This window comes from Plutella xylostella, chromosome 23 (genome assembly GCF_932276165.1).
Source record: "Plutella xylostella chromosome 23, ilPluXylo3.1, whole genome shotgun sequence".
In the NCBI taxonomy this organism is placed as follows: domain Eukaryota; kingdom Metazoa; phylum Arthropoda; class Insecta; order Lepidoptera; family Plutellidae; genus Plutella; species Plutella xylostella.
Genome location: NC_064003.1, coordinates 9,447,408 through 9,569,303, shown reverse-complemented (window position 1 = coordinate 9,569,303; position 121,896 = coordinate 9,447,408). Strand labels below are relative to the sequence as shown.

At 37.3% G+C, this 121,896-nt stretch overlaps 1 protein-coding gene across 1 annotated transcript; it reads left to right on the top strand.

Moving 5' to 3' along the window:
• Positions 1-11,891: 11,891 nt before the first annotated feature.
• Positions 11,892-64,034, top strand: LOC105394982 (spondin-2). The gene is made up of 8 exons (XM_038113429.2): positions 11,892-12,097; positions 35,436-35,742; positions 51,504-51,703; positions 58,363-58,467; positions 59,012-59,191; positions 61,406-61,623; positions 62,529-62,707; positions 62,966-64,034. The coding sequence occupies exons 2-8, from the start codon at positions 35,532-35,534 to the stop codon at positions 63,175-63,177; spliced, it is 1,305 nt and encodes a 434-aa protein (XP_037969357.2). The 5' UTR covers positions 11,892-12,097; positions 35,436-35,531; the 3' UTR covers positions 63,178-64,034.
• The last annotated feature ends 57,862 nt before the right edge of the window (positions 64,035-121,896 follow it).

Sequence of the window (121,896 nt, the reverse complement as noted above, 5' to 3'; positions counted from 1 at the left end):
ATGAAGGATGGAATTTTAACGCTGATTGCGTCGAAGTCACGTCAATGTGACCGATACATAAATAACAACTGAATACTGGACAGAATATCGACTGGACCGCAGATAACATAAATAATTTTGTGAACTGGAATGTAAAAGATTTTAGTATACAGGATGTTGTAAAAAGGATAAGTATACTAAGCCAAAAACTACGTGTGCAGGATGTTATATCTAAGCCCGGAAATGAAATCAGAATGTGAAAATACGCTAAAAAACATAATAGGGAAACGAAGTCGCCATAATATTATTATTTACTTTAGTTCAACAATCTGTACTGTAAAATTAAATAGCACAATGATAATACAAATAATGTTGTGCATCAAAAGTGTGCTATTTCCGAGTGGGTCTGCAATAAGAATATTAAATAATTCATGTGAGCTGACGAGTGGCTGCTGCTAAACTAATTAGGTCATTCTGACTGTCCGCCATTGTGGACATTTTGAGAAAAATAATACGCTCGCAATTTTACGAAGCTAGATCTAAATTGGGGCTGATTTGTAAAATACGCTGAAAATGTACCTACAAAAATATTATTTTAGTTAATTTTTTGACCTTTATTAGGTTAAGGAAGGAATTAGTAATTAAATATATGTAGTAATATATTATAATACAGTTTCAGTTGGCTGGTAGAAATTGCTTTTTAGCAATAAGTCCGCCTTTGTGCGCAAATTATTAGCTATGATTTTTAAATGTTTCCATGTAAAAATTGATTTTTGTGTACAATAAAGAGTAAATAAATAAATAAATAAGTTTCGAAGTGTAGTATGGAATACGCATAAAATAAATGAACAACCACAAATAAATAAACATAGCTTTGGTACTAAATTCAACTCAAACAGACTACAACATAACACGCAAAACTGCGAAGCTTTTTGAAGTCGGGCTATTCGATTTTAGAGGAAACTCAGCCAGCTAAACATGATTTGGCTAAACTGCAGTGCACTAAACATACGCTGTTTCAGCCTCCACACATATCCACGCGATAAGTAGCGAGACTAGAGATGTGCCTAAAAAGAAATGAAAAGGCGAATTTGTAATTATTGTTTATTGCACTCAAACGGCACTCAACACGGCGTGACCTATCACATGAGTACAAAATATGTTCAGCGAAAAGCGAGTGACACAAAAATACACATACACGTCAAACATATAACACCCCCTTTAAAAAAAAAGCATTTCATTATACTTCTTTAATGGCTTACTTCATTCCTCGAACTCTCTAGCTCCCACGCTATACTCGGACACCAAACTCCATTAAAATAAGTCATCTTTGTCTCTTGACTAATAATGTACAGACCGACACTTTAAAAAAAAATCCAATCTTCCAGGACATCTCTAGCTCATGTTCCACTGGCAGGCAGAAACGTCTAGAAGCTCAAGCAAGCATATCATTAGCGTTTATCCGTACCGAGAATTCCCGGGCAAGGGGGTGAGGTAAATAGAGTAGGGGGGGGGGAGGTATCTCAACACACTCCTCCGAGACAGCGAAACATCAGAATGCATGGACGCAGCTTTTAAGTGGAAAGGTGCATAAATGTGGTCGTCGTGATTTGGTAGATTTTTTTGGGGGATGGCATAATACATTTGCGAGCAATGATAAAGTTTTACTTACAAAATACCAACACCAAATTACCCCAATTAAAAAAAATAATATTATATTAAACTTGGAACATGATATTTACGTTTTCAAGGCAAGAAAAAAGTAGCTTTAAACCAAACTCTACAATTTGGCTATCTTTTTTCGATTCTATTTAACATGGACAAATACTGAAAATTTCTATTTCAGATTCATATTTTCCGGAACGTCAGCTCGAGATTGATAAATACGTATCAAATTAGCGTGAAATTTCAAAAATGCATTAAGCATTTAAGGAAAAACTGCCTTTCCCTGTACGTTAACGCCAAACAGAACCCATTGTCCCTTGGAAATAGCTCACAAACTTTGATACTAAACTCTTCTGTGAACGTGTTAGTTACTATTTTTGTTTGGTGTAAGACGTACCGTGGTTCTATGAAAGGGACATGCTATGGCGGACACAGGAAAAATACTTTTCTTGTTCTTATAACGTTGATATTAACAGTGCATTTAGTCCATTTCTTACTGGTTGAGAATGTGGATTATTAATACAAAGTCAAAACTTTAAAATATGGACTGTACAAAAAACTTCGTGTAATTGTTGAACGATGGCTTTTGCTATTCCTTTCCTATGCTATGGTATAGCAGTGGTACAGAGGGCCTTCACAGTACATCCCGTCATCGTCTACCCTGCTGGCTTCCGTGTAACTCAGTCCATGTGCTCGTAGCTTTCCGTCAACTAACATGAGCTTATAGCTGCTGTAAAAACCAAATCAACGTTAAAAAAACCCTAAGAATACTTGGGGTAACATAACCTTTACCTACGAACCTAAAGAAAACCAATCGAAAATCGAATCAGCCGTTTCGGAGCTACGCTACTACAGACAGATACACACACAAAGATATACATACACGATAAACTTATAATACTCCTCTTTAAAAAGAGAGCAGCTGCAACAATGAGAGTACCTCCTAATTCCATGATGTGGTTGTATAATGTCAATAGTGGTCTGTAATCGTCACGCAACAAAGCTTTTTCTTACTCCGTAAACTTACCTAAATAACCGATTTACATAAACCCACTGACAATGTTGTACATAAATATTCCTTGTAACTGACTTCTTGCGTGCAGCTCAACTATAAGTGTATATTTTCAATTTTACGAGACCTGACTTGATCAGCAGGTATATATTCTAAGCCATGTTTTATGTAAAACGGGTGATGCCTAACATACAGTACGAGTACTTGGCTGGTAGCTGGTAGTGGCTGGATAATGAGGAAAGAGGTGTGATCGAGGCTATGACCAGATGAGTCACTCTATATGACGAAAAACGAAGTTTCAGTGCGCTGCTGTGCGAGCCGTTCATTCGTTGTATTAAGCTGCGTACAGACCGGCCCAACGAAGGCCAACGAACGGATTTCGTTGGCCTTCGTTGCTGGAATCTGCCCTGTATTATGTATGATAAATATCCATCGTTGGGATAACCGTTGGCGTTCGTTGGGCGTTCGTTGGCCCGGTGTGTACGCAGCTTTAAACGCGTTTGCACGACAGCTCTCGTTCATTAGCCATTATAGAGCCATCATTTTTCGCCAGTATAGAGTAACCCTCCAGCAGTGGAATAGCGGGCGGATTCATTCCTTCAAGCGTTTCTGTTTACATTCTGGATTATTCAAAAGCTGCGTACAGACCGGGCCAACGAACGCCCAACGAACGCCAACGGTTATCCCAACGATGGATATTTATCATACAAAATACAGGGCAGATTGCAGCAACGAAGGTCAACGATAAACGTTCGTTGGCGTTCGTTGGGCAGGTCTGTACGCGGCTAAATACGACGCAACATCGTAGACAAAGACACTTACGTATACTTATAAAATCTGCAATTTATCAAGTTTAATGCTCATCATCTGTTCTTCGCTTGGGTCTACTTAATTTAATACACGAACGCACTCATAATGTATTTTTTAAAGACTTTTCAGGAACTAATTTAAAAAATAAATATGTGCATTGTACGTAAAAACTTACCTAATTAGGGTGAAAATTTATCCGTGGAATTCCAAAAAGTATCCAATTCAACCAACATTAAAAATAAACTAATAAATATATTAACCATTCAATATAATAGACTTATTTTTTTATTTTATTTTATTTTTATAGGAAAACTTAACTAAATAACAAGAATACATTATTAAGACTAAGTTAACTTAAGTAAATATGACAATAAAAAAATATTTGAATATACCTACCTAATTAATTATAGTACTTGACACACAATTCAAACCTAAAACCCTTTGTGATGGCTTAAAATTAAACACAGTTGGACACTACAGCGTAAGTCTAAAAACCACAACGGCTTCCCAAATTCCTCAGCCGGCTCCTGGGGGGTCACTCTATTATGACGAAAAACTTACTTTCTGTGTGCTGCTGCGCGAGCCACGACTCTATCTCGTTGTATTAAACGTGCCAATTGCACAACAGCTCTCGTTCGTCCCTTTTTCGCCAGTATAGAGTGACCCTTCTAAAGGCGACCCGGTGCGAAGCAAATTATGCGCGGCAGAGATTTAAGAATCAGCTGTGACCGGCGCGTGTTTATGCTAACTGAGCAATTAATCTCCGAGAATGTCCCGAGACTGTCCCGGGCTGTCCCGGGGTGTCCCGGACAAGTCGTAAATCTTGGACACCCGCGTCCGAGCCGCACGTGAGTTTTGGCCGTGCTTTTTTGGCGATGCCCGTGGTTTTGGCAGTTTTCTTTGTAGATTTTTATATACGGCCACGTTTAAAGTGAAAGGTTTGATATTAAAGAAAAAACTGTGGTTGTCTGCTAAAGAATGGTTTTTATTAGGTGTGCAATAGCTGCCTTTTTGTACTGCTTCATTTTAAGTTGTGAATTTGATGTAAGTATTTTGTATTTGATGTTTAGTGATACAAATAAAGAGTACATGTTGGGTTTATCTTATTTGTACACATTCAGCTCCAATTAGCTCCGTGCCTACTAAAGTTAATTTTCTTCATAAAATTTACATAAAATTTAGAGTTAGGCACCTAAATGTAGCTGACAATAATAAAAAACTTAATTGAATGATTATAAAATAGTTTTCTGTCATATCCTAGTTACTAGTCACTACTACTATGTTATTCCAGCAAATAAAGGTGCCTCATTTTGTTCGCTTACATATGCTATGTCCAAAGACATGGAAAGTAAACCACGAGTTAATAGGTTGGCGACGCGACACAGCAATTAATCTCCGGACTTGTCCGTGCGGTGTCCGATGTCCCACGCTGTCCCGCTGCACCGTGTCCCGTCCCGTCCCGTCCCATGTATGCCATAAATCGTGGACACCCGAGTGTCCAATATTCGCCGCGCATACAAATGCTGCAGCGTAATAGAAATTTAAAGTTAAAAGTTTTGTTGGCATTCATTCTGTCGCGAATAGTTCGCATTAAAAGAGCTTGAAGTATTTCATGCCATGTATTTAGGAAGATTTATGGCTTTATTTACTAAGAACACTGCAATTTTTTTAATATTAAAATAGGTAATTTTAGTCCTTCCGTTGTTTTGCGCTAGCATTTTATTTCACTTACCGAGAATTTATACCCCAGAAATTCATATTCCTCGGTGCTATAATATAGTAGGTACCACAATCCATGCCTACAAATTAATACAACACTCATGTACGTAATATGCGGATATTGGCCTGCCGATAGGAAACACAAAATTCATCGATAACACCGCGCTCGTAAAATTCACTTCGTACGTAGTTATAACAAGATTTCCAGCCATTTCCTGCAACGGGAGGGTGTCTCGGAGAGATTCCAAGATAAAGAAAATTCAAGTGGAGTCTAGCCAACCATAAAAGCACCTTTGCATCAAGCCGTTATAGCCCTTCTTTGATAAAACTTAAGATTCACGCTGCCGGTAAGAAAGGGTGGTGGAATTGGATGCTAGCTTTGGCTAAAGTGCCTGATTAACGAGTTGTTTACATATTATATTTAAGATTGTCTTTTGTAGTTTCTGTCGTATTTATATTGTGTGCTCGAGGCAAAGAAGTTAATAACCCCCGTCGATTGTAAGGAATAATTGTTGAAGTCTTAGGTAATTTGCAAATGCCGATTTTTATGAATCTTTCAAACAAATATTAAACCCGTTTGTGAAATAATTGTGACGCGTAAACGAATACTAATGCAATTTAAAGACCTCATTTCATCATTGAAGAATCTCGGCTATTCCGAGAATAAGGTCTGTTTACTAAAGATTAATAATTATCGTTACAGCCTTATTCTTCAATGGTGAAATCGGGCCTAAGTAAGTTAAGTGCTCTGCTTGGTTCAATATAATTATGTATCTAACCCAGACTGACGTACCCCTATTTTTTCACCTCTACCACTATCGGTCGGTAGCTCGGGGCTCACTCTTTATGATAAAAATCTAAGTTTCTGAGCGCTGCTGCGAGCCACGACTTGTTGTATTAAACGTGCCGATTGCACGACAGCTCTCGTACGTTCGTTTTTCGTCAGTATAGAGTAACCCTCCGTGTAATGCAATCTCAGCGCCGACACACTCGGCCGACACGTCAGCATCTCGGGGCCACATATTACAGCCGTGTCAAATTGAGTTTCGACCAACCTGGCTCACTATATGTATCATATTAATATAGGTATGCATAGTTTCTTGCAGTCATAGTTTCTTTTTACTATATTTAATTTAACAGATGTTGCTATAACTAGAACGGGGCACACACTCTTGAGGCTACGCGATGCAAAACTTTTGTCACGTTTTATTTGTGCCCGTGCTAACCCATCTGGTCTTTCAGATAAGGTACCTGTGTATCGCGGACTTGTCAAAACCCAACAGTTACCTATATAGGTAGGTATGTTTTCTTCAACTTTTTTTATAAGTTTGAGTTATTTATGAAAGCAGCCACTAATCAAACCTAGGTATTTTAATTCATTGATAAAAGTGCATGCTATGAGGACAGTTCATTAATCACTCCAGGGAGGCTCCTTTCCACCCCAGTTTTTTCATTTAAAATCTACACATGCTCCAGTCTACCGGATGTTATTCAATTTAATTTAGACAAGAGGGGAGGGGGGGGGGGGGGGGCGCGCTGACGGCGTCTTCGAGACCCATATGGCCGTGGTAAATGGATAATAATAATAGGATTGATTTATCAAATGTACATTCGCGACCAATGAAAAAGTACCAGTGGCAATAGCATCAAGTTACTCCTAAACAAGGCCGCTTAATGACGCCGTTTGTAATATTTAAGTACTTACATTATTTTAACAGCCTACGGAACCTACGGAGAACGCAATAAGTTTAATTTTTTTTTAGTTTTCAGTTTTTAAGTCTGTGTTTTTGGTGGAACTTTTTCATTACTTATTGCTCCTATCGAGCTATAGTATAAGTCAATGAATGCAATACTAGCCTATCAGACCTACCACACTGCGTCCGCACTTGCAAATTCAAACACAATGTTAATGCAAATTAATTAAGTGTACAAAGAAAATGCAAAACGTGACAGTATGCAGCCGATTCTTCTCATAACAATGATGAGACAGTTTCCTGCGACCAACGTGACTTCAATACAGGAGGGCTACTCCATCTTGACGGAAAAATAAAGAACGAGAGCTTTCGTGCAATCGGTACCTTTATTACATGGAGATAGAGTCGTGGTTAGCACAGCAGGGCTCTGAAACTTCGTTTTTCGAAAGGTAAATAAGTCTCCCCCCATTGCTTACTCATGACTTATGAGCATCGCATTCTCAAACATCAGATAACTGCGTTATTCGATGATGATTCAGACAGGACAAATATCGAAAAATAATTCAGTATGTTTAGTACAGGTTTGATAATTTGTCGAAATCTATAAAAGTTTAGGTTTTCTTGCATAAATAGTTGCGCCTCTAGGGGAACCTATCACTAAGCTTTTGTGAGCAGATGATAGAAGAAAAAGTGTACATATTTTTCGTAAGTTGCAGTAAAATTCACGACTGAAGACCAGGTACAGGCATCGTGGGACGCCCACCAGCCTGCTGGACCGACGACCTTTGACAGTTAGTGGTTGGATGACTAAGGGCGAGAACAGAGTTGTGATGCACCTTTTACAGGGCCTATTTTCAGTAATTAATGGACGATTACAGGCCGATGATGTTATCACTCTCGCAGGTGACTTGTACCTGTCTAAGGTTAAACACGCTATATTTGTTCTCATACAGAGTGCAATTTCATCAGTGATCTAGCCGCGGTGATTGCACTTGCACCGGCGGGCCGCGACGCTTCAACGTATCAACGCAATTTGTCCGATTGCGCGCCGCCGCCCGTTGGGAAATCTACACTTGGACGAGTCAACAAAAATATTAATACAGACGAGTATTTTATTGCTATTATGGTGAAGGGTTAATAGGCTATACGATATTTTTTTGCTTGGAATCGAATAGGTAAAAAATTTACTCTGCCCGCAAACTTCGCTTAGGTAGGTACCTACCCTTAAAAAGCCTATTGCAGTTAACGCTTTTTCAATGTCTTTCTCAGATCTATAATTATATATTTGTCCGAACACATTTTTGTATTTTTTATTCTAGTAAGAATTAAAAATCTAAATAGGCCTATAGTAAATGAATGTTTTTTTCAAGATACTTCGGACTCGGGCCTATTTTCCCTTCTACAGAAGGTTATGTGAGTACTTAATATGCTTGAATCCAGGTAATAGTGAATAGAGCCTACCTATATACTCTTATATCAATAGGGTTTACCAAAGCGACGTCTACAATAATTCATAGTTTGAGTATCGATGTTCAGTGAAAATATGTTTAAACACTAGCTTTTTCATTCGAGCTTCGAAACACTTTTACATTATTTTCTGTGGAAATTTTTAGGTAAAAATTTATCTACAGCACTCGGGGATAATTTAGGATTGTAATGTTGAATATATGGTAGATTTTAAGGCCTTGGTGAAACAGTTTGTGTTAACAAATAGGTTCAGGCTTAGTATGTTTTCTTTATTCATAATCATAACAAAGTCCATTGTCTGTTTTTATTAATTAAATAAATACCACAATCGATAATCCACTACATAGAACATCACTAGCGAACACTTAGACCGTACGTGGCTCATAGGCTTCGATAATGAGGGGCGACCCAGCAGAGAGGCATATCCTTTCAGTATGAAGTCCTATGAAGCCTTTTGTGAAAAAAGTGGCTGCTTTTCAGTGATTTGAAAATGTAAAAGTGCGTTGTTTACATCGGTAGTCGTAAATTCGGTTAATGGGGCGTTTTTCGTAACATAAGCATCATTTTAACAGTCTAAATTATCATTACTGAGTATTTAGTTCACATCACCAGTCATCGGTTCTACGGCATATAATTATTATGGCCGACCTATTGCCACTTCAGCCTGCAGATTTTAAGATTATTTTGGTTACCTTAGTCCACTTTTAGCCTTCAATCTTACGATAGCTCACAAAAAAAGCTACTGAACCAACCTATATAGAAATAACACTTTGTTAATCCCCTTGTGATCTGAAAAGTACCTACGATGTTGGAGAATATTTGAAAGATTGCCGTCTTGAGGCAACCCTCATCTGGTGTTTGACAGATGTAGGCTGGTTATCCATCATGTTCAGACGTCCAACGCTAAAAAGTATACTACCCTAATAAATAAAAAAAGACTATCGGTAAAATAACGCATAAGATTTGCAATTCGCTGATTTATTTCTGTTAGGCAAAAAAAATAACTTTTTTCTCTAGTGCTTATTACCTATAGTATTTAAGCGTAAGACATGCATAATATATATATATATATACATCGCACATTTAGCATCCATCACAGTAACATACCTACCCCAAATATAATATTTCAGCACAGCAAACAAAAATAAACCCTTGCGTTGTTTGTACTGAGTTACTCTAGCTTTTTACAAACAAACGAACAATCGAAGTTAGATAGAGCCGTATCCTAGCGCTCCGAAACTTTTTCCAAGACTAAAGTGACCTCTAGCACCAACATACCATCTGCGACCAACTCATCAAGTGATGAGCTTTTAAAAAGAAAACATCAAAAAGGTTGCGTCCAACCTATTTCGTTTTCATTGTTGGCAACACTGTTTTATGTGTGTCATAAAAAGTCGTGGCACGGAGGCGCACTTCTATTAATATGTATGAATTTGCAGACCTTCTAACAGGATGGGGTCAGTTTTGGTGGCCATTGGAGTCGTACGGCAGGAATGAGACTCGACCAAAGAGTAGGTAAATTCAAGACTATATGTATAAGAGGTACGGTTACGAACTTGATGGAGAGTCAACTAACGCGAGAGTCAAAGCTAACTACTGTTCGCATTTTGTTTACTGTCGAGATAAATATTTTAAATTCAACCTACAACCATTGTACCAAATAAAATCTCAAATCTTCACCGAAGTACTTCGATCATAAGGCGAAGTAATTCAAAATAAAAGCTCACTTGGAAAGTGTATCATCATTATAGCATGAGTCATATGACAGTCAAATCCATACATTTTATTATTTTTTCATACAAAAGATTTTTTGTCCTTTATCCTGCCTCCATGGTAGGTGTGCTAATTTTGGGAGCAAAAGAATTTATTGGCAATTACATTACCACCTGAATAACGAGTCACGAGCGAAGAGGACTGAATAAATCCCCCCCTATTAGAGAGTTGGGGACGATCTAATATTTCCTTATTAATTTGATAGGAAATACCACGAAATACCCTTCAAGTTTTCTCTAAATTAATTAACTACCTAAGCGTAATTGATTGATTGTTTATTGAAAATGTTCTAAGTTTAAGCGAACAACACGAAATGAGAAACGATTTCATCGAAAGTTTTCTTAGCAAGGTTATGAAAAATAGTCCAGCGGGTAGCGAATTTTCACTGCACCGGTTATAACAATACTTAAAGGTATTATGTACTCTGAGGGTATTATAGATATATACCAATTCATAGTGCAGTATAAGGCAGAGAAATCTGACCCCTCTTAGAAGCATTATGTTACTATGAGGGGGGGGGGGGGTCAGGTTTCTCTGCACATGACCGTACTTACATATATTTGTTTGAATTAGCTCTGATATTTCAAGTATAATATTTATTTAAAAAATTTGCCTTCGTGAATTTCATAGTTTAAACCGGACAAAATTTCTCCTGGGAATAAACATATTGTAAAGATTATACCCACAAAACAACATTTAATGTTATTTAATTTTTGAAAGTTTATTAACAAAAGTACCTTAAAACTCACCAAAACTCAAACAGCAATTCCGACCGTGAGTAATCTCTCAAAACGGTTGTAGTTGTGCCACAGCTTAATTTTTAAATCCCAACTTAATAATACTTTAACTTAATACCGCAATTAGGAAAGGTTCAAGTCGGAACTTTTAATTCGAAATACCTTTAGAACCTTTTGAGACAAAATGTCAAGAGAACCCCTATTTAGATTTTATAAGTATAAAATTTCTCTCTTGGTAAATCCCCCTGAATAGCTTTATTTTCAGTAATGGCACCTAAATAGAGCTTTTAGATCTAAGATTAAGTTCAACTTTGCTAAGTAGTTATATTATTAGTAGTTATATATTAAGTAGTTATATATTAGTTATATTATTGTGAAACATTATAAAATTATTTGGTGAACGTTATGTTCCATGTCGTATTGCATGAAAAAATAAGAAGATTTTTTAAGTACCTTAATTGCGTACTGATAGGATAGATTTCTACCTATACATGTGATTAAAATTATTATTTTGAATAAATACTCAACAATAAAAACAAGTTATTTGTATTAGAATTATTAAAATTAGTGAAATTTTTATTTAGCTATAATATTTATTGCTGACGCAAGAGAGCCTTTATTGAATTCTTCAGAACCGTTAACCACTTTATCATTTTATTAAGTTTAGTTAAAAACGTTCCCATCTAATTTAAGCACTTCACTTTATTACATTTTCAATACAGTGATCCTAATTGAGACGGGGTCCTTTTTACCTCCGAATGAAAGCGACCGTCGGTATTGCCTCGCTTTTTCAGATAGTCCTAGAAAAACCTTTGTTAATAAACTAATATGAGCTACCACACGGGTTATAAAATTACCCTCTCTATATACTTTAAACTCAGCGTCAAAAAAAAACCTGTAAAAACCCTATCTCACTACACGTATTCCACATAAACATTTAATTTTCCCTGCGCACCTCTGCACAGTGTTGTCTCGCTCGCACCTATACCCCCCTCTCTTTCCACTTCAGCTGAAGCTCGGCTCGGCTAAATATCCCAGTTTTGCTCGAACCCTCGAGCGCCGTGGTCGTGTCCCGTGCTCCCAGTTATCCCGGCGAAAATATATCGTATTTTTTCCTTAATGAAAAATTGATGAAATCGTGCACTTAACGATTCTACAGTTACGGACTGAATTAGACTGTGCATGTTCAAGTACGGTGTGCAAAAAACGAACGGATATTATGTAGGCGACTTTTCCTCACGGTGAGTGCATTGCTGCTTATTTCAGGTGGATGAAAGGTAACTGGATATTCTGTTTGGCAGTCGAATGCTGTTGCTGTCGGTACCTGAATTTAAATTAGGTGTGAGCGTTGTTCGATGGATTGGATCATAATAAGGTTTATGTTTTGAATTAATCACTTGTTTATTTTGCTCCTGAATATTTCAGTGATGCGGTAATGTTATGGCGGTTTACTTTGAAACCAAAAATAAAATTATCCTCAAATTTTGATAATATTTTTCTTTTCAATTTAGATAAGTAGGTACAACATTAATTTGTTAATTGTGATTGACATATTTTAAAACTACTATAATATCTTTTTTTTAACACATTTTAGATAATTTGTAAGTTCATAATACTTAACTATAATAAATTGTATAGAAATTCACGTAAGCATTCCGTCTACCTTCATAATTAACTTCAACAATAACTCAAAGCAAAGGTAAATTCGGTGAACATTTCCCTAATGAAATATAAGGCCACAAGAGAGCTTGTAATTACTATTTCACACACTCCAGAGAATGAGTCAGGCGAAATTCAATGTAATTGCATTAGCAATAGTGTCGCAGTTCCAACACCCACTATGGTGTCGCTATCTCAATTATCTACTAGAGTGGCAGTAGAGATGACGGTAAAAATAATAATTATGATTGTATGGTTTTGCTGACTGTATCTCCAAACTGTACATTTCAGAACATCGTGGTAGGAATAAAATAGAATAGAATCATATCTAGTTATGTCCATACGTATACTTAACTGCATACCTAAACAAGAAAACACTAAAATATTCATGTTTAAAGCAGTCATATTTATTCTGCAAAATAAGTTCCAAACATTGTAGAGGAATGTATTCATCCTAATTTCATAGTCAAACAAAAAGAAAACTTCCTCCAAAGTTTTATTTCGGCTTTTCCTTTTACTAAGAGTCTTCCTGCATTGAATACTAAAATAAAATAAATTACGAAGAAAACATAGTAACATATTATTGTAGGTATTATTATAATATACTTTGAGATAATCTGCATAAATATAGTATATACAATGTAAAGATAATGTGCTTATACATAATTAATAATAATATTTTACACTTAAATAACAATACATACACATTTTGAAAAGCAGAAGCTGAAAAATATTTAGAAAAAGTTACTGGATTTTAACATTTCTGTTATTTATGTAAACTTTATTAAAGCACTCTCAACAAATCTACACGAGACGTAGCGAATACTGTGTGTGATGGCCCTATTCGGCATAGCTCGCCAGTAGTTTTATAGTGAACTAGCTGTTCCCGCGCGCTTCGCTTCGCCTTAAAAAGTTTTCCCGTGGAAATTCCGGGATAAAAAGTAGCCTATGTTCTTTCCCAGGGTCTAGACCGTATGTATACCAAATTTCATTCAAATCCGTTCAGTAGTTTTGGCGTGAAAGAGTAACAGACAGACAGACAGACAGACAGACAGACAGACACAGTTACTTTCGCATTTATAATATTAGTTAGGAAGTTAGGATAATTTTGTCGGGACCCAAAACAAAAGCTGTCGTAGAGAGTATGGAGCGGGCCTAGTGCACCAAATGTCAGTTTGCCAGAGGCTACCTATAATAGCGTCAGCTCGATACAAAAGTTTAAACATTGTTTAAAAAGTTTCAAAACAAAATTTGACAGATCTATAAGGCGTTTAAAGCACTAAAGACCTGTATAAGGGTCTCAGCACATAGATATACTTATAAGTGTAAAGTAAAGGGGTCGTCTTTTTTCGTCTGTCAACCAACGTTCGCGAGCTCGCGTTCTACTGGTTGATAAAATAAATTTATATTACGCTTATATGTGCGATGACCATACAGTCTTAATTTTTGTGGTAAGGCCCTTTAATTTGACTATCGGTCTAACACATTTGCAAGCCTCTTCTATGAATTCAGGGGCAAACTCATAACATGAATGATTCTCATAGGTGGATATTTTTCCGAAACTTATGGTCGTTTAGCATTCCATTTTGCTGCCGTTCATGTTCGACAAATTTTACCAAGCGGGAGAAAATTATTATTCTGAGAATTTCGCCGACGAAAACCGGCGTGGCCCGTAGCTACGGTAGGTACTTCATAAATATTAGGTTACTAATTAAATTACATGTGTAGTACCTACTAGGAGTTCCGTTAGAATTTTGTAGCCTAATGAAGTAGAGTTCGGATTGAAATTCCATAACATTTTATTTGTAGTAGGTATATTAGGTAGATAATTATGTTTATGGTTGAAACCGATAAGGGGTAGTCATCGGCGAATACCTAGGGAGGTTCTCGCGTCCAGTTAATTGAATTTAATTTCCTTGTGATGCAAATACACGTAGGTAGATATTAGGTACAATTGACTTATTTTGCAAAATTAACAGGCCTTTTGAGAAAAGCAATAATGGTCTATTATAGCACAAAAATATATATTTTTTTCAAAATTTTCAAAAGTCGTCAAAATCTAAGTAAAATGCTTGTTTATTCATACAACAAACAACATATTTTATACAAGAATCATATTTTTGATTTATAAAACTATGCTCTCCGTCCGAAAAAGGCCTTTTTGCCTTTGTAGAATAACTCCCTAGTGGTTCAGAATAACTAACTATGCTATTTTTGCAACACCCTGTATAATATTTCCGGTAGCGTGTTACAAACAATCGTCTCCCGTGGATATACTTTCATTCATTAATAATGGCGACAAGATGATAAATTGTTATCATTTTGAGTTCATTGCCTGGCGATTGTTGTAGCACAAAACATTTTTTACTGCTACGGGGTAGATTTGCAATAACGAAAGATTTTAACACATTTAGTTAGTTAACTAAAAGGTGTTCCCGTGGGAATTCGAGTTTTTTTGCGTGTCAGTGACAAAAACTAGTCAATCTGAAGGCCTAGCACTAATTTTGATAATCATTGATTGCATACTTATAAAAAATCTGCTATTGAGTTGTTATAAAAACGGATTTTTCTTGAAGTGGCCATGGAGCGGACTGCAAACATCCTTTTTAACTCAAATTATCTGAAAAGGTATCTGATACTTTCGGTAAACATAAAACGTCTTAATTAATGAATCCCTTGAAGGGAAAAGTAATTAATTGTAAATAAATAGGTAGGTTGAAGACTGAAGGTTTTCATAATATTGGAAATAGGAAAATTGCTTAGGTAGTTTCATAAATAACTTGTCATTGCAAATCTCTCTATCTTTTATCAGCATTCTATACGCATCGGACTAAGATATTAGAGAAGCCATAATAACGATGATGATGAAACTATACAGGGTGTCTATGAAAGTATGAATCGAAAATGAAAGTGATAAATAATAATTTATTTATTTATTACAATATAATACTTACATTTAAAGGTGTCAAAAAATATACATTTTTGCATTTTTAGAACCATAAATTCCTGAAAACAGTAATATTTAATCTATATACCTACTTTGGACTTATGGATACCCTGTATAACTAGGAGTTATTCGAAACAGCGTCTCGGTACGGAGAAATAGACATAAAAACTGTAGAAATACGGACTATAATTCCAATTACTGCGAATGTCTCGCCGTGCCTGTTTTATGTAATGAGGCGACGCTATTGTCATATTCATTGCACAATAAGAATACGATTTGCAGTTTGAATATGGAATGCGATGCAGTAATGTTCGTTGGTGGTCTTCGAAATTTAAAAATGAAAAAAAAATAACAATATTTAACATATAATATTTCACAATGTCCGAATATACGTGGGTTAGGTTAGGACCAACGTATATATTGTGTAGTTGTTTTTTCTAAACGTCATGGATCGAAAATTGGTCAGACTGGCGAATTGAGTCACTCCACTGCCTGGTCTATACCTACCACTTTTGAAACATATATAATATATTTTTAACACATAGGTGTATTTCCACATCTTTCCGCTTGACAGTTCAATATAGATATTGTGGTTATGAGCTGTCAAACACACACACACACACACATATCACTACACTGACCTACTTCAACTGTTCCCACTTGACGCCCGCGCTTGGCCCTGTTCAAGTCGTTAATAAAAAAGTTCATCCGTCACAAAGACCTGAAAAATGGACGCACTTTTGTTACCGAGCGTTTTCGCTAAAATACGCCATAACTTTTGAATTCCGAAATGTAAGCGCGATTAAATCGGCCAGTTTCCATTAGCTTCTGCCATACGCAGTGATTTAGTGTCAGCACTCAAAGTTATTATCGTCATACGTTATTTTTCTCTTTTTTGTTCCCGCTCAGGCGAGTGGAATTTTATTGGAATGCTTTACGGTGCGCGAATGCAGTTTAATTGTTGGAAAGGAAGTGGCGCGTACTTAAAGGTCGGACGGGGATTGTGTTCGTTTCTTAATTGAATTGATGGTCTGCTATATCTTCCTGTTTGCTTTAAATTTTCTATTGGATGAAGGAGCGTTATTTATAGGAAGTGCTGAAGTTTACGGATCGTTGAACTCTTTTCATTATTGTCTATATTTTATTATATGTCTGCGAGGGCTTTCGCAAAATTTTGACGACATTTTACATATCTTTTAGATATAAACTGCCTTATTATATACTTTTAACAAAGTACCTAATATTGGCTAATATTTTTATGTACTTAACAAATCACTTTGTTTATTTAGGAAAGATAGTACTTACCTACAAATAAATTGTATTTTTCTGTTCTGTTCAAATAGGTAACCCAACCAACGATTTAATCCTTCAACGAATCTCTTTACCTCCAAAAAAACTTAGTAACCGATGTACCTACCTATATAAAGGTGACCAAACCAACTATCATAACTTTAAAGATTACCCAAAGACTGCAATGCAACGTCCTATCACAGCACTGGTGAAATTTCTATCCGAGAACCCTTTCTACTACAGAGAAGCTTTTATTACTTCAGGACACCTCAAGACCTCAGTATACCTGCTCACTACATAATAACATAGAGTATGGCAAAGACACCCGAGAAGATTCGCCCTTTTTATGCGCGTCACGCTCACACAGAACTATAAAGCGCTTCAGAATGAAAATTGAAAGTGACTTCAGCGATAAAGCGTAGCACAGACAGCGCTAGACGCTGAATGGGCTGGAATATCAATTGGTGCCGTCAGTGCGGTGATAAGGACCAACCACGTGCCGGTTTACAACTCTTGCTATTAGGTTCGGTTTGGTTGGAATGATTATGTGTAATAGGGCGGTGGTAGCTCAGTCGGGTGAGCGCCCGCTTCTCAATCAAGAGATGCGGGTTCGAATCCCGGCGCTGACATGTACCAATGAGTTCTTTTAACTTAAGTACAATGTATACCATCGCTCTTACGGTGAAGGAAACATCGTGAGGAAACCTGCATATCTAGATCTAGCACATCTAGATATGTGAACCCACCAACCCGCAGTGGACCAGCGTGGTGGGAAATGGTCCAAGCTTAGGAAGGCAGTTTAGACCTTGGGGATATGCACAAAGGTTCCACTCGAGAGAGCCAGGTGCAGGTACTTACACCCTCACAGAGAATAGAATAGGGCTTTTTATGGACTTGTAAGGTGAATAAATAGATTTACTTGTAACAGAACAAGATATGTTCTAGTATTATCCTCTTACGAACTAAACGTCAAACACGCTCTCCTGTTTGTTACAGCATATTGTCAAACCCACGAGCATATTGGTGTGACAATCGCTTCAAACATTTGTATTTTCGAGTTGAGGTTTAAAAATAACTTAGACCAGTCTGAACCAGGCTGCCCTACTAACCTCACCTCACCCTAATCTATCAAAAAAGTTCTCAGCAGAGCAAAATATGTTATGTCTGTAACCAAGTTACACGCTAACTTACCTTATATCCATATGTAATAGGATCGAAAATTGTATGACAAGATGTTTTGCGAACATAATTTCCCTAATACATATTTCGTTCTACATGAGTTGGCAAACAAGGGTATTACCAAGAATATGTTTTATCAACTCCATTAAAAGTTAAAGATTGGAGGCAATACGAGTATATTTTTATGTGACTTCAAAGGAAACGGCTTTTTACCTTGTAGCTGGAATACCTAGCTTCTAGAAGCAATCACTGGGCGCTGTGTTCATCGCAAAAATGAATTTATTTAGGTATTGATTTTGCAATGTCTTGACAAATAAAATTGATTGTTTTTTATGGTATGAAAATAGAAAACAAAATGCAACACTTTTTCGTGTTCAGTTCTACCTTACGTTAAATATAGGTACCGATGAAAATAGATTCACTTACTTCTCACTTCCGTTTCCATCATCAGATCAGGTCCAGGTTACCATAAAATTGTTGTGATATATAGGTTCTTAATTTCATACATATAGACGGTTAAAAAAAGCTTAAAACGAAGCAACGGTTCAATATTTATCCGAAATTTCACAAAAACTCAAACCACTGTATGATATATACCTATACATAAAAATAAAGGCATTTTCGCGTACAGCGGTAAATCAAATGCAGGATTTCAAATGGCGCTGCATTTTAAGTCGGCTCCAAAAGTCAGTTTGAAAAAGCCGTCAAATTGTTATACAGTTAAAACGGCGTTGAAATATACGGACTCGATTTAAAGTTGAAAAACGTACCGGGTTCTACTCTCGTTCAGTGTATGGCGCATATTTTTACCAGCTGACCAACAGCGCTTTTATATGAGGTATTTTTATATTTTTATCCAAATACTATAAACAATTAATTCAATAAATTGTTTAGTTTTTGCTGTTTATTACTTTTTCTTGTATTTTCTCTGCGTTTAGAAATTGCTTTATTAGTTAGTATAGTTCAGAAACTGGCAGATGGTTGGGTATTTAATTAAATAAAGTACCAAACAGTACCAAAACGCTTCACATATATTATACATACACATTATTTATTGTGTTACACATTATATAAAGTATTTAGCTGTTATAATTATAATATTTATTTTATTAGGTATATTATATTTAGAACTTAATGATTTCTGATGATGACAGTAGTAGTAATAGTGAATTCCAGTTTGATTCTTGTTCCTCATCCGATGATAGCTTCCAAAGTATCCCCACAGTATCAGACACCCTAAAATCTACATTTACAGATTTTAGGAATAACTTTAATGTAGTACACATAAACGCCCAGAGCATTCCAAGTCATTATCCTGATATGTTAGCTACATTTGACGACAAAAACATCCATGCGATACTGGTTTCGGAGTCTTGGCTCAAACCATGTCACCCGTCTACTTCCTATTCTTTACCTGGCTTCATCCTTATCAGAAATGACCGCATTGGTTTTCGTGGTGGAGGAGTTGCCATATACCTGCGCCCTCATATTCCCTACTCAATTGTAAGTATGTCAACCCAGCCCCCCCCTGTCAATGCAGGTGAGCATCTTTTAATTGAGGTCACTCTGTCCCATACTAAAACCTTGCTTGGAGTATATTATAATCCGTCCATGCATAACAATTTCTTCCATTCTTTCGAAAAGCTCCTAGAAGACTTAACTCCTGATTTTCGGCACGTTTTAGTTATGGGAGACTTCAATACCTGTTTACTCAGGAATGACAGTCGGTCCTCTTCTCTTATGTCAGCTACAAAAGCCAGCAACTTATCCGTACTTCCCCTCGGTGCCACGCATCATTTTCCCAATTGTATCCCTACCCTCTTAGACTTAATATTAGTGTCATCTCCTCAACATGTAGCTAAGCACGGTCAATTTGGGGCTGATCAATTCTCTTATCACGATTTAATTTACGTATCCTATAAAATTCGTCCCCCCAAATCCAAACCTAAAACTCTTCTTCAGCGCAATTTTGGTGGAATGGTGCTGGAGAATCTTTGCAGTGATGCGAAAAACTTAGCTTGGGACACTGTCTATAGTGCTGATACGATGGATGCAAAGATTAATATCTTCAACTCATTAATCATCCAGCTGTATGATATCCATGCGCCTGTGAGAGCAGTTAAAATTAAACATCTTCCTGCTCCTTGGCTAACTGATGAAATTAAGCAACTCATTAGCCAAAAAGCTGCAGCCAAATCTAGGTTTAAGTGTAGCTCATCTGACAGAAATAGGCAGAAATACACTGCTATACGTAATCACTGCAATAAGGTGTGTAGGGATGCACAACGACGCCATATTCACGAATCGGTTCAAAACGGTGACCCAGCTAAAGTCTGGAATTTCCTCAGGTCGCTAGGAGTTGGTAGATCTCGTTCTGATTCTATTCCCAAGGACATAGACATTAACTGTCTTAACCAGCATTTCACATCCTCTGTGGCCATGAATAGTGCTACTAAACACAACACACTGAATTTTCTTTCATCTCAACCAACTCCTGACATTTCCTTATTTAACTTCAGTGACTTTACCGATTGTGACGTTAAGAAGAGCATACTACATATCACATCGAATGCGATCGGTACTGACAGTATCAGTCGGAACATGGTTCTTCCTATTCTTGACATAATCCTCCCAGTAATCACACACATCCTTAACTATTCCATTTCCTCTAAAACATTCCCATCCGCTTGGAAAGATGCTCAAGTCACTCCCTTGCCCAAGAAATCCAATCCATCTCTTGCTGACTTCCGTCCTATTTCCATCCTTCCCTTCCTTTCCAAGGTACTCGAACGTCTGGTCCATTACCAGCTGAATGCATTCCTAGTGCGAAACAACTTAATGAATCCGTACCAATCTGGGTTCCGCCCGGGACATAGCACTGTAACGGCCTTAGTGAAAATCACTGACGACGTTCGTCAGGGTATGGAGAATGGTGAGCTGACGGTGCTGTCACTACTCGATTTTAGCAATGCCTTCAATACAGTCGATTATGACATACTATTGGGGATATTGCGCTCTCTTAATGTATCTCCAACGGTAAATGACTGGTTTCATAGTTACTTGCACGGGCGCCGGCAGCAAATCCGTATTGAGGAGTCATTCTCTCTATGGTGCAGCACAACGGCCGGAGTCCCGCAAGGTGGCGTGTTGTCCCCTCTTCTCTTTGCCATATTTATTAACAGTATTTCTAATCACTTATCTTCTTCCTACCACCTTTATGCAGATGATCTACAAATATACAGCCATGCGCCTTTATCAGATCTCTTTGTTGCAATCAACAGAACAAATACTGACCTAGAACATATTTTGACGTGGAGCAGTGACTTCGGCCTAAGAGTCAATCCGACTAAAACCCAGGTGATCATTCTTGGCAGCCCTAGATTTATTTCCATGATTGACTTCGATTCCCTTCCACCAGTTATTTTTGATGGTGTACATATAGAGTGGAGTAAAGAAGTTAAAAACTTGGGGGTGTATCTGGACAGATCCATGACATGGAAAAAGCAGCTGGAAGTAGTTAGTAGAAAGATGTTTGCTTCAGCAGGTTCACTTCGCAGATTGCGGAATTTCTTGCCCACTTCCACCAAAATTGAGCTTTCTCAGTCTTTACTTCTACCTATTTTAGATTATGCCGATTCTTGCTATCCAGATTTAACTGAGGAGCAGTTAAATAAGCTTGAGCGACTCCAAAATTTTTCTATACGGTTTATATTTGGCTTACGCAAATATGACCATGTTTCCGACTTTCGCGCGAAACTCAAGTGGCTCCCTATTCGTCTTCGTCGCAATGCCCACATTCTTTCACTTTTATATTCCATACTCTTTAACCCAACATACCCCGCTTACTTAAAAGAACGCTTTCAGCTTCGTTGTGAATCTCACAACCTGACACTGCGCTCTACCCACAATCTCCGCCTTAATATCCCTCCTAATACCACTAAATTCTTCAGTGCTTCTTACACAGTACGCGCTATCACTTTGTGGAATGATCTTCCTTCAAAAATCCGACAAGCACCAACTCTGGAAACCTTTAAGAGAATGGTGAAGGAACACTACCTTAAATCAACTATTTAGCTGTTATCAGATCATTAAATATGTATTAAAAATCATGTATGTAGGTATAATATGTATGATATGTATGTGTATGTATATGATGTATGTATGTATATGTATATATGTGTTTGTATATATTTATATATGTATTATATTGTATATAATTGTGTATTATAATACATGTAGTAGGCGTATGTACTTGTGTGTATTTTTTATTTATTTTTTGCTTATATTTAGTGTGTAGTAGATAATAATAACTTAAATTATAATATATTCCTTGAGTAAGTACACTGTACCCCTTTTATATCTCTAGTCCATCCATCCAAAGGTTGTCTGGAAGAGATCGCTATAAGCGATAAGACCGCCTTTTGTACCCTAGTTAAGTGTCTATGTAAAATTGTTAATCATTTCTTGGTGTACAAATAAAGAGTACTCTATCTATCTATCTATCTATCTATCTATCTATCTATCTATCTATCTATCTATCTATCTATCAATAAATTGCGATTAAAAATTAAAGAGCACAGAGAGGACAGAGAGAAAAGCAGGTTTAATTTTAAAACTAACAATTTGTATTTACTATGAGCTTGAGGAACGTTTTAACCAAAGAAATATTACAGTATGATGTACTTAACAAAGTTGTATTGTATATTATGCATGTATACTGTATACCGTGCGTTTATTAATTATTGTTCTGAATACTTGTTTCATATAAACGTCAGAATGTATCCTAAACTTCGTAGTTGAAACTACACCCGTTAGCTATCTGGACGACATAACCATAATGTACACAGCAGGGCTTTAAACTAAACCCAAGTTTCTGGTCTCAGCCTAAAACTTGCCAGTACTTTACTGTAAGTGCTTCACTTCGGAACATATTTATAGTTCGGTAGTTCTATCACTTTATTGCTTCTGGAAGACTATAGAATATGGCTTACTGAAACTTTTGATAAATGATTAAAAAAACCTCAAATATAAAACAAATTATTCTAGTTACAGACTAGTTCAGATATCCGAAAGTCCAAATAGGTACGAATAAATATTCTTCAGCTTCCATATTATTTGTAGTTTGTATGTTTATTTCCAGGAAATACATAGAAATTATAATAAGGCTGATCTCTTTATTTCTTAAAATTACTTCAAAACAGAGACAAAACCGTCACGTCGCGTCGTCGCCGAAAAAAGCATTCTGTCAAAAAGTTTGGTCACGCTCAAGTCACGCTAGCGTGCTGCCAGTTCAAACTTTTGAAACTTAATCCACGTCACTCCGTAGGCTCATGGCGTCACTGAGGGGTCACTCTACAGGGTGTTGCAAAAAGGGTATACTATGCCGAAATCTACATATGCAGCATGGTATACTAAGCCCAAAAATGAAATCAGAATTTTCGCGAATTTTTAAATTCTCATTTTATTTTTGGGCTTAGTATACCCTTTTTGCAACATCCTGTATATGACGAAAACGATGTTTAGAGTCGCGCTGCTGCACGAGCCTCTATTTGTATTAAAAGTTCCGATGGCACGACTGCTCCCGTTCGTTCGTCAGTATAGAGTAACCCTACTGTAAGTAGGTATGTTCCAAAATGTTGCTACGGTTTTTATTCCGGTGAAACTTTGACATTTGTAAGTTCAGGCCTAAAGTGCGTAAGCCCATTTGGCTGTACAACTTTATTGCTGGAACCACTTTCCACTTATTCCGGAATTTACTCTCGTTCTAAGTTGGTATTGTTGTAGCGATTACCTCATGTTTTTATACATTTTAGATATATGTACCTAATTACGGAAATCAGATTTTAGCTGTCTCTGCTGAACACAACATCATTCATGTCGTGAAGGAATAATTTTGATGTTCAAAATGATTCCTTAAAAAACTTTTATCTGACAGTAGAAAATATATTAAACTGACAAAAATGATCGGGCGGAAGTTTTCAAGGAAAAACAAATTATATATATATATATATATATATATTTTTTTTTTCATTAAAGACCCATTTTAATCCTAAGATACCTAAATACTAACATAATCATAAACATAAGTACTAACTTGTGATACTAGTGATTACCCTCTGTTCAACAGCAGAGTGTATTTTTTCCATAGCCGTGCGTAATCTATTTCCATCAAGAGTATTTCCAGCGTCGCCGCCGTGTCACTAATTAACATCAAATTCCATTTCAGACGCACCGCTTCTAAATCAGTCAGACGTATTATTTTGTAATTTTTTTCACATTCCAGAAGTATAGAGGTTCATTCAAAAATATATTTAAATTTTAGGAATAATCGAAAAAAGAAAGTCTGGAACTGCAGAAATATCAAACAAAACGTATTGAGTAGAGTCAATAAACAGTACATACCTAATAAAAATAAATAATAAAAAATGTAACCTATGCAAATCGTTAAAAATTTAAATATTGCAGAGGTGATTAAATTGAATTAAAATCCTAAACTTCGTTTTTATACACCTTTTTCAATTTCATTGACGGTATAAAGATATTCATATCCACTGCATAAAGACATAAGGTTTGTTCCAGTTTCCCTGAAATCGTCATGAAATTTTTACTCTACATAAAATTATTATTACCTTCTGGGGGGCGTCCGAAACTCCGTCAGTAAGCCAGTGTACCCTCGTCTGAAATTCAAGTTCAGAAATAGAACGCAAATAGGTCATCGCACGGTGACACAACAGTCGGACCGCGACAGATAATAGTGACAGTTGCTGCCATTTTGAATATTGAACACGAAATTCTTAATTTGAATTTTTTACTCTGGTAGTTAGAAATTAATGTCGTGTTTTGTTTCCTTTGTTTTCCTCATCAACGGTCGGCTGGTATTGATGACTGGATTTCGAATGTAATGTTTACTTAAATTTATTTTAGAAATGTAGGAATTATGTATTTTTTGTGCATAATAGGTTTTGATTTCCTGCGGGAATATGTCATAAAATAAGATTCAGAAGTAACTGTTTATCTAGTGTATATTGCAAATATACAGGCTGATTCCTAAGTTAGGATAAGAATACATCATTTAAATGGGTGATAGAGGAAGGTATTTGCAGTGGATTGAACCTATAATGCTTTGTCCGAAACTCAACCATAATGCATAAGTTTGTCCGCCTACGCTGGTTGTTTTGGCCATATTTTGGTAATACCTTTCAACACATATGTACAGGCTATTTTTTATCTAGGGATTTGCACGGGAAATTTCTGAGCCAAAACGAAGCTCACGGGCAACAATTAATACACTATTATACACTAACCCCCTTATTCATAGAAAAGTTACAATACGTTTTAACTAATAAACTGTTTTGTCCCTCTCTGTCAAGAAACAAATTGTTCTTTGTCGGAGAGGGACAAAACAGTTTATTAGTTAAAACGTATTGTAACTTCTCTATGAATAAGGGGGTTAAAATGTATATTACAGATGAATAGACACATAGACAGTCTACATCTACCTACAATATTTTCACAAAATCACAGTTAACTCTCTTCAGCTCCTCTATACAGATTATAAGCGTGTATAAATAGAAAATGTTTGCATATTTTAGTGACATTAAACTAGGTTTTCATGTCACTCTCTGACTTTTAATGTTAGAAATAAAATACGGTTTTTAAACAACCTTGTTTTGTAGATATGTAGTAGATTTCTTGAAAATACTTGGTGGAATCGTGGTTAAACCTTAATCAGCCATTAAAAAAATCTAACTCAAGGGGTTAAAGTTCAAAACCTAGGCGGGATCCATACCTATATCCATTGCCAATTCAGGGTTGAACTGTTAAACCATGCACCTACCACTATCACCCCTCTTACTGCAAGAAAAGAGAAAATAAAAATGCAAAAACCACTAAAAAATTAGTGCAGCAATGCACCTCTGCCTACCGCTCAAATAATACGCACGAGTGTTTATTCATTCATATTCATGAACGTCAGCAAAATATCGCATTTACCGCAGAGCCGATATAATGATCCATCAATTAAACAATGGCTTGCTTTATAAATGACTTCATCCGTTGAACACGACAAGGCTCTCAGTATCGACAGCCAATCAGAGCTAATGACGTCGACGCCGACCAATTAGGTGTCAGCAAAGAATTCCGTGTTGAAAGAGGAAAGCAATTAATGAAATTATAATTTTTGGAGGGTTTTTGCGTTATGATTTTTATGTTAGTCGGGTTTGAGAAAGGTGGGGTTTTAATTGTTTAACAACCAAAGTGTGCCGCATTATTAGATGGAATCTTGTGTATTTACTCATATAACTGAAGTGATGTAATATCAAAACAATAACTGTTAGAGAGTTCTCTGAACCTATAATAACATAATATCAGGTCTTTTGGAAATACGATACATCATAAGGACGCTTACATTTTATGGCTTTGATTTCACTCTCCACTATTCCAAGTCTTGTACATACTGTTATTGAATTTAACCCAATACAGCTACAGCTTGCAATAACATTTATATTCACACATTCTTCATTCATTGCTTCGTGTAGTAACCTCTCCAACCAGGACTAACCTCTTTCAAAGTTAATCAAAATATCTGGCGCACTTTGGAACTTGGACAATTAATATATGAAACATTCATACGGCGCTCTCGTAGGCTGCTGCGACCAAGCCCCACACCCGCCTCTTAACAATTAATGAAGTTGAAGATGTAGAGTTACCATTAGGGAATACAATCTCGGCCTTTATTTGGGATCCCGGGATTTCGGGACTGGATGAAGACAATCACGGGATCCCGGGATAGTCCCGGGATCAGGGTCACAAACAAAAATACGTCTAACGAATTAAAGTTTATAGGTTTATTGGAGACATCGTTTTTATAATTTAACTTTGTCAGACGATACTTAGTTAAACAAAAAATATACTTCTTAAAAAAATATAAACAATTACTTAAAATTATACATTTTGTTAATCATCTTACACAAAATGTATCATAATTATCTTAAAATAAAGATAGGAACTTCTATGTTTGGTAATATTTGCAATTCTCTCTCTCTCTCTTTATATCTAGTACAATCTGTACAATACAATGTATTTATTTATTATAATTTAAGTGTCACTTATTCTAAATAAACAAAAATAGGAACTTCTTTTAACTTAACCATTAATAACACAACTAAAAAGTCATATTTCTCAACCTCTCTATTAACTTTCATTTGTTGCGAAAGTATGATCTTAGGAACAATAAGGCATCCAAAGTTTCGTCGCCAAGCCTGCTTCTCAATTTGTTACACATATTTGCAGCAGCTGAAAAAGCTCATTCGGCCTCGACAGATGTTGGAGGTATAGTAATCAGTTATAAGCTCTTTCAAGATTGTAACCTCGAGTAGAACCTGTAGCCTCAAATAAGTTAATTTCTTGCTTAACTATTTTTGAAATATCGCTTTCCGTGTGTGATTCTGCAGGTATTGACATCTTCATGCTATTTTGGTACACACACATTATTAAATAAAATAAATATGTGACCTGGGTCTGGGTTCTTATCCATTTAATTTATCTTTTTTTGTCAATCCCAAAAATTTCGGGACTGGAAAATGACCGGGCTTGTATTCCCTAGTTACCATGTACACTGACGAGCAATTAAAAAGTTCCACTCTCGCTCGTGAGTGCATTTATTAAGGTACTACCTATTATATTTACTTGAATTTTATGTAGGTAATGATCATCTTGAAATATTTAGCTATAGGTACTTTATAAAATATACCATGAAGTCCTATGACGTTAGATTGACACATGCTTATGCCTGGTAAGTTACCATTAATAAACTGCAAAAGTTAAACGGCCATGTATATGGATATGACCAAAGCATTCGACTTTGTTGACCACAATATACTAATGAAAAAGCTTTATATGTATGGCATCCGAGGTAATGCACATGAACTCATTAAAAGCTATCTAAACAACAGACAACAACTAACGCAGGTCTCAAAAATATGTCATAAAACTAAAACAGAAATTCATTATTCTTCACAACCTAGAACAGTGCAATATGGTGTACCGCAAGGTAGTGTATTAGGGCCATTACTGTTCCTCATTTATATAAATGATCTGCCTAAATCAGTGTCACATCCTATGGTCCTATTTGCGGATGACAGCACCTTGATTGCTGAATGTCAAAACCCAAACAACTATGAAACTGAAATAAATAACTCTCTACGAACTATTATCGATTGGCTTGAACATAATAATCTTGTTATCAATCTTAGTAAAACACATATTATGACATTTACCAACAATTACAATAAAATACATAAGAAACTTGACATTCAATATAATGATGAAAAAATTAACGAAGTAAATGAAACAAAATTCTTAGGACTAAACATTGACGCTCATTTAACATGGAAGCCACAGATAGAACAAATTTGTAAAAAAGTTAGTCAGTTTTCCTATGCTCTATACATGCTTGCTAAAATAGCCAGTCTATCTGCCCTATTAGCAGTATATCATGCATTTGTGGCCTCTACACTAAGATATGGCATAATATTCTGGGGAAACTCGACTCACAAAGAGATGGCATTTAAAGCGCAGAAACGTTGCATAAGGGCAATATGTAAACTGAAGCAAACAGACAGCTGTGTGCCACACTTTAAAAAATATAATGTGTTGACCCTACCATCACTTTATATCTTTGAAACTGCTGTATTTCAGGTCTAATTTAAACATGTTCAATAAACTTAGAAGTAAAAGAGACACTAAATTGTGTGCTCCGGTCCGCTCAACCACCCTGTTTAGCAAGAGCATATTTGGTATGGCTCCGAAAATATATAATAAGCTACCTAAATGCATTAGAAATATAGATAATACACATTTGTACAAACTAACATTAAGGAAATTACCTACTAATAGGCAAATGCTACTATAGTTTGCAAGAGTTCCTAGACGAAAATTTTGACTAGAAATAATATAATATATAATTAATAATATTTGATGATCTTAATTTTATACTGATAGTGACATAATTGTAATTAGATAATAATATTTGCATGCCTGCATGGTAGAATATAGTGTTTTTTTTTTTATTTATTGACATTTTAATGTAACATCTTATGTAACACCTATATTCATGCAAATAAACAATACTTTATTTTACTTTACTTTACTTTAACCAGTAATAATAAAATACGTTTAAATGTATTTTGTGTTATTAATTGTTATGGAAATTCTTCTATTAGTAACAAAATATTTCAAATATCTACGTACACGTAAACTAATCATTTCCCAACGGTGCCCACTTCTCATTACATCTCTGTTCTTTGGAGGTTCTGTGAATTATTAAAACTTCATTAGAGTTGAGGTTCTGGACTTCGTCGAAATCTGTAGTGAACCCATTGTGCAGCCTTATTATTCACTGCATACTAGACACTGTTGATCCCCAGATTTATGATTTGATTTATCATAAAGTTAAATTAATCATAAATTTGTCTCACAGAGATTGCTTTAATTGATAAGACTTCCTTTTGTACACTAATTAAGTAGCAACTTGTTAATGTTATTATATTCTTTATGCTGTACAAATAAAGAGTATTCAATCTCACACTGCTCCGCACCACGCTGAAGTTTGTGTGAATGTGTATCCGAACATTTTTATATCTCCGTTTGTATCTACAGCTGCATACAGACCGGCCCAACGAACGCCCAACGATGGATATTTATCATACATAATACAGGGCAGATTGCAGCAACGAAGGTCAACGAAACCCGTTCGATGGCGTTCGTTTGGCCGGTCTGTACGCAGCTTTAGAAAACACGCACAGTCGAACACATAAAAACGCCTCTACGTGCAATCGTGCACGCAAATCGCAGTGTGAAAACCGCCTTAGGAACTGAAAACGAGGTTACCTAAATCTATACTACCATCCGTCACATCTATAAAGTGGTAACAGTACCAACACAAACACTGACAAAGAAAAGAAAATTACTTAACTTAACTCTAAAAGGCCACAGCATAACGCCAAGACACCGATGTAAGGGTTATATTTTGTTGAAGAGTTAAAATATATTTTCAGCATATATTGTCGTTTTCAGAGGCAACAAAACAAACGGAAACAACAAGAAAGAGAAAAAACATCCTCCAGGGTCACTTCAGTACATCTAGGACATCTAGGTCATGCAATTTGAAAGGTTTTTACGTAAAAATGCCCTCTCGTTAAAAACTCATGGCAAAAAATATGACTCATTCTAACAATCCACCCTTCGGAGCGAAAAAGGAGCAGTCCAATTGTCGAACTCATTTCACAAACATGAAACAACCTCATTTCTATGTCTCCACAAAAAGTTTCTTGAATTATTTCCCCCCAAATTAAGTTTGATGTCTGCTAATTAATTTATTTGTTTTTGTTTGTAATATTTCCAAAATATATTTTCTTGGCGTTCTTATTGAATTTCTGTGTTTTCGCTCTGAATGGAAATACTGTCGCAGTTTTAAAGTATTTGAAGAGAAAATGTGGTTTTCTCAACAAATTTAATAAATACTTTGTTTTACTTTGGGTAGACAAAGTTGTCAATGGCGGGTCTTTGAACTTTGGCGAGGTACTTGTGAAGTGTTCTGTCAGCTTATTAAATTAGTTTTTGAACAGAGAGCAGTGTATTCTCGATGCAGTGAATTAAAACATCTAAGAAATGTTAGCGTGTCTGGACAAGCAATCATACTGTCATATACTGACTTATGACTTTAACACAATGATCAGTGGTACAGTAACTGTGGCGTAGCTGTAGGTTGTTCTTGAAATGTAGGTATATTTCGCTTGATATGGTCAGCAAAAATCATTTATAAAATCTTTTATTAATCTTAAAAAAGTAACCCACGATTCAGTTAAAAATTAAACTATGAAATGCCAGTGGAAAATGAGATTTCCTGAAACTCTCATAGAATCGAATTTTATATAATAAGGAATTTATGGTTCTGACAGCACTAAGATAAGAATGTTTTCATTAAGAATCGACATCAATATTTATAGATAACAAGATCACCCCCTCCCTACAAAGGGACTAAGGTAAATAAGAGAAGTGAAAAACAAAAGATAACTTTGTTTGTAACTTGTTTATGCGAGCACACACGACGACCTATTGTTTTATTTTTGTTTCTCAAACTCATCGCTCGATCCCAAGTGTTGTGCAAATATTGCTTTGTGTGTTGAGAAAAGAAATGCCTTTGATAAATATTGTCTCTTCTCAGTCTTGCGTAAACTCTTTCTTTTAAGTAGTTCATCAGAACTATATAATAATGCACAGTAATACTTCATAATAATAAGGTCGGGAGGGTCATTATTTCAATCGACGAACGAACGAACGAAAATTGTAGCACAATCGGCACGCTTAATACAACGGGATAGAGCCGCGGTTCGCGCAGCGCCCCGAAGCTTCGGGAACACAAAACTGCCCTATTCTCGTTCGTTCGCTCGTAGATTTAGAGAGAACCCCCAGCAATATTGAAACATAACGAACGAACAACGCAATCTAAATTGCAAAAAAAATCACAAACGCACACACTTTAATTTTTAAATAGTACACTTTTTGAATATGTTATAATCTGCAGCGGGTCACTTATGTGGAAAAGTAAAAGTTCGTAGCAACTAATATTTAATTAGGTACTACCTGTTTTCTCGTAAGGAAAACATTTATTTTTTCTAAGAAAATAAAAACAGGTACAATAGTAGCGTCATCAAACTACCTGTTATAGCGTCATTTGAACGTGTGACCTACTGCACCAGGTTGCCAACAGCTCTATTCGTTCCCTATAAAATGTACCGTTACGAGTACCTAGTGGTTTCCTGACTGATCATCGATGTTAGGGCTAAAATTGCAAATGATCGATGGATTATCCTTATTGATATTTAAGTTTTAATAATTTTGGCTCAAAAATCGATCGGGTTGGTTAAGTACCTCTAATTATACCTGTTTATTTTGCAACTGAAATAGGTACTTTTAGTCCCTAAGGACTCAGTTCAGTTGGCTAACCAAATTTAGTCGGAATAGCTATTTTTGAACAAAACCGTATACTTTTATAAAACATCTACTTAACAATATTATTACAGGTTCTAATTACCTATGTTTTAAAAAAAAAATAGAATTGCTTCCCAAAAAATACAAGTTGTGTAGAATCCATAGCCAAACGTAAATGCTTTAATTTTCTCACACTTAATACCAAACACAACCAACTGATATTAAAAGAGGATCAACGTATGATTCGACAGAACTGATCTAACGAACGTCACTATTCTCGCCCCAGGGTTAAATGCAGGCCAGTTTATTGTAACAGCCTGTATAAGAGAGTGATGTATAGTGGGTTTCCAACTAAATTATAGACCGTATAAACATTTTTTTTTAGAAAAATGACTCCGCCTTTCCTGTTGATGAAAGAATGAAAATATGGCCTTGTGTGAATATGGGATGGATGGCGTCATAAACAAAATTTAGTGTTGGGCACATAGTTGCTCGAATTCTTGGGTAACTTTTATGGCCCAGGCTAGACTGTTGATCGACCATTCAAACTGTTTCCAACATGGCCTTGTTATGTGCAATCGCGGGCTATAAACAAAACAGTTTCACATTACGTATTTTTTATGAGGATTACCTATCTCAAATAAATTACTTAAGCACCGTAGTTATTTTGAATTATTGTAAGATATAAATTTGTGCATACTTATGAGTTAATTAATTATTGACAAATATGTCTGGTAGGTACCTACCTAGGCACAGTAGGCACACCTATATCCTATTCCATCTATTGAAATTTGTTACATTATATTGTTGGGACTGAAATATCCAATCAACAATGTTGAGTGTATCTAAGACATCTAAGTGTGTTTGAATTAAAAATAACACAGATATTATGCTTCTTGAGCTAGGTTATTAATCGCCAGTATTAGTCAACTCCAGCTCATGACGATTATCTAAGAACGGTAACCAGTGTTGTAAATATTACGCTTATTATAAAATGACGCGAACACACTTGGCCGGCGATCAACATTTCTGGGGGGTCACTCTATATCACGAACAACTAAGTTTCGGAGCGCCGCTGTACGAGCCACGACTCTATCTAGTTGTATTAAACGTGCCGATTGCACGACTGCTCTCGTTCGTTCGTTTTTCGTCAGTGTAGAGTGACCCTCCTGCCACCGAAGTGAACTGAATCATTTCAATAGATCACTCGCTCACGGGAATAGCCGGGTCATCGACCTCTCATACTCACACACGTGCAATATACCTACCGAAGGAGGTACTATTGAATCACGAAATTTAAATCAGAAACATTTCATCACATATACGTATTCTACTATTCTATGATCGCTAGTTACAGAGTTTTATATTTTTCTGCTTTACTTACATCTTCATTGATGCTACAACGGCAGCGTAGTAAAGCACGACATAAATGTTGCTTGTTTTCGTAACTAAGTAGGTATCTACTTACCTAGTTATACTAAATACCAAGGTAAACTAATCATAATTATAAACTTATGGGATACTATTGTCATGAAGCCTGGAATAGGAAATCAATAGAAAGTAGGTATATTATTATTTTATCTCTTCCAAAAAATTTATTTATTTATTTATTTATTTAGGTAATCCACTTAACACTATCATTACAGGATTTCTCCCAATACAATAGCGTAAGGTATACATATAAAAAGGTAAGTAATAAGTTAATAACTAATTATCATTTAACATACACAGCAAAAAAAAAATAATAATATAAACAGTCAGTATCATATAAAAATATACTAGTAACCTACATACTATAACACAATATATATAATGCTATCTTTGTGAATTCGTTCAGAGAACACGTAAATATATCTATTTCATTGTCCACGCGGTTGAGCAGCTGCAACGCCCGAGTGAGGGGTGCCTTCTTTACCAGGTTGGTCTTCCCTGCTGGTTCCTCGAACAAGCGGCACTTACGCAACCTCAAAAAGTCTCTTGGGACCCTTAGTGCAAATACTTTTAGGAGTACAGCATTGGCGATCTTTCCTCTCCATATTTTAAACAAATACGAGGTCAAAGCTAGATCCCTACGTACTTCCAATCTGTTGTAGCCCAATATTTGTTGCTACGAAAACAATATTTAAAAAACTAGGTAGGTAGTTGTTATTTCAGTAGCCCCTTGTTGTAAGACGGAAAACTCGTCAATTCGACCTCAGAGTAAGGTCCCGGATTGAAAGGATCTGCTTCAGTGGCTCAGCTCAATTCATCGAGATATGAAATTGATAGCGTAAACGAACGGATCTTCAAATGGGTCACTAGATAAAGATATGAGTAAAGTTTCGATTCGATTTATTGAATCACATCTTCTGGGAAACTACGGTTGATGTTCATTTTGATTGAATATTAGTATCGGTATCAAAGAAGTTTATATATAGCTTCCATTTAGGTAAATATGGCTCTATAATCCTGACTAATCTAACTGTGTCTGTCTGTCTGTCTGTTACTCTTTCACGCCAAAACTACTGAACGGATTTGAATGAAATTTGGTATACATACGGTCTAGACTCTGGGAAAGAACATAGGCTAGTTTTTATCCCGGAATTCCCACGGGAAAACCTTTTAAGGCGAAGCGAAGCGCGCGGGAACAGCTACTTATTAATAAAATGTACTTGCCTACAATTCGTCGAACGTATTTTGTTAATGGGCGGTGCTCTAATAAAACATTAATAAGCTTTAATTGGCTGAAGAACTTCTGCTACTGTAAAGTTCGAGTCAGAAGTTCAGTAGTTTGGTTTCAGGGGTATCATTAGTAATTTGACCTCCTTTAAAAGGCAGTATGATTAAATAGGTCAGAACACGCTCTCAAATTAGTCCAACTACAGAGGAAGACTTTCCAATAATTGTTTTCGGAAGTCATTAAAATCATGACTCGGCTGAGTAAAATAGACCTTAATGTTTTATTTGGTCTGTTCAGCTATGCGAGGAACATTCTCATGACCTATATGAACCGTTTTCGCTTGATCGTCATTCGCGACCGCACTCCCAACAACTAGCAAATGACAAATTGGACCCATTAAACGGAACTTAATGGTCTCTTCACAAATGATTGGTGCATTCAGTTTTTGTGCGCACTCGTATTAACGAGTTATTGGCATTTTACAGACGATTTCATTTTGAAATATTTCACAATCATTTGGAGAGAATTTCGTAAATTACTCCATCGGAATCGCAACGCGAATTTCAATATTATGACTGAACTGAAAAATGAGTGACTCAGTCAGTCGGCCCGCCGTAATCTCCAATTGGAATTCAGAAGCTCAAAGTTTTTACTTTATTCTGTGCAATATTAAACTGGACAGCTCTTACAATGTAATGGCATGCGGAAAACTCTACATCGATACCTGTACAAACCTTTCTAGTTTCCACTCCACATACCTAACTGCTCTATGCTTTTAAACACACTTAACTATCCCCCACTGTAGGTTTAACAGCTGTCGGTGCTATTCTCACCATTCCCTTTATTGTTCCAGGTGGCTCTAAACCAGCAAGTGACATGTTGTGACAGTGCCAGTATGAAATCGGACACCTAGTGTTGTGCGAGTGTCGATAGATCGAGCGTCGACAAAATGGCGACTGTCGACAAGATGGCGCGAGTGTTTGTGGCGCTAGTGCTGCCGGCGCTCGCGGCCGCGGCGGCGCTGCCGGGTGACTCGGACTCGTGTCACCCGGACAAGATGACGGTGTACCGGATGGTCCTGCACACGTACTGGACCCGGGAGAAGTTCCCGAAGCACTACCCGGACTGGAGGCCGCCGGCGCAGTGGTCTAAAGTTTATGGTGAGTTTTGTGTCAAATTCAAAGTCAAAATATTTTTATTCATCGTATAAATATAAAATTTTAGATGAACGTCAATTTTTACAAACTACTCTCATTTCGGATAAGGGGGGCTCTTTCTGTCTTAGGAGAATTGTCATAATACCTATCTAGTCAAATTGTTAGATGATTTTGCGCTTTTATAATTCAGTAATAGCCATAGCCAGTGTTCTTCCTCAAAAAGCTTGTCTAGCTAAAAGCCGATGTTTCAAATATCATTATTTTGAATTCTTTTTATTAAAACAGAGAAATATTAAACACACCGCTGAAAGTTTTTAATTAAATAAGAATTTGATTCTCCGTTTATTTAATGTAGGTACTCTGGTTAATTGGATACAAACCTAAGTTCCTAACTCGAAACAAGCATAGTCCATTAAAGGTCTGAATAAGTTCTTTGAATCGCGGCAGTAGGTACGTAGTTGAACAAAAACTTTTAACGTCAAAGATCTTTCCAATGAAACGAGCACTGATAGAATTCCAAAGTAGTTTAATTGTCCTCAATAATATAATACAATTTTAAATTCAAATTGGAAATCGTGCGTTCTTGAAGGGGAGATTCAAAGTTCCCGAAACTTGGTCCGCGGCGGGAATAAATTATTTGCTGTCTGTCCAATGTTGTTTGTTAACGGTGCAGCTTGGAAATGTTTCTCTTAAAAATGTTATGACGGAGATTCTCTGGACGAAGTTTTATTTAAAGTTCAGTTAGTTTTTATTACTTTAGTTTGCGAATGCATATTATTCGTATTGTAATTTTCAAGCGTCGCGATATTGAAGAGGGTGTTTACTGTTAGAAAAATATGTTAAATAAATAGGTGATATTACAATTTATCTCATTAAGACACACAATCAATAATAACATTTAAATAAAAAATATAAAATATTACTAATTTTTTTTTGTTGTTTTTATTTAAATATTTATATATAATAACCCTAAATAAGTCTGTATAAGATCAACTGATCACAAATATCTTTGATACAACTTCATTACTCTTTGTATTTTTCAGTGGACCATTTTACATCTTATGCAAACTTATCCTGGTATTGCTATACATGCTATATCGCCGAATTAATATTACGACACTAAGTAGTATCATGCTACTAAAAACTGTAAGTTACTTTCAGTGCTTATCTGTTAGAACTGTTTCCCGTAAAGGTACTTACGAATTCTAGACGCATAAAACCAGTACCTACATATTGTGAAGTGAATGAATCATGAACACACAAAGTAAAAAAATAACAAACAAATAATTCATTTCGATAAAAAACAATCGATAGCCAGGAAACGGAAAGATGAAGTTGATATTATTATCAAAGAGATGGGAGCGAAATATCTTCGTTCGATATTGGCTATACAAATAACTATACATTATATCCGGTATCCGGTCGTTTCACAGAATCGGCTCACTGATATACATGTGAAATAATAATGATTTATTCGTTCTTTTGAGAATTTTAAAAGTTGATGGTAATGACACAAGAAAACTTAAAAATCATAAAAAAATTTATCATCGTGATGTTTTATAAAGATAATACTAAGTTACCAATTAAAGCAAAAAGTGATTAAATGCATATGATGTAATGAATCACCATGACACTCAATCTGTCAGTGGAGGATAAAATAACATCGCCAATTAATGTTAATGAGACCACAGTGACTAATAAAACTAATTAAAAGTTTCATCTAATTAGACAAAATATTTTTGTTTTTCATGTATAAAAAGAGTTTTTTTTATGTCAGCGGTAGTGTCTGAATAAACATTCTTATCTTGTTTTTATTAACTGTAAAACATAGCAGGTAACAACATTAAAGGAAACTACTAGCTTTGACGACTCAATAAAACTTCAACACCGCCCCACCGAACCTCTAAACAAATACGACACATTCTTATTGTCTAACAAAACAAGTAAAATTTGATTCATTCCGCGTATAAATAAATCCATCAAAGAGATTCTAAAGAAAGTCCGAAATAACGACAGTTTAAAAAGCCGCACTACCGGCCTAGCTCAGTTGGCATCGGGCCAATAGCGGCCGGCGTCAAAATAGATGCTAGAAATTATCGACGATAGACCCGACAGGAAGCGGTGTCGTGTCACAACACTATAATGTGACACAAGACGAAGTGTAAGCGCCTAAAATAAAAAGCACCCTCAAACGATTAAGAATCTACAGGTGTAAGGAATAAAGCTAACGGTGGGAAAACAAAAGGTGTTGGTTGAACTTTAGCAGGCGGGACGAGTGGAAACGGTTATGTGGCTTGCGGTGTAGGCAGTAAGATTTGAATTTATGTGATAAAAGTTATTTTAGTTGGTCCTCCGTGAATGGCAGGGCTTGGTAAAGGCGCCCACACGTCGCAAGGTGGGAGTTGGATTGTCTCCGTATTGTTTGCTATACATAGAAAAGCGATATTTGGGGTTTCATAAGTAGGTACTTGAAAATGGTTATACTCTTATGGGAAGCGTCCACCTTTTGGCATTGTAAGCAACGGACGCAGTCATATCGTATTCAATACCACTTCATAGGCATTGCCGATGCCATTTCACAATAAATTTTCTGAAAATCCGTTTGGTCCGATAGATAAGTGGACTTTCTATCATTTATTTGCTGAAACTTATAATAATAGGTTCATAAACACCTACTTATTTTCATGGTTGTTTTGTTCTTCAGTTTTTTTTACAGACTAAAAGCTATTTTATGTGATGAAAATTTTATATGGTACCCACCACTTTTTGTTATAAATTCTGCGCTCATTAACTTTTTTTTTTTTTTTTTTTTTTAATGTAGCCTGGTTAGTGTCCCACTGCTGGGCAAAGGCTCATTATCTTAACTCATAAAAATAATAACTCCGGCATAACTATAAAAGGGCATTTTCATTTCATTTTCTGTTAAGTATTCCTATTTTATATCACAATTTCTCTGCTACAATTACCTTCTTACTCAATAATGAATAACTTTGTTTCTTAACATTTAATAAGATAATTTTATATTCACAACCCAAGCGCTGCTTAATAAGCCCCATTTTGTAAGGGCTGGATCTTTTGTGCTCTGAACTCGAGGCAATAATTAGCTTATTGAGGTAATAAATTCTTATCAAGATGAAGAAATTTCCTTCCAAAGGAGTAACAAAGGTAGGCAAGACAAGAAAGCTAATAATTCATGTAACAGGATATAGTATTAAGGAAGTTCTGATAAAAACATGAAGTTGAAAGGAGTGTTTTTAATTGCGATGCCAAATTTGTGATAACCATGTGGGAAAGCGGTTAAAATAGCTTTTATTGAAAACTTTGTGAATGGGTGGGTAATAACAGGTAAAGACAAAATACTGGGTAATGAACATGAAACAAGATTTACAAAAATAGGTACTTACCTTATTATAAACTAAATACAAATAGTGCAATCGGTGGGAAAGTATAATCTCTTCCAGACTCCTGCAACGAGAAGGGAAAGAAAAGTAGTCCATGACTGTAGACTACATAGACAGAGGTTTAAGATATTTAAATTGAAATTCGAGTTAATACTAAAAATTTAATCTTGAAAATCGGGTGAAAGCTTTGAAGATTTGACCTAAGCCCATTTTATAGCTGTAAATTCATTTTCCTCAATTTCTATTACAATGACTAAAAGGCAATTTTGTAGGAAAATTCTATTTGGAAAAGGTTCCAGATGTTTTGTGGTGAAATTAATGCCACCGCCACAGGCGCCGGTTCAAAGCAATCTTACTTGTAGAAGCTTCGCTTCACGACCCAGAGGTCCCGGGTTCGATTCCCGGGTGGGACCATCAATTTGTGTTTCTAAATTGTGGTTCTAAGTTTGGTTAGGACATAGAAGGCTGATCACCTGATGTCCGAAACAGTGAAACGATCCATGCTGTCGGATGGGCATGTAAAGCAGTCGGTCCTGCGCCTAGGTCTCTCCAGTCGTGTCGGTCAATCCGTCCCATTGGGCTATGAGAGTGATGGAACAGAGAGTGCTCCTGTGTACTGCGCACACACTTGGGCACTATAATCTACTCCTGCGTAGTTGGCTGATCTCAATTGAGATTGGCCGCCGTAGTCGAAATTCGGCTAGGAGGACATTACTTTTTGAGCAAACTGTAATGTTTTCTTTCGTCATAATAATATAATAATCGAAAGTAAAGTCAGTCTAAATACCTTATTGCAATTTAAAATGTTTTTTTTTATGTTGTTAGTTCATTTCATAGTTACCCAGATTCTATTATACTATACGTACAGTCGTACAAAGGTATACGACAAACACATTGCTGTGCCCTTTTTAGTGCAATGTTCTCTTGTTTTATTCAGACATCTGTGTATCTCCCATCAATTCTGGTATCTCAATCTAAATAACATATTAGAGGTAGAAGAGGTCGGTGCCACATCGATGTGATGATTTGGTCTTAATAATTCGAGCTTAATGCTATATAGGAATACAAATGCGTAGAAAGGTGACCACGTATATCTAACTCAGAGTTCTACCCCTTTTTAGTTGGTGATAAAAGTGGAAATTAAAGTAGCTAATTGTATATTTTTTGTAGCATGTATTTGTATTTCTATTCGCCGTGTGACAAATAAATATTCTATTCTTACAAAAAAATAATCTAGATACGTATACATATTCAAATACCTCACTCATTTATTTACTAGATACAGTAGCCAGAAGCGTGATTGTCACTGATCACTTGCCCCGGTGAACCCACCTTTCGTTATTCACGGCGCCAATCCAAGGTGACACTGAACATTCAGGATTTATCGGAAGAAAAGGTAACTCGGCTACACAGTACCTACGCACAGGTGGCGTAGCATGGCTGTGGTCTGTGAAAGCTAGTCGAAGGCTTGTCGAAAGTGTCCGGAGTGCTTCTAGGCAAAAAAAAAACGGAATTTCGTTGCATTAAACGTACGGATTGCATGGTAGCTCTCCAAATCGTATTTTGTCAAGCCAGAGACGCATACTTTTTCTGTCCGTTGAAGTAGTGTAAACTATTCACGAATTTGTATGTTGTAGGGAGGTCGCCACCTCGCTGTACGCACACGCTTCACCACCGCTGAAATTGATAATAATCATGTTTTATGCAAGGAACAGTGAAGTAGTAGTAAAGTGACCCAATGCCTTTTCATGCGAAGAAAATTTACTTTCATATAGTTACAGAGACCTCTGGTCTAGATATTTTAACGCGTGCATGCTGGGCCTACAGGGAACACAATTTCTCACGGTCCCGCCTTGTTAAATAAGACTTTGTGGCACATTTGTCACCGATTTTGTAGGCTCAAGATTTTTGGTCCTACTTTTCGTTTCTCTACCAAATGATAAAGCTCAGCTTCTCGTATCTATTCTACAGTAATATTATAAAAAATACGCAGATGTTGATTGATGATGATGAATACGATGATATTTAGAATAGTACCATCTAAAATAACTTAATACGAGCTTATTGCAGTGGTACCTACTCATAATCACAATGTAGGCAATTTATAAAGGGGCGTAGATTGCATTGCAAGAGCACAATGACTGGCTAATTACGGCTGCAGGCTCCGCCAGAATGTTAAACAGGCGACAGAGTTTTGTAGTTCGACTGAATCTGGTAGTGACCCATGGGACATAGATAAACTTAAGTGCATAATTAGCTGCAAATAGAAGCAGTAACTTAGTTTGACAAAGCACAAACGTGTAATTACAGTCAATTTCAGGAACTATCTTTTTAATTCATCAATCAGATTTTTTTTTAATTCAATAAATAGACGATTAAGGGCTAATTTTTCAATGGTGGGATAAACGTTAACTGAGGAATAAAATTGTTGCTGTCACTGTCTAATACAAATATTCAGATGTGACAGCATCAGAATTATTCCTCAGATAACGTTTATCTGCCCATTGAAAAATCAGCCCTAAATAGAATGAGAGCATAGAAATTTTTCATTTTTAAATTAAAAGTTTTACCTACAAAAATATGAAAACACTGTGCTCCTCACTCTAGGTATTATTTTACGACTTAGTTGATTTTGTACCAAATTTCTTCAGCAGTAAAGAATATATCGTGGTTTTTAACCGACTTCGAAAATAATACTTAATAATAATAATAATAACGTTTATTGATTTTCAATGGCCATATTACAAAGGTATATAGTTTCACACAACTTAAAAATAACTTATAACTAACATGCAGAGCTGGATATAAACTAAACTTATAAAATTAAGAAATGTTGGGTTGTTGCAACGGTAAGATACAATAGATTGGCTAATCAAAGTATCCAAGTAAAGTGCTAGCGCCTAAAATATGATAAATCCTGAGCTATAGACACTAGCGAACGCCCCTGGTGATTGTAGCCCAGTCAGTGATAACGTTCGTGTAATAAATCATCAGTAAAAAAGGGGAGGTTCTCAATTCGTCTGTATGTATTTTTTTTTATATATATTTTATGTATGTTCACAGATTACTCCGCCATTTATGGTCCGATTTTGAGTAAGGTTTGGTTGAGCTCATGGGTGGTCCCATTTTTTTCAGATTTTTATTTTAACCCCCAAAGGTGGGTAAAGGGGTAAAAACAGGGTATGAATTTCCATTTTAGGTACCTCTATTAACCGATTCTAATGAAATTTAAAACGTAAATATAGTTCTTATAACAAAAAATATAATGGTGACCTTAAGCTGATCTGATGATGGAAAAGGAAGGCAGTCAAGGGAACTCCTCAACGGTATATAGCAACTACCTCGTGTTTAGGCTTGTTGGTATCATTTGCATCTTAATTTTGATTGATAAATATTGCAGATAAACTAAAAACAATAAAATAAAATAATAGGGCAAAACACCCAGTAACTGACCATGTGCCAGTAACTGACCACCTTCCTCTTCAACTCCAAAAAATAAGAAATAAAGCCAAGCAGGGCCATCTAGTGAACATCCAGTCTATTTTGTGGTTCATTGAGAGCATTACTGATACAAAAGATTTTGCCAGCCGCCAACAGATGGATAGTGAGCGATCGAAAAAGTTCAGTTGGCGCGCGAACCGAGTAAATTGCAGTTGTAACTAACGTATTTGTTAAGGTAAGTGAATTTTTTGATCGTAAATTTTACCATTAAAAATATTGAAATCAATGAAAGAAAAAATTGTACCATATAGATTTAATTATAAAGATTACGTTTTTGATAAGATTCAGCTTGTTATTTTCCGTTTGATTGTTTTTAATGGGGTTGACAGTTACTGGACGACAAAACAGCGATTTTCCAGTAACTGACCACCCATGTCGGTTATTGGGATTTTTGGTTGAAGCTGAATTTAGGCCAAATAAGAACGTAATAATAAAGCTCATATGTGCCATTTTCTTGTGTCAAAATATGAGCATTCTATCTTCACTCCTTCCATTTACTGACATAGGTGGTCAGTTATTGGTTAAATTGGTGGTCAGTTACTGGTATTATTATATATGACATATTTTTACAGCTTTCAGCGAGATGAAGAAGCGCCAAGATAGCAAAAAAGTATAGAAAAGGCAATTCCACTTGTCTGAGACAAACTAGGATCAACAAGACATTCCAAAATAATTCAGGGTGCCATGCAAGCACCTTTTAAAATATAGGGAATTCAAACACAAAGTCCAAGTTTGTTCCAGATTCGGTATTAGCTGATGAGGAAGATAAAAACGCTAGTGGAGCATACTATCAGCCTAGGATAATGTGGATTCTCCAGGATAAAGACAGATGTCACCATTTTTCCTTAAAGATAATCCTTGGAGCAGTCCCTTCAAGAATGCAAGACCAGGAGACAAATGGCTTTCACCATTCACTCTTTGAAAAGATACTCAAATGCTATGTTCAGAACAGCTGAAGGCGTACCTAACCAATGCCAGCGCTTGTGAACCAGATGAAATTGGTTCCCCAAGCACAAAAGCACTTGGCGAACAAGACTTCAATGACGCTATTAATGACCCAACTCGAATATACGTTACCGACGAAACGCGCCTCCACATTTGTCCAAAGACAGGCAAAGCCACTTCAGCAAAATAGGAAAAAGAAAGCATCACTCTACAATGCAGCAACAGCAGCAGCAATCCTCAGCCGGTGCACCAACACGCCCTTCAATGGCATTATGAACGGCCAACGAATTTCAAACAGAACGATAAAATTGGCACACAAGAAATGGGGCATTCTTCTATTATAAGTTGTTACCACGACCAACACCCCAGCCATTTGGATCCGATACCACAACTATCCGGAATCCACTGGCAACGCTATACCATCATTGGCGGACACATTAGTCCAGCAGCGGAAAATGCAGAAAGTACAGCGATGTTCTGCTTGAGTCACGCCTCTTCAACGAGGCAAAGATTCCCTGTCCCCCTTGCAGAAATGAATACTCCTGTCTTTGACCAAATACTTACCTGCGAAAGCACGTTTCAAAAGCATCATAAATATTCCAGTTGAATCCTCAACAAAGTCATTGAAATCCCGTTCGTCAAGGCATCCATCTTTGTATCCTGAAAAACTAACCCCCAATATCTGATTCGGTCATAATTACAATGGCTAGCCTCAACGACTCTTTTAGCCGCACTGAAAGTCTCTGGGTGGGGTTTCAGCAATAATGAAAACCATCTGTCTCTGGTCCTACATCCCTGAAAGGACCGGCGGGGAAAGGGCCTACTTTTCCGGCCGGGAATTTATGTTTTCCTAGGCCGACAATACAATCCGCCACGATTCCTCCTCCTCATCAGTTGATACCGAATATGGAAAAGACCCGCTTTAGCGCTTGGATTCGCTACTTTATATTTAAGAAAATGCTCGTTTCTGGCACCATGCATGCTTCATGGGCCTGTCCCACTGATCCTGGCTTGTTCCGGACAAACAAAATCGCCCTTTCTATAACTTATCTGAAGGTACTACATTGGAGGCCTCTTAATCTCCCTGAAAGCTGTAAATTTAAAATGCGTGTTCACTATGTGCATGTGTCTTTATTCCTTTGTTTTCAGTATTTAACAAAAATGCATAAACTTGTGTTTTTAATATATAAATGGTTGATTATTAGGATAAAATATCTTCTAAATTATGCATTAAGCTGATGAATTAATTTAATGCACTTTTCAGTTAAGAAACCTTGAGCAAAAGGGATGTGTCACACATTAAAAGAGACCAGAGGATCGGTACTATTACATGAAGTAATCAAATAAATAAAAAATAATAAGATTTAATGATAATTCAATTTTTAAACCATTTTAAATTGGTGGTCAGTTACTGGCATCGAGTGTGGTCAGTTACTAGATTTTAGTGGTCAGTTACTGGGAAAATCACTACTTTTTGTTTGCAAAAATATATAAAAAAATGAGTAACTTCTACATGTTTGCTATTTACTCAGGAATGTGGCTCTGTTATTCTAGTTTTTAAAACAAAAATCGGATTTAATAAGCGATAAGAATTGAGCCCGCTACAGACAAATTACTGGAACAACTCCCTTAAGGTGGTCAGTTACTGGGTGTTTTGCCCTAATTGAAAAAAAAAAACACTAAAAAGTAAGAAATAATTTAAGGTTTACACCAATTCTATGTGACAGTACAAAAATATGACTAAGCAGGAACTGTTCTTTTTTAAGTTGGTGCCATATTTCCTCAGATTACTTTGTCACCGCACCAACATCAAAAAAGAACAGTTCCTGCTTAGGTATATTTGTACTGTCACATAGAATTGGTGTAAACCTTAAATTATTGAGCCTGTAAGTAGTAAGGGTTTTTCAATTAACGAAAACGTGAAACCTGTACTAGACGTACTGAAGAGAAGTCAGACCAATCAGCCCTTGCGTGTCAAAGAGTCTGAAATTTAATTTCAGTGCCAGCGATGAAGCCATTACAACTTTAAGACGATAAGAAGATACGGTTTTTATTAAACTATAAGCAGTTAGTATGGTCATTTCCTGTTAAAAATTGGCAAACATTTATTCGAACAGTCTTGCAAAAATTTAAAAATGATTTATTGAAACTAATTATTTTTAAAACCATATCAACAAAAAAATACCACCAATTCTTAATAAACACTTGTCTTAATAAGTACTTGCTTATACAAAGGTATCCATTTACTCTAGCCAACTAGCACCACCGTTAGCAAAGAAAAAGTAAATTACAGTAAGAGCCGACACAAGGAAAAAAAACAAAACCATTACTTGTTAGACTCCAGTCTAAATTGCTATCGTTACCCCTACATCGCGAAATAATCGTTTAACTTTCGCTACTATAGATAAGGATAGTGATATTGGTGACTCGCATGTTAGAAAGAGATGTTTTCGCGTAGTAAGTTTTATGATCTCCACAGTTTAGTTTTAGTGTGTGTCTATGGTTTTATAGCTTCATGAAAGTAACACTTTACATTGTGTTAGGTAATGTAGACAGTATTCTACCGTACTCATTATATATATCCGCGTGGACGATAGAGCTACATAACATAATCAATTAATCATACTAATTAGACATGCGATAATTTTCCAAGTAAGTACTTAGGTAAATTTGCGGACTCTTCATCGAAAAATATGTATACTCGTACTGAAATTAGATCATTTGAATACATGCACACATACAAACACAAGCAAACTGTACTGATTGGTCATTTAAGGACACTGCAAACTATGCCAGTGTTTTTTTTTTAAAACAACCAAACTCTCACAATATATTGATCTCTAAAAAAAGCACGGACATAAAGTCTGTGAAGTGATAACAAAATCCTTATAATCCAAATAAAAAACTATGCCAGTGCAAAATTGGAGAGGAACACTGATAAAATGCGTATTAAAGATGCATACAGATAAAGAGCGGCATAAACATAAATTACACTTACAAGCATATTATTAAAACAAAAACCACTTAAATTATACTTAAAAGCCGACGGCCCAATCCATTACAGTGCAGGACAGATTATTCGGGCAATTCCGTCATCCGAATGCATTTGATGTAAAAAACACACCTGCCGTTTCAATAAACGTTGCTTATTATTGTGGAAGAGAAAGATGTGAAATAAACTTAGATTAGCAATATACGGACAAGATGGAAAGGCAATGCAAAAGAAACGTCTCGACAAATAAGACCCAAATTCTACTCTCTTAATACTGAGCTCTAATTTTGAATTAGTTTGGTTAGAAAATTTTATGGTCACCGCACATGTAACATTTAAGTACGTTCATATGTGCGGTGGTTAGTATTCATTGGTACAAGGATTGTCATTAGGATGAACTTAAAACGGTTTGATAGTTTAAAAAATGCGGACAGTTTTTTGCTTTGTTTTTGTACGTACACTATCTTGTTCGTTCATTCTTAATCTTAGCAAGGAAAGATGTGAAATAAATAAATGAATGTTATTTGTCTTTGAGTTGTATCGGAGCCAGTTGGCAGCGGGCCGGTACACTCATTGTGATATCTTTGGGTTGAATAGAGTTTTTAATACGAATTGTTTTGTAAACAGGGCGTTTCGTGTGACACGATTAATGTGGGTTTTTGAACGATACTCGTATTAGTAGAATGTAGTTAGAATGACATGCTTAATATTAAACATTCTATTGTGATTTTGTTAATAAGATACTGGGTTTAATTTTGGTTTATATTTTTGTGGAGAGCTGAATGGTGTTCAAATAACAGGGAGGACCTATATCTATAGTATACAAATACATATTATGTTTAAAAAAAACTCGCTGTATTTTTCTCTAGTTCGTAAAGAATGTGTTCGCAAAATTAAAAGAGATCCAGGTTAATACGTTTTTCCTCGAAGTGAGATCATGAAACAAGAAGAAAGTGCACTTTGGGCAATGCTCCAAAAGAGAGGACAATAAATTCATTGATTAAGCATTAAACGAAACATTACTGTACGGTACGCGTAATAATCAGCAGGAAAACACGAATTAATCTACGCTGACCAGAGATCACTAATCTACATTGATGTAATACGGCTCCAACTCGCGAGTAGGTAGGAACTTAGGTAGGATAGATACTAAAATAATAATATTTGAAAAAAGAATGAAACTTTTCAACATAAGAACTTTTATATGTTTGCACTTTTAAACACCAAAAGACGTATCTAAAGGATGATAATATTGTGTATGAGGCATTGACTTATATATTGGTATGAGGCTAATACCTACTTAGGTACAAGAAAACTCAATATACCAATTTTCATAATTAGGTACATTTTCTAGTCAAAAAGTAACTTTCATACTTTTATGGTAGTTATTATAGTTACCTATTACTTATCTACTACTTTTGAAATATTTACACTCTCATTTGTATTTTAATAAAACATTGGTATCGATTCTGAAGGGCACATTCTAATTTTAACGCTGTCAAAAAACGCTTACATTCTCTCTAAATTTATTTGGCATTCTGAAGGCACCGTTTATCTCCAAAATTAGAGACGTCACTTTAAATTTTGAATCTGACAGCGTTAAAACTATTCAACTTAGGTTAGATGGTCGAATTGGTATTCTGAAGGTGCCATTTTTAGCGCTGTCAACATAAAATTAGCAACTTTCTTCCTAAATTTAAAAGGGGTCTAAACAGGTGCTTGTTAAAATTATACTAAAATTTCTTAAAGTAAAACCGTGAAATATATGGGAAATTGTTGTTGTAGGTGCATAAATATGGATTTGACTTAGAGCTGATGTATTGTTTAATCATGTAAAGCTAATTGCAACGACGCTAACTTATTATTTTTTGCGAAACTACGATGTGAAAGTGACTCTGTTTTTTCATATTATTATTTCTGATTTTTGGACTGAATGACTGAAAAACGTGTTACTGACAAGTAGGCATGAACCGGGTTGGTTAAAACAACTTAAGTTATAGTTCTAGGTCTACAAATAATCAACACACCTACCGATCTACTTCAGTATTACACTAGCCCTAACACCTCGGCTTTCCTCTTCCAAACGGACCGGCTCTACATACATGAGGAACACCTTAACCTTAACTCACCTACCTGTGTACCTATCTAACTCTCTACTTACCCCTTTCAACTTGTAAGAATATTTTACTCAAAGTGGTCTCTACATAGCTCAAATATTTAACTACCTATTTTGTTACAGGAAAAAACAAGTTATACCTACCTAGGTTACCTTTTATCTGAAAAATATGCCTGACTTTAAGAAACTATATAGGTACTTACTACTATACTATTACTTTTTATGAAAGAAGAAATACATTTTATGGACGTAAAACTTTATTTGGGTGAATAACACACACAACACACACTGGTTGAGTAATTTTTCTGACACCAATATACTTGATTTAATACACAATTGCTTGATTTAATTTCTGTATCTTATTTCCATTATCTTTCTCGTTAGTAGGTAGGTAACTAGGTGGTCTAACGGTCGTTTTAGTATTGTTGTCCCGGAGAGGAATTAATATCATGTATCCAGCGTTTCATGTTTAGTTTATGGGTGTGGTTGATTTTTCTTTTTCTTTGTTGTTGTCACTGAAAAATAAAGTAAGTATAGGTAAGTAAGTTGTATGAATAGTTGACAGAATAATCTTATCCTTATAGGTACCTATTTACACAAAACTTTAAATAATAGAAACGAAAACACTAGAACACAAACATAAGTAACCAGATAGTTAATAACAAGATGCCCAACTGATAAAAATATTTCCTTAGATTTTACGTAGGTATAACTTCCTAAAATAAATCGTAAACTTGCACACAACACACCTTATCGATTTTACAATTGCATATTGCAAACACAAACATAATAATTTATAATAGATGTTTGTTTTTTATTGTAAAGACTTAACAAAAATTCTTTAAAAAAATAGCGGCAAACTTTTCGGCGGAAAATTCAATATGGCGATGGCGGTGATGGCGCCGCGCCGGCGGCGCGCCTCTCTTGCAGCCCAGCGCGCATGCGCCAATGCGCCGTAGAGATGTACCTAGTGCAATGTTACTTGCTTCCGAACTATACTTGAATGAAAAATAATCGATGCTGGATCGATTCCTGGGTAGGTACTTTTATTATAATCATATGCGTTTTTGGTAAATATAAATACGTAGGTATTCATCGGAAATAAGTAAGTACTTATAAAGTATTTGTGCTTTTGTAAGTATTCGATACTTTTCAAATTCTTATATGAATATCATCCCTTACACAGTCATCTAGGTACTTAAGTATATAACGTACCATCATCATCAACTATTAAAAATTTAAGTAAGTAAGTACTTACATTAAATATCGTGGATAACACATAGATGTAGAACTTAGTACCTACATACTTTACTGAAAAACTATTGTTTAAAATATTCTAGTGCAATAATCGATTATATTCGATTATTCTTACTATTTTATCAACTTACCCCATCTCTACTCTATTATATTTTTTTAAATCACTCGGAAATGTCGATAGAACACCATAGAAGCATTTTCTAGCCAGAGTTACCAGTTGTAATAATGAATTATGAATATGTTACATAAATATTTGAAATTATCACGAAAACCAATATAAATGCAGGGTATTTAATACTTTTAATTATTTTCAACAACTATCTAGGATAATTAAATTTATTTGGAGTGATTTAAGGTTCAAAAAGCTAATCGATATTTTCGATTGTAATATCCTTAAGTATATGGCCACACTCATTTTAAAGACGTCAAATGAGCCTTATAAATTTAGTTGACCGTTAAAATCGTTGCCTTCAGAATAGCAAAAATTAGCGCTGTCAGTTAAATTTAGATATTTTAGCTCATTTTAAAATTAGGTAGTGCGCCCTTCAGAATCGGTACCATTGTTAAGCCGAGTGAAAAATATTCCTTTTGCCAACCACTGGGACGATATTTTTTAATTAATAAAACAACGAAGAAATCCAATAAAGCTCAACTTACATTTTTTCTTGTTTCACAAATGAGTTTTGGTTGCAAGTTACCTTCGTTAACAGGTAAAAGGTGCAAAATAATAATGAAACGTATATTTTAAAGCGCCATTGCACGAGGATTACACAGTTTTAGACTTTCAGTTTTTTTTATAAAAAAGGTTTTGGTAGTTGTATTTTATTTGTTTGTGAAACTTTTTAATAATTTACTAACCATAAAGCCACACTCCTTGTCTTAGGTTTGTCTTACATTTCATGAAAATGAGATGTATGAAAGAACATAATATAATGGGCTTCCAGGCTGGAGATAACCCTCTAGTCTTGAAGTCGGCCCATATCCTGAAGTAGACTATGACGGGCTCTGCATTTGTTTCTATTTTAAAGGAAACAATAGATTTTTAACTGTCAATGTGTTCAGTGACCCTGACTGCTATATCGAAGGTCCCGGGTGCGATCTCCGGGCGGGACAGTAGATATATTATTATTTGTTCCCGGGTCTTGGGTGTAACTGTGCTATATCTCCAACCCAGCCAAGCGTGAAGATTATGGCAATAACCCTTCAGTATCGGAGGAGGCCCATATCCTGCTACCGTACAACCACCAAACATTAGCAATTAACAATCCATAAGTAGCGTTGCACCCTGTCAAACATCTGTCAGATCCGTCACAAGTTACGCCAGATTTGCACACTGCAGTGGATTATTCTGAGCATGTACAGTCAGCTGCATAAGTAGCTATACACTTTTTTACCTTGTCAACCTAAAAAACTGCCTATCTATTAATTAATTGAAACATTGACTGTTCGGCAGTCTGACAAAGTAAAGAAGTGTATAGCTCTTAGAGTAATGTATAGCTACTTATGCAACGGTCAGTCATAGTAGTGGTTAACCATATTGCCTCTCCCACAGGGGTGTCCCACGACCGCTCGTACGTGTTGTTCCGTCTCGGGCGGCGCGTGTCGCCGGCAGTTCGTCAGTTCGCGGAGGCGGGGCGGTCCGACGCGCTTGGTTCGGCACCGGGAACGCTGGACGTGTTCGGCGCGCCCACCATCGGGAATGGCGCCGGACGAACTGAAGCGGAGTTCTTTGTTGACGGGAACCATTCGAGGGTGAGTTTTGAGAGTATTCTTGTTGTAAAGAGTTTATACGAAGCAGCCAGTATTACTGTAGCTAGCTAGTCGTATTGGCAGCCAGTGTTGTTGCTATAAATTATTGTCATCTGATGGACACAATTATCTTCCTTGGAGCGGTAGAGATCACGTAAAACAAAGTTATTATTACTGAAATGATGTTTAAAGCATTTTTCTATGTACCTACCAATTAAATAAAAGCAAAGTTTTTTTTATAAACCGTTTAAAGGCCGCAAGCTTGTTTGCTGAAAATATTAGGCAATTTTGCTTTATTATTTTTTAATAAAAGCGTGCTCGAAACATATAAAACGATTTCATTATAAAGCTCCGAGTAATTAAACGGTATAAACACAAATAAATCAATTCGCAATGGCGGCTCAGGTAGCTAATATTTTACACAAGCAATAACGGCCATATCAGATCGAGCTGCCAATAACAGCATATCCCGGTCCAGGGGGTTACTCTATACTGACGAAAAATGAACGACGGAGAGCTGTTTTTTTTTTTTTTTTTTTCTAAATGAAACCTATTTACTGAAGTCGGCCATAAGGGACTTATTCAGCTTTACCCTAACTGTGGGGGAGGCGCCGATAGGCGCCTTCACCCAGTTAAAAAGAGAACCCTACCTAAGTGACCCGTCACCAGATGGAGGTGGTGAGAACCGGCCAGGAATGTACCTGACGCGGGTATAGTACCTGTTTTGGTGGAGAAGGATCCTAGCCCTACGATTCGGACCGGCAAAAGGCCGAGTCCGAGTGTGAGTCCCTCCCCCGGGTCTGGGGCGGGGTGTGTAAAAGTTAAGTGGGACAGTTGCCGAGGCAGGGGTCGGGGAGTCAAAGGTTTGCAACTCCCTAATACGGACAGTGATCTCATCGTCCGGGTCACAGAGAACGTGTCTCGGACGACGTCGCCTCTGTTTGAACTCAGGGAAAACGTGATAGTTAGCCGGTTGGCTAATTAGTGGGTTCGTGTGATTAACCGCTTGGTCGAAGTAGCGGTTTGAGGAGACTTTGAGATACTGTCGGATAGTAGGGATTTGCAAATCTTTGTGCAAGTTGAAATTGCGGACGTACCAAGGCGCGCCTGTCGCCCTGCGCAGAAATCTATTTTGGATTGCTTGTAAAGAATTGATATATCTGTTCGAAGCATGAGCAAACACTACGCTAGCGTAGGTCATGACGGGTCTTATTTATTATCACTTTGCTGCGTAGTGAGAGCTTTTTGCTTCGAAACAGAGGAGTTAGTCTTCCTAAATAGAGAGAAGCTCTATTCCTAACCCTACGTATATGACTAGCAAAAGACAGTCTGCTGTCGAAAGTGACACCCAGATATTTGACATGGTCGGACCAAGGGATAGGCTTGCCGAACAGAGTGATGTTGGGTTGAGGAGCAGTGTTGGGCCGGCGGAGAGCCCGTGAAAAGTACACTGCGGTACTTTTCTCCGGGTTCACCTCCATTCTCCATTTGCGAAACCATTCGCCGAGGGCGTTGGTTGCGCTTTGGAGATGCCCGTGCTGGACTTTGCCTTTAAACCTATCCCTTAAGTAGATCGCTGTGTCGTCAGCATATAATGCTAGCGACACATGCGTATGTCTGGGGATGTCACTTGTGTATAAGGAGAAAAGAAGAGGAGCTAGAACTGACCCTTGCGGGACACCTGCACGAATCGGATGAAGAGATGATCTGGAACCCTCGACGCGAAACTGGAAGTACCTGTGGAGCAAGAAATTGTGGAGAATAAGCACTAACCGATCCGGGATGCCTAACGTGAAGAGCTTAAAGATGAGGCCGTTGTGCCACACCTTGTCGAAAGCCTTCGCTATGTCGAAGAAGAGAGCTGCAGTGCCTTTCGGCCTCTTCCTATGGAAACCATCTAAGATGTATTCCGTGATACGATGAACCTGGTTGACGCAAGAGTGCTGGGCCCTAAAACCAAATTGTTCGTTAGGGATGAGGCCCTGAGCGTATGCTATCTTTTTGAGCCTGTCGGATAGCAGCCGCTCATAGACCTTACCTAGGGAAATTAAAAGACTGATGGGGCGGTAACTAGAAGGTAAATTTCTAGCTTTGCCAGTTTTATGTATTCCTATGACGTCTGCTATTTTCCACAGGTCTGGAAAATAGCAGTTCGCCATAGCTGAATTAAATATGGTTACTAGTAAGAGGATAAGCGAGGCTGAGAGGTTCTTAAGGACTCTGTTGGAGACGCCATCAGAGCCAGGAGCCTTCTTGCAATGAAGGTCCTTTATGGCTAACTTAACTTCGGATACCGTCACGAGGTCGAGAGAATCTACTGGAGGTAAGCTAACCCTACGTCCTACTTCCTCGTCTACGACTTGGATGAATGTGCTGTCGGGATGCTCTTCCGAAGGAGAGCATTGCGCCTCTAGACTTAGGGCGAGACATTCAGCCTTTTCATCGTCGTCGAAGGCGAGGGAGTTATCAGGTTTCGACAGGGGGGGCATGTCTACTACGGTATCCGATTTAAGCGCGCGTGTAAGACGCCAGAAAGCAGTGTGGGTTGGCCTAATTTCATCCAGCAGGCTATCCCACCGCTCTGAACGTAGAGCCTTCATCCTAGATTTGCATTTGAGATGCAGAGAGCGGAGCCTATCCTTGTTTTCCATACTTGGAAAGAGGTCGTGTGCCCTAGTGGCGGCGTGCTTTGCCCTGAGCAGGGCCTTCATATCATCAGGCAACCTCCAACGATGAGGGGTCATCGCAGGAACCCGCCTGGTGCAGTCAGTGATGACTGTTTGAAGGTGACCGCTCAAGGCATTGATCGCCGTATCTATCTCTACTGTGGAGTTAATTTGAGAAGGTAAGTTTGCTATGTCAGAAGGACTAGCCGAACCTAAACGCTGACTAAGCCTATCCCAGTTAGTTATGGTTTTGGTAGGAGAGAAGAGGGAGTTGGCATCTCCGAGACCCAGTATGACCGGCCTGTGATCGGAGTCAAGCTCGTGTATTACCTCTAGCTTATTTAAAGAAAGAGAAATGTTCTTTAAAAGTGCAATGTCTAAAATGTCTGACTGATGCTCAGGATTGAATGGATAATGTGTAGGCTCCATTGGAGCCACCACATCAAACATGTATTCATCCATGAAATTAAAAAGAATATAACCGTTTGGGTTATTGACTCTACAGTTAAAAGATTTATGTTTACTGTTAAAATCCCCTGCAAGTATGACATTATTCCCCATATCCAAAAGTGACTTAAGGTCCTCAGTTTTAATTACTTTTCCTGATGGCTGATAGCAAGAGGCAATATACAGATCCGGATGTCCGGTCATAGCCAGCCTGCACACTGAGGCCTCGAGGCTGACAAGCTCCGGGGTATTGACACAACAGACATGAAGTCCACTACGGTAGTAGATAAGTGTACCACCGAGGGTGGCCGACAGTCTGTCATGCCGTATGATTTTATAGTTACTAATGTTGGGATTCTTCATGTGAGGCTTTAGAAAAGTTTCCTGCACAAGAAGGATGTCAATGTGATGATCGTTGAGGAACTTGTGAATCTGTTCTTTTTGATCTTTAAGAGAGTTGGCATTGAAGAATCCCAACATTAGTGACCTAGGTTTAGTTCTACAGGTGTTAGAAGTCATTGCGAAAGTTTATTGGAAAGGGCGGAAAGTTCCGAGCTTAGATGGTGGAACTGAGCGAACACATTCTGTTGGATCAACAGCATGCGTTCACTCAGTTGGGTTATCGCGAGCTGAAAGTCCCTGTTTGGATCACCGTTGTCCCTCCTCGGGGATGGAAGCGAGGACTGAGACAGCGGTGATGGTCCTAAAGAGGGCGGGCAGGTCGCGGGAGGCGGGGGAACCACTCGAGAGGGTGCATTCATCCGACTCGACGACGGTGCCTGCCTTGGTCCTTGTGAGGCTATGGTTGGGGGTCGAACCCAAGCGTTAGGTGGGGTGGCTACCGACGCGTCGGCAAGGGCCGCTAAAGGCGCTTGTGGACTAGGGTTTTTCTTTATAGATGATGATGAAGTTTGTTGTTGACTGGGCTTGGATTTGGGAGCCCTACGGTTACGAGGGCGCTGGGGGCAGCCGCCATATGAGGCTGTGTGTCCAAGCGTCCCACACAGAACACAACCAGGGGCCTCCGTACACTCCTTGGGATCTTTTGGGCGCGGGCAGTCGTGGGTGTGATGGTCGCCCAGACACTTTACGCACCGCGCCCTGACGTGACAGTTCCTAGAGGAGTGCCCGTAGGATTGGCAGTTGTGGCACTGCGTGGGACTCGACTTCTTGTAGGGCTTCTCAATCTTGAGCCCAGAGATTTGGCATATGGCCGTTATATTGAATATCTTTTTCCCCTCAGGGGAAAGGTCAAGGATGACGAGGATCATGTCGTAAATGACCCGCTTGCCTCGCCCGTACATGCGGTGAACCTCATGCACCGGCAGAGACTGCGCCTTCAGATCCGACATGATCTCCGCAGAGTCGAGTTCCTTGGGAACTCCCCGGATCACTACCCTTAGGCGGCGGTCCTCTGGGAGCTCCCAGTGGTAGTACTCGACCTTGCGCTCTTCGAGTAGTCTAGTGAGAAGGCGATGATCGCCAGAGGTGGGCACCTGGACCAAAATACCATCTCTGGTGTTTTTGGCCTTGGTGAAACCGATTTTGTTTGCGGCAAGGGCCTGGGAAATAGAGTTCCAGGAACCTTTGTCGCGGAGCATCAGAGATGGAGGGGCTCTCGCCTTCGGACCTTTCGGAACAGCGGGAGCAGAGGGCGAGGGAGTAGGAGAGGAAGGGGGGAGCTGGGTTCTGACAGCTTTCGCTGCCGGACGAGGGAGCTTCGACTTCGCCTTCCGCTTGGCTCCAACGACGGTGAAGCCGTCGTCAGGGTCAGCGGATGAAGCGGAGTCCGAGAGGTCCGAAGAATGAGCTACGTCCATAGCCTCAGGCGACGACGACCTACTGTGCTGAGCACATTGGAGGGACAGAGACACTGGCGATGTTGGGATGACCCGGGGCACACGGCGAGCAGGAGACGCTGGAACGATTTCATCTGGTGACGCAGGCGAGAAGTCAGCGTCAGGAGATGACGGACATGGCTCCAAAGGAGAAGCCGGAGGGCTGATGGCGGCAGGCGAAGCAGGATGGCTGGATGCAGGAGCGGCAGGCGACGCAGAACCAAGCTGAAATTTGGTGAGGACCTTCTGGAAAAGCGAAGGGTCCTCACGTTGACGGAGAGCTGTCGTTCAATCGGCACGTTTATACAAAGAGATACAGTCGTGGCTCTTGCGCGTTGACTTCGTTTTTCGTCATATAGAGTGACCCCTCAGGGTAAACGAAAACAATGTAAATTTACGCTGACAACGGACAATTTTAATTCAGTTTAACAAAAGCTATTGCGAAGTAGGTATAATTTGTAGGACACAAGCCCAAGAAAACAATCAGGAACAGGCAAGCGTAGCGTGGGACGCCCTCCAGCCCGCTAGACCGACGACCTTACACAGGTGGCCGATAGTGGCTGGAAGAGGAAGGCCGAGGACAGAGTGTTGTGTTGCTCCTTGGTAGAGACCTATGTTCAGCGGCATTCTATGATGGGACGATTACAGGCTGATGATGATGACATAAAAAGTGATCATTATTTATTTGATGATTCGTGAAACAAATAGTAGCAAGTCAGGATTGAAAGGCTAGTAATACCGAACAGAGTTATTATTACATTAATTATTAGATCATCTACTTTACGTTAGATAGATCATAAATGAATGAATCAAAAATTATTTTGTTCTATTGTATTCTACCTATTCTGGATAGTTTTAGTAACCTGGAAACCTGTCGGTTATCAACCTGGTAACCTGTCCGAGTCCTGTCTACGAGCGATTCATCTGTTTGTGACGTATTAATTACGCAGCACTACCGATGTATTCTGAAACGTTTTGAGACCCTGAAGCGATCATGAAAGAATATATTTTGCTTACGGGTAATTCTACCATACATCGATTTTTATGTTCGCGCGAAATAACTCTTAAGATATCGTAAACCAGAAACAGAAACAATGTCTGCGATCCAAAGGTAGCTAAATCATAGTCCACATTTGTAGAATATAATTATGTGTGTGGTATGTGGAAATACTAATTTAAGCAAAGATTGCTGTAGAGCAGTTTCGAAAATTATATTATTATTATTATAAGTATGATTACATTGAGGTAGAGTGCACTAAAATAAGTATTAACTAAAAAAAAACGAGCCGAAATGGGATTCCACGGATGACCAGAATAGAGCCACTTTAAATGGGTATTTTGTAACAAAAGCAGCTAACTCACAACATTACTGTTCACGCTAACTGAATAATTGTAAAACGTTGTTCAATTCAATTTAAACTTGCACTATTAAAAGTTTACAACGAGGACTGAGGACATTCAAGTGGTAGATATAATTTGTTTTTGTACTGTTCTATGTGACCAACAGAAAGAGGTGACTTTTGAAAATATAAATATGGTAGTTTATGTAATTTAAAACCATAATCTGTATCTCTACATACCATAAGAAAGACCATCTAGTAATCCTAAACGTTTGGCTGATTATGTAATACTTAACCCAGACAACAGGGCCAGTATGCTCTAGATTTGATTAAAATTTTACCCTCAGCTTACCGATGTTGTTTTGTTTCAGGTGTCAGTAATGGCACGAATGATCCCGTCTCCTGATTGGTTCATCGGCGTCGACAGCTTCGACCTCTGTGTGGACGGGAACTGGCTGGATAGCATCACTGTTGAGGTAACCACATCTGAGAAATTCTTTCTTTTTTTTCATTCTTGTTTATCTAATATCACTGAATTCTGAGAACACCCGGCGTAAAAAGAGTGTTCAAGGTTAGTTCTTGTGACCATAGGATGTGATATAAAATACCTGTACATAATTATATATATCGAAAGCTGAGCAGTGAGCACTACATAAAAAGCTGATAGAAAGAGATCACAGAGTAAGCGTAACATGAATTAGATGAGCATCATCGGTGGTCAAAGTCGTGAATGTAATATTAAGATAAGCGTCAATTTTTCGGTATCGTGCGCAACGGACGCATCGCATTCAGTATTCTTTGTATACTATAAAGCACACAAGTGCGTCCACCGACATTGCCGATGCCGTCTCACCATACATTTATTGCAATCAGTTTGCTGCAAAAAGTACGATACCGATAGGTGGACGCTTAACTTTAAGTGACTTGTTTAGTTTATCGACACCCCAAAAAGAAGAAGAAAGGCATCAACTTGACATCAGATTAAAAACTGCAGATATCAAACTTGATTTTACCCTACAGGTGGACCCGCTAGACGCGGGCACCGACAACGGCTTCACGTTCACGGCGCCCGACTGGCCGACGGCGCCGCAGGGCGTGCCGTACCGGATCACGTGCAAGTACCCGGCGCACCCGGCCGGCTCCTTCTTCTACCCGCACCTGACGAGACTGCCGCCGGTTGCCACCTTCCAGTTTATTAAGGTATGTTGATGAGGCTGGTCGGCAAGCACAGAGAAAATCGAACGTTGACCTTACTAGAGGCTGTGTAGTATTTATCATGATACCTATGTGTTAGAAATAGGGAGCGTTTGTTTCAGAATTATCATCGGTGGATCCCTAATCTTAAGATTCAGTTACACATGCTAGTTGTAAGCACGAAAGCATGCTACTTTTTAGCAATTGCTACTTGGTGATACGTGTGTCGAAACATTGCTTATAATAAGCATGCGAGTTTCTTAGTTTCATTGCTGGACATAGCATTGAAAATTTCCTAATGAGCAACGCAAAACATATTTATTCTAACCATAGGATGATCATTCAGTAAGAAGGTTATCCATAGTAGAATCCACTGTATAGGAACAAAAATATATATTCAAACAATTGAGAACACTGCCTATCACGTATTACAATTAATGATTAGATTATGACTGGGCGTTTCATAAGGAAAAATAAACTTTCGTAAGCAAAGGCCTATAAGATGAAAGAGACCGATCCAATATTTAAACATCTTTAGAAACAAGTCTTTCCTTTGTTTTATATTTCTTAAACTGGGATATAACTGCCTCGAGTAAGGGTAATGTTAATATTATGCAAATAGCCAGCAATGAAATTGTACGCAATTGTTACAAGACTTTGCGGCCCTAGGGAGTGTCGCTGCGTGGCTTATGAGTTCCGTGGAGAAATCAAACTTCAGCCGACCAGTCGAATAAAATGTTTTCTTTGCATATTTATTTATCTCTGAAGGTCCGGTGCGTTTATTTACTTTATTTGCTGACTGTGTTTGGCGTATTCTTACTAAATATTGGTATAATAAATGTAAATGACTACGACTCGAACCAACTGGTCTTTGTACACCAGGTTGAACCGTCCGTTAATACCTAGTATCTCTTCCTGTTTATATGAAAATACCTTTCTTAAGCTACAAAGCTTGTAAGTACATGTATTTAATAATACCTAAATTAATCAGTAAAACCCCTGCCCTAGTTTCTGCCACCAACGCCTTAAGTCTTCGATTCACCTAATTACATTGTCCTCTTACTTTGCCGTTGAAGTTTCCCATTCCACCAGCGCGAGAAATTGAATTGAAATCTTTCGCGTCCACCTCTCAGGGACTTCAACACTAGACAAAGCCACTTTCATATCCAAGCACACTTTTATTATATTTCTAAATCCAACAGTCGAGACGCCCCGTGCTTTGCGACAGACTTAAAATATGCAACAATGTTGAATAATTTTGCATCGAATATTACATCGTGATAATACAAACCTCGAAGCGGCGGATGGGAAGCAACCGGCGGTGTAACGATTTCAACTTAATATTCTGAACAATGCATTCATTATGTAGCTTCTGCATCTCATTCCTATTTTAAATTCATTATTTCCCAGAGATACTCTTTAACAATACGCGGTTATTATGTTTCAAGTGACTATTAACTTCTTCTTCAGGATTTTTGCTTGGAAGTTCAAGAAGCCATATTACATTAAAAAACAATTTATAAAATCCTGTCCTAATAATTGAATAAATGCATAGGTATTTATTATGAATTTCGTTACAGTTATTTTCAGCTGGTTGTGACAGAGTTACAATATTTATGCAACAAGCCAGTCCTCCACCCAAAAGTTTTGTTTCAGAAAATATTTTATTATATAGTACACTATTGCTGTATTTACACACATAATAATGAACTCTACTACTGAGCCCATAGCTTTTAAAATTTACGATAAACCTAACCGCACCCAGTAAATCTATTCGTAAACTTCCCGCCTTACCAGAGTCGCGAGCACAAGTTTCGATCCTCCGTTAACGTTGCGTATCGTCAACTGTCACTGTCAAAATGTAAGACAAAGTTAGTTCCAAAAGTGACTTGTTTTTTCCATACGTTAGGTGGAATTTTACCAAACGCTAAACGTATTTAGTAGCCTGTCATACGTTTGTCAGTTAGTACAAAATGTATTTAAAATTTGATTAAAATACGTTTAGCGTTTGGTAAAAGTGACCCTTCGTGTACATTCCAAAATAGTATCGAATCCTGTGCTCGCTGCACAGGTTCGTTACTGACTTAGATAAATGTCACTATATCGCCACTCATAACGCAAATTAAACGAGTTTATCAATGTCGATAACGAACCCGTGTAGAAGCTACTGGAGGGGAAATCTATTATAATAGCATTACTAACCTTACCGTCTGTCCCCAGCTCAGAGAGTACGAAGTCTCCGAAGTGTTCCACCGAAGCAGCGACGAGCGGCGCTATGACGTCATCCAACTAGACAAGCACGCCCACAACCACATCGACGTGCCTGACGGCAACCGAGCCCTGTCCATAGCTGAGGAAGTGGAGAGGAACGAGGCGCCCCGGATATACGCCGACGGGATGCTGACCACCCCTGATGCCGGGTACTCGTGGTATTCCATGTGAGTGAGGATTTGATACAACATCTTCATCATAGGGCTTACCCAAGGAACAACTCAACACGCTGTCCCTTGCTTTCCTCATATAGCCGGCTAGCTATCTAATGTCGTCAGTGCAGCGGGCAGTAGGGCGCCCCTATTTCTATTCTATTCTATTCTCTGTGGGGGTGTCAGTACCTGCACCTGGCTCTCTCGAGTGGAACCTTTGTGCATATCCCCAAGGTCTAAACTGCCTTCCTAAGCTTGGACCATTTCCCACCACGCTGGTCCACTGCGGGTTGGTGGGTTCACATATCTAGATGTGCTAAATCTAGATATGCAGGTTTCCTCACGATGTTTTCCTTCACCGTAAGAGCGATGGTATACATTATACTTAAGTTAAAAGAACTCATTGGTACATGTCAGCGCCGGGATTCGAACCCGCATCTCTTGTGTGAGAAGCGGGTGCTTACCCGACTGAGCTACCACCGCTCCTCGACTGAGCTACCACCGCTCCAGGGCGACCCCTGATGCCGGGTACTCGTGGTATTCGATGTGAGTGAGATTTAATTACTTCATCATCATCATCATCATGACCCATCACGTCCCAACTGCTAGAGCACGGGTTTCCTTCCAATGGAGGAAGGGTTTTATTACTTACTTAAGTACCAGATTATTATTATTGTACGTGGGTATAGGTATGATCACAGCCACAGCATCAGGTCACCGATTTAAGCCACCTGAAATGATTTCAAATGTATGGTATGGTATAATAAGCAGGTAATTTACTTCGTTATCAGCCTACTGAGAAATATGTCTTAGGAGTGCTACATTACTCTGTCCTCGGCCTTCGCCAACTAACCAATATCAGCTACCTGTGTTGTATATCCTGGGACATCATTTGATAGCTCGTCTTTATTTGCAATCAGATCGAACTCCTCAAGCCCGACGCTCGAGCCGCGGTCTGCCAACGCGCTGCCCACATCACCCCCGGCAGACCAGCGCTCAGCCCTGCGCAGCTTGGCAAGACGGTACCGCGCGCGGCGGCGGCGGAAGATGCGAGCTGATAACAATGATCCAGCCGTGAGGAGGAAGCGGAAAAGAACTAGTGAGTTTATAGAAGTGGCTGCTTAGCGGTTGCTAGGCACCCCGTGCATCCTTCAACTGCCTCAGCCAGTAAAACTATTATGACGTTGTATAGCGCACTAGGCAGCCACGAAATCCCATATATTTAACTAGCAGCCGCAACCTGGCTGCGTAGATAGGACGTGCGGACTAGATAGTGCGCGGAGGACTACAACTGCCTGAAAGGTTTTAATTCTAAGTCGAAGACTCCTTTCGTAAAACGGCTTTTTGTCCCCAACAGAGCTGCTAGACTGCCGCGTGTCGGACTGGGGCGAGTGGAGCGAGTGCCGCGGCGACGGCGGCTGCGTGGGCTCGGCGCTGCGCACGCGCCGGGTGCTGCGGCGCCCCCGCCCCGGCGGCGCGCCCTGCCCCCCCACCGCGCAGTCCCGCTGGTGCGCCTCCAACTGCACCACCCCGCCCCCGCACGACGACTGGCGGAATAACCTCACGTAACTCCGCTTATATACCCCCCGCGAGTTATTTTTCTTAATCGATGAGACGACGTTTCTTACTGGCCAGTATGTTTATTTTATATTCAGCCTAGCACGGCCTCCTTTCGATATCGTGGCACCGACACTTGCCTGTCTGAAATCTTTGTCTATCCGTCCAGATGTGTTTTGTTTTTCTTAGTTCGTTTGTCAGTTTCCCGGTCGATGTAAATTCTTGCAGTGTGTAAAATATCGATATAAATGGTGTAACATATACTTAAATAATTCGGAACGACTGTTGATGTTCGAATAGAATAGATAGACGTCTGATACTTTCGCTGTACAGCATGCTTTGTTGAGAATTTATTGGTTTGTCAATTACCCGTAGGAAAGACTAAGATTAGGTTAAGCTATACTCATTTTATTTAATGAAAATATTTAGAAGACTATTGATTTAAAACATCTATGCCTAGTACAAATTGTGTCTTATGCATATTAACTAAGCATCTTACTGCATTTCAATATAATTTATTTGCTGATGTTGTCTCTAAGCTATGACAATATACCTACCAACTAAAGTATTTTTTGGTGAAAATTACTAGTTTAAAATACCTATACATATCGTTTTACAATACTGTAGTAACAAGAATGCAAGATAAAGTTTGTGACAGTACTCAATAAAATGTAGTCTCAATAATAATTGTAGTGGATATAAAGTAAGTCCAAAGATGCAGCTTTTATTTTTCATACAGATTAATATTAAAATCAAACTTAATATTAAATACCTACCATGGGTTATTTAAGCAACTTTCTGATAAAAACAATATTTATGTACCGAAATTCAAAGATAATCAAGTAAAAACGATGAAAATGCAATTCCAGACTTATGAATAGGTATAAAATATAAGTTATCAGAAAGAGGTTTAAAGGCCAAATCGTCTATTTTAGTCCGGCTATCCGTGCCTAAGAAATCTTAATTAATAACTTACAACACAATACGGATAACATTTAAATAATAAGTTAGGATAATATCTTCGCCAAGCCTTGTGAAAATCTGGATTATATTTAATATCAACTATGATATTTTATCAGCTCTATAAGTTTCATGTTAGAATATTAAGGTGACTTCTTATCCGTCGGTTAACACTAACCGTCACTTTATATCTCGGATAATATGAGCCAGAAGGCCGCTTAAGCAATGCCAAAGAAATCTTTCAAAGACATTTTGACTATCAGAAAATTCTTGAATAATGTTCTGTAGGCTTAGAAGTTCAAAAGAGTTTGTATGTTTAAATAGTGACTAAAACTAAAAATAGTTATTGTAAAATAGAGCCAAAAATTAAGCTGAGAATAAAAACCTTAAATGTATGAATTAATTGGAGTCTGTGTATTTTTTACAATGTAAATTATTCTGATTTCAGTAATAAAATATTAAAATGAACTGTTGTTTCAATTTGGAACGTTTTTTGAAGAAACTATCTTACGAAATGGTTTTATTTTAATTACATTGTTACTGCAAGAGGCTATCCCGCTAAATAGACATTTCTCCCTTTTCCTTGTTGTTCCAGTAAACTTGGCCACTTCTTAATTTAGCCGCGTGGCCCGGCCTCAATTTGCGACGAGTAATTACGTTGTCGGCCGTCGCAAGTGTCTTCAGTTTTTACAGAATACGAATTAGAACGTTGTCCGACTTTTGTTACACTGTCAATTTGGGTTGACTTAGTTTAAATTAAACCCTTACTTTCGGGGCGTTTTTGCTTGTAAAACCACAGGCAGGTACGTAGTATGAAATAAATTAGATATAGATACCTGTAATACAGCTGAATGAGTCGTGGGAAATGTACCTAAGTCAAGTAAATGATACTTAGGTACTGCAAAAATGTCAATTTAGTTTACTCTATAAAATTTACCGCAATTCGGTCACAAAACACAGTACTTAAAATCTTCTATTCTAACAAAAAATACTTTACCAAACAGGTTAGTTATTTATGTAGAGCAAAAGCAAAGTTGAAATTATAAATATCAAACATCGTTATAATATCTTTGATGCTGATTGTTTTGAAATGACAAAACTTTTTCAAGAATATGAAGAAGATGTACCTAGTAATTATCCATCACAAAATATTGAAAATAGAAAAAGTTGTTTCTTAAAAATTTACAGTCGACCTCAAGGCTCGTATCTTTAAATTAAATGTATTACCCCAGACGAAAATAGCAAAAAAAAACCGTTTCGCAAATTAAAACTTATTAGTCCTTGATCCTTGATATAAAATTTAAATAAAATTTACCATACCCTTGTGACATTTCACGGCGAATTAAACGCTATAACAGAAGGGTTAAGACTGTAATTTGGTTGTTGTGGATCCTGAACCGCTAATGTAATGGCTCGAGTTTGTTACAAAGATAGAATCTTTAATTTCCTTTCCTTCGTCACTGTCACAGCGTTGTTTAAAAGGTAAGTGTAAGTAAATTTTGTTTTAGAGGTCGGCTATGTTCGCACTTTTTGTACCTAGTTGCTGTACCCAGGGCTGGCTAGGCCTTAAAAATCGTAGGCTCATCAATGCCAATATTTCGAAATTGTCATAAACAAAGTTCAGCTGAGCTGTACATGAAATTCTAACAGCACAATTGTCGACGCACTGAAAGAGCTTAAGTTCATAGTACCGACAATAATTACGCTCCCGGGCAATGAAACAGTTCCACTCACAAAATGCCGACACGAAAAGACGCCCATTTTTTCAAAGATTTAATTTAAAATTGTAACAAAATATTACCGTTTTTAGTTGGTAATATCCTGACGCTCTGTTAAACGTAGTCCAATGTTGCAGAAGACGTTATTAAGCTAGCCTTTTCCGTTTAGAAGTGATTTAGTACTTTTCTTAGTGGAACCTTTTCATTGCCCGTGAGTGTATTATGTATGTAAGATGAAAGACCACTGACCCGTTGGCCCGATATTACATTAGGAAAGTAGTTATTGGGCCAAATTGGATGAGTGTGGCACAAGACCGTTGGCGAAACATGGAGGAGGCCTATACCCTACAGTGGGTAAAATTGGCATAGGCTGATGATGATGAAGATAAATTAACGTGGATGAATCAAATGAGATAAGTATCTAAGGAGACTTTAGATAGACAAAAATGTAACCTTCGTTTCATTACATTATGTTTATGCTATGTCTAATTTTCTATGCAAAGATTCATGGTTAGCAGTGCTGCGAAACTTCTTTTTGCATCGTGTTCTCAAGGGAATGTGCACATAAAAAATCTGTAATACCTATTCGTACATTGAATGGTTAGCCGTCTTTGGGAATTGTGTCGCAAAAAATACTCACATGCATAAATAATAATACTGCCATGTTAAAGAAAGACATTGAACCCTTTAAGTATAACATTAAATACTATGGTAAAGGGATTTTTCCCCTCTAAGCACAATAAAACATTTCGTCAACGACCGCGTACCACGCCACGGTATCTCTCCTCGCATAAATCTGAAAGGAAAATGATCGATGAACGCAAAACCGTTCACTCGAAACATATTATCAAATTTTCAAACCGATCAAAGTTTAAAGCTCAGAAAAGCAAAAAGATAAGACACCCTGCTGCTGTTTTGCCGTTGTACGGCGCCGGTCTTGACTGATCAGAGGCGTGATCAGAAAGAAAAATGTGGGTTTCGGCTTAGTATGCCAATTTTGCAACACCCTGTATAAAATATCATTTTAGTTAAGAATAGTATGTATAAGGTTTATGTATTGTATATGTATGTAACTTATAGGTATATATTTATTATACATGTATTATATACAAGTAAGTATATTCTAGGGTTCTACCTTATTTGGCATAAGATTTATTTGCCTAATCTCGTATTGCATAGTAACGTTTGGTCAAAGTCTCGTTACGCCGAAAATCGTATGGCATAAATCTCGTTTAGTAAAAAGTTATTTCGCATAACACTGTTTAGCCTAATAATGGTATGGCCGAATCTTGAATAGCCTAATAATGCTATGGCATAGGTTTATACAAAGTAATAATAGACGCATTTTTCCTGAAATAAAAATGACATATTATGTATCTAGCCTATCTGAAACCTAGTTAAACATTGTGGGAGATATGGTGTTTCGACTTTCTCCGTGTTCGGCATCATAAGGGTCACAGTGACAGTTAAATAAAGTCCATTTTTCTCTCCACCTTTAATTTGCAAGGTGCGGGTGCCTATATAAATAGAGTGAGTCGCCCGCGCGCCTCAGTTGTAATATCACCATGCAGAAATGACTAGGTTTCAGATAGGCTAGATACATAATATGTCATTTTTATTTCAGGAAAAATGCGTCTATTATGTAGTCTGAGCCTATCTGAAACCTAGTTAAACATTGTGAGATGTGTTTATTATCGCATGGTGGAGAGAAAACCAACTGTGACCCATAAGCTACTGATGAGTATATCAGTAGATAAATATTTGAATCTATAAATTTATAATGCATAGATTTCTAGGTAATAGATATACTAAAAAGAAAGGTATAAGTATACATAAGACTTAAGTACTTCCTTATTATTCCTGACTTGTCAGAAAGTTATGGAAGGTATGTACCTATACATATAGGTAGGTATTTATACATATGGATACACACAGTGCCTCTTCGAAAGCAATACTTATAAGTAATTATTGATCAAAATCTTGTTATTGTCAAGGCAATATTTTTAACATACACTAGCCGAATGGATGGAACCAGTGAAATACTTTGCAACAATATTTAAAAGCTGTAAAATGTAGAATATCGATCCAGGCCGCTGGGGCTCAGGTCAGCACGTGCTGACTAGGGTATGTAATTCTGGACTGACCTCAGAAATGCAGCAGCCGACCCTGGAGCCTCGTGGACCTGCTCAGTCAGCCCTGTACGACGACACGGCCTGCAACACCTGGCGCGGCATCTAGTCCTTGGAACGAGGAGTGGTGCTTGAAGGGAAGATAATTTTACTAAATATCTCAGCCTCATCAGCTACTGGAAAAGATTAGATGAAGACTGTGACACTGGCGGATAACTAAGTATTCAGTTTTTCAAAACATGATGCAGGTCACTATATTCATATTCTAGATTGACAAGTAACACACAGTCTAATTTTGTATTCTAACTAACTCGGCGGTTAACGAGTTCCTGTGCAGTCCTACTAGGAAGGAAAGTTATTTTATAAGCCTTTGCACCGATTTTGTGGGCTACTATCATTCTGTATCATCATGTGTGAATATTATGAGCTCTGGCAGCATTCCTTGGTAGATGACATCAATTAATAAAGATTGATTAACACAACAATAACAATTGTAATAGTTGACAAATGAAACCCGGCTAACATGTCTTAGCTGGGTAAGTAAATGATCAGTCATGCCACCAGGATAAGTAAAATGTTCAGTACTTCATATGAAAAACATTAACAAGGTCACCTTTAGGTATGTTCGTCAACACTAAGGGCAGGTCTCGGCCAAAACCTTAAGGCTTCGCCTTGTTGCAACTTCAAAGGTACGTAGGTAGGTACCTACTTACATTGTTGTAGGTTCGATTTTGAAACCATTAAGTCAACCTAGATAAAACAAAATAAAATAGCTCGATTAAATAAAGATGGTACGTAAAGATGTTAGTTGTACCTGATCAGACCTGATGCAACGACAGCCAACATAGACTCTCTAATCTGTGGAAGCAACAATCATGGTGGCGGGAACATGGACAGTTGGACGAGCCACCTCGAGCCTGACTTATCAATCAGAACTGACAGTTCGCCAACAGCAGATAGCTTGCGGCTATCTATAGGTAAACTTAGGTAGTTAGCTATACCCAAGAAAAAGTCCTTGGACATCAATATGACAGTGGAACGGCGAATAACTGTGACACTCTTTAAAACAAAAAGGCTTGTTGTTGTCCAGCTAAGGAAGGTTACCTACTTCAGCGACCTGGTATTGCATTCTGAAAGAACTGCGAAGAGTTAATATTATGACTAATAATTATTACTTATTTAGAAAGTTTTCAGCAAACTCTAATAAATCAAGCAGCTACCATGTCACCGCTGCCCGGTTATAACTCTGTACTAGCTTAGTAGATATATATACCAGTTTTAGCCTTCAGCTAGAGGCCAGAAAGCTCCTAAATGAGATGCGAGTACGAGCATGACACAAGTAATTTTTTACTTGGTAACTAGTTACGTAACTAACTGAAAGATCCATAAAACAGTTGAGGATTACTCAAAATGGAATTGTGAAAACGGCACGTCTGCATCTTAACCAGTCAGTCTAAGTAGTTTCAGCAGATACAGTGTTGAAAAATAGTTATGAAACGTTTGCGCCAGAATCGAATTAAAAATACATTTTCATTAGAGAAGCCGTTTAGGCATGAATAGGTACTTTCACCCTTTGGATTGTGCTCCAAATGATGACCTTCGAAATTCATAGAAATTTAATGACGACTGCCATTGTTTATTATCTAGCCCCGTACATTGAGTAGGGCTGCGGCTACACGTGATGTGATACACAGTACACAGTAGGTATATGCATGTTCCCAGAATAGTGGAAGTTATCATTTTACCAAAAGGTAGTCGTCTCGTGCAAGAGCACCGTTACTCGATTTATTCGATACACAACTAGTAGACAGCTGCTGCGTAGGAGGTTCACGCATTTTTCAACAAAAAGCTCGGATACACACTCACAATCCACTGGGACATAAGGAAGACAGCTAATATGGTGCCACTCAGAAACCGCGATGACACTCCGATCATGATCACCCGACAGTAGGATCATAATAAATTCGGTAACTTGTGAAGCGGTATGGTATAGCAACAGCGACTTTCACGAAATCAGGAATTAGCTCAGTGCTTTTAGGTTGAACACTCGCCGGTGGGATTCACTTTGCTCACAGCCGAGAAAAGAAAAGACTCAAAGCTGGAATCTGCCGATGTGTCATGACACTTAAGATAGTGTCTGGGGGGTCACTTTATATGACGAAAAACGAACTTTCAGTGCACTGCGGCGCGAGCTGCTCTATCTGTTTGTATGTATTAAACGTGCCGATTGCACGACAGCTCTCGTTCGTTCGCTTCTCATCAGTATAGAGTAACGCTTCTGTACTTACCGTGCGTCACCATTCCCATGAGCAGTCCAATGATCTTAAGGCAGTTTAGAACAAAAGCTGCATTAGACAGTTTCTTCAGCAGAGACATTGAAATAAAAAATTGATTGCACAACTATCCCCAGGAGCAGTCTACAGGTCACTTTGGGCAGTTCAGAAGAAAGCTGCTTTAATAGAATACCCTACCTCAGCGGAGGCATCAAATTGAAGTGCTATAACACTTTTAGAAGCGGTGCACGTTACCCGATTTGTCGTCAGCTATGCCGATGCGGCTACGGCGACTGCAGGTGGTTACTCAGGCTTCCTTGGTGTGCCCTTGTATGGCTAACATGACCAACCTTGGCAGTAAACGTTCGTCTGCATATGCCAAAATCACTGATGAATAGCGCACGTTACTCGATACCTTCTAAATAAGTCACTCATAATGATGGCTGATGATGATGATGACCGTGCTAGCAATAGTGCAGGCGGTTCCGCTGAGCATAAAATCTTTTCCCAGACAGGGGGCGTTTGGATCTGGCAACCAGAACAGGAGTGCCAGGTGTGCGCAGCGATGCAGGTGGGACAACACAGCCGCCAGGGCAGGAGTGCATGGCTGGGTCTATGCAGCGATGCAGGTAGCACAAACCGGTGGCCAGGGCCAGGACTGGGTGTACGCTGCGATGCAGGTGGCACAAAACGGTGGCCAGGGCCAGGACCGGGTGTACAGCCGCCAGGGCAGGAGTGCATGGCTGGGTCTATGCAGCGATGCAGGTACCACAAACCGGTGGCCAGGGCCAGGACCGGGTGTACGCTGCGATGCAGGTGGCACGAGACGGCGGCCAGCGCAGGAGCACAGGGCCGGGTGTATGCTGCGATGCAGGTGGCACGAACCGGTGGCCAGGGCAGGAGCGCAGGGCCGGGTGTACGCTGCGATGCAGGTGCCACAAGACGGCGGCCAGCGCAGGAGCACAGGGCCGGGTGCAGGTTACACGAAACTTCAATTTCACCGAATCGGCCTGCCTACCCTCAGCGGGTAGGTACCGGCGGATCACATTACTCGCCGCACATGCCACAATGTCCCAACATACTGAAACTCGGAGCCACGTGCTTCCTGTAAAAAATCCTATGACGGTCCTGGAAAGCTCCTGTTTGTAAAGCCTTACATAAGCTATAATCAAGTGCATTATTGTAATAGCAAAGTTTTTATCAACTGTTTTCTAAAAATATTAGAAATTGAGGGTAGAAAAATATATTTTTATTATTTTTTCCTGTATAAAATTAACATATGCTTTACTTAAAGCGGTCATTAATGTAAGTATCTAGCTCAAGCGCCACTAGTAGGACCGGAATATGTGATCAATCATCACCACGACTATTGAATCGGACCCTACTGCGTGGGATAAAAACCCCAAGCGCCGGAGCATTATGACCAGTGGCTGAGCTTTTAAAAGCAGTAAATAATAGCATTTTACTCACGGCTTATCAACTCAAACCTTCGTTGCGAAATCCTCAGCAATGGCTGCGTGCGCAGCAGCCGGCAGGCCCCGCGCCGCCTGGTCCGCATCACGCTACAGCTCCCGGCAGCGAGGACTCCGCAAATTCAATATTATATTTTTCCCCGTCGGAGCGAAGCCGACGAGAACCGTGGCTACATTGAGCCATTTTGCCGAAGTGTTCACTTCAAAAATCAAAAACCAACTGAGGCGCGCGGGCGACTCACTCTATTTATATAGGCACCCGCACCTTGCAAATTAAAGGTGGAGAGAAAAATGGACTTTATTTAACTGTCACTGTGACCCTTATGATGCCGAACACGGAGAAAGTCGAAACGCCATATCTCCCACAATGTTTAACTAGGTTTCAGATAGGCTCAGACTACATAATATTCGTTTGGCTTTAACTCTGACGGAGCGTCTTCCTACATAGCGCAAACTGGTGCCTTGTATTGTTTCCGCTGTTTGGAAAACGCTCCGCTCCGCTTCGCTGCGCTCCGCTTTGGTTTTGATGAACATGTGCACCTAACACGCTCCTCCTCGCTTTGCCCTTCCTATTTTACCTATTTTTAGGTTTCGATCTCATGGGGTTTGTAATAATTATATTGGTCGTTAACTTTCGATTTTTTGATCATACAATATCGTGATTTTTGGGATGTAGGAGAAAAATACCACAATTTGTACATTTACTACATACTTAATTTATTATTTATTAAGATAACATTAGGAGAAACAAGATTATACATAGGTATAGACGAACATAAATTTGAGCAAACGAAACTTAGGTGTTTAAAGATTGTGCCTAAAGAGTTTTAGACGAAACGAGCCTTATGCCACATAAGTCTTGGCAAAGTGATGGTTCGGCCAAAAAAGTTTAGACCATACGAGTTATGCGAAATGAGTTTTGGTCAATAAAGATTATGCGAGATGAGCGGAACCCATATTCTAGTGTTTATAGGTATTTTAATAAAATTATTTTTCCTCTCAGTCTTTCGCACTACCTATAACTTTCTCCACAACACCCAAGGTTAGCTGGAAGAGAATGCTATTAGCATTAAGTTCGCCTATGTACATAAATTTATTATTGTGCAATAAAGTATTTGTTGTTGTTCCTATGGCACCCCAGAGGTGCAGAGGGTCTCCACTAACGTCCGCCACTTCCGCCTATCTTCGGCTGTACTTTTGGCCTCGCTCCAGCTTAGTCCAGCGGCTCGCAGCTCGTTTTCGACGCTTCGGCGCCATGTCTGGACAGGGCGTCCACGGGAGCGCTTGCCATTTGGTGGCCTCCAGTCAAAAGCTACGTTTGCGGCATTCGTAGCTCCTCTTCGTACAGTGTGCCCAATCCATCTCCACTTTCGCTTCGCATAAAGTATTTAATAAATAATAAATAAAAATCTAAAAAGGATCCCTAAATACTCTGAGTGCCAAAACTCCGCTAATTTCAAAGTAAGTACTTTTATTTACTCCTGAATTCAGTATATTTGTACATTGCGTAAATTTGCTTACCACCTATATACGTCCCTCCGATCCAAGTTCGTTTACGTCAAAAAATGTCTATGTACTCGTACCAAGTGCTTTTTCAGTTATTTGATTCTATGTTAGCCATACTTATTGCATGTGATGTGATTCACAACAATATCCATACGTAACTATTTTTAGTGATAAATAAAATAAATAAATAGAGTGCCTTTTATTGTTAGGACTTTATATTATTTCCTATCAGATCATGATCAGACAGGTCACATTCGATCAGTCGCGGAAGTCGATCGGCGACATTATTCATGGCTTCGCTCCGCGGGCCGCACGACTGAAACTTTTCTCACTGGGGTTACTCTACCTTGACAAACATCGAACGACCGAAAGCTATCACGCAATTGGTACGTTTAATGCAACGTGATAGAGTTGTGGTTAGCGCAGCAAAGCTCCGGAACTTTGTTTTTCGTAAGCTTGTGTTACCTTTCTGTTGCGACGAAAGTTGGAATCACCTTGTTTTCGTGCCCCGGCCGAGTTATCCCGATGAGATATTCGTTGGTAAGTATGTCGACGTTTACTGCCTGATGCGCTGATGTCGTGATTGGATGGCTTAGAAAGACAGTTTTAAAATTACGCTGAATCATGATTTGATTAGGTTAAAGTGAACAAAAACATATAAAAACCTACTCTCTTCGCAAATAGTTTGATCGTTAGACGAGAGGGTGAAACAAAGGATAATTAATTTTATCGATATAGTATACAAACAAGTTGTGTCACAATAATTAATACGTTTATAAGGGCAAAAATTATTCTTTGTAATTTAGGACTAGTTACAGAAAAAAACTACCCGTCTTTTACTCGTTCCAAAGTTAACATTGTCTGACCCTATTTATTAAATTACATCTCTATTCATTCCCAAATTAAAATAACTAAGCGGAATAACTCCCACTAACCACTTATCTATAAGCAAATGTCAACCCTATTCCAGCATCTACCACTAGATAAGTTACCTTTGTTCCATTTCCGCATACAATTTAATTTATCAAAGATTTCCTCCACTTACTACAATGACGGGTCGACTCGAAAGATAATAATATGAGGAAGGATGCCTAATAATAATAACTAAGGGATCAAAATAATTTTCGCTAGAATACAAATTTGCAATAATAGATTTTCCATTCACACGAACATAACCCTAATCGCCATACCCACACGGATCAAATTTGAAAGGTATCGAAATGGATTTATCGCGAAAAGGAAATGGGGTTAGTACATAGTTTGGGATTGGGAACATTACGATGTTTATGACAGGCTGACAGGTAGACATTGAGTGACGTCATCCAATCGATAGGGTTGCCCCTCGGGAACCGAATAGAATACTTTATGAGATCATTGTCACTTTATAAGGGCGCTATATTTCAATTTAGGTCATATAGTTAAGTATGGAGTGAAGTGAATTCAGAAGATAAGTAACAAGGAGCCAGTGCCTATGTAAAATAAGCCTTTCTGTATGTTCATTAAAAAATCATAAAAACACATTCATATACTTAAACTTACCATTCTTACCTTCAGGGTTGACTGGAAGAGATTGCGTTTAGGCGATAAGTCCGCCCTTGTATACTAGGTAGTTAAGTTTATTTCTCTTCATCTTTTATTGTAACTAAGTATGTATTTTGTATACAATAAAGTGTTAAATAAATAAATAAATAAATAAATAAATCAAGTTGGGACAGATATCAGTGTGTCTAACTGTGTAAAAAGTAATAAAAATATCAATTAAACGCAAGCTAACGAGAAAGATAATATCGTCAGATCGTTGAGCACTATTCAAGTTACAATAACAATTAGAACTAACGAGTAAACAAGGGAAATAAAGAAACATTTACTTGACCTGAAAAGCTAGCTTAATTACGCCGTCTGCCTTGTTGAAGTACATTTATCAGCGTATCAGATATAACAAACTAATGAGAAAGTGTCTTTATTTAATTTTTAAATTAAACGTTTTAAAAAAATGGGGCCATTCGGCGTCGGCATTGTATGTGTGAAAATTTTTCATTGCTCGCTCGCGAGTGTATTTACAGCTAATAAAGCTCGATAAAATAACTTTTTAAACGAATGACTTTGAAATGGTTCATTCCATTCATTGCATTTGGAACTACACTGCCACTACTTAGACAAACGTGAAAATTAATAAACTAGTCGTTCACAAAAAATGCAATGTATCTAAAATAAGTAATTATTAATCTTATGAACTAAGTTTAACGGAGATTGTCATTTCTGTATTTTAATATACGCATCCGTGAAAACGGATGCGTATATTTATCAGTAGTCCAGTTTTTATGTTATGCCGTAAAACTGCATAAAGCAAATCCAATTTAGAGTTAACCCGTCGGCGGCCGTCGCAAGACGTCTGCAATAATTAATCAGTGGACAGTCGTTATCTCGCTTGTCCTTGTTATTGCTAATTGGTCTCCGGCTGCTTCTTGAGGGTTAAGTGCCGTGGGCTCTAACTCCAGTGGAGGTCAGTGACACATAATTACTCGTTTTTTATTATGAGGTTGTGTACCACCGTTCATTCACTATTAGCAGCCCGTAATCGTACACTGCTGGACATAGAGGCCTCTCCGAAAGAGCGTCACAAGACTGTGCTCGGCCTTTCACATTCAATACCGGCTACTTCTAAAATTAATATGGGCAAATATGCAAATCTTTTTAAATATTTACTCAAGAATCAACTAGCCCTAAACATGAACCCTCGCGATATCTCCCTAATAATGTCGTATCCAAGGAAAAATATATCAAAAATATTATTTTATTCCACTTCCTTGCACAAATAAACACCTTTTCGCGAAACCAGACCATTCCACGAAGGAAACGGAAGAAACTAAAAAAAACGGCGACGAACTCAGTCGGCAGACGTCTTCACCGAAATATCATATTTTATTTACAAAACCGCATTTCGTCGGTGAACGCATACACAATGAAAGTTGAGCTCATAAGCTGTAGATATTTACCTTCATAAAGACATATTCTGGACACAGTTGATAACTATGTTCGTGGATTATCGCATCATCGCGATATTGACGAAACTTAGTTTTTCGTCATATAGAGAGTGACCCCCTGCTGCTGAGATCGGGCCCTACCTATATTTATTTGGAAATACAAAAATACCTTTGTATATTATTATTATAGCGATATATGATTATTTGTATAGCGCATAATTATCACATTTAGGCAAGTTAATTAAGACAGAAAAGTAATAATGCTCCATTTAATTAGCAATATGTTCCTTCTCCACCAAAAATACAATTCTACAATAAACCGTTTTTAATATTATTTCATCGAAAATTATTCCTTTTTGACATACCTTACGGGAAACGTTGATCATCTGTCACTGTTTGTGATCGTCAAAGCCGCCGGAATAGGCTGTGGGCAAGTCAAACATTATTCTTTTGTTATGTTTACCTTCAGGAAACCATAAAGTATGTCGGTGCCCGCCACAAATCATGGGCCGGCTTTGCACCGCCACACCTGTGTGCCACTATTCTGGTTCGATATAGAGGATGTTTAATAAATGCTATAATCAGCTGAAAGAGGGTGTCTTATGAGGTCATAGGTACTAAACAACTTATGTTTTAGAACATTTGAAAATTCTCACAAAAACACTTTTGTTAGCAATTTGGTCACCCACACAGGTTAAAATAACAGTTGGTGTTTTGTTTTTTTAATCTGTAAGTATAAGTTGAATATTACATTAGTTGGAATCGAATATACTGCTCGACCACCCAACGAATAAGAGAGCTTAACAGTATTCTAGTTCATCATCACAACCCATCACGTCCCCACTGGGGCATGGGTCTTCTTCCAATAAAGGATGGGTTAAGGTCTATTCCAGCACGCGCGCCCAATGCGGGTTGGTGGATATTCTAGTTATCGAATAACTGTTCGAGATTGCAAAGCGTGCGAGAATAAGAGCACTTCTCGCTAACTTGTTTATACTCGCGGCGGCCGTCATCGCGTGGTTTATACTTCATTGTTTAGATCCACACAACACCATGAACTTCTTTCGATCTAGAAAATGTTAAAAAGTGCATGATCAAAGGCAGGATTCTACTTTTTTTTTGTTTAGTTATTATATCTGCATTTTGGTTTTTAATCTTTTTTTGCATAACTAAACAAGTATACTTACATGTAGGTAAATTACATAATCATTTGAATGAGGTATACTAAAAATCACCCAAGTTGTCATAATTTTCTGCGTTATTGTTCTTTTTTAGGAATGACGAATATGAAACACTTTTAAATTGACCTACTTTAAACAGTGATTCTACAAAAACGCATTTCTTTTTACTTAAATTAGCTTCACTAGCCTTTTAACATTACAAACATGGAGCGCGTGAGTCGCTTAAAGAAAAAACAAACATTTCAAAGTTTCTTACTTTTTAAGCAAAAATCCGTGCTATTTGTAAAGAATGACTAAAAGCGATGCCTCAACTCATTCAGGGCGCGGACAGCTCGCTCCAAATGCGCTCTGAGGAATAAATAACGTTGGCTTTTGTAGAGGGAGCCACTTTACAGAAACTTCATAATGATTTTTTACCCTGCCCTCATCGAAAAATGCGTTATAATACGATAGATAATAGCTAATGATTTTTGACTATAGGCAGAGGTGAATGGCTTGATCATGACGTGTATAGGTAAGTACTTATAATATTATGTAGCCTTGTTAATTAATATCCCACTGACTGATATGCTTGTTTTTGCTGTCACTGTAAAGATGATTTCTGTAAAAATGTAAGAGCCTAATGTATTGAAATATGTCATGACCGGTGCCATGATTGTTACTTACTATTCTACTCGTCGTATAATATATGCCATACATATGGCAACATGCAAGCCTCCTCGTCTATTAGGTACGTGAATAATAAGGCACCTGAAAACCACCAACCAGTAAAATACGTACAAATAGGTATATCATACTTACAATACATATAACCCACAAAGCCTCGTGTGGACTTAACTGAAATTTCATGTGCCCTATATTATTTTCAGTCAGTATACACGACTTGTAACATCTTAATATTATATTTCTCACTATCCAATTGTCCATTGTCTATCCTTGCATGGTGTGTAAATATACTATTTTTTTTTAAGTGATAGTTCCGAAATATTCCACGTCCATGGCAACAAGGGTTGTTCTGTACTCGTGTACAGTTGGTGAACATAAATCTTGGCGTGCAGGTGTCAGGCTCCCCCACTCTGAATACAAATAATAATGAACTGGATACACCGTCGTTTTAAACTGCCGGTAGACTCTCCACTCAAAGTCAGGGAGTATTATAAGTTTGAGGACTAAGAATGACAATGGAACACTTGCGTACTTATGTTTATTTTGTTGTAATTTGAAATATTGTTTAATTGACAAGTATTTAATTGATTTTTGTCGACAGTAAAATTTATACATATTTTCGGAAAACGTTCATATGGACTCAGGCGATACTCACTTTTCACCGTAAAAGTTTACTCACGCGGTAGATAATGAATTATGGTCATGACCCATGTTGTTTGTTTCGAGCCATGTTTATATTAAAAAAACTGAACTAATTGGTAAAATAAAGGCATACTTTCATAAAATAACTCGAAAGTATTTAAGGGCTTCTGTGAATTTAAAAACATGGGACATAAATATGAAAAGCGTGTTCGTATAATTAAATGTATCTCATTAATTAATATTCATGTACGAGTATGTGGAAAATACCGGACAGTATAAAACATTTTCTTTTTAATAAACGTCGAATTTCAATATTCAGTCGCTGTATGAATGTAACTTTTGCATTGAATTTTAATAAACTTTTCGAAAAGATTATATTTCGATGAAGTAGTGTCATGGGCATGCATATCGGTAAATGATGTTAATAAAATACTTTTACTCATAGATTTAAAAACAAGTTACTTAGTTATATTTTTGTTTTATTGCTGTGTACATAATAAGGGATTTATTAGAAATATGTATTGTCAAACATGTATTGATGATTTTAAAGTCCCGATATTGCTGTACCTACAAGTATGTAAACACAGAAAAATAAATTAAATAATATTTAAATTTAGTAAAAAGAACTGAACACGTTATACCACCACCGAACATTAGCAATTAACAATCCTTTGCAAATCGCTTGCATCGCTTGTCAAATCTGATGTAACTTGTATGGATCTAACAAGGACTTATCTAACACTAGCTGTTCCCGCGCGCTTCGCTTCACCTTAAAAAGTTTTCCCGTGGGAATTCCGGGATAAAAAGTAGCCTATGTTCTTTCCCAGGGTCTAGACCGTATGTATACCAAATTTCATTCAAATCCGTTCAGTAGTTTTGGCGTGAAAGAGTAACAGACAGACAGACAGACAGACAGACAGACAGACACAGTTACTTTCGCATTTATAATATTACCCCCTTATTCATAAAAAAGTTACTGGACGGATTAACTATTGATCTGTTCTGTCCCTCTCTAACAGAGAACAATTTGTTCTTTGACAGAGAGTGACAAAACAGTTCAATAGTTAATCCGTCCAGTAACTTTTTTATGAATAAGGGGGTTAGTTAGGATTATATTTGACAGGCGAGCGATGCTGCTATGTATTGTTAATTGCTAATGTTCAGTGGTGGTACGGCAGCTGGTGCCTAGTTTGTGGTAAAGCCCCTTCTAGGTATTTAAGTTTCCATCGTCAGTGACTAACATCGACCCTGGAAGCACAGTTGAGCATCCTACAACCTTTCAACACCATAAAAAAACGGTTTAAACTCATCCTTCACATGTTGAAGCTCCATTCACAAGCCTGAAAGAACTCAGGTGTACCCTGTCGTGAATAGAGATCGTAATGAACCCTCTTGCATGTGAATTTTAAGGAAGGTGCCATCACAAAAAATCATATACTGGCCCGATTTTGATTTTATATAAACTGTAACTTTTTACCTCAAGCTTCGCCTTTAAGGTGTTCCTGTGGGAATTTGAGCACAAAAGTAGCCTATGTTATAATTTTGCGTGTCAACTTACGTAAAACGGTACCTACCTACACGCGTTTTCCCGTCATGATTCGGTAATTTATATAAGTATACAATATTTTTTTTAAATTTCGGCTGCCTTCTCTCCCAAAAAAGTAATAGAAAAACATTAAGTAGCCACATAAAGCTTTTGAAATTCTCTAGATAATTTTCTGAAACACGTGATTACAGCGTGCATTAAAAATGAAATGGCGACGTATTTCAGTAAAATATAAAACGTCAAGGGCTGTAAATGTAGCCATCTTTCAGTACCATGAAAAGATTTCACCTAAAGCCGATGTGGCTCCTTCATTACCATACCCATTCTTGGTAGCTGGAGGGATACTAAGGACTCCAATTTAGAATTATGCTCTACTTTATAAAGCTGTTATTTTTGGTAGGTTTTGTAGGTAAAAGCTAAAAATAACTAGGTGAGTAATAAAAATAAAATAACACCAATTTGTAAATTAAAACATTACACTCATGGGCTAAATATTATATGAGTCATAAAAGGAAGGGTGTCCTTTTTGGGTACACAGGTATCTTAAAAATCTTCTCATTAAGTATTTCTTTTTCTGTGTGTATTTTTTTACTTTTAGGATCTAAGTGCTTATTGTACAGTCATCTCTTTGGTTGAGTGCACTAAATAAAAAAAATCATACAAACAATTTAAGAATCTCCTCCTTTTTCGAAGTCGGTTAAAAAGTATCGCGAGCTATTCCAGAGTCCTTGGTAGTGCAGCTACTCACTTCGCTTTTCAAAGGCAACAAAATACCGGCCCGCATTGAATGCAGCCACTCAAATGTCGCTATTCACGTTTTTAAGCGATACTTACTTTTTCTGTGTAAAAAACCTCTAGGCTCCTGACCTAAATATACCTATTGTTGATATTTCTCTACTTACAGGTTAGGTATAGGCACTCTTTGGTATGATTATGAGATTTTTGATTTTTCTTGTTATCGTGTCAGTGATATACGTAATTCCTACTAGCTATAGGGTTTGGCATAGTGATAAAAAATAGCCGCTTATTATTACCTACATTGTGAGCTATAACGAGTTACCTAGTGTATTGCAAAAGAGGTCTATACACAGGGCTTTGCCAAAAAAAATAAATTAAGAAACTTTCTTCATTTATGATGAGGATTTACCTATTTACTACAACAATGCTTGTATAGTTTCATTTTACCTACTATTGATAAATTTCTACTTACATAAGTAATTTCATTTTCAAAATGTCAGAGGTTCATAATTTATATTTCACACAACTCGAAAGCGTGTTTAAATCTTAATTATTTGTTAATTAATAATTCCTCAGAATAATTGTGATAAATGATGTACAGTCAGACAAAGGGATATTGAATCCGACTGCCAACGGCGCAAAGAGCGCTTTTAGGCCCAGATAAATAGTCGTTGCTTAGCACTTGCTCAAACTAATGCTTAGCCAAGTACGACTTCACCTGAACTAAGTCGAGTTGCAATGAGTCTCTAAAATAGACACTACTTAGCGTTTGCTCGGCTAAGTCACTGTCTTTGAACCTGTTATGTCAAATCGGCGTCAAATATATATTTATTTATCTGTGGTCATGGTTTCATTCCGTAGTTTTTTAGCAAATTTGGTATAAATGTGGTCTGTGGATAGCCTGAGAGCATAGAATAATAATTTCCTGAGAGTGTGGCAGATGTGACAACTTGGGTATGCTAAGCAAGGGCCAAGTCTTGACAAATGTGAACTCGAACTCGGCTAAGTCAGAGTGCGAACTTACTGGCATAGTCTGTGCTCAAGTAGTGTCTATTTTAGTGAATTCGTGTTCTTAGCATGTGCTTAAGCTAAGACTCCGTCTTAGTTTCGTCTATTTATCTTGGCCTTAGACACTCTAAAATAAGTTTAAAATTGATGTTTTTAATATTATTTTGTCTGTCTTTCACGTAGGTATGAGCCGTAAGATTAAACTGCTTGCACTGGGAGTGGATACTTGTATCTTTGGCTGACTGTACTTTCCATCGTCCTAAAGGTGTATACCGAGGGGAAATTATAAGCGAGCATTGTTCTTAGTTAATTAATGGGTGAATAATTCAAAAACAAAGGGTGTACAGGGTGAAATTTTATGAGTAGTATAAGATTACGCAGTCATTATCCGAAGATAACCCAACGACATACTAAAAGCTGATATCGTCGCTATACTTACTGCGTAAAGCAATTAAATCACAAAATTTAATTTTTCAGGATTTTTGCAAATGAAAAAGTAGTATTGGAACTTACTCGTATGTTTTGTGAGCTTAACTTGGAGATGCTTAATTGCTTTTCACAGTACAGCGACAATATTATGAGGGTGTCATTTTGTAGGAAAATTTATTAAAGTTCTTTCTAAAACTATCGACTTTTTACTAACGTCGTAATCAAATTTATTATTGCATTATTCGTGTTGCTCATGCGTACCTATCACGAACTTGTTTTGACAAACATTTTCTGATTCAAAATGACTTTGCGTTTAAATATTATAAAGAGTGCTGTATTTTGTAACCGGGAGGCCTAGTGGGACTTTTGTAGTGGACCTAAGGTGGCAACTATCTCATTCCATACAAATGCCAGAACGGTGTGAAAAGTCGCACTCCGCATGCTGACCGCGTGACTGGATATGGCAGAGAGATTCTTGATTCAGCAGCAATTGTCGATAATTAACGACAAAACAATCGATAGTGCGGTTAGAGTGCACGCTCAACCGCTGGAACTTACCTATCAATTTAATTAGTATACATACGTATGTATTATGTTCATACATATAAATTCACACACACTCACAGTCCGTAATATCCAACTCATGTGTTTGTCTCACTCACGCTAAGGGCCTATTTCACAATGTCTGCGTAATAGATAAAAGGCATGCTATTACTCTCTATAATTTGGGTTTAGACAGTGACAACATGTCTTTTATCCCACAGTTTAACAGGCCCTAAGACGAAGAAGCAATTTTAGAGCTACGACTGCATACTTATACGAGTATTATATGTACCTACCTATAAAAACATGGTACGTAAACTTATGACACCTATAGGTATGTGTAACCTATGTATAAATGATTGTATAAGCCTGCAGCTCCAAGCTAGTATTTTAACAAAGCAGCGAAACACGGGAATTGCTCATTTATCTGAAAGTGATAAATAGACGCGTATGAAGCGCTACCGGGGGAGGCGGCGGCGATACCGTCAGCTGTTATTGCGATTCTGTATCAATCTTCAAAATAATTTGAAAAATAAAGATAAGTACCCAGTACATAATAAAATATTGTTTATTTCACACAACATAAAAAAGAAATAAACAGCAGAATCATGTAGCAAATAGAAATTTAGGAATATCATATATTTTTTTTAAGAAAGTTTGTAACTTTTAACACAAAAACGGTAAGGTTAATGCAGGTACTGATAGGTAGGTAATGATGTATTCTACGCTTATTTTAGCCAAATTTACTCACCAACCTCATTTAGATTTTATTCATAGCCTACGGATTCAGTTCAATTAGAATAGAATATTATTTATTCAACGTATTTTTTTTTTCTAGCTTACTATACCCATTTACTAACATCCTGTATAATATAAGGCAGGTGACGTTATTGAGGCAGCTTCTTTTATGCACAATTTGGGGCTCACGATAGAACGCCTTGCACGGAACTGGGGTAATGAATATGTTATGAGCTTATCTAATGGACTATTGCAAGTGTGTTGTACGATTTGAGTTATAGGCAATTAAAGAATCACTTCAGGTGAACGAACATTAGTGAATTACTTAGGAGATTTCATTAATAACCTAAACACTTTAAAACCCCCTGAAATTTCTGAACGGCTGAACCGATTTTAATATTATAATAATATGAGTTTCGTATATTCACTTTAGTTTTTCACCAACTAAGGGTTGGCTGGTAGAAATTGCTTCTTGGCAATAAGTCCGTCTGTGTGTACTACTTACTTTTTCTGTCTTCATGTATTGTCAGTGTATGTTTTGTGTATACAATAAAGTGTCTAATAAATAAATAGTTAAGAGATAAGATATGGCTAACACTCGGGTTAACATTAAATATTACCCTTGAAATCGAAAATCCAAGCCACTTGGGAGTTACGCTACAGATACATAAACACACAGATACACAGACACGTTAACCTATAACACCCTTCTTTTTCGACGGGGTTCAAAAGCATCAACTATGAAGTTTTTTATAATTGTAGTACTTTGTAGTAGGTACTAGTGTAGTTTTCTTTTTGCACACCTTATAATAAAATTTTCTTGCAGCTCCTGTGGGTTGACTGGTAGAAAATGCTTGTAGCATTAAGTCCAACCTTTGTGCACTTATTTTTATATATTTGTGCAATAAAGGATTAAATAATAATAGTAATTGCTAATGAACTATACATAACTTCTACACTACGCGAGGCGATCCTGTGTCTGAACAGAGCGTTTATTAGCCAACAACTATTGCTAATTACCATTATGGCTTCACGTAATGTTTGTTTTAGTTAATGTGTTAGTGTACACTAATTATCTAGTATTCTAGTGCCCAAATGGATGCAGGTGGGCTAATTACACAATCAGTAGATATTGTAGTTGCGAGATAATGGTCAAGGAACTTATACTACGGCTACGTAAACTTCGTACTCCTTATTATAAAACGTAGACTGAAGATGGTTCTGGTTCAATCCCGGGTTGAGACTAATGATTTGTGTGAAAGCTCTGGACAATAAACCGGTTCTAAGCCTACGTGTATCTTTAGTCTACGTTTTATAATTTTATTTTATTGGTAAAGCATAATATAATGTACCTATGTGTATTTTTTTATTTTTGTGATTGGTTTCACTTGACATTTTAAGGGGACCGTATCGTGTTAGTTGTATGTTCTATTGCCTACTAGGAATGTTTTCCGTGTCTGAACAGCCAGCCCCACTGCATAAAGATAGACCCAATTCCATAATTTCTCCACTCGGGTTGATGGACATAGGCCCCGTTATATCGCAGGGTCCAGCAGATTAATTAATCGTTCGTAATGAAATCAACACGGCCTCCCCGCGGACGCCATGCATAAATTGGCTCAATGTTCTTGAGATAAAGCACTTTCAGGGATAATTTTGCTTTGTTTAAACGCAAGGGATAATTCTGCTTTGTTTAACGCAAGCTGGCTCTAGGTACTGGTTATTGGGATGTAGGTTCTAGAAAAGTCGATTGTGATCAAATATAGAACACTCGGGGTAACATTACCCATGACCGTAAAAAAACAAAGTGAAAATTGGTTCAGCCGTTTGGGAGCTATACTACCACAGACTTTTAACTTATAACACCCCTCTTTTTCATTGGGGGAAAATGCGGCTATAATCCATAGACATGAGTGCTTATAATTAGCGCGTGCGAGAGCTCTCAGCACTCACTCGAACCTTCTCGCAACCTGAGACCATCGTGCGAGCGTATGAGTGTGTGAGTAAGGGGTTTGTGTGTGAGTATCACCAGATTTACTTAGGCTGTAAATAAAAGCATGCGGATTTCTTCACGCATGCGGGATTGCACACCATTTTCCCGCGTCTCACGTGCATATTCCACGCGTATTAATTAATACTTCTATGAATGTGTGCAGGGCAATCGCGTGCGTGATCAAATCTGCATGCTGTTAAAACAGCCTCAAGATAAGCGTCCACCTTTCATAATTATATATTCTTTGTATAAAATTTAGTGCGTTCACTTCATCGGCATTGCCGACGTCGTTTCTCCATACATTTATGAAAATCAGATTGGTCCGATTCGTACGATACCGATAAGTAGACGCTTACCTTTAGACAACAACTACAGGTAATTAAAAGCATCGGCAAGCAGTGCGTAAAATTTTGTCTATTATTTGTAGCGAATATTTACCAATGAGACAATTCGACGATTTTTGAAAGTGTATATGATTTGCTCATGATAGATTTTGACTATCAGACTGGCCACTACAACCCTCTATACTCGCTATATGACTTCTCTATAATATGTGAAGTTATAATATCAAATCGGCACGGAAACGGCAGCCATCGCAAGAGCGGAATGGCGAGGCCTTCTGTGTGATGGAGTAGCTCACCACGACGAAGCCTGGCTCGATGGCTTGAGGCAGAAAAGACTTCGTGCAGTTCAAGAACCGTCTGCAGACTCACGCTACACTTGCGATCTCTGTGGCAGAAGGTGTCGAGCTGCAATCGGACTCTACAGCCATAGAAAAAGATGCGCACAAACCTCTTCCCATCGAATGGATTGACGCTGCAACTATCATCTGATCAAGATGTCGTGGCCAATGATGATGATGAATATCAAATACTTAAAAGAAAATTAAATAACCAGACATAAATCTCACACTACGTATAGGTACTTGAGTTTGCGGTAAACGTTAAAGTCAGACATTTTAGAGGTAAATCAGACATCCTTCATCTAAAGTGTATAATTGATGCGTTTTAACACTTTTGCTAGGAACCGAAAGGGGAAGATTAAAAGAGCTATTAATAATATGGAAGGTGTTTGAAGGGTGGCAAGAAAAGTAGTTCAAACCAAAAATAGAATATAAATTGTAGCTCCAGTTAGTTTTTCAATTAAAATTTGGAGCGGCTATAATTCGGTAGGTTCTAATATTATTATGTATTACCAGATTGGTTCATAATATACATTTGGCTTCTTAAATTCTACGTTCTAAGTTTTAAATGTGTTGTTTCACAAATAGCTACATTAAGCCCTTAAAATCCACATAACCGACTCTCATGATACAAAACATTAAGCACTTCGGCTAAGCTTCGAAACCACAGACCCTTTAAAGTTCAACTCATTAAAGAGCACTTCCAGAGAGTTATTTACATGTTTTAAGTTTCGTTTCAGTGTTCCTGAAAGCTGACCGCACGTGCCAGGAGGGTCATTCTATAATACGAACAAGGAATGTCACGCAATCGGCTCTCTTTATACAACTTTTAGCTTTTTCTCTTTATAAATAAAGTAATTTAATTTATTTGTCATTGTATAATTAATTAATATATACCTATATATTTCATTTAGTTCAATTAATTTGTGATTATTTTGTAACTTTTTTTCTTTTTTAATATTTTTTTGTAATATTGTGTACTAACTTAATCAGGCTGTATACACATAAGTTTGGTGCTAATACTAGAACTAAGCTGTAACCCTGTAATTGTTGTATTGCCTTGTATATAGCACTGTTTTGTGTATCAATAAAAAAATAAATAAATAAATAAACGAGATAGAACCGTGGTTGGAGCAGCGATCTGAAACTTCGGAAAAACTACTCGATCTTGTTGTACTTATAAGAGTCATGCCGTAAGCTAGAGTGACCTTCTGATAATTACCGGAGTCTAACCTTCGGGTAGCCGCAGATTTCAACATGAATATGAGATTCAGGTTGTGAATATAATGCCAGGTAGCGAAGTCTCAACTACTCGCGTTTCGAGGTGGATTTTAGAAACTTTTAGAGCTTATTGCAAAATGGTCAATATTATGTTTTGAGTATATATAATTATGTATCGTGCGACATCGCGATTTCAAGATGCATTGGATGCAAAAGATTGAATTCGCCCTAAAATATAAAGGAAAAGCGAACACAAATTGCTGAGCAAAGCGGCCATCCGTCACAGGAGGGTTACTCTACACTGACGAAAAACAAACGAACGAGAGCACAGAGCAGTCGTGCAATCGGCACTTGTAATACCTCACGATAGAGTCGTGGCTCGCGCAGCAGCGAACCGAAACTTCGTTTTTCGTTAAGACAAGTATAAGTAGAGTGACCCCTCAGGACCCCGTATCAAGATGAGGAGAAGTGGCGAAATGTGTATAAACGTCAAACCGTCGAGATCCGCTCAAGCGGCTACCGGAATATATTATTGCCTCACTTCCCCATCCTCCCCTTCAGGATCTTCAGGAAAAGGATTGTCATGTAACATTATAATATAAATATTGAGTGGGTATGTTTATTGATTTTTTCATGTGGCTGAAGAAATTGATGTTGTAAGTTGGATATATGCGTTTGATGTTGATTGTGGTTTGGTAAATGCCGAACTTAACACTACCGATTAAACTGTTAGAGTGACTAATAACTTGCAGTAATGTCGGTCTTTCCATTTCAGGACGACATTGCCACAAACCGAACCCCAATCAAAGGTCACTTATAACAGCACTATACATAGATAGCTATTATATTTACACATAATTATGAGTAAAAAAACAAATTCCAATCCCACATTTCTTCATTAACCTCTCGAGCGTGCGCGGCGTAGTTCAGGAAATCTCCTAAATTTTTCCATTCCAAAATATGACGTGCCCAGTCGGCCGGTCACGTGGGCGAGGTCTCCATGGACCCAATTAGTGGGCCCGCGGGCAGGGAAAATCCTCCTTTTGATATACACCTAATGAGGGACGAATTATGCTAAAGTTTTGAGACGCTTCTTTTAAATGGATGTCTTGGCTAATAGCCCATGGTGCTTTGCTAATTTTCTTTTTAATTTCAAAAGGTGACTTTTAATTTTGTCACTTTTTATTTACGTATGCTTAGCTACTTTGGATAATTATTATAAGCCCACTCTCGTCTTAATACAATGGCTTGTATAAAAAGAGGCTGAAACAAGGAACATAAGTACTTCTAGCTGAAATGTTAGCTCACTGAAAGTCTTTCAAAACACACATGTAAGTACTTTCTGCACCTCCTATAAATCAATAACGTAACAAGAGTGACAACAAACCGCTTACAGTGCCCCAGGATTTTGAACCTAAAATACTGCATAGCGCAGACATTAACAGGGGTTTTGTGTGTGGCCAGTAGTAGAGGCATTATATCCAGCACAAGCAGCGGTCCATCATATTAACGGGCACAAAGCTAACTCGACAACGTCACCTAAAGGAAGGACAACATATTTCAAACAGAGTTTCACCCTAAACTGGGTGAAATCGGCCCAGTTTTCTATCTTACTTTGAGGAAAAAGTTTATGATGATTCGACCATTGGCCAACTAAATCTTAATGAGGTCTCATATTTACTGTAGAGTGTACATTATGATTCTTATCCTTCGAAAAAAATTAAACGAAAATTGGTTCACCCGTATGGGAACTACGCTATCACAGACGGATACACACAAAGACGCGTTAAACTATTAACACCACTTTTTCCGTCAGAGGTTAAAAAAAGTTACACGGAAGTGCGTGTAACTTTTTTTAACCTCTGACGGAAAAAGGAGCGTACCTGACAAATCCACTTTCGGCTTACTATAGGTACTATACGTATACATACCACTTCTGAAACACTGTATAAAATAATAAAACCTCGAGCAAAAAACACTGCTCCAAATTCACCATTAGGGTATCCTTGTGTGCACAAATCACCCTGTGCTATGTGACACCCATTCATTTCTGCGTACAAATGTATCATTACGTTTTAGGTCGTTCTTGTTGCCAGCAAATAGAGGCGGTTTTGCAAAGATGCAGTAAATAATGGCATTGGAACTGTGAGTTTGAACAGTGCGTGATGTTGGAGTTAAAGGTTGCCAGCGAAAAGCTTAGCCATAGGTCTTGTGGTAAAATTTTATTGTAAAAACTAAGGTACTTAAGGTACATTTTCAGGTTTCAGGTTTCATTCTCAAATCAAATCAAATCAAATCAAATCATTTATTTGTTTAACACAGGTTAATGGTAAGGTGGTAAATATTAACAAAGTTCCACTATGCTATGCCACAGGGCGTACAAATATTTTAAAGATTAAAGACCATGCTACATATGACATGCAATAACTACAAAGATAAAAGAAAAAATACATATAAAAATTTGAGCCAAATAATAATTTTGTTGCAAAAAAATTATATGAAAATAAATATAAAAAAAAAACCTAATGAACTCATTAATAAGTTTGTCAATGTGTGTGCGTGTGTCTATGTCAAGAATGATTATATATTAAGTTCGTCTAATTAAATTAAAATGGTGATAAGTAATAAAATTATTTGTTTTAAAATTAGTAAATGTCAAGAAGGAATTCATTTATAGAATAATATGCTTTATTGATAAGATATTTTTTTAGTTTAAGTTTAAACGCATTGAGATCATCAATCTGTCGTATGGTATTTGGGATTTTATTATAAATTGCGGGTGCCATTCCGAAAATATTTTTACTGAACTTGGCCGTTTTGTGTCCAATATTGCAGATTCTGTCACCGTAGCGCTGACTTTTGAATCGTTCAAAGAGATTGGGGTTCGACTTTACAAATGCGGCTACTTCATACACATAAAGAGACGGAAATGTAAATAAATTATTATTTTTAAAATACGTTCTACAGCTATCTGTGCGTTTAAGCTTGAAAATTGCACGAATGCATCGTTTTTGAGATTTAAACACTACATCCCTGTTAACAGTGTTTCCCAAAAAGATTAAGGAAAATCGTAATAGAGCCTCAACGTTACCTTTGTAGGCGATTAAAACTGTCTCTTTATTCGCAACTTTACCTAATTTGTGTAAAGCATAAGAGAATTGGCTTAATTTTTTTGTGACATGTTCAGAGTGAGATCTCCACGACAAATCACTATCTATGTACAGACCAAGGAATTTGGTAATATTAGTATGTTCTATTTTATTATTATTATATTTAATGTCAATATTTAAAATGTCTGAATTATTTTTGGATTAAATGTCATTATTTTAGTTTTTTCTAAATTTGCCAATAGACTGTTATCATCTAGCCAATGTATTATGTCCTGAAGGGTTACGTTAATTTCATTTTCTAATGATGAAATATTATTTGCCGAAAATACTACTGTGCTGTCATCAGCGAATAGTACTACAGGATGCTCTGTTATTTTGGGAAGATCATTGATGTAGATTATAAAGAGAAGTGGTCCCAGTACACTACCCTGAGGTACGCCATATTGAACGGTTCGAGCACGTGAGAAGTGAGAGAGTTCACTTTTTGCGTTATAGCACATTCTATCAATTTGTGTTATTTGGACACGGTTCGTCAAATATGATTTTATTAGAGAAAGCACATTACCTCTAATGCCATATTTTTCTAGCTTTGACAGAAGTATATTGTAATCAACATGATCGAATGCTTTAGTTAAGTCCATGTAGAGGGCTGCTACTGGAATTTTTTTATCTATTTTTCTTATTATATTCAAGAGAAAGTCATAGATTGCCATGTTTATTGTTTCTCGCAACTGTATAAAATTATAACACTAGCAGATATAATTGTAAGATCTCTTGGCATTTTTTCAGTGCTAAGCATCGTTTTTACATTGTGTCTAGATGCAAGTCTTATCAATAACGCCGATTCAGATATATTTTTTGAGATTAAGTAATTTTTTACTCAAATACAACGGATTTACTTTTAAGAGATTCAATCATGAAAAGTGTTTTTTTTTTCAATTTCAATATACTTCGCCTTTTAATATAAATTAACAAACTGTATATCTTTAGCAGGATGCCTGCCCTGTTGTTTGTGTTCATTGAATTCAGATACAAACTCTGGTAGCAGTTGGCTCGGTCGTTGATAACACAACTTGTTTACAGATGCTGACAACGTTGAAGTTACGTTATCTGTTAGTTGGAATTGATGTCTAGATAACTATTCTTTAAATAACATAGCTTACAATTTCAACGCAATAGCTTTACATAATTAATTATCTATACTTTTTCCAATAGTACGAGGCCTTCAGACAGTTTGAAAACATTCTAACAGTAGGATTGCCCATTTACCCGACAACTCTCTCAGCACAAGCTTACTTGTGTTGGGGTCCACCAACCCGCACTAGGCCAGCGTGGTGGACTAGGCTTAAAACTCTTCCTTCATTGGAAGGAGACCCGTGCCCCAGCAGTAAGGACGCGATGGGTCCTGATGAAAGATCACTTTCTTTATTGGACTGCGGAAGATACTATAATGCTTTATTCCTAAAAAGCAATTGTCCAATAAACGTATCTATAGTTCCTGCCTAAGAAATGTTCACCATGAAATTGTTCATACAGTGCCTTTAATAATTCCAGGTCTTATAGTGCACCTAGCTAGGTGGTGCGAACGTGCAAACGCCCCGCAATAACCATAAAGATTTCACTTCGACTGGAATGTGCTTTTATTTCCGTTTCAGCTCTTACCTCGTTTGTTGGCTCACTATATTGATTGGTGCTTAGCGGTTTAATAGCGGTTTCATTTTATGAACGGCTACACGGTATTATTGAACAGTCGCTCAAAATATTATTACCAAACCGAAGTTAATTATGACAGTGGTGGGGAGCGAATGTAAAGGCACAATTTTTTTATAATTACAATATCAGTATAGTGGCTATGTATGCTGTCGTTAAACACGAATTTATATGTATCAATGATACTTATTTAAATTTCAAAAAATAAATAAATTTGATATCTATCTACCTCATTTTTATTTTAAAAAAAACTAATACTTGCTATTAACCTTAAAACACTCTTTTTAACTGATTGACAATTGTAAACATGACTAGTTCAAAGCCGTATATTCATGGATAAAAAAGCGAAATACGACAAAGCCGAACATTTCCGTTATGATAAATAACGTTACGCAACTTATAACGAGATAAGTTGTGAAACTTGACGCATAAATAAATCTGACGTGACGAGAAAACTGGCATAGTAACAGCTTTTCATAACCTTTTTTGTAGATACAACAAGCTAGCCAGGCCCAATTTCTTATTTGAGTAAAACATGAACTTAAATCTTGCTCAGCAATAATTCAGGGAATGACAGCGCTGCATTCCATACTTAAAGCTGTACTCACACTGCTCATCTTAACATGCTCAGCTCAGTGAGAAACTGGGCATAAGTGTATAAGGGTAATTTTCACCTTGTTTTACGTACCTATGTCATAATTTATGAAACTTTGCATTGTAATCCTAGAAGAAATCTGTTTTTAACAACTTGCAACGGTAAAATACTGATATTTTATCATCAACACAATTTTAGAACAAGGCGGAAAACTATTTAATTATCCTCTCATGTCCACCCGTCTTACAAAAGGACCTCATTCTGGTAACTGGTGTGTGGTTACGGATTTTAAATGATGTTTTGAAGCACATAGGTAAACTAAAAAATAAAAGAAATGAGTGTTTTAACGTTTTTACTACAGTGAAACCTGGATAAGTGAGATTCCAATGGACCAACATTTTTGTCCCACTTATAGAGGTATTCCACTAAAACAGTGTCTCAGATATCCAGGTGTTCATAAATACAAATTTCATTTACAGAGGGTCCCATAATGAATATGATTACACAAATAAGAATTTTATCCTTTTTCCCAGTTATAGAGGTTTTGTATGTATGTACTCGTATCTCAGTTACAGAGGTATTTTTCTGTAAAGTTTGATTTCAATAATGTACAAGAGTTCATTAAAACAACATTAATGTCTCACTTGTGGAGGCAAACACACTAGCTGTCTCAATTATAGAGGTAACGTTAGGTACCATTCAATTATAAAATAAGAATCCCATTTAAAGAGGTTTGCTTTGTCTCACTAACAGAGGTAATCAATTGCTAAAGTGCCGGGACCTCAGCACGAGATCCAGATATGGAGGTTTCCCACTTATCCAGGTCCCATTTATCCAGGTTTCACTGTAATACCGGCTGCCGTACAATATAAAGCTAGGTTGGGGGAGGTAATCCTAAACAATATTTGCTTGCTATACCACTAAATATCGCTTGTGTAATAAACTCAGTCATTACTGGAATAGACCCCGCCAGCCAAGAGTGTAGCGGCAAAAGTGTAGCATTAAGAATGCACCCCGCACGGTAGGCTTTTATGGAATTAGTTCACATTTGTAAGGTAAATGTTACACTCGAGTTCACCCGAGGGTCTGCAATCTAGTGAATGCATATTGGAAGGGCCGTACGATGTAAGGGATAGATAGATAATTCTTTATTGCACACACAAACAAAAATTACACAAGGAAATGTACAACATAGACGGTACAAATGCCGGCCTTATTACTAAGAGTAATTTCTTCCAGACTACCTCGGAGGAGAGAAACTATGCAAGAAAAGGGGAAAGTGCAAAAAAAATACAAACAGAACATATACATGGGATGTGTTTACAGAACGTGAGTTATCCATAAGAAAAGGTTATCAGTTTTTTTTATCCGGATCCGCATAACCCAACAACGCCTGGACCATTGTTACCTTTTTTTTTAATCTTGTAAAGGTTCAAGGTGTTTAATTTCTTGTAAAATCTTAAAAACAGCCCTTTCCTTGTTTACTTTGTAATAGGTAAAAGTCGATTCTTTGGAGTTTAGGGATCATTTATCTGTTACCAAATGTATCTGCTTGGCATAACATGGAGGAGGCCTATACCCTGCAGTGGGTTGACATAGGCTGATGATGATGATGATGAAATGTATCTGCTACATTACATGGGCATTATAATAATTTAGCAGCTCAGTGGCGCTAACAAAAGGGTCCGACTGATTTAAAAAGATATCAGTCCACCGCACTTTAAGGTCACTCTAGCTTCACAATATGCCAACAAACAAAAGCTGCCGTGCAAACGGTATATGTGCGGACCAGTTAAGCAGAGCCTGTAATATGGGATTGGACAGCTAATACATATATCAACACAGATACATATTATAAACTAAACATAGTAACACCCAAGACGCGAATACAAGTAATCAATTTATTTATTCAATCTATAATCAATTATCTGCCCTGACTCTTGACCGAAAATCGAACCTGGGACCTTCGGCATAGCAATCAGTCACTACACCAGTATGACGTCGTTTAATGAACGAGATAGTGGTTATCGTAGAACCTCCCCGACACTTCGTTTTCGTAATCTAAAGTGATCCCACGCGTCCACTCTTCCGTCCAAAGGCGACCCAAGAAATTAATCTTGTGGAAAAACAGATACCCGGCACAAGATTTGTGTACGCTCAGATAAAAGGTATGGTTTTGAGCTTTTTAATTATCTTGTAATGACCTCGGCGGCGCTAAAATGGAGAGCCATTTTTGCTCGCTTCGTTTCATGTTCGTATGTTTTTGTAATGTACTTGCTTAAGATGTATAACAGGTTTTCCAGGCAAAGTTTTAAATATAATTTAAAAATCATATAATGAATTTATCCCACAAGCATGTACGTAATATGGGTATGTATTAATTTCGTTTAGACTTCTAATTTAAAAAAGCAACAACAATAATTTAATCTTTGAACGTAAATTTTCTAATCCCGCAGCAATTATTAAGAAAAGCATAACTAGAAAATTCAAGTTAAAACATTGCACGTGTAGAGTTTGTTTGTACCCAAAACCTTTATTAATTTCGAAGTAAATTAAAAGGGCACAATGGAACAAAACAACCGATCCAATTTTCAAAGGACTACTAATTTGCCGACAGTCCCCGAAGATTTTAAATCCAATTTGGTATTCTTATTTACCGAAGGCCCCCCTAGCGGGAATTTCGCGACGTTTGCACATTTAGGCGAAGCATGCTTAGATGCGTAGGCAAATGTAATTACTTTTGAATGGCAGCGGACATGGAGGTAGGAGTTGATGTTATTCTTACCCTCTGGCACATAAAAAGAGGTGTTGTATGTGGCCTTGTCTCTGGTTGTCGTTTATCTATTTAAAATGTATCTATCTATGTATCTGTGTAGATATTTATATCAGTTGTCCGACACCCATATCTCCTCCAGACTCTGCTTAGTTTGGGGTCGGTTGGCCGTGTGTGATATATACCCACAATACCCACATATTTATTTATTAATAACCCCTGAATCCATAGTCTGAATATTCAATTTCTACATGAGTTGAGGAGTGATACCAGAAGTTTGACTGTTTTGGACCGAAAATTAAAGTTACAAGCCACTTGTAAACTGTACGTTCTATGAATCGGGTATTTTTATGTAGCAAAACATTATACAGAGTGTTGCAAAAAGGGTATACTAAGCTTTCGGCTTGCTAAGCTTTCTGTATTGGTAGGTTTTGGAAACGTTTCCTAGCTCATTGGTAAATTTTGTAGTCACTCTCACAGTTATCTTTGTCGACAAGTTACCCTGTTGACGACGTCATCTGAAGACTTAATTTAATTGAACCTCTCCAACAAATTTGATAGCATTATGGAGTAGGTACCTGTTGGAATATTTAATCATATTCTTTTATGTATCGCGAAAGTTCATTCAACTCTATAAGGAAAAGTCGTCCTGTGTTGGCTATTTTGATCTTATACAAAAAGTAGGCTTACTTTTATTGTTAAATACATCCACTCTGGCCCAATTCCAATACAATTAGTATGCGAGCGTGTGCGTTTATAGTGAATACGCGGAAAGGCGAAACGAGTAACTACGAAAATTATAGGGAAATATTTGTCAATTAATTATTACATCTCATTAGATATGACTTATAATATAAGTCGATAAACAAAATCTATAGAATTTCATTATTGGATTCCATAACGTCACAGGACTCATCTTAGCTGAAATGAGGTAAAAGCTTTATGGTAGGCCACCGGCCGATTCCCTAAAAACGTATTTCTAACCCTAGCCGGCTAAACTCACGCACGTCACTGGTCAGCCTGAAAAATCAACAATCAAATTTGTGACCTAAACTTGAAGTACTTACAAATCACTTTATACTAGATTTACGAGACATAAACCAAATAAAGTAATAAAGTTACGTATCTGTAAAATAAACTACTCTACGCTATAACAAAAATCCAGTTACAAACTTTTTCCTACGACCAGAAAGTCACATTTAAAGGGTGTCCTGTTTTTAAAGAAGGGAGCAAAGTTCGGGACGGGCGGTCAGCCGTAAACATTTACTTGAAAGCTTTATACGTGTTGGAGAACGTACGGTTTTACTACCCACCCTGTATATACGAGGGTTGGCATAGTCTATAGCTACTGTGTAGCAAATAGATAGTTGGGTATAAGGTAAAAAATACAGTTAGTTTTGAATATAACGATGAATTTTACATGACGTTTTTCACATGATGTCATTAGTGTGTATAGACTGTACAGTAAATATCTTGTCGTTACTGATGAAATATTAATTTCAAAGAATGATTATGCTAACTACCGGTAGCACTGAAAAAAAAAGAACCTTTGTTTACTTATTCTATAAAAGTTTTTTTATAGAATAAGTAAAAAACAAAAACCTGTTTAAAACAATATAAATAATAAATAATAATAAATATGTGGGGACATCTCACACACGGCCATCCGACCCCAAGCTAGGCAGAACATGTGTCATGGGTGTCGGACAGCTGATATATCTACACAAATACATAGATAGATAGATACTAAATATAAATATCAACACCCAAGACCCGAGTACAAATATCTGCCTTTAAACAAATATCTGCCCCAGCCGGGAATCGAACCCGGGACCTTCGGCTCAGTAGTCAGGGTCACTAACCACGGTCGTCAAAAAACCGTCAATATACCTACCTCATCAATGAAATTAGCTATAGTAATAAACTTAAATAAACAGAACAAATTGGGAAAGGTACTTAACTTAGGTACTTACCAAATTCACAAAACATTTGTTATTCCAGCTATTTGTTCCCAACTAACTTCTCAGTTACAGTTTATCTCAATATTAAACTCGCAATAACAGCTAACAAACTTTCTGACAACTTTCGCGAATGTCCCGTTTAGGGTGTTATCAAATAGAAACACGCTGTATATAAAATAAATAGGGCGGGGTTTTATCAATAAACGTCCTGAAGGCATTTTTCGAAGATACGTATGTCAACTGTTGACTCTATAGGACATGCTGAAAAATCAGCCGAAAGTAGAAGTGAAATAATATAAAAATATTAATTTTCATTAGTCATTAAAATTGAATTATCTGTGATACGAGTTTACCTAACTCGTATCACAGAAAACACATGACTCACAGAAAACACATGACTCACACACATGAGATGTTTCAGGATTATATACATAGACATACATATTATGATACATAGGTACCTAATTAGTATTTTGACAGGCTTTTTCGTCGTCCACTGACAACACTCCACCCTACTTATACAGGGTGTTGTGTAGCTAGATAGATAGGGGACGACGTGTCATGTATTTACGGGTCCTCGACTGAAAGGCCCCCGCGGAGAGTTAGGGCTCATTCCAGCGACGCTATCTGGGCCCGTGACTTGCGACCGGCCCAATATTGCCGAGTAAGGTCATTGTTTTTGGTAGGCAATTTTATTTGCCAGGTCAACTAGTCTTGGGACCTTAGATTAATAATATAGGTACCTACGAACCAGATAGAGAGTCAGTGTAAAAGAAACGTCACGCCATTAATATTCCATTTCTATCAAAAACTGAGCTCTTACGAGTATTTTGAATTACTTTGTTTAGAAGATTGGTGACTTTATTCATTGGTACAATGTTTGTCATTAGGTTGAACTTAAAACTGTTTCAGACTTAGCCAAAGGCGGACAGATTTTTTGCTTTGTTTTTGTATGTGACACAACACACCGCTGCATTGACTTAATATGGTAACCGCCTTCAATATAATTATTTTCACATCTAAAAACATCTAGGTGAAAATAATATTTAGTTAACAAAATATGTTCCTAACTAAACACAATCTCGAGTTAAAAATAATAGCTTGTTAAACTTTAAAATACTCTTTGAGAATTGCTGTAATATACCTTTCTTTTCAAAATGGTTTCCATCTAAACCGGAAGAATGATACAACCATTACCTTCTACCACTGGGCACTGTTGCGATCCTAAGCCTCTTACAATTCTATACCGTACAAGCAAGGACCGATCTACCCCGAAACCCTCATTGGAATTTCCCACTTACCACTTACAAAATAAGGTCGTGACACAATGGAATTAACTATTTGGGTCTCTGTAGGTGTGCTAGTCGTATTGTGGGAATACTAGGTACCTACTCTATGCATGCTAAGTGCAAGATATTGTAAGTTGCAATCAAGCGTGTAAACCTGAAACCTTCACGAATATGGAGACGTTCGGTATTGTGCACTTTCATTTGTAACTACAGGGTGCTGCTAAAAGGGTGAGCCTATTTCCAGACGTCGTCGGAAAACTAGTTGTTGTTAATGTTGGATCATCATTTAAGTATATTATTCTGTTGACAGAGTATAGTATTCTAAGGTCTGATTTTTCAATGCTCAGATAAATGTTATCTGAGGAATAAAGTTGTTTCTGTCACTGTCTAATACAAATCTTCAGCCGCGACATCAGAATTATTCCCTAGATAACATTTATCTGGCTATTGAATAATCAGCCCTTAAAATTTCTAATTTTTATTGGTATATGGATGAAGTGTAATAATATGCCATGCATTTTGTAACCCAGCACAGCACTACAAACACTTGATTTATAAGATCCACAGTTAAATATTATTTACGTCGTACCTAACATTTTCATGGACGAAAGAGTATTTTTTAGTTCTATTTATGCACCCTTTATTTAAAATAAGGGTTGATTTCCCTTGAAATCGTGGTTAGCAAACAAACGAAGGACTTGAAAGGGTTTTTTGAAATTTAAATTGGGAAGGTGTTGGGCCCCCTGAATCTTTGTAAGATTGTGCGAAGCTGCTGAATGTGACAAGGTCCCTCGTCCTAGATTTTAGCTCCTTCGACTTCATCTCAACATTCGACATATCTCTAGGGGTAAGTATATACTACCTAATACTAATAATAATAAATAATTGGGAGTGGGACTGCCCATCAGTGGGACACCAATATGGCTACGAAATATTATTTAATAATAATGCACTCACCAGCAATAAATAAGTTCCAGTTGCCATTGACGTTCCATATGTCACTGGAACTATTCCATTGCTCGTGACTCTCGTGGCCAATACATCACTCAGGAAGGCTCATTTCATGCACCCTAACTCTCCACTATTAGCTGATAATTGTTATTGTACTACAGTTGTCCAAAATAAAAAATGCATGTAGATCTTCACACCCGAATCATGAAATCGTAAGAGCCTTAATAAAAACACTTGCATTTTGCACTTTGTTCGGAAGAAATAGGAATCAATATCATGTGTCACATAATCGAAAACAACCGATCTGTCAAAGATTTATATGCGCATTATCAATTTTGGAGCACTGTACTTATGTATATGAATACTACTGCCTGTCTATTAGACGATTGCATAAGCATACTACGCCCTACATGCTATACCATTTCAATAGACTTAATGCAGGTAAGTGCACAGGGTATTAGGCATACATAGTCACACAGTATACGGTTGTAGCAGACCTCTGATAGCCAGCATTGTTAAGCTGTGACAATGTTATGCGCTCCTGGTACCTACATGGAACACGGATAGTGATTATAATCACCGATAGACAAGCGCTTCCAATAATGTTGTGCAATTAGGTAAATGCTGTTTCAGGTTGCCTGTCCACGTAAATAAGTTAGTAGGTAGTTACACTTAGGGTGGATTGTACCAAAAAGTTAATCAAAATTAAATACACTTAGGGTGACTTGCACAAATCTATTGCTCTCTTGCTCTGATTATACTATGAAAGCAAGGCAGCAATTGATTTAATTTCGTTAAAATGTTTGGTGCAAGCCACCTCATCCTTTTCTTTATCATAATTTTATTACTTTATTACGAGTGAACGTAAATTATCTGCTTTACAACCAGCCAGCTACCAACTTACACAGAGCACTAACTAAACAGGCGTCACGTGTACCAATTACAATCCAATACCCCATACTCATTTGTTTACACAAAACACGCACCAATTGCCTATGCAGAATGCACCACACTTTGTATGCATAGTGGCGAAGCAACAAGAGTCAAATAACAACAGATGCAAGCGTTGCAGTAACTTGGACTTGGGGGGTCACTCTACAGGGTGTTGCAAAAAGGGTATACTAAGCCGAAACCTACATATGCAGCATGGTATATCTAAGCCCAAAACTGAAATCAGAATTTCAAAAAATTCGCGAAAAAAATATATCATTCTCCATAGTAAAAAGTCACGTGACCAACAAAGTTTCTATGGAAAATAAAATTTTTTTTCGCGAATTTTGAAATTCTGATTTCAGTTTTGGGCTTAGATATACCATGCTGCACATGTAGGTTTCGGCTTATTATACCCTTTTTGCAACACCCTGTATATGACGAAAAAACTAAGTTTCGGAATGCTGTTGCGCAAGCCACGACTCTAGCTCGTTGTAGGTATAAAACGTGCCGATTGCACGACAGCTCTCATTCGTTAGTTTTTCGTCAGTATAGAGTGACCCTCATGGTACGAGTTCCAGCTGTGTACTGCTTTTAATATGAATAAGTTGGTTCCGTACGTAAGTTTTATGAACGAGAGGTTTGCTAATAAAATAGTTTTCAAATGTGGGTTTTGCGAATACAAATAAGATGGCTTTGTCTCGACAAAATACCTAGGGTAAACTACCCAATTATTGACACTTTAAGTGCAAAACTGACCATAAATACGCATAAAATATTAGTATTGTGGTATTTTTTTTCCATAGCGGTCTCAGGTGTATATTCATTTATAATATTTTTGACAAAACAATGACCCTATAGTCTTAGTTTTTCCTTATCAGCTATAAATTTGAAAGAACCCCTATTTCCCAATTATTGACACGGGTTTTCCAATTAATCCTCCTGTACCAATTATTGACATGCTTGATATTAGGTAATAAAAACCGTTTTAAACAGGAATTAAACCTTTGGGAGGGTACCATGGGTCCGGTTCTCTATTTGGTATATCACGGTGATATATTGAAACACCATATGTGTCACATACCATAAGTCATCAGCTAGTTATCTGACATACCATATATACTGCATCTAATGCTAATGCTAGCAGACTAGCCCCACTTAGTTAGGCTGCTTCGTCTCATGATCTCCTGGGCATTTCTCAAAGGTTCCAGCTAGTGCGTCCTGCTGCTGATGCCATATGGTTCAGAAACGTGGTCACAGCTGGGCTAACAGGTCCACCGATATAAAGTCGTAATGCGGACTGAACTGGTGTAATCAATCCATCAGAGATCCAATGTGAGATGCCAATAGGCCAGCCACCCAAGAAGAAAGACAGTTGGAGTAATCGAGTTCTCGAGTGGAGGTAACGAACAGGCAAGCGTGTCATAGCATGCTTTTTGGCCGTCAGGACCGAGGCTGATCTTAGACCTGGTAAGTACTTGCTGGAAGAGAAAGGCCAAAGAAAAAGTGTGATGTAGCTTTGTCGCATCTTTATTTTGATGAAGAATTATGAATATGCCTCTGATATCTCCAGTTTATGCTCGCAGAACTACACGTAGCATCCTTGAGGGTTGGCCTGTAGATAAACATGTTCAAGACTAAGGTAATGTCCAGTGTCCCAATCGAAACGAACGATACAGCTGGATATCATAAAATTTTGTGAATCTTAACATACCTATCTTGATAATTGTTTACCCGCCGGGTCAGAATCCCAGTTTAAACAGATTACGAGGTGGATTCAGCTGGGTGGGAAGTGTGCAGGACACTTTTGGCCAGGCAAAATGATGACAGGTGGACGTAGAGCAGTTGGCAGGCCACCTGATAGTCAGACGACTTCATATAGGTTGCAGAAAGGCAGTGAGAAGTGAAGCAGAAAAAAAAACTTTTTCTGCTTCACTTCTCACTGCCACTTTTATGGTAAGCTCCCATAAAAATATTTATCGTTTATGAGCGTAATTATTGACACTTTGCCTATATATAGACATGTCAATAATAGGGAAATAGATTACTGACACTATGTCGATAATTGGATTTCACTGTATTGACACTGTGTCATGAATTGGAAATTCGTGTGGGATAAATGATTAAATAGTGTTAACATGATCATTATAGGATATACTACCGGAAAAAGCTAAAATATTAGCATGAAAACAAAAAACATTCCTTCCAATTATTGACCCAATATGTCAATATTAGGAAAATATACCAAAAGTGCTACCTATAATTGACACCACCTAAATTCGAAGTCAAAACCGAAAATAAGTGGTTTTTGAGGTAAGAAATGGAAAAGGAATTTTGTTCCCTTTTCAGTCCAAATAACAAATTTAACCATTTTTTTTAAGAAATACTAGCAAATTTATTCCTAAAGTAGCCACTGTCCTTTGCAAAAAGCGATCCAAGATGGCGGAATTTAAAGAAGCAACGGAGAGGCACGAATTATCTATGTTTTATTGGTCAGCCATTGCTGTAAAAATGACTGCCGAGTGTTACCATTACAGAATAACTATTACTGCTGCATTCAAAGATAAATATAACTAAATAGAACGAAGCGTTGTCTTGTTTTCTTTAATTATTCCGCGCTGTGTCAATAAATGGAAGGGTGTCAACAATAGGGTAGTTTACCCTAAGTACTAGGGGTGCGTATTGCGACGTATAAAAACGAAATGTATAATTTCACATTAATAACGTTCACAACCTATAATGAACGTTACGTATAACAACAAAATCTATATTTTCATAAGGTATAAGATTCAATTGGTATAACGTACATTTTATATAAAATCAAAATATATAATACTTACGAAGACTAACATCAATTCGTATAACATACATTACGTATATCGATTAAAATATATACTATCGTTTAGTATAAAGTTCATAATCTGTGTTTAATTACCCAACACCGTCAAACCCCCTAGCGCCAAAACCTAAAGATAGGTGCGACGACGAGCAAAGCGAGGAGGAGCGTGTTAGGTGCACATGTTCGTCAAAACCAAAGCGGAGCGCAGCAAAGCGGTGCGAAGCGGAGCGGAGCGTCTCCCCACATAGCGCAATAATAATAATAATGTCAAAACCCCTAGTACCAAAACCTAAAGATAGGTGCGACGACGAGCAAAGCGAGGAGGAGCGTGTTAGGTGCACATGCTCGTCGAAACTAAAGCGGAGCGCAGCGAAGCGGAGCGGAGCGTTCCCCCCACATAACGTCAATAATTTTTTGTGCATTATACATTATGATAATTATATCCGTTGTAGAATATATGTTATAAACTTTATGCATTTTAATCGTTATATCAATTGAAATTATACTTTTTGAACGTTATTCTTTACGAAATTATGTATTTAGTAATTATGCCTTTCGTTTGTTATGCACAGTGATCGTTATACTTAATAAATTTATATCATATGGGCGTATACCTTGTGAATGTTATACCATTCGTTTTTATACCTCGTATTACTTACCCAAGTACTAGGTAGGTATAATATAAAATTTAGTATTGATTGAGTTTTCGATAGGAATCGTGGAAGCCAATATATACCTACCTTCTACCTGAGTAAATGGAAAGTTTCTAACATAGCGAGATGGGGTGGGCACATAAAGAGAATACTTATAATAATCTCCCCACAAGTTTGTTGGGTAAATAAGGATATTTTCCGAATCCCATACAAAATAAACCTTAATTTACGATCTATTGTGTTATACCCTTGTTATACCTAGCCACCACAGAGAGTTTATACAGATGCAGAAACGTTATAGCTTTATATTGAAAGATCTCTGTAAAAAAAAAAACGTAAACGTTAAAATTAGAATGGAATAGAAAACATTTAGGTATTTAGAAAAAAATATTTGTACATAAAAGTCGTGTTTTTAAATTGATATTCATCTATGAGCCTACGATATTTTTTTACAAAATAACTTTACAACTAGGTACAAAAATTTGAAAGACAATAATGAATTTAGAAAGACAAGCAAAGTTTCTGAACTTTAAATGTACCTATGTATACCTTTTCTCATGATGTGCTTTGCTTCATCTTAAAAATTTGCTTTATGACTGTATGAATAAAAAAAAAACATTTTATTTAAGGCACATGTCCCGTAGCACATACACATTACACATTTTACATGCATACATTTTATTGATTCTTCATTTACAATCAAAAATTAATTAGAACATTTAACATAATGTTTTTTATCTATTAAGATAGGTGGGTAGTTAGGTAGTTTTATAATAATGTTATATTTATAGGTACTATTTTAGTTTAGGTTAATTAGTCGTAGATCACATTTTATTTGAATCATTGTGTTATTTAATAGATTCTCATTGATAGAATAAGAGGTAGGTATTATCAAGTTTTTTTTTTATAATTAAATTTAAGATTTTAGAATCAGCGTCGATAGGAACGTTTCTATAATAAAACACATCTTTGCCTTGCCTTAGATTTCTCCCCTCACTCTTGGTGCATGAAGGAGAGGACACGGGCCTTTTCACGTAATGAGTGGAATTATGACTTCTTCTAAAGAATGCTTAGATCGAGAATCCCCCGAAAGGATCCTTGCGTCCTTGAGGTTTGTTTTATTGTACGTAAATCAAGAATTATGGTTGTGTTGTGGTCTTCATAGCCGTACAGTTTAGCCTAGGCTAAGAAAGCCTATATATACGAATACAATTTATTTAATAATCACTTCTAATCAATGGATAAAAATGTAAAACATATATTTTAAATTTAGATACATAGGTACTTACATACATCATACGTACATATTTATGCTCTCGACTGTATAATCCCCGAAGGGGTAGTCAGAGGGGACACGCTTGCGAGTCATCCGCTTTTAACGAATCATAAACAAAAAAACTTTATTACATAAAAAATTACTTAACCTAATCCAATTCATCCGAAGATTTCATCCGAACATCTCAATATGAAGCCTAAAAGAGGGAAGTTGCATCAAACTTCGTCAATTCTTTCATGCAAAATTACACTTGAAAAGATCTTGAGAAGATTACACCGAGCGGTGAGAATATTAAAAAACTTTTCCTCCAAAACTTGAATTGTCTTTTTTAAGGCCTGTTTGTCGTGGGTCGGGTTTGTTAAGAGGGGGTTATATTTGGATGGTTTGGTTGTACTGTTTGAAAGGTTAAAACGGTAAACGGATAGGTAAGTAATGTATAAAAAAAAATGCTTGTACCTATAATAATTAAATATATTTTTAATGCTGTAAGATTGCGTTAGATATAGACCTGCATGTTTTTTACCTTCCAAGATAGTAATACTCGTAGTAGTAGTGAGTAACGAACCTTTTATACTGTTAAAGTTACTTTGCACTCACTACTACTATTACTATTTTACCTATAAATATTTACCAAAAAAAATACTTCTTACTAACTTATAAACCCTATTGGAGAAAATAAAAAGGATTCAAAACTACAGTAGTATACCTACCATTACCTATAGCTTTTCATACACTGACAGTATAAGTTATTTATCCAGTTACACATACATAAAACTCATAAACCCATTTTTTGTCCTGGATTAAACATGAAGGTAATCAAGTAAACCGGGACGCCCTCTTAAGCCCGGCTCGCCGTTTCCGGGGATCTTTTGTCTTAAATTCGATTGTTCCAGTTTTTTTCTCGTCTGGAATTCGTTACATCGGTTTAGTGGGCAGGCTACATTAATCGTAATTGATTTTGGAATAGGCTTTTTGTCCAGATGTTTGACCAAACTTTTTTGATATAAATCTTTTTTTGCTTGTTTTTCTATAAAGAATTTTTACCTAAGTACATCCACGGAGTTCTATTATTATTATAGTTAGACCTTGTTCCACTTATGAAGTCCCATATAATAATAATATAATATGACAAGCGATTTTGGATTTTCAATACAGTAAGTGAAGGGGACTTCTTATGTGAAACAACGTGTGCTCGTATCATGAAAGCTTCAATTATGCTACAGATACCTGCTATAAATGCTTAATGTACCTGCCATAATTAAATTGACACCCCCACATGCTGGTTCTCAGGGGGGTATTGTCTCTACACTGGACGACAGAGGGCAGTGGTTGCACTTCCATTGCTGCGGCGCTTAGTGAAGTGAAATAGTGCTTTCATACATTTTACGCAATGGAAATCTTGTGTACTTAACTGTTCATTGTTTCGCTTGTACTATGCTAATTAATATAGTATGGAGATTATGCATGTAGGGCATACTTAGTGAATAGTTAAAAGTAATACTTTACATGAAATTAAAAGTACAGCTTTCTGACAGTCAATGAGAGAAACATTTAGTTATTCTAACAGTTGTGATCCTAAAACTCTATACTTAACCAACTAAACATCAAAATACATACAAACTTAAAGCCTAACTTTCCGGCAAAACCCACGCCGTTTCCCAACAAAAAAGGGTACCAATTCCGACACCGCAGCGTTCACTAACAACAAACAAACAAACACATTTAAAAACTAGCCTAGCGCCGCCACAATAACGAGATAAAACTCCACTTCATTTTTTGCCCACAACACTAGCTACTCTCGAAACAAAGGCAGGAGGGTCACTCTATGTAACGAAAAACCAGAGACCTATATGACTAAATTACCCAAGTGTACCTATGTGTGAAAATTTTGATGACATTTTTGTTCATACATTTAGTTCCGTCCAGCTGTCATTATCAGTGTCAAAAATAATAATTTCTATACAAATTTTGGCACGCCTGGTTCTCATTGAAATGAGTGCATTTGTGGCATCTAGTCTTATAGGTCTCTGCGAAAAACGACTAAAACTAAGTTTAGGAGCGCTGCTGCGCGAGCCACGACTCTATCATGGTATTAAACGCGCCGATTGCACGACAGCTCTCGTCTATTAATTTTTTGACAGTATAAAGTAACCCCCCAGGACTTGGGAGCGCATTAACAAAGTAGAATTTAACTACAGGGCCGGCGTCAGTGAAGGGGTAAAAATGTGGGCCCAGCGCCGCCGCACGCCTGATCGATGTGTGCGAATTAGCCCCCGCCCGCGCCCCCCGTGTGGCCGGGGGTATAGTAGCTGTGTAGCGGAGGTAATATTGTAAAAAAATTATATGTTACAAAACGGTATTGCGGATTGTGAGTTATCATGTGAATAAGAATGTAGGGCCAAAACCTCTGAATACTACTTCGGAGATAAAGTCATTACAGAAGCATAGGTGGGTATATTGTATAAATTAAAAACCAAGAGTTTAGTTAACAGCTGTTAAATATGCTACCATGCTTCCTTCACAAGTACGGTCTATCTAATAATGTCATTTAAAAAAACAACAAAATTTCGATCTCAATTTAGACTGTGACCAGTGAGATATGTAGATGTAGGTACCTATGTAATTTTAGGATCATTATACCTAATGTTGTTATTCAACTAAATTTAATTTATTATGAATTCGACTCCACTGTTGCTTCTCTACACCATAAACGAGCGGTCGCGTAGATTTTTCACTGTGAAAGTTTTAAAAGCCCGCACACGTTTTTAGTGATTAAAGTTTAATGTGCAGGATGTGGCAAATTCTTGCCTTATTTTAGGTACATTTGTTGATTATTCTTTTGTATAGTATGTATATGTACTTAAATATAAATATCTAGTCGTTCAAATCCAAATTCATCGTTATGTTCTATATCTGTGTATAAACATACAGTCAGCTGCATAAATTATTAGCTATACACTTTTGTACCTTGTCAAACTCACAAACTGCCAAACCTTGACGTTTAGTAGATAGTTTGACAAGGGACAAAAGTATAAAGCTACTTATGCAGCTAACAGTACATGAGCAAGTATATAATTTTACCCACATATCCATCAGCTGCATAAATTATTAGCTATACACTTTTGTACCTTGTCAAACTCACAAACTGCCAAACCTTGACGTTTAGTAGATAGTTTGACAAGGGACAAAAGTATAAAGCTACTTATGCAGCTAACAGTACATGAGCAAGTATATAATTTTACCCACATTTCCATCAGCTGCATAAATTATTAGCTATACACTTTTGTACCTTGTCAAACTCACAAACTGCCAAACCTTGACGTTTAGTAGATAGTTTGACAAGGGACAAAAGTATAAAGCTACTTATGCAGCTAACAGTACATGAGCAAGTATATAATTTTACCCACATTTCCAGAGCATTCACTCAAAACACATAAATCGTTTGAGTTGTCTCAGTGTCTCTTCCATATCATTTACCGCTCAGCGAATAAACGTAATTCTTGAGTTATGACTTTATATGTTACAGGGAACAGTTGAGAGCTTCATCAACTGTAGACTGAAAAGCTACTCCAAAACCTAGTAACGTAAGAAAAGTAATGACATTTATATTATATTAACAGAGATATATTATATTTTCATAAAAAAAAAACATTAGGTATAATTAAAATCCCCATACCAACTTATAAAAGTAAGGTAAACAATAATTTTACAAATTTTATTGAAAACTTTTCTTGGTAATAAAATTGTTAACGGTCGGAGCGCCTACTTATTTCTGAAGGTTACGGTTAATAACCGTGCATAAATTCACAATAAGGTATTTTCAAAACCTTTGCCTAGAAATCTTCAAAGGATGTAAAAAAATATTTATTTTTGTAATTTTTCATGTATTTTAACATATTATCTTCATTATTTTATTATGAAGCTGACTCTACCATGTCTAGCAGTTATTTTGTAGAATATTATATTATTTATGTGCTTATATTAATACCAAGTAACCCAAAACCCGTCAAACAACCTTTAACAAGCAGGTAGGTTTAGAGCCATTTTAATGTTAAGTACTAATTTGGTTTTCTTTTGTACAACTTATAATTACATTTTGTACCTCAGTGGGTTATCTGGTAGTAGGTAAATGGTTATAACATTAAGTCCACCCTTGTACAGTTATGTTCATATTTGTGCAACAGAGGATTAAGTACACTTAATTTCAGCTAAGATGATTCCTCTGATGGTTTGAGTTTACCGGCTTTGAAGTTATCCCAAATTGTAATTCTTATGACTATGTCTATCGACTGATTGTTTGAGTCGTATACACAGAATATACAATAGTATTAGTGCGTAATTTGGAAAAATATGAACTGTCACAAGGATAATTTTAGCTGAAATGAACTAAGTATAAATAAATATAGTCGTAAATCAACCCCACACAGCGACGCAGCAACCGTTAGCGATTAAGTAAATACTGGCAAAGCGCTGCGCCGCTCAAAGAGACTGCGACGGCTGGCTCAATCTCTTGCCGAGGATACGTCACGAGCAATCATGCTCCTGTGGTTTAAGAAAAGGAGCTTTTAAAATACTTACTTAGGTACATTCATAAATCTGCGATTAAGATTCGATAGAAGGGAAGAGCGAAGGTTCTAGTCTAGAGACTTCTATAACACCAAATACTTATCTTATTAAATTGTTGACTTCTGAAAACTCAGATAGATTTACGACGGCAACGAAACGGCGCGGCGTCTGGGCCTCTCGCGATGACTTGAAACTAGCATCGCGAGAATAGTAGGTAAATTGCCAATATTCACCGAAACGTTCTAGGCAGGTTGTAGATTAAGGCGTTCATAAAACAGAAAAAACACTCAACAACTTATAATTTGCACCAATCATGGCTCGGCGCGGCATCGTGGCGGCAGCGGCGGCGGCGACAGGGTGCGGAAATTGGCCGACTCGCAGAATTAAACCGAACGATACACGACGAAGCGACTCAATTACCTGCGCTTACCTGCAACGGGCCCTTTACCGCCGCTAGTCGAGCAAAGGCAGGAAACTGGGGTTACTAGGAAATTATCTTTCAGAAATAACCTAACCAGCTTAAAAAAACCCCGATAGTCTACACTAAAGGTCGCCGATTTTAATAAAATATGTCCAAGAATAACACTCGGGGTAAGACAACCTATAGGGGTAATAAAACAAAACGAAAATAGTTTCAGTTGTTTGTGAGCTACGCTACTACAGACAGACACGCACACAACCGTCGGTTCTTAAAAAAATATTACGTATGTCATAAAATCTAATTAAATCTGATTCCGCGGCACGGGTTCGGTTTCGATTTCGATATACTCGTTTTATGCGCGACTCCAATTACTGCGCCGAATTTATGGCGAATCACGATTATAGATGTAGATTGCCCCCCCCCCCGCTCGCCCTCAAGCGGTTAAGACGTGTTTACTTTTGCTCCGTCAATTATATTAAGAAAAGCTATCTACAACAGTTTAATCGAATTTAAAACTATTAATACTAGTGCAGTGAAATAATCTGTATCCCAGAATCATCCTACGAGTGGACATCAGTGCGCGATTCGTGAGTTTTATACAATCTTATAATCTCGATTGTGATATTGATAACAAGTTTTGCTCACCTACCGCACGTACCCGACCCCGCTCAGCGCCTGTTCAATTGATAATCGCACTGTTGCAAAAACTCTATACTTTGCTAATATGTCGACCCAGAATGTTATGCAAAGAACACCTCCTAACAACTTGCTTCGAACCAACACCGTTGCGATTGGAGGACGTTCGAAAGCCACAATACATGGATACTATGCCGTTACTATCTCCCGAATCCCAGAAACATCTTCCTCAAAGAATTAAGCGGCGCCGTGAAGTGGCCAGCGATGAACTAGCGGACGAGCTTTCTGAATTCAAAAAAGATATGAAAGACATGATAAAGGAGTTGATTTCCGCACAAAATACTAGAATGGACAACCTGGAAAAGCATATGTTGGATATGAAAAACCAATTCTCTACCGTCAAAGATACTAATAAGGATATTGAGGTAGCAATGAATTCAATGTCTAGCCAATTAACGTCTTTAGAAGCACAGATTTCAGGTCTGGAGTCACAACGTAACGAAATAGCTACTCAGGTCTGCACGATTGAAGACAAGCTGGAAGCCTTGGACAAGAATCTTGTTAAATCGTCAATCGAGATACGCAACGTTCCTAAGCGACCCACTGAAACTAAGGAAAGCCTGTTTTGTCTTATAAAAACACTCGCACAAACTCTAAACGTCGCCCTTCAACCTCACGATATCAGAGACGTGTCACGTCAGCCTTCGAAAAGAGAAACCCAAGTTTCAGCTGTAACAGTGGAGTTTTCAAATACCTTAATCAAAAGCCAGATCCTAAATAGTACGAAAGAGTTTAACAAGGCAAACGGTAGAGACAAGCTCAATTCGTCACACCTAGGACTAGGATCACCAAAAACACCTATCTACGTAGCTGAACAGCTAACTAAAACAACCAAGAGACTGTACTTTCTCGCCAGGGCTCTTGCGAAAGCTGAAAACTACGCATTTTGTTGGGTATCTAATGGACGCATTCTTTTACGTAGAGACAAGGACGGTCCTCACATCATTGTTAAGGACGAATACCATCTTAAACAGTTGTCAACAAAAAATACTGGAGCGTAGTTTATGCGATCCTAAAAATAATGGTCTTTATATTTTAGTTTTTATGCATGCATTTTTAACTTTAGTTATACTTTATTTCTACTCAGGTCTCATACAATGTCCTTACTTATGCAACTGCAAAACTACAAAAAACTATAATTACGATCAAGTACTGTATTGCGATATGAATAAAATTGCTTCATTCTACAGGAATTATTTAATTTTAGATAACATACCAGCTACATCCCTACAAAATTCCGAGCATTATGTGTTTCCTTTACGCTATTTTTCCCTAAATCTTTTTGTTACCGATGGCTACTGATAGTATTACAAATGTACTAGATGATATTGATAATGTTTCTGTATCAGACACTTTTGTTTGTGCGCCTGAACAATCAGAGTCACACCTCACAAACCCTAATAATTATTTAAAAATATTAACTCAAAACATTCGCTCTATAAATTGTAATTTTTCAAGCTTCGAAACGCTCACCGATAGAATCTCTTTTGACAGTGACGTAGTTGTTCTTACCGAATGCTGGCTTTTATGCGCATCTAACGCTTTACTTCCTACTATACAAGACTACTCTCTACCTATATCTACAAACAAAAACCTCAACCAAAACGACGGGGTTGTGGTATACGTCAAGAAGGACCTCTTAATCTCATGGGAGGAGCCTGATTTCAAAGGTACAGCCACAGGACTAATTTTAAAACATTCTCAAACTACAGCCATCATTTGCGTTTATCGATCCCCATCCATAGACTGTATAGATAATTTTCTTTCCTGCCTAGATACAATCCTAAAGTCAGTCTCTAACTTTAAAAATGTTATATTAACGGGGGATCTAAACATAGATATAAAACCTTCATCCCTCGACACCCGTGCGCATTACTATCTCAACCACTTAGCATATCATGGCTTCCTTCCATGTTACACAATCCCCACAAGAGATACTAGTTGCTTAGATCACGTACTACTCCGCTCAAAATCCACTGCTACTACACTTGTTTACGAGTCCACAGTCACTGACCATTTCTCAACACTTGTTTGCCTACCACTTAAACAGCGTCATCCAGGCGCCATTACTAGTATAACCAAAATAGACTATAAGTCATTAGATATTGATATAAATAAATTAAAGTTCAGTGAAATTTATAAAATTACTGAGCCAGATATTGCTATGAAATCACTGGAGTCACTGTTGTCAGAAGCTATCCACAATAATTGTACAACAATAAATTTATCAAAACGAAAAAAGATACTCAAACCCTGGATTACTCCGGGGCTTGTAAGGTGTATAAAAAATAGAGACTCTCTTCATAAAAAGTTAAGAAAATCTCCGGAAAACTTAATATTAAAGCAGACATATACACGATACAGAAACTTTTGTAATAAAATAATAAAGAAAGCAAAAAGACAATATGACGCTTTGGAAATAGATAAAGCTGGTAAAGATTCTAGACTTTTATGGAAGGCTAGTCAGAAAATAACCAACACATGCAAGAGTAAACATTCCTCATCTCAACTAATTTCCACCACATCTTCTCCCAAAGAATCCTGTAATTTAGTTAATAATTTCTTTGTAAATATAGGAAAGGAGCTGGCTGATAAAATTTCTCATCCCAAAGGTGCTATTTTTGATAAACCTATCCCTGATTCCCCTACTAATTTAAGTTCATTTGCCTTAGTCAACACTGACCCTGACGAGGTCCTTTCAATCATAAACTCCTTAAAAAATAATGTAGCTACTGGATGGGATGGAATCTCTACTACAATCATCAAACGTTACTCCTTAATTCTTGCAACAATTTTGAGCCATATCTTTAATCTCTGCTTCGAAAAAGGCATATTTCCGTCTTCCTTTAAAAAAGCGATTATACATCCTATTTACAAGGGTGGGGATGGGGAATCTGTCAACAATTATCGCCCTATTGCAGTTCTCACATCAATGTCTAAGATTCTAGAACGTTTACTGAATAAAAGACTTACAGACTACCTTGAACAATATAAAACCATCTCTGACCGACAGTTCGGGTTCAGAAGTAAAAAATCTACAGCACATGCAACGAACAACCTGACAACCTTCATCGTAGACAAACTTAATCAGCATAAAAAAGTACTTACAATATTTCTAGACCTCGCTAAGGCATTCGATACAGTCCCCATCCCGACCCTTCTATCCAAACTTGATAGATATGGCATAAGAGGTCGCCAGTTGGATCTTTTTCATAGCTATCTTACTGGACGTACTCAAATTGTCAAAATTGGTAATCACCTTAGTGATGAACAACAAATAGCCTACGGCGTTCCCCAGGGCAGTATCCTGGGGCCAACACTGTTCTTGGTTTTTATCAATGACCTCTGTAACCTAGATGTAGCAAATGGTAATATCATATCATTCGCAGACGATACCGCTGTTACATTCTATTCAGACACATGGATCGATCTTCAGGATATAGCTCAGACAGGATTTAATTCCATCTATAAATTGCTTTCATCTCACACATTAACACTGAACACCTCCAAAACAAAATTCATAACCTACTACCTACGCCCGTCCTCTCAGCCAGAGTCCCCCATCCTCCTCTATGCCCACTCCTGTGATGTCAATGAAACTTGCGCATGTCCATTAATAAATCCAACCCCCACTATAAAATATTTAGGTATTACTCTTGACCGTCATCTTAATTTTAATGTCCATATTGAACTTTTAACAAGTAGAGTGCGCAAGCTCATTTATATTTTTAAGACCTTACGTCACGTGGCTAATGGTTCTATCGTCAGGAAAGTGTACCAGGCCTTAGTAGAGTCAATTGTCTCGTACTGTATTACCTGTTGGGGTGGCTCAGCAAAAACCACACTAAAACCTCTCGAAGTGGCTCAACGAGCAATTTTGAAAGTCGCAACATTCAGGCCTTTTCTGTACCCTACAGCTCAGTTGTATAAAGACTGCGACGTCTTGACGGTTAGACAACTCTTTATCTTACAAACTATACTTCTCCAACATCGCAACACTCCCTTCCCTAAAATAACAAAGAGACGCAAAGACAAAGTATGTACGATACCACGTACCAACTTTGCCTTTACTAAACGTTTTTTCCTGTTCCTTGGTCCTTTTCTATATAATAAACTAAGTTCACGCTCTCCTTTAATTGATTTAACTCATTACGAATGTAAAACTATTATAACTAAATTCCTAAAAAATCTAACATACTTTGAAACTGAAGAAATTTTACAGACTATATCGTAATACCTACGTAAATAAAGAAAATATGTATATTTATCGTTATTGTCTCATTACCGTAGTTTTGCAAAAGTATATGTATGAGACACTCGCAAATGTGTAACTAGATTAAATAGACTAAAATCTACTTTATGACTTTATTATATTCAGATAATTACTAAGTTGCTGTATACGATTATTACCTAGTATTCCCTAAATTACCTACCTATGTATTTTTCTTATTATGTTCCCATCAAATTGGTATATATTATTACTTTACTTTATATAGCTTTAATTACACATTTTATAATGAAATTCGAAACTGTATCTCTTTATAATGTGTCTACTTAATTACGTTCTTATATTTGAAATAACATAATTTAAGTATTCTTCGTCTGGGTGTGGCACTGATGTCCTTTATACAGGTTATTCACTAACCTAGTAAGGACAACAGTTCGACATATCAAATAATTACTCCTTCAGATTATGTTACTTCATGCATGACTTATAATAAGTTTCTAATTTTAAGTTGAATTTAACTCTGTTAGCATGAATAAAGTTTATTTATTTATTTATTATTTATTTATAGTGACGAGTATCTAAGTACATAAGCTTTACCTATACATCACGGTCAGTCAATTTTGTGAAAGAAGTCACTTTTGCCAAGGTAAAAGTGGTAAGTACCTAATGTACACAATTCCAACTAAACGAACATCAGCGACAAGAAAGCATTATTTGTTCACACAGGTGGCGAGGGGTTTTCTGCAAAAACGAAGGCGCTTTGATGCTCAGCATTTTCAATCAGCATGACAATGGCGGTATATTCGCCCCGCTTTTCACTCAATAGCGAAAGATCTAGAATTGCTCGTTAGCTGTGAACCTAGGTAATAGATTACGTCTAGACTCCATCAATAACTCGGATGGAACGTGCCATGTGATGGCACTGGGAAGCCGTTATTATAGCCAATACATTAGCAATATGGTTCTACGCTGCAATAAGGTATTAGGTGTACCTAACTGCTTTATGTATGTTGCTAGTTCTATCAGTTAGAGATTCAATGGTGCTTACTTGGTTAGTTCTTAGCTTTTCCAGTATTGGATTGCGTGGTTAGTAATTACAATCGCAAATAAACACTTATACAATTAATTTAAAATCGGTTTTTCCATTTAAAAATATTAACTAATTTATCATTTTGGGCTTTTTACTTATACTTCTACTTGATCCTATAATGTTTCCCAAACTGCTTATCAAAATTCACCTTGGAGGTCCATGTCTCAAAAAAGCAAAATTTATTGACAACAATTTATCTAGATGTTAGTAGATATTCTAGACAAGTTCATCACAGTACGAGTAGGCCACAAAAACACTAGATTTTTACACCCGCTGAAACTAACTCAACGTAACGCCAAGAGCGTAAAGTTAGTTATAAAACCCAGCACATGTCGAGCTTGTTACGAGCAAGCAACTATAATTTCCTAGAATTTAGTGATGTCTTTTGGTTGGGTTATCGATTCTTAGATATTTGGTACTTCTTACTAAGATCATATAGCGTATATGTAGAGTACTTTACATCATATCTTAAAGTCCCGGCCTTCCCGGCGTGATTTATTTACTTTATAATTAAGGTTTTGTCTACATGACTCTGTTATCTTTTACTTATAACATAAAAATTGCAAATACAGGCTATTTAATAATCCACTGAAGGACATGCTGGACTATCCCTATACTCATGTTATTGCCATAATGTCCACGATTGGCGGGCTGGATTTAAATAGCTACCTCTCACAGAACAAAAACATCCGAGTGCAAAAATTCTATTTTTAAACAAATAACTATCTGCTAAGATCCATTGTGCCTTCAAATCGTCTAAAGAAAATACTTTAATATGTTTTATAGCCTTATCGACTGAAATCCAAAGTCCGATATCGACAAAGGGCACCACTATTTCGCACCTGTGCCGCTAGTTCCGCGCAAACTCGGCTGAACCCCCGCAATTGTGCGGAGAGTGACAATACCTCGCCAACTTGCCTCGCACACCGGACTTACTGCTCTGATTGTCACGTGGAAACTTTCGTAACCTAATATTTGACGAAATTTACGTATCTGTATCGTAACGTACGCTCGACGACATGAACATGAAAACACATTGAAACTAGTAGTGATATTTGCTGCACGTCATTTGCTTCTGCCGCAACCTCATATAATCATCATCATCATCACCATCATCAGCCAATAATCATCCACTGCTGGACACAGGCTTCTCCCAAGGAGCGCCACAACAATCGGTCCTCGGCCTTCCTCATCCAGCCACCCCTCACCTCAACCTTATGTTGCCCGCCGCCAATAGCCGCCTTTAGGCTGCCTGTCCACCATGCGGAGCGAGGGAGCGGAGCGGAGAAATTGACCAATAAAAACTCCGCTCATGAAATTTGCGCTCCGCTCATTGGATGATTTTTGCCTCGCACACCGCTCCGCTACCTGATCTGCACTAGTGGACAGGCACCCTTAGCCTGAATGTAACAGGGCCGCGCTACACACACCGGGCCGTGTGCCAAACTGCTGCCACTAGGGACAAGTGTCGAGCTGAACTAGGACGTACGACCTCAACTTTATTACCTTTGGAAAAAGGTGGAACCGATTTCTGGATACAAATTATGGGCTGGAAAAAGTTTTATTGCTGGCCTATTTAAATAAGAAAATAATTCGTAATGAAACCACCACTAAACCACTAATCTGTCACTCGTGTCATTCTATAGAAATGCAAATGTATCGATGATTGAAAAATTATCGATGGCTCATCACTCATCACTGAATCTCGCCAATATACGAAAGAGTGTTTTGACAATGACATTAATTTAGGCAAAGTTTATTATAATGTTTGTCATTCTAGAGAGATATTTTTAAAGACATTAAATTTATCAAAGCATGAATAGCCTAATTAACTAAATTGTACTCAAGAGAATAGAACCTCATTATGGAACAAGATAGTTTTACAACTTTACCTTTTGGGGACTCCTAAAGTTAAATTATGTTGCCAAAACAATATTTAATAATAATGGGTAAACTAGGTAAGTTATTGTCTACCTATTCAATACAGTGTATTCCAAAAGGCTAAAAGTTTCATCTTAAAGGAATTTCAGTTAATGTGGGTTTGATCAAGATTGGGTCTTTCATAGTTAGTGCGATAGTTATTTGCTTTTACTTCTATGATTCAAATTTAGCTATTCAAAAGCGACGCACTAACTATTTATAAATTGTCGGGCGTTATTTTGTTAAAGCTATACGGATGGTTATCTATTACTACCAGTAATACGTTTGATCAATACTTACAGTGAACCCTCAATTTCCTACTCAATCCCTTGGAAACGAATTTATTTTGGTTACCCAACTTTTAGGGGAAGGGTTGAAATGTCGTGTGCATGTCAGTTTGTTGTATTATGCAAATTTCGGCAGGCAGACATTTGTGAAGTGTTTATGGGGTGAAATGAAAGTAAATCGTGCTTAGATTCATTTATTTGCATTAAATTCATAAGGGTCTAAAATACCAAGATAAGTAATATAAATATGCAGTTGGTATTTTATAGGGAGGAACTGAGGTATAAGGGCTCCTAATACGGAGGTAAAATCTTTATCCCGAAAATTTTTTGTTTATTTATTTGCATTAAATTTATAACGGCCTAAAATACCAAGATAACTTTGCAGTTGGTATTTTTTATTTATTTATTTATTTATTCATAGGAAAACTTACAGCTAAATATTATACATAAGAAATTTCGATTAATAATACATAGCCAATTAAAAGTTTTCACACATATATGTTAGTAAAAATAAGTAAAAATAAGTTCTTATTGAGCAGAAATACAGCTCGCACAAATTATTCGCTCAACAAAACAGATGAGCTAAAACTCTCCGTAAAACTATAGTTAATTAATCCTAAGTACTTGGCTACAAAATAAATCTAAATCAACATTTGCATTTGACAACTCGTTAAAACCGCTGGATGCTCTCAGAAGAAATGAGTTCTGCCTATAATTGGTGCGGACAAATGGTACATATAGGAGGACAGACTTATTTTTAAAGTTTTCATAAAACAAAAAGCTCAACAAAAACTTTATTAGATTTTGAGGCTTTGGGCGTATCACCCTTTTCGCTTGAAAACTAATAAATATCCATCACACGTTTTCAAGAATCACGTATTTTGATGCGACTTTTCTTTTTCGCCAGTTGGGCATCACAATTTTTCATATTCTGCAAAATTGATTACAAGATATTTTTTATTTACACATTATTATATGGGGACATCCCACTCACGGCAATTCGACCCCAAACTAGGCAGAGCCAGTAATATGGGTATTGCTGATATATCTACACAGATACGAGTACCTACATAGATAGATACATACCTACATAGCACCCAAGACACGAGTACTAAAAAATATCTGTCTTTAAACAAATGCCTGCCCCGGCCGGGAATCGAACCCGGCGGGATATTCAGCATAGCAGTCAGTCACAATCCTCACCGTTCCACCATGCTCACACCATATTCTCTTCTTCCCAGACTTTAGTGAAACAAAAGGCCGGTGCATAAACCCCTCAGTTCATACGACACGGGTTGAAAACTCCGACCCCAGGTCGTATAGAGCTGAACGTATTGTCACGAGCGTCGGATGCGCCCACGTAATATATTGACTCAAGACTGAGCTCGTACCCACGAGGGGTCACGTGACCCTTCATCGATCGCAGATATACTGCTGCTGTGGAAAAACCTGACTTTTGTTGACAACCCTGGGTTAGATCATATTACCTACAGTGTTTGGTAAATCATTAGGGGACATATTGACGATTTCAAGTAAAAGTAGGAACGAAAGAAAATTATATAAAAAAATTGGTTATGCTTAAAAATATCGCTGGATGAGGAGAGACTGATATTACAGTGAACATTTTTTTAGTTGATCTTGATGATGATGACGTCCTCTCATTATAACTATAACTTCTATAAAGAAAAAAGGCTTCCAATATTAAAATATTAGCAAAACAAATTCAGCTAAGTAAAAAAAATAAAAAAAATATGAATTTATCTTTTTAATAAAAAAAATATTCGAATAGCATTATGCTAACACAACAAATCTTACAAATATTTTAATAAGTTTGTTCATTTAATATTCTAACCTTTTATTTCATGAAACCCACGGCCGAGTGGTGTAGTGGGTAGTGACCCAGACTGCTATGCCGAATGTCGAGGGTTCGATCCCGGGACAGATATTTGTTTAAATACAGATATTATTTTGTTCACGAGTCTTGAGTGTTAATATGTATACATATAATAATTTATCTGAGTTAATATATCAGCTACCGATTATTGCAGGCTCTGCCTAGCTTGGGGTCGGATGGCTCCACAACCACATATTTATTTATTTACAAGTAACCCCTCTTTGGTAGCTATTTTTAACAGCATTTTTATTTCATCTATCCCTTTTCACCCTTTTGGGTTAAAATAGACAGAAGTGACCCTTTCGATTACAAGTCTTTGATCGGGTAAACATTTGAGTTAACAAAATAATGCATTATAAATTCGTTCATTATTGCAATGTTCTGACTTAGGTTTTACGCTAAAAAATTTAAGATCATCCTACTATAGTATCCGTACAGTCCTGTTTTTTCTGTTAAAAATTCTTACAATGCCTCAGCCTGTAAACCAGACAACCACAAAACAAAAGAAAATCAAAACAAATGACACGCGTGTTCCTCGCAAGTTCACACACACACACACACACACACACACACACATGCGCACAGTCAAGCGTGAAGCGATGTGACGTCACGCACCATTACTCCCAGACTCCATACATAGGTAGTGCAGATAAGTCTGAGCTCTATCTTCCAGTGGTAGGACTATAGGACTAAACGTACAGTAAACCTTACACTATGGACTTCATTCTTATGTGGTAACTTTGATGTAACGATCCGTTTACATTCCTAACTATGTTTTGATGTCTAGTAATAATTGTGTCACAGTCACGTAAGTCCATGCACTATTGTATTTACAGATTACATTCGGTACACATCGAGATATTTTAAAAAAATAACAAGAATTATCCATTTTGTTTATAGAAATTTGGGGATCGTGTAATATATATATAGTAATATATGTATATATATATAGAAACCTTACAATATTAAATACTGTTGGTAATATATGTATAGTATATATATATATCACATTACTATACATATATTACCAACAGTATTTAATATTGTAAGGTTTTCACCAAAAGCTAAACGTATTTAGTAGCCTGTCAAACGTCTGTCAGTACAAAATGCGTT

Excerpts from the sequence above, each read along its gene's own strand:
- LOC105394982 (XM_038113429.2), top strand. The coding sequence starts at position 35,532 with ATGGCGACTGTCGACAAGATGGCGCGAGTGTTTGTGGCGCTAGTGCTG. Across the intron at positions 59,192-61,405 it reads CCACCTTCCAGTTTATTAAG|CTCAGAGAGTACGAAGTCTC; the intron begins GTATGTTGATGA and ends GTCTGTCCCCAG. Across the intron at positions 61,624-62,528 it reads GGGTACTCGTGGTATTCCAT|ATCGAACTCCTCAAGCCCGA; the intron begins GTGAGTGAGGAT and ends ATTTGCAATCAG.